The sequence below is a fragment of the Mytilus edulis genome, chromosome 4, assembly GCF_963676685.1.
Source record: "Mytilus edulis chromosome 4, xbMytEdul2.2, whole genome shotgun sequence".
In the NCBI taxonomy this organism is placed as follows: domain Eukaryota; kingdom Metazoa; phylum Mollusca; class Bivalvia; order Mytilida; family Mytilidae; genus Mytilus; species Mytilus edulis.
Window position 1 is genome coordinate 27,830,326 of NC_092347.1, and position 125,367 is coordinate 27,955,692.

The 125,367-nt window shown below is 33.6% G+C and overlaps 6 protein-coding genes and 1 pseudogene across 9 annotated transcripts; 3 read left to right on the plus strand and 4 right to left on the minus strand.

The window, feature by feature from the left end:
• Positions 1–22,021: 22,021 nt before the first annotated feature.
• On the plus strand, positions 22,022–26,016 carry LOC139519321 (uncharacterized). The gene is made up of 2 exons (XM_071311310.1): positions 22,022–22,145; positions 22,260–26,016. The coding sequence occupies exon 2, from the start codon at positions 22,327–22,329 to the stop codon at positions 26,014–26,016; it is 3,690 nt and encodes a 1,229-aa protein (XP_071167411.1). The 5' UTR covers positions 22,022–22,145; positions 22,260–22,326.
• Positions 26,017–26,036: 20 nt separating this feature from the next.
• LOC139519322 (uncharacterized) lies at positions 26,037–28,060 on the plus strand. Its single transcript, XM_071311311.1, has one exon. The coding sequence runs from the start codon at positions 26,037–26,039 to the stop codon at positions 27,807–27,809; it is 1,773 nt and encodes a 590-aa protein (XP_071167412.1). The 3' UTR covers positions 27,810–28,060.
• A 2,028-nt stretch (positions 28,061–30,088) lies between these two features.
• On the plus strand, positions 30,089–35,755 carry LOC139519323 (uncharacterized). Its single transcript, XM_071311312.1, has 2 exons — positions 30,089–30,841; positions 34,630–35,755. The coding sequence occupies exons 1-2, from the start codon at positions 30,461–30,463 to the stop codon at positions 35,299–35,301; spliced, it is 1,053 nt and encodes a 350-aa protein (XP_071167413.1). The 5' UTR covers positions 30,089–30,460; the 3' UTR covers positions 35,302–35,755.
• Positions 35,756–68,049: 32,294 nt separating this feature from the next.
• LOC139521323 (platelet glycoprotein Ib alpha chain-like) lies at positions 68,050–68,583 on the minus strand. The gene has a single exon (XM_071314802.1). It carries the CDS (start codon positions 68,581–68,583, stop codon positions 68,050–68,052), a length of 534 nt encoding a protein of 177 aa, XP_071170903.1.
• Positions 68,584–78,448: 9,865 nt separating this feature from the next.
• On the minus strand, positions 78,449–100,265 carry LOC139519324 (probable serine/threonine-protein kinase DDB_G0267514). Of its 4 annotated transcripts, none has more exons than XM_071311314.1 (12): positions 100,114–100,265; positions 95,677–95,951; positions 95,226–95,357; positions 86,871–87,005; positions 86,513–86,641; positions 84,608–84,751; positions 83,868–84,005; positions 83,221–83,352; positions 81,900–81,925; positions 81,324–81,423; positions 80,478–80,906; positions 78,449–79,822 (listed from the first exon to the last, which is right to left on the minus strand). In XM_071311314.1, the coding sequence occupies exons 2-12, from the start codon at positions 95,929–95,931 to the stop codon at positions 78,656–78,658; spliced, it is 2,787 nt and encodes a 928-aa protein (XP_071167415.1). In that variant the 5' UTR covers positions 95,932–95,951; positions 100,114–100,265; the 3' UTR covers positions 78,449–78,655. The 4 variants fall into 4 exon arrangements, with proteins under 4 accessions (XP_071167415.1, XP_071167414.1, XP_071167416.1 ...); XM_071311313.1 differs by having other exon boundaries at positions 100,021–100,200; XM_071311315.1 differs by lacking the exons at positions 81,324–81,423; positions 81,900–81,925 and having other exon boundaries at positions 100,021–100,199.
• A 2,473-nt stretch (positions 100,266–102,738) lies between these two features.
• On the minus strand, positions 102,739–106,654 carry LOC139519326 (piggyBac transposable element-derived protein 4-like; annotated as a pseudogene).
• A 3,915-nt stretch (positions 106,655–110,569) lies between these two features.
• On the minus strand, positions 110,570–115,870 carry LOC139521324 (uncharacterized). Its single transcript, XM_071314803.1, has one exon. The coding sequence runs from the start codon at positions 115,868–115,870 to the stop codon at positions 110,570–110,572; it is 5,301 nt and encodes a 1,766-aa protein (XP_071170904.1).
• Positions 115,871–125,367: the final 9,497 nt, after the last annotated feature.

Below are 125,367 nucleotides of genomic sequence, written 5' to 3' on the forward strand. Positions count from 1 at the left end.
AAGATTATTATAATGAAAATGAATGTTGATACGTTTTATTAAAATGTATGTGCATGATACCTCAACTGACTGATTAACTACTTAAGCCCTTAAATAATACAAACAGATATAAATTGAAAAGATCTTTCATGTATCATGGGAGATGACATGCAATAGGATAAGTACATTACATTGTATTTCAAAATGTGTTTGAAAAACTACTTATTATAGTGAGAGGATAAACGCATCACTGTGATAGGAGTTATTAAGCTTACTTAAACAATCATTTGTAGTTTGATTGTTTTGTTTGAAGGCTGTCCCATTAACAATAAGTACTGTAACCATATATATATTTTTATTCATAATTTAATTCTTTGCAGTTATTTCATATAACTACATCAAACCTATTGCATCTAATAATTATCTACAACACGAGGGTATTACAGACTCTTAATCATGTAAAATCGTAACATTCCTAAAGCTTCTGTGCAGAGTCCCAAAATGTTTATAGCCGATAGGCATGTTAGTAATGTCGATCTTTGCATTGGGAACAACGACGCGCTTAAAGAGTTGTTGCAGTTGCGGACTAAGTCAGAAAATGGGTTAAGTGCGAGCTTGATAAACCATACCTAGACAGTTTATCTGAATGGATCAAAGCTTTTATGTACTTCATTCAGAAGCGCACTCAAATTTACGACATACAATGATTGCACGGGTTTAAACTTTTTCAAGAAGTCCAAGGTTGTGGATGATTTAACCTCGCTTCATGGCAAATATGGACTTGTTTGAGTAGACAACACCTTGAACAGTATTGCGTTTATATGCACAAATAAAGACTTTGCAAATAAGAGCAAAACTGGGAATCCTACATAATACACGAAGTAGAATATTTTTGGAAATACCGAATTCGTCCTTCAATCTCTCGTTTGCTAAAGGACGACTAGCATATCCGTTCTTTATACTGGATACTGAAACTTTAAAAGTTATGATAAAAAAAACAACGATATCAAGCAGTGTCGCCATGGTGTTAGACGGTACATCTTTCGAAATATTGTAATTATATGGATATTTAAAAATTCTCAATATCTACTGCAATATCTTCAGTTACGTGCGCACTATTCAATTTGGCAGTTGTATCACTAATTCTTAACACAAACATTCCATATATGACATAATCAATATGCTGGATTTATGGTGGATTCGCATGGTGGGTGGTACATGTTTAGCAGGAGACCTTACACTGTTGAAATATCCGGTCTACTATCTCCGTGATTTTGTCGTTAGGTTGAAGGCCATTGGTGGCTTGGGTTTTTCTGCTCTTTGTGCGGGTTGTTTTCTCTTTGATGCAAAACCCGTTTCCATTCTCAATTTTCTTCTTCGTCGATTTATATTTAAAAAAAAAAATGAATAAATAAAGACTAGAGTACTATACCGCTGTTCAAAAGTTATAAATCGATTGAGCGAAAACAAAACCGGGTTACAAACTAAAATCGAGGGTATACTACTAGTATTGTTGCCTATTCTTGTTACACCGAGCAAGGTTGAATTATCCCATGATATATTATTTATTATTATTATTATACAGTAATTATAACAGCGTTTATGTAATATCACAAATTACCATAAGCGCTTTACAACATATTCATACAGATATATAAGTAATAACGATAAAATATGAAAGCCATTATGGAGATCCTAAAACAAACATATCTAAAATAATTGGCATATAAAACTATACTTTTAAGTTTTTCAGATCTGAGTGTTCGTTCGCATTGGTTTATATATATTAACGAGTTCTTGTAGGTAGACCGGTGCCTCCTCGTGCAAAGCCTTGAACACATAGACGAGGAGTTTATATTGGCATCGGTATGTTACGGGGAGCCAATGTAGACACTTTAGGACAAATATATCTAAAATAATTGGCATATAAAACTATACTTTTAAGTTAACAGATCAACAATCAAATTTAAATAAATGGGCATGGTAAAGTAAAGGAGACATTGAACCCGTACAAATAAAAATAAGTTTAAAATATTTGCTTAAAAAAATCAAAAAATATTTGCTAAATAAAAACTTCAAATATTACAGTGATATAAATTTTTTTAAGAACTATGAAGAAGCATGTCTGAATTATGAGTTTTCAGGTGTTTCGTAACAGCGTTCACAGAATGGATGTTCCGTATATCACTTGGCAAATCATTCCATAGAACGGCTGCTGCTTTGTCGAATCTCCTCTCCCCATATTTTTTTGTTCTCCTTTGTGGTGTTGTTAATATCATGGCATTTTCAGATCTGAGTGTTCGTTCGCATTGGTTTATATATATTAACGAGTTCTTGTAGGTAGACTGGTGCCTCCTCGTGCAAAGCCTTGAATACATAGACGAGGAGTTTATATTGGCATCGGTATGTTACGGGGAGCCAATGTAGACACTTTAGGACTGGCGTTATGTGGTCGTATTTCCTCTTCCTTGTAATGATCTTGGCTGCAGTGTTTTGACCTCGCTGTAATCTTTGAATAGTAGTTGATGGGAGTCCATACAGCAATGCGTTCCCATAATCCAAACGAGAGGTTACAAGGGAGCATACTAATGTTTGCATGCTTCTTCGGTAATAAAAGGACGAATTCGTCCAATGTTTCTTATCTGAGAAAAACATGATTTTGAAACAGCGCTTATTAGCTTGTCCATTGTCGAATCATTGTCAAAAATTTCTCAAAATAAATGCCTAGGTTTTTAACACACTCAGTATCACCGACAACGTTTCCACCAAAATTGAGATTGAAGTCTGAGAGGTTCTTCACTCGTTTTTTTGGAGCAAACACTATCAGCTCTGTTTTGTCCTCGTTTAATTTTAACAGATTCGAGTACATCCACTTGCTGATGTCAGTTACGCAAGCCTCAAGTCGCTTAGATATATTTGTCCAATTATCAAGTGGTTTAAACACGAGATAAACTTGTGTGTCGTCTGCATAACAGTGATAGCACAAATTATGTCGTTTACATATTTCGCCAATTGGTCTTGCGAAAATGCAATAAAGTTTTGGCCCCAAAACTGATCCTTGAGGAACACCAAATAGGAAACGATTCTCATCAGAAAGAACAGAACCAATAGCGATTCGCTGAGTCCTCATCTCGAGATATGACTTCAACCGGTACCGGTACCGGTTATCCCACAAGAGTATTCCATCCGCTTTATGAGAATAGGATGATCGAGAACATCGAAAACAGCCGATAGGTCTAGCATGAGTAAAACGGCACAACAGTCGTTATCAAGTGCAACAGTGATGTCATGATGCACACGAAGTTATGCTGTCTCGGTCGAATGACACGCACGGTAGGCTGATTGTACATTGTCGTGAAGAGAGTTTGACGTATGATGGTTTTCAAGGCGAGTCTCGACGACTTTTTCGACCACTTTGGATACAAACGGAAGATTAGAGACTGGTCGATAATTTTTCAATACCTCTTTGTCTAAGCCAATCTTTTTCAAGAGTGGTCGGACAACTGCCTCCTTGAAAGATGATGGTACTGTTCCAGTCACAAGTTCACTATCTTGGTGATGACGATAGCTAAACTATTTAGACACGGTTTTAATATATTTATCGGAAGAGGATCTAGCTCGCATGATTTGGTTGGAGCTTTCAAAATAATTTTACGTATTTCCTCTACAGATGCAGGTGTAAAGAAGGTGAGTGGTTGGCCTTTCAATTTTAAATCGTATTTAAATTCCTCATTATCATAGGCAGACGATTCATTCACTAAACATAAATTGGTCCTTATTGTTTCGATTTTTCCAAGGAAAACATTTCCGAATCTATTTGATAGTTCAACTTCACTGTGGTGTGATATAGATCACATACCTTGCTGCAAACACTGGATCGACATTACCGACCAAAAAGGCAGTAATTAGAAGTTATCATTATACTAGGACTGACTAGGATCTGACGTACTGTATGTGCATTCTAGATTAATCTGCAACATAACTGTCAGCCTTAATTGGAACTATTTATAGCAATACAATTTCTGAATAAAATTATATTTTACGAGATTTTCATGACAGTTGGATAAATTTACACAAAATATTAAGAGCCTTAAAAGCAGTGTACTGATATAGGAAGATGTGGTATGAGTGCCAATGAGACAACTCTCCATCCAAATAACAATTTATAAAAGTAAACCATTATAGGTCAAGGTACGGTCTTTAACGTACAGGTAAACTATGCGAAAGTATCTTTCTGAAAATATTATATACAAAAGGGAGATAAAACAGAAGTATCAAAATAATGCGAGGTCAGCTTTGTCCCAGTGCAATCTTATCCTGTTTGGTTAAGTAATTAAATAATTTTTAAAATACACCTGTGTATCATATAATTGTGATGAAAGACAGCATCATTGATCAAGTCTACCAACAGTCTACCATTAATTATTTCTTGAAATAAAGATTATTTGAACTTTTTTTTTAATATTAATCATAATGCTGGTATCTTGTCACAAGAAATATATAATAAAGATGAGTACTGTTTAGAAACTTTATTCTCAGCAATACACTAAGACAAAGAAGTGCGTTCTGTATTGAAGGAGATCGTCAACGCGCTCGGTGCGCGACATCATCATAAAGTGGGTCAACTTTTAAAGTCCCTTCCAATGGACGAGTGATGTACAAAATACAAAATGTACACCTCAGTCACCAATATATCTTATTCTAGTTGTTAGATGCTTCAATTTTCTATACCTTCGAAACTCAATCATTGTTAAAATGTCTGCGTAACAAAAATATAACGCGCAAAGACGCTAGTAATATAAAAGTTTTCATGAAAATGCTCTGGTAAATAGTAATAATGTCAAAAAATTAAAAAGTTAGAACAAAGTTACCATCAATGTAATTATTTCGTTCTTAATACGTTAGTCTGTAGGAGTTTTGTGTAAAATTGGTTTAAAAAGATATTATAAAAAATAATTGCTCACGAACCAAACTAAATTTATTTTCCCACTTGCCGTATGCCTCCTAGAACACGTCAATTCTCCGCATATACACGAAACGTGATCAGGGAGTCACGTAAAAAATATCAACACAATCGATTAATTTGAAGGAGATTTTAAAAGTTAATTTCATTCACTGGACAAATTGAAACAATGTTATTCCTACATGTTTATATACAAGTGATCGAAGTTTTAAAGATGACCTCATATATATTGGATGAAAACAGTATGTACACATTTATATAGCCTTGATTTGACATGACCTTGGATCGAACTTATGACCTTCCCTCTCGGCTAGTATATTGAATAGTAAAATTGAGAATGGAAATGTTTTGGTAAAAATTAAGCGGAAGTAAGTAGTTTTGATGCATATTTAATATTTATTAGGAAAGATAACGGTATCTATTGCATATTATTGCCAATTTACCATGCTGACTGTGTCTATGTATCTGATGTGTGTGTATTCAAAATGTTTGCTCACGATGAAATTCATTACAAAGTCTAACTGCAACGGAACTGCGTTCCCTAATTGAACCGAATTCGACGACAGACTGTAAATCTGATATTAATTTTGAACTATATTGGTTATTAGTGTCAGCTAAACCAATATCATTGACAGTACGTGTCCAGGTTCGATCAAATAACTATTCCTTGTCTAAGAGAGGGATATTATTTGTATAGAAAACGTTAAGTTAATAAGGACAAAAGCGTAATAAAAATCTGGTTAGTACCATAAATAAATTCTGTAGATCGTGAAATGTCAATTATACGATGCAAACACAGTATTAAGTGTCGTGCAGCTTTTTTAATTAGAAACACTTATTATAATGTACAGTTCAGGAAGATAGAAAACAAACTGAATTCATGTATCTACAAATGCATAGGTACTAGTTTTACTTTTATCGTTTTGTTTTTCGTATGCATTGTTTATTAAATTCCATGGAACAGTCATACCTTAAGCCTCGGTCACACCTTACCGGATAGCACGAACGGACGCCTAACGGATGAAAATAAAAGTTGTCCGTTGACAAAATTGTTATCCGTTGGGAGTCCGTTGAGGTACTGACCGGATAAAACGGACGTGTAACGGATGCATAACGGACACACATCAGATATGTAACGTACGAGAAACGAACACGTACCGGATAGATCGGATGTCGAACGTACATCCAACGGACGAGTACCAGATAAAACGGGTGAACAAGATATACGGAAAAATCAAAGGCGACAATAATAATACATGTAAATCGCGTAAATATTCAAAATGTTTCTTTGTAACTTGTTTTGGTTTGTTCTTCAAAATTCCGCCAAAGGGCAGTGTCTGGCCTGAAAATGAACTGCTTGATTGTGTTGACGTGCCTATACTCTAAGATCGATTATGAATAATAAGAATTCATGAACCTTAAGAAATCTGACATACCAATAATTGGCATTTCTGACGCGATATTTTCAATTGGCATTTATCCGTTTCAGATCCGTTCATCATCCGTTTTATCCGTTTTACGTCCGTTTCTCATCCGTTCAACATCCGTTTTATCCGTTAAACGTCCGGTAGAAGTCCGTTGGTGAATTTATCTTCCAGACCTCCAACGGATGTATAACGGACACGTAACGGATACAAAACGGAAACGAAACGGACGTCCAACGGACGTTCAACGGACAATTTATCCGTTGGACGTCCGTTCAAAGTTTTGAACATGCTCAAAATTTTCCACCGGACAGAACGGACGTCGACGGATAAAACGTACGCTTAACGGACATGCAACGGATATGGACGGACGTCTAACGGATAAGAACGGACGTCTAACGGACATGAACGGATTGAAAAAAAGTTATCCGTTAGGCGTCCGTTCGAGCTATCCGGTAAGGTGTGACCGAGGCTTTAACGGATAGCTCGAACGGATGCTTAAAGCCTCGGTCACTCCTTAACGGATGCCTAACGGATAACTTTTTTCAATCCGTTCATGTCCGTTAGACGTCCGTCCATGTCCGTTGCATGTCCGTTTTGCGTACGTTTTATCCGTCAACGTCCGTTCTGTCCGGTGGAAATTTTTGAGCATGTTCAAAACTTTGAACGGACGTCCAACGGATGAAATGTCCGTTGAACGTCCGGTAGGCATCCGTTTTGTACGGTACTCGTTCGTTTCGTTTCCATTTTGTATCCGTTACGTGTCCGCCATACATCCGTTGAAGGTCTGGAAGATAAATTCACCAACGGTCTGCTACCGGACGTTGAACGAATGAGAAACGGAATTCTACCGGACGTTTAACGGATGATGAACGGATCTAAAACGGATAAAAAATGCCAATTAAAATTTCACGTCAGAAAGGCCAATTATTGTAATGTCAGATTTCTTAAGGTTCATGAATTCTTATTATTCATAATAGATTTTAGAGTAAGGGCATGTCTTCACAATCAATCAGCTCTTATTCAGGCCAGACACTGCCCATTGGCGGCATTTTGAAGAACAAACCAAAACCAGTTACAGAGAAATATTTTGAATATTTATGCGATTTACATGTATTATTTTTTTCGCCTTTAATTTTTTTCGTATATCTTGTTCGTCCGTTTTATCCGGTACGCTTCCGTTAGGTGTCCGTTGTATGCGTTACTCGTCCGTTGGGTGTACGTTCGACATCCGTTCTGTCCGGTACGTTTCCTATTCTCGTACGTTGCATATCCGGTGTGTGTCCGTTATGCATTCGTTACACGTCCGTTTTATTTGGTCAGTATATCAACGGACTCCCAACGGATAGCAATTTTGTCAACGGACAACTTTCATTTTCATCCGTTAGGCGTCCGTTCGTGCTATCTGGTAAGGTGTGACCGAGGCTTAAAGGTATGCAAGAATACACAAGTAAAAATTTAATGGACCACATATAGTATAAACATGTTTATTTATAGTGGATTGGGAAACAAGGCATTACAACTTTTATCATCCTTCCCTACGGCTATATCTGTTTCCTCAACGTATCCGTAAAACTCGTATCACGATAGCGCGTGCTCTGAGGAAACATTATCAACTTGAGGTGGAAATATCAACAAATTCATCCAACATTTATTCCATCATTGTAATGATAGCATGTAACTTACAAAGATGATTTGCACAAATAAATTACCCTTGCATAACATTTTTTGCATTGTGCAATTTTCATGTTGCCAAATTTACCTTTTATTATTGAATAAGCAATAGTAAAAACCTGTCCCACCGGATTCTAAATAACGTCGGCCGGGACTACTTTTTTTAAATTGAACTCTGTGTACTTACATGAACTCTTGGTATGACCTACATTGAGAACAAATGTCAACAATGCAGGGGTGGAAAATTTAACAATTAAAACTATATTTACAGTATAAACCAATTATTCACAGTAAAACCAATAACAAATTTGTTTAAATGCACTTGTGTTTAATCACAGCAAAGATAAAACATTTTACATTAAATTATGCAAAGTTCTATCAGAGCTCAAACCCCCTTTCCCTGACAAGTCTAAAGCACTTATTCCGTCTGCTGAAACAAAACAAAACAAAACAAGCACACAAAATGGCCACTGATACAGAGAGTGATAGTGAATCATGGGAATCGGGAGACAATTCAGACACGAATACATTATTAAGTGAAATGGAGAGCCCTTCATGCAGTTACTGGGACTTTTCAAAACCAAGTTCAAGCACTAGATATAAATACCTCCCTGTAAATGTTGACAAATTTCAAAAACAAAGTGCCACAAATGAAAAACAACAGGAAAATGCAAAAGTAGACAAGAACACTAAAACTGACAGTGATCAAACTGCATCTTTTGGCATAACATCTTCAGCAAAAGCTTCAGAGAGTGACCGTTTAATTCTAAATCAAAATGCCACAAATGAAAAAAAAAAAAGGAAAATGCAAAAGAAGACAAGAACACTAAAACTGGCAGTGATCAAACTGGCACAACATCCTTAGCAAATCATCAGAGAGTGACCGTTTCAGAGATGTAACAGATGCTTATATAAACTCCTTCCTTCAAGAGCAACTTAATAAAAATACTTCAAAGGAAACAAAGTCTGATTTGAAAATTTTCCAATTGTTCTTAAAGTCAAAACATGATGAAAAAAGAAACATTGAACAAATACCACCACAAGAGTTGGACAGATATCTTAGTTTTTTTCTTTCTTAGTGCCACAAAGGAAAAACAAACAAATGGTACTTTTGAATATGAACCATCATCTGATTCTCTTAAGTCAATACAGCAGAGCATAGCGGGTGTGGGTCGGAATTATCCAATATTTTCATTACTTAATTTGCTTAAAAACAACTTTTTAAAACTAAACACAATAAATATCTGACCAACAAATGTATTTTATGTATCAAATCAATTTCTTAAATATTATAATGTGAATTTCTCCAGATGCTCTACAAATTATAAGACTCACTCAGTCACTGTATCAGTATCATATTACAAGTGTTAAAAATTTAAAAAAAAGTCTTATACTGAAAATGTGTAAAAATAATTTTGCTTTAAGCAATGTCACAGTGTAGATACTATTCTGTACGCTATCCGGAAGTCGCGATTTTCGAACCGATGATTTCCAACTGGTTAACAGGACGGTTTTGCCTACGGTAACTTTTCTCATCATTTGTTTACTCCTATATCTACAAAGTGCTTTGAACATCTTCAAGGTATACATAGCATCATAAATATGAGTAACTGTAACAAAAACATGCATTAGAATATAAAATATACGTGTGCATCACATCAACTTGGTAGAAAAAAGTGAAAACGATGGACAATTTTGCTCTCCTAGTACAAAGCAAATAATCTTTTATTGCAAATATTTGCATCAGTTTACAGTTAAATATATACTGTTTCAATATTCTTTTCGTATTTAAGTAGAATATTCGTATTTCCCATAAAAAATATGTTTTCCTTGAGGATCCCAAAATAAATTACTGTACGATCAGTCTACAACTGACTGTATTCTAGAAGCGATTTCAGATTTTTTACTGTATGACCAGTCGTGATTTTGAAGAAAAAACAACAGCAATTTGAAGGTATATACGTGTATATGTGATATTATGAACTATCCAGGGAACTATAACGTGTAATTACTTTCATCAGACAATACAAATATATTTCTTATGAATTTTTTAGACGGCAAAATAATTGTATTTTTGTTCCAGCAGTCTTATTTAAAATCAAATGCCTAAAAAGTATTACATGATTCGCTTGTGGACTTTGTAATAGTGTATCGTTACAGTTACATGTATCTGTTTAGCTATTACATTTTTTAAGATTATCTACACCGTCTGCTGTGACCAATTGATGATAACATAAATCAAGTTTGTCTCTTTTAAAATAAGAAAAAAATGGATAAAGACAGCTTTGCGTAGGGGGATAATCCATGTGATATAATTTTGGTAAGTTTACAGAAATAGAAGGTCCATAATGCATTAATCGAGTAAAAATGGAGCAATTTCAGAAAACTTTAATGATTGGTTTAGGAGGTGTTGGAAATGGATGAACCCATATAATGCAATGTTCAAGTCCGTATCTTATAAAAATATCATAGATACCAGGACTAAATTTAGTATATACGCCAGACGCGCGTTTCATCTACAAAAGACTCATCAGTGACGCTCGAATCCAAAAAAGTTAAAAATGCCAAATAAAGTACGAAGTCGAAGAGCATTGAGAACCAAAATTCCTAAAAGTTTTGCCAAATACAGCTAAGGTAATCTATGCCTGAGGTAGAAAAGCCGTAGTATTTCAAAAAATTCCAAAAACAGTAAATTTATAAATATAACCATATCAATGACAATTCATGTCAGCACAAAAAGTGCTGACTACTGGGCTAGTGATACCCTCGGGGAAATAAATCTCCACCAGCAGTGGCATCGACCCAGTGGTTGTTAATAAACTCATCATAGATACCAGGACTAAATTTAGTATATACGCCAGACGCGCGTTTCATCTACAAAAGACTCATCAGTGACGCTCGAATCCAAAAAAAAGTTACCCCATAAAAGTTTTTACTAAAATTCGAAATAGACGGTGCACAATACAGTCATTATCATTTATGATAAGGAAACCGAATAAGATTAATTAATAGTTATATCAGTGACGGAATCAAAAAAAGGGGATCCGGCAGTTTGAAACCCTTTTTTAACTATCAATGCATTTGTATGGAACCCCCAATGTATATTAAGTGGTTTATGAGGAGATACGCTTACAAAACCGGCGAAACATATTGTACCGGTCCAACGGACGAACGGAAAGATGGACTTCTTTATCGCTATAACCCCCGCTTGACAAAGTGGTGTACAATTGAGTGTCAAAGAGACAGCTCTACATCTTAAGGTTCATCATAAGGAATTGAAAAATATGGCCGTGTTTACACCTCCAAAATTACTATGAGTACAGACAAACTGGTACATCCAGGAAAGTTTTAAGGCATGGCAGGAACTAGATATATAAAAGTTATATGAAGTCTACGTTTCAGAAAATTAAAAACTTACCTGGATTTTGATGTTCATTTTTTTCCAGTCTGCAGAAGATAGCAAAATAAACAAACACCCGAGTTTCATTTGATACGGTCCACTCAGTTACACAGTTTAAAACCTGTTAAATCACCTATTGTTTACAGGTGTCTATTGTCCATCTATTGTCCATTTAAATCAATACTACTCACAACATTGATTATATGAGGGGAGCTTCTCAATCGTTTTCACTACTTAGTTAATTTTTGCACCTTCTGCAGGAACGAAAAAAAATGAATAGCAAAATCTAGAAAAGTTTATAATTTTCTGAAACATAAAATGCATTTAAAATTTATATATCTAGTTCCTGCCATCCCTTAAAACTGTTGCAGGTGTATAGGTTAGTCTGTACTCAGAGTAAAATTTGGGGTGTAAATACGGCCATTTTAGCCAAAAGGTTATGATGAACCTTAAACAAAGTGAAGGAACTGTGATCAATTATAGGCTACAGTACGGCCTCGAATGTGTGTAAATACATGCATTTTTTATATAACAACTAAATCTGTGTGTTTGTACAATTTTAAGAATAACGGAGGACATTTCTGAAACTTATAATATACTAGTATACATCAAACCTTCCTCTTATTTTAGCATCATTTAAACATCCTTATACTTAATGTAGTAAGTCGAGTACACCCTATCAAGCTAAAACATGCTTCATTAGTTTTCAGGATGTGAATGTATTGAAATATATTTGTGTTATTTAGAAAAATGCCACCTTCTGATGTATCGTAAATAACTTTGAAATCACCACTTGAATACAGTGACATAAAGACTGATCATACAGTTTTAAAATATACAAGCGAGACTGATCATACAGTGAGAAATTCAAACAAGTGTAATTTTCTTATTTCTGGCTTCAAAGATCTGGTTGAAACTTTTACCACCACTTGCAATATACTTCATTTAGTTAAATAAGTCAGGTTTTTACGTTAATTGGTACACTAAGAGGGTAAAAAGATTGTTTTTAGGTTCGCCGACTGATTTTTCGTAGTGATGCACTTGAAAATCTCTTGATTAAGGCAAAGATACGAATAATGAATGTGCGGAATTTAATTCTAAACCATTTGAGAATATCGATGTCGGCTGAATTAATCATTAAGCAATGTACAGATGATCAACTTACCGTTTAATTCAGTATACCAATCAAATTTAAAATGTGATCCAAAAAGTTCTCGCTTCGAAAATCGCGACTTCCGGATAGCGTACAGAATAGTATCTACACTGTGAATGTTAATAATGATTTAATGTATTTACAAAGAGAGCAAATTAACAAAATAAAATCATCTTGCATATATATCAACCTTTTATAACTAGCTTCAATTTATTTAATGTAACCTGAAACCAGTCTGCAAATAACAAAAAAACATAAGAAGATGCAATATTAAAGCACCAATAAAAAAGATTATGAACTCACGATGAAAGCAAATTTACATATATACATGTATATATCGGTAAGGTACAGGCCTTTAACAATGACCAAAATACATACTGTGTAACAAGCTTTACACAAAAGCACCCCCAAAAAAAGCTTTTGAACAACAGATAAATTGTTTTCTACATATACTGTTGATATAAAATATCAGTTGCAAGTTACAATGTGAAAACTGGTGTAAATCATAATTATATTGGCTATATCAAGGAAAAATCCTTGTCTATAATGTACATTGATCATTCACATGAGATAGACTCAAGTAGGCAAAATATTAAATGATTAATACATATTAAACATGTTAAGATTCCAATCCTAGTATTTACTGCTTCAGTGTAACTAAGTTAGGATTTGAACCTAAGACCTTCTCTTAGAGAGATGCTCTGACCCCTGAGCTACCTAGTTGAATACACTGAAAGCATATATATACATTTCTCCTAGAATCATAAACATGATGTATTATATCATTTAACTCAAAGTTACCAAAAGAATGATACAAAAAAGTCATGTATATCAATGTACATAGACCAACAGTATGCAAATATTGAAAAACATTCCAAAATTTCAGGTGATCTGATTGTTTTTGTTCCTCAGTGAACAAAATACCCCCGGAAAATATGTTTTTCTCAATGATAACATTAGGCAAAGCACTTATAGGAAATAGTACTACTCAATAACTTGAACCAAATACCGTCCCAAAGCAATTTGGTGAGGAAGTCGGTATGAAAATAACACCTACCTCCAATGTCTTCTCTTCTCACGTACAAATGGCGGTTGCAAGGTGCGAGATGTCGAGGTATTGCATACAAAAAGGTCAATTTACAAATATCCGTCTTTCTCAAATTAACTTCTCCTTAACGAATTACGACTATTAGATATTTAAGTACTCTCAGACTTCATACAAACAACATTTTGATGCGATATTTCTGGAATTTTTTTTGTGAAGCGTATGCTTAAAAGTTGTTCGGCAGTCAGCGAGTAGATTTTTTTCTTCTTGTGGTGATATGAAATACTTTTGTTTTTTAATCTTTCATTAAGCCTTTTTTCTTCTTTTTTTGTATTATCTTCAAATAGTATACACCCATATATGAATTATCACGTGCAAAAAACATTTTTCTTCATGTAGTTAATGGAAATATTTTACCCTGCGTATTTTGGCCGCAAGGTGTTCCGCGGTTTAATATGTCGATGACGGGTGTTGCCTAGTAACAATAGAGACACTCCGGTAATAACAATTCCCGCAAAATTATTAAAAAAGGAAATTTTGTGTAAAAAAACATTGCTTTGAAAGATGATAAAAATGTTATCTAAATGTGGATTGTATAGATATTGAAAAATATCAGCCCACTCGACAGAATATGAAGCTAAATGGCTCGTTCGCTACGCTCACTCGACATTTAGCTTCATATTCTGGCTCGTGGGCTGATATTTTTCTATATCTATATATCCACACCCAGATAACATGTACATATCAATCCCTTTCCACTTGTGCCTGCTCTTTTCCGAAATCTACAAGGTTGGAGTAAAAATTAAATGTACAAAAAATAATTTAAACATATTTAATATAATAGTGGATTTGGGAAACAAGTTATTACAACTTTTATCAATCCGGATCCCTTTCCACTTGCGGGTGAGAGTGTTGCCTTGTAGTGGCATTAGCCTACTCTTTTTCGAAATCTACAGGGGTGTCTTTTACGTTCAAGAGATATGCTCTTTCTTACAAAACACGGGTCGGCCATTTATCGTCCCCTTCCGACGAACTATCATCGTTTCTCAAGACCATACTCTTAAATGATTCCATGGGGGAGCTGACAATTCAGTCCCTGAAATTTTCTCATCGGATCGGGGATCGAACCACCACAAATACTATTAGATGTTGTTTATTTAGAAAAAAGTAAAATCACAAAAAAATGTACTCCGAGAAAAATTCAAAACAAAAAGTCCTTAATCAAATTGCAAAATCAAAAGCTCAAACACATCAAACGAATGGACAACAACTGTCATATTCCTGATTGGTACATGCATTTTCTTGTGTAGAAAAATGGTGGATTTAACCTGGTTGTACAGGTAGCTAAACCTCTCACTTGTATGACAGTCGCATCAAATTAGTTTATCACATTGAGATAACTGTCTAATGATAACATCTTCTTTTTCGTTAAATTAAAAAAATCTAAAGGGAGTACGTCAAGTGATTTTGACAAAAGTATAATTTGTTCACCCAAAACCTTGAAGACGTTTGGTTGGTCCGATAACTCATTGTTAGTATTGATGAATAAATAGATTTAAGGGGAAATGTGTTGCAGAAAATATGGTATCGACTTTGTTCTAAAAATGAAAATTACCCTTTGAAAATGACTCTTTGAAAATTTCATGCGTCCAAATCGCTTTTCTGGATTTATATTGATCAGGAACGCTCGAAGCTACAAAATTTGAAAGCCAAGTATGAAAAGTACCAGAATCTTTAAAAAAAAACAAAAAAAAACTTAAAACCATGGGCTCATCTCAGTGTCGTAACCTTTATATGTGTCTGTGCATCATTATTCATCTAGGAATTGTGTTCTATTTCAAACCAAACAATAAAGAAAATGTATTTTCTTGACACTAGACTGAATCGACAATAAGCATGATACTTAATAATTAAGATTTCTTTGATAAAAGGTTTCGTGAAAATAAATCTTACGCAGATACTTTTTTGGATAAAAAGCCGTGTGAATATTTTTCAAATTTATTTTTGATAACTCCTAGCTTTAGAATTTGAGGGGAATATGAATAATGAAGATATGGGACATTAAACAGAACTAATGCCATTAATTTCAATAAAGAATTGAAGAGTACAAATGAAGCCCTTAAAAAGAGTTTAATTTCGCAGTACAAAATTTATTTCCGCATTTCGTTGTAGTTCTGAATTTAATATTGTATAAGGGATGATTAATTTGAATACTGTTATATATAACAACTCCAATAACGAACAAGATTCAGTCATCAGGAAACATATTAAAATATGCCAATGGAACTAAACATTTCCGGTCGAAAATTCGTTTTTGAAAGGTTTGAATAATTCATGCATATAATATGAGACTACTTTAGAATTCTCAGATATAATTAGTGATTTTATTTATGCATACAAATAGAACGATAGGACCATTTTAATACTGGCAATCGTTCAGTCCCCAATATAACGGTAAATCACTAGGCGTTTGACAACCTAATGGGGTAAATGATAACAAAAGAAAGGACTCGTTCAATAAGTGTCTACATTTTCTTGTTTTTAAAAGATGTTTGACTTGTTCTAATCACAACATATAAATAAATAAAACTGCAATGATAATGCAAAGTTTTCTTGTTAGTAAGGTTCTTGGAATTTTCCTAGTTGATAAGCGAAAGTACACATATCGAGCTCCTATTATTAAAATTTATAGAAGTAATCAAAACTAAGAGCATCATCGTTATATTTTAGGTACATCGATATGCTAGTCGAAAATGACAAAAACGTCAAATATGCTTCAGTTAAATAGAAAATCTTTGTTCCAATTGGTTTTTAGCTCACCTGGCCCGAAGGGCCAAGTGAGCTTTTCTCACCACTTGGCGTCCGTCGTCCGTCGTCGTCCGTCGTCGTCCGTCGTCGTCGTCGTTAACTTTTTACATTTTGAACTTCTTCTAGAGAACCACTGAATGGAATGAAACCAAACATGGCATGAATGTTCCTTATGAGGTGCTGACCAAGTGTTGTTACTTTGTAGCCAATCCATCATCCAAGATGGCCGCCAGCGGGGGACTTAGTTTAACAAAGGACCCTATGGGAAATGCATACAAATGACTTCTTTTAGAGAACTACTGAATGGAATGAAATCAAACATGGCATGAATGTTCCTAATGTGGTGCTGACCAAGTGTTGTTACTTTGTAGCCGATCTATTATCCAAGATGGCCGCCAGCGGAGGACTTAGTTTAACATAGGACCCTATGGGAAATGCATACAAATGACTTCTTTTAGAGAACCACTGAATGGAATAAAACCAAACATGGCATGAATGTTCCTTATGAAGTGCTGACCAAGTGTTGTTACTTTGTAGCCGATCCATCATCCAAGATGGCCGCAAGCGGGGGACATAGTTTAACATAGGACCCTATGGGAAATGCATGCAAATGACTTCTTTTAGAGAACCACTGAATGGAATGAAATTAAACATGGCATGAATGTTCCTAATGTGGTGCTGACCAAGTGTTGTTACTTTGTAGCCGATCCAGTATCCAAGATGGCCGTCAGCGGGGGACTTAGTTTAACATAGGACCCTATGGGAAATGCATACAAATGACTTCTCTTAGAGAACCACTGAATAGAAAAGAATAGAACAAGCAAGCTAACAAAAAATATTACCATTAGCTACATACTGACTGAAATGTGCTGTAAAGTTATGTAAAAATTAAATAACAAAAGTACCAAACTCTGAAGAAAATTCAAAATGGAAAGTCAGAGTGTAATCCAATTGGAAAATGAAAATCTCAAACTCATCAAAGGAATGGATAGAAACAGTCATATTTCTGACTTGGTATAAGCATTTGCTTATGTAAAAAAGTACGGATGAAACCTGAATGGTACAATTGATATGAAAAGAAGTACTCCTTTGTACTAAAAAAATAGTACCGTTAAAAGTTATTTAATAAGGTATAGGTCTACAATGCTCCAGTCATGCTTCATTGATTCCCTATATAATCAACCAAATTTTCCCCACAAAAGGGGCCCCGCTGGATCACCCTTTGCATTATTCAATTATTGTGAACCATTGTAGACCTATACCTTATTAAATAACTTTTAACGGTACTATTTTTTTAGTACAAAGGAGTACTTCTTTTCATATCAAATGTACCATTCAGGTTTCATCCGTACTTTTTTACATCAGCAAATGCTTATACCAAGTCAGAAATATGACAGTTTTTATCCATTCCTTTGATGAGTTTGAGATTTTCATTTTCCAATTGGATTACACTCTGACTTTCCATTTTGAATTTTCTTCAGAGTTTGGTACTTTTGTTATTTAATTTTTACATAACTTTAAGACTATTCTATTTAATGAGTAATTCTTTAAATATTGAAGCATATACTATTTAGTTTATAGTATATTTTCATGTCTAATTTGAGTGTACAAATTGTACTTTGTTGTTTATTTTATTTTTGCGGTATTTAGATACAAAGTGGTATTAAGATAAACCGGAACTCTTCATTTAAAAAGATTACTTTGGGAGATTTGTCTTATTTTGTAAGAAAACGTGATTTTAACATGTTTCACTGTTATTCTATATATATACATGGGAACATAAGCAAAATGTTCATCTAATAAACATGGGTGTTCCAGATATAAATGTGCAAAAGATAAATGATATCCTGTAATCATACAGTGACAGATAAATTAACATATAAAATTTACTTGTGCCGGTTGTGGTTCAAAAACTCTTCACTGCCTCCTGACGAAATTAAAGTCTATAATAAAAATAAAAGGTTTTCAATCAAGTAGATAATTGATATGTGGTGTAAAAAACAACTTGTGTGGTGACATTGTGTTGAAAAAGAACTGGAATGTTCAATGAGATCTGTAAATCAATATGTCCAATGATTTTTTTTTAGCTGTATACATGTACTCAAGGATTTGTATAGTAAAAAAAATATATGCCTGCCTCATATTACTTACATCAAGGATTTGCACTATACAAATCCTTGATGTACGTAATATGAGGCAGGCATAACCTGTGAGTGTGAATGGGGAGGAAGTCTGTATGTTTTTTTTTTAATTCAAACATGTGAAAAAAGAAACGGAAATACCGTAATGTTTCCGATTTTGATTCAGTTGTTAGGGATTTTAGTTGTGATAATATTTTTAAGGTATGACGTCGTTACATTCAATGTAAACAAAGAAACACTGTCATCAGGTAATGTTTTTCCATTATGAAACAATTATTAAAAATTAATATTTGTATTGAGTCCCTTCTTTTTGTTTTACTCCACTGATAAATATATATTTTATTTAAAGTCTCATGCAAAAAAAAAAACGGAAAACAAAGTAGATTTCTGCAAAGTTACAGGGATATAAAAAAGACTGAAAAAAAAGTTGACGATTTTGAGTTCATTAGAAGAATGAAAAATTTGGGAAATTTGGGATTTTTTTTTATTAATTTTTCGTCCCCATATTACTTAGAAACTTTGATATATATATTTATTGATAGTTAGACATTATACATGTATATGAATCGTTTGTATCGAAATTGGGCCCCTCTACAAAGCAACTTGCTTTACACGCACACACATAAAAATTGCATTTTTATCCAACACAATCATAGGCATGATAGGTTTGAATGTTGTTTTCAATTTATACTCGTTTTGTATGTTTCAATTAAATGGAAAATGATCCTAGAATTAGACACTGCCCAAATTTTCAAAACCAATTGAGATATAAACACTGATGTTCAGTGGTTGTTGTCTGTTAAAGTGTTTATGTGGTTCTTAAGTGTTTCTAGTTTCTCATTTTTTATAAAGATTAGATCGTTCGTTTTTCTCTTTGAATGGTTTTTCACAAGTTATTGTTGGGACCTTTTATACATGTAGCCTGCTGTTTGGTGTGGGCCTAGGCTCTGTTTCGAAGATCATACCTTGACCTACATTGTACAACGGTTTACTTTTTATGCCCCACGTACGATAGTAGAGGGGCATTATGTTTTCTGGTCTGTGCGTCTGTCCTTCCATCCGTCCGTCTGTCCTTCCATCCATCTGTCCCTTCGTTCGTTCAGGTTAAAGTTTATGGTCAAGGTAGTTTTTGATGAAGTTGAAGTCCAATTAGCTTCAAACTTAGTACACATTTTCCCTATAATATGATCTTTCTAATTTAATTGCCAAATTAGACTTTTGATCCCAATTTCATGTTCCACTGAACATAGAAAATGATAATGCGAGTGGGGCATCCGTGTACTATGGACTTATTCTTGTTATTATAATTGTGACATGGATAAGGAGTTGTCTCATTGACACTCATACCACATCTTTCTATATTTATTAAAACACTCTGATCATGTTGAGTTGTAAAGAGTTAAATAATTATTGTTCATTGCCAATGGCAACATGTCCTGAAAGTCATAAGTGGAAATAATGAGCAGACATAGTTTATATCTAAAATCATGGAATACATTATTTTGTTTTTAATAACCCATTGATTGAAAACATAAAAAAGGTTAAAACTTGCACAAAGGTCTTCATTTAGTACATGCGTATATAAATGCGCATTTATTAGATGAATTATTTACAGAATGTAATTTTTACCAGCAACTTGTCTTATTATTTTACGTTTACAAGGTAAACAGGCAAAAAAAGAAAAGTTTTCAACATGTATTTCAGTTTGAAAAGCTATGCCACTTAAGAAGTTTTGGCGAAGAGGGCTTTCAAAGAAGGGGAAGAGTAACCATGATAACAAAAGCTCAACGACTGACAATGACATGGGTACGCCCCCTATAAAAAAGGCACCACATGACGACATGGGTACGCCCCCTGTAATAAAGGCACAAAATGACAACATGGGTATGCCCCCTTTAAAAAAGGCACCATTTGATGACACGGGTATGCCCCCTATAAAAAAGGCACAAAATGACAACATGGGTACGCCCCCTACAAAAAAGGCACTATTCAACTGTTCAAAATTAGCAAATGCACATACAAACTCAATAGCAAATTCAACTAGCAAACCTTTAGCAAACTCATTAGCAAAACTATCTAGCAATTCATTGGCAAAATCATCTAGCAACACACTTTCAGAGCTCTCTAGCAAGCCATTACAAACAGCATATGGCAAAATTAAAAAAACTGACCTACAGAACAACTTATTAGCACATTCTAATCAGTGTACAAGGATAGATAATACTCCTTTTCAATCTAATTTGCCAAAAAAACAAGATAAAAAAAATCATAATAATCATGCAAAGATAGATTCTCATAGTAATACCCAGACTAATGTGCAGCAGAACACAAATAAACAAGCAGAAATGAAGTTGGAAAAAGAAGTGTCAACAAGTTTAAGTTGTTTCAATGCACAATTTCTTAAATTTGGAACATTTGACCAGTATAACAAACAATTTTCTGACTTAAGCAGGGGAAACCAATGTACTTGTAATTGCTTAGTTTTCTTATCACTTTCTACTTTAAATTTTGATCCAAACACACTTAATCTGGATTACATTTTACACACTGGAGACAAAATTTACAGAAAGCATGTTCAAGAATTAAAATGCAAGGGATTATTTCAAAATATGCTTTTTAATTTTGATGAAATTCCAGTCATGATAGAAATTCCTGAAGGTCATTTTACAATTAGTAAACACGAGATTCTTTTAGGTATAGCTTTAAAGTGCAAGCAGTTAACTGGATTTCTTACATTACAAGAAGCAATTCAAAGTTCATTAAAAATATCAGACAAATTTCTCGTTATGATTGGAGCTATATGTTCTTCAGTTAATTATTATGATGGAGTATACTATTTCTTTGACAGTCATTCCCACTCTAAATCTACACTAAATAATGCATATGAAATATTTGGCCAAAGTATCTTAATTGGATTTAAAGACTTGCATGACCTTCTTAGTTACTTATATGCATATTACACAAGTTTACACATTGATTTAGACTCACAATTTGAACTTCTCCCAGTAGGCATCAGTAATAAAGATACAGAGACAGTTCTTAACCAGCAGATCAAAAACTATTTTAAAGATCAGAAGTTAAGGAACACAAATCAAAGTAAAATTGCTAACCAGTATGTGGAATATTATGGCAGGGAATATTCTGTTAGCAATGAAAAAGACGATCAACCAGTTGTGTCAAAGAGTCAAGTTATTGCAAAAGTACCTAGATTTGTATATATGAAAAACTACATGCAAAATAGAAGAAAAAATAAAACATTCAGCCAAAAAGAATTAATAGCTAAAAGATATTCAAGACAAGAAACAGATTTAAAAAAGAAAGAACTTGTCACTAAAAGAGAAAAAAGAAAGGATGAAGTTTTTAAGAAAAAAGAACTTGCTGCTAAAAGAGAGGTTAGAAAGGATAAAACATATAGACAAGCTGAAACAGAAAAAAAAAAAGTCTCAAAGAAATAATTTGGTTTTAAGAAAAATAGAGAGAGAAAGGGAACTTTTTTCTAAAAGAGAGGCTAGAAAGAATAAAGATTTTAAAAAGAAAGAACTTGTTTCTAAAAGAGAGGTTAGAAAGGATAAAACATATAGACAAGCTGAAACCGAAAAAAAAAAGTCTCAAAGAAATAATTTGGTTTTAAGAAAAATAGAAAGAGAAAGGGAACTTTTTTCTAAAAGAGAGGCTAGAAAGAATAAAGATTTTAAAAAGAAAGAACTTGTTGCTAAAAGAGAAGTAAGAAAAAATAATAATGTCAAAAGAAATGAAGCAGAAAAAAAAAATAGCAAGACAAGATGAAATGTATCAAAAACACGAGTCAGAACGAGACTTCCAAAGAAAACAAGAACATAGGTCAAATCCAGAAAATTTAGAGACTGAGCGTTTGGCAAAACAGATTTCTAGACGAAAAAACCTCGACAAAGATAGAAGTTATAATCAGTCAGTCAAAAGTACTAAAAGAAAAAACACTGATTTTACAGATCATGAAAAAGAATTAAAAAAAAACAGAATTCAAGGTATAACCCTTGATGCTTGTATAAGAAATTTTGAACAAAAAATTAATGAAGGTCCCACATATATATGTACTTCATGTCATCAAACTTGGTTCTGTGATTCTGTAGTTAATGCAAAAACTTTGAAAATGAATACTCCTGCTAACATGTCTCATTGTTTTACTAATTTTAAATCTGTACAAGATATAGAATGGATATGCCACACTTGTCTTTATGCAATTAAAAATAAAAAAATTCCTAGATTTTCAATTGCCAATAAAATGGGATTTCCTCAAAAACCAAAAGAATTAAATTTGTATCCCTTAGAAGAGAGACTATTGTCATTAAGAATTCCTTTTATGCAGATTCGACAGTTGCCTAGAGGTGGACAGTTATCAGTAAAAGGCAATGTTGTAAATGTGCCTGTTGAAGTTCAACCTACAATAAACTCACTTCCACATACAATAGAGAAATCAGGCACAATATCAGTTAAACTGAAAAAGAAACTAGTATTTAAAAAGTGTGATTTTAGTGAAAATGTAAGACCATTTGCTGTTATTTGTGCATTACATTATTTGATGAGGACAAGTGACTTATACAAGTCTTCTGGAATAGAAATAAATGATGGTTGGATTACAGAAATAGCAAAACTTAATGAAGAAGAAACTCAAAATCAAAACAATAATACAGAACAAGAGGATGTTGACGATCAAAATGATACAGATGAGGTCTCAGATCACTTCAGTGAAGTAGATGAGAATGAAACACAAGTTGGAAATACAGATACACTGTTAGATTACATTCCAGATGACAATCCACCATGTGATACAAATTTAATTTTTGCTCCAGGTGAAGGCCAGCGACCAATAAGCCTCTACAGTGATCCTGATGCAGAGTACTTATCTTTTCCAACTATATTTTGTGGCCAAAGAAGGCCAGATAACAAAGAGAGGTCTGTTTCTGTTCACTATACTGATATTGTTAAATGGGAACTAAGGTCCATGGATAGGAGAGTAGCACAGTCTGTACCAAACATATTTTTTAAGTTGAAGAAAATTCAGTTAAAAAATATAAGTGATAAGGTAAATCTTGCTCTCAGAAGGTGTAAAACAGATGGAAAAACATGGACAGCAAAAGATGTACTGAATCCCAATACTGTAAATGATATTGTAAGATTGGATGAAGGTTATTATATCTTTAGAAGTTTAAGAAATTCTCCAGTATACCTTGAAAAAAGGAAGAAAGATTTGTTTGCAATGATCAGGCAATTGGGTCTTCCAACATGGTTTGGCTCTCTTTCATCAGCAGACACTAACTGGAAAGATTTGTTACGAATTCTAGGCAAGTTAAATGATGGCAAAGAGTATACTGACAGTGAATTGAAAGAAATGAATTGGAATCAGAAATCAAAACTTGTTCAGAAAGACCCTGTGACATGCTCAAGATATTTCGATTATCGTGTCCAACAGTTTATTAACTTGGTTTTGAAAAGTGATCATGATCCTATTGGGAAATTGACAGATTATTTTTATAGGGTTGAATTTCAACAGAGAGGTTCACCACATATTCATATCTTGATTTGGATTGAAAATGCACCAGTATATGGAAGTGATTCAAATGAAGATGTAGTAGCATTTATTGATAAATATGTCTCCTGTTCACTTTCAGAAAATAATACTAGCTTAGTCAACTTGCAAGTTCATAAGCATTCAAAAACATGCAGAAAAAAAGGTCACCCAATTTGTCGTTTTGGTTTTCCCCTCCCACCTATGAAAGAAACAGTACTTTTAGAGCCTTTGAAAGAAAATGAAGACATAGAAAAGTACAAGGCTATATTTAAAGAAGTACAAAATGAAATTAATTCACTTCATAATTCTGAAGATATAGACCTAATGACATATGACATGTTTTTGCATGATGTTTTGCAAATGAATAATGAAAATTACATAAAAGCCATTAGAAGCAACTTGAGTGGTCCAAAAGTTTTTCTCAAACGTAAACCATCTGAAGTCCGTGTTAATGGTTACATAAAAACTGTGTTGGTAGCTTGGCAAGCAAATCATGATTTACAGTTTGTTATAGATGCATTTGCATGTGCAGTGTATATTGTTTCATACATAAGCAAGTCACAAAAAGGTATGAGTGCATTACTAGACCAAGCAGCAAAAGAAGCAAGACAGGGAAATTTAGACTTGAAGCATCAAGTAAGGCACATTGGTAATTACTTTTCAAATTCTGTTGAAACAAGTGCACAAGAAGCAACATACTTAACACTACAGATGCCTTTAACAAAAGCTACAAGACAAGTTGTATTCATTAATACATCTCCACGAGACAAAAGAACTTTCCTGCTAAAGCAATCATCAGCCTTAGAAAAACTAGGCCCAGACTCTACTGAAATAGAATCAGACAATGATATTAAAAGATACTCGCGAAGACCAAAACAACTGGAGAACTGGTGTCTAGCGGACTATGTATCACAGCTTGAATTGCAGTATCCTAAAACAGAGTCCTCAGATCATGAAACAGAACAGCAGGAAAATGAATCTGAAAGTGAAAATGAAGAGGAAAATGCAGATGTTATACAAGAAAACAATAACAAAATCAACATAACCCTGAAGAATGGTATTAGAATATACCAAAGAAAAACACCCAAGGTGATAAGATATGTTAAGTACAATTACAAGACTGACTCTGAAAACTTCTACAGAGAACGCTTAATGTTATTTTATCCATGGAGAAATGAACTTTCAGATTTGCAATGTGAACATGAAACATATGAAAAGATGTACTTGACTGTGTCAAGACTATTAGAAAAAAAAGCTAAGCAATATGAAGCAAATGAAATAGATCTAGAGAAAGCTATAGAAGAGGCAGAACATGATTGTAAGGAGAATGACCAAATAGCACCTGCCACCCAACAAGTAGAAATGGAAGATGCAGAAATAGGCCCAACAGAATCAGAACAATATGTTCATTTCAATCCAGATAGACCAACAGAACATAGACTGTATGATATGTCCCGTGAAGTTGGAATAGAAGCAAGAACAGTAGAATTGACAAATCATGCCAACAGAATAAGTGAGAGTGATTATTTTGCATTGATTAGATCCTTGAATAAGAAACAGTGGGAATTTTTCCAACATGTTGTCACATGGGTTAAAACAAAACATGAACCATTTTATACATTTTTGACAGGTGGAGCAGGATGTGGGAAATCTGTTGTTGTCAAAGCAATTTTTCAAGCTTTACACAGACACTTATGTTCTACTGAAGGCGAGGACCCTGACGATATAAGAATTCTTCTTTGTGCTCCTACTGGAAAAGCAGCCTACAATATAAATGGTCTGACCATTCATAATGCGTTCCAGATTCAACCAAATAAAGGTCTTGAACAATCACTGATGTCCTCAATACACTCCGAACAAAATACAGAAACTTGTCTCTGATTTTGATTGATGAAATTTCCATGGTTGGTAACAAAATGTTCTCTTTGCTTGAGACACGGCTGAAAAAAATCAAGGGTAGTAACTGTTCATTTGGTGGCGTGAGTATCATAACTATTGGTGACTTTTTCCAACTCCAACCTGTATTTGACAGTTGGATTTTCAATGATCTTAGCAAAGGTTTAACAGCATTAGCACCTAATTACTGGAAAATATTATTTTCTTTTCATGAACTCACTGAAATAATGAGACAAAAAGATGATTTAGAATTTGCTCAGTTACTAAATAGGTTGAGACAAAATCAGCTAACTGAAAATGACTTTGCAGTTTTAAGTACCAGAACTGTTTCAAGTAGTGATCCAACATACAGAACTAATGCTACTCATTTGTTTGTTGAAAATGCTTTAGTGGATAATTTCAATTTGCAATACATATCTAAATTATGCTCACAAAAGGTTAGAGTTAAAGCAGTTGACACAGTTTGCGGGGATTTACCAGCATCTGTAAAAACAAAGTTACTTAGTTCTTTACCAGAAAAACAGTCTGAAACAGCCAATCTTGCAAAAGAAGTAGTATTAGCTATTGGAATGAAATATGATCTTACAGCTAATATTGAAGTCATTGATGGTCTCACAAATGGTTCAACTTGTGAACTTAAATTGATTGAGTGCAAAACTACATCTTTAAGACCAAGTATCATATGGGTTAAGTTTGAGGATGCCAAAATTGGTGCTAACAATAGAAGAAAATATTCACACTTGTATGGAAAAGATATTGAAAAAAAATGGACTCCAATGTTTGACATTAAAAGGTCATTTTCTTTTAAATATAAGACCTTCGAAAGAATTCAGTTTCCTCTTCGTCCAGCTGCCGGAAAAACAATTCATAAATCACAAGGAGATACATTACATGAAGTTGTTGTTAGTCTGAAATCAAAGCGCAAAGGGAAAATACCACATATTCACTATGTAGCACTAAGCAGAGTAACATCTTTATCTGGATTACAGATATTAGATCTTAATCAAGGAGCAATAGCTGTAGCAGAATGTGTTAGACAAGAATTACACAGACTAAGGACAGATGCGACTCTACAGTTGTGCTTTAAGCCATTGTATAACTTATCAAGTAACTATTTTAAAGTAGTCTTCAATAACTCAAGGTCATTGCATGCTCATTTTGATGATCTCAAATCAGACCCTAACATCTTGGATGCTGATGTTATTGGTATTGCTGAATCAAGGCTTATTTCAACAGATGTAAATGAGGATTTTTATGTACCTGGTTTTGAACCACCAGTACGCCTAGACCAAAAGCAAACAAACTTAAATACAAGACCACCGCATGGATTGGTATTATATTATCGTACTGATTGTGTTCTTCACAATACATTCACTTACTCAACTCCAACTTTAGAGTTTATAATAGCAGACATAATATCATCCAGCAAAGGTCTTTTTCAGGTTATCTTTGTTTACAAAGCACCAAACTGCAAATTGCAACAACTGAAAGATATTTTCCTTGCACACCTTCTTCCTGATGTGTATTTAAGACATCCAAAAATTATCATAATGGGGGACTTTAATATTGATTTAAACATTGGAAACACTTCTTTTTTAAAGTTCATGAGAGATACATTCTGTTGTTCACAAATTGTGTCTAAAGCTACTACATCCTATGGCACATTGTTGGACTTAATTTTCCTAAATTTTGATAGTAAGATACACTTTGAATCAGATGTTCTTAATTGCTTTTGGTCAGATCATAAAGTAATATATGTGGCCATTGAAACACAATGATTCAGTGTAATGATTATTGTATGTACCAAAACCAGCTTTCTTTGAAACGTTGAAAATTAAACTTGCTGAAAAGGTTTGGCACATTTAAGGTTGCTTAAAATGCAACCTCAAATGTGCACGGGGTGGTTTTAAAGGAAAAAAAGGTTTCCACCATCAACAAATTTGTCTTTTCACAAGTAGGAATAGAAATGAGTTCTTTAAAATAGTGGCATTCACGACTCCTTTTATCTAGTATTACCTGTATAAAGGAGAGAGCTACACTAGATTAAGGGTAGAAGAGGAAAAGGAATTTGAAAGTGTGTTACTTTGAATTCCATAAAGCAGAACGCTTGCTGATTATTCAACCTATTAATTTCAAGTCTGTAACGATTGGAGACTATAAATTTTAGCATCTGTTCAATGTATCAGTGGAGAGTTCCATGCACTTTGTATGTGAACACTCCTGATATTAACTACAATCATTGTTTTTATATATATTTTTTTCTGTTTGGACCTTTTTATAGACTTGCATATATCTACATGTAAGTCTATAAAAAGTTCCTACCAGCAAATTTATTATTTAATTTTTACTGGATCGTCTACGATATAAGGTACTGTGCAGATAAAAAAAAACAATTATGTAAGTCTAAAAGTTTGCACAACTACTAGTACCATGGTGCAATTTTTACACTTATATATGTTATATATATGCTTAAAATTTTCATTTTTGTACACTTTCAAAAAAAAATTGTTAATATACATGTATATATAAAATAAAAGAGTTTTGAAGGCCACAAGTTTAATTTCACATTTCTCTTCCTACAATATTTTAACATTCTGTTTGATGAACCATGGCTAAATCATCAACATGATTCTGAATGTTTTTAAAATCCTTAATGTCACTTCTATCAATTATGTATAATAAACACTATAATTACATGCATATATCCATTGTAATTTTTTTTATACATTGTAGATTACTTGATTTCTTCAATTCTTTTGTTCACTATATATATACATATAGATTATTACATTGATTCAAGTGGATTATTGGATTTATCCAATCGAGATAGTGAAATTATCAAATTTTAAAGTCCGAACCTTGGCAAGGACTTAAAAATTTATAATTTAACTATAGAGATTGGATAAATCCGATAATCCATGCGTTACTATGTAATAATTTGTTTCTCTACTGATTAAAAGATACATTTTCCTTTATTCTAGAATAAAATCCCTTTCGAGTACCTTCCACTTTCCAGGAAGTTGTCAATTACTTTAACACCTGTTAGAATATTTTGAAAATTTCAGGGAGCTGAGAAAGGTTATGACCCTTTGACTCAGCCAATCATCTGAGATCACTGGCAACCACATGTTGATTATTTTTTTTTATACAATGGGTTCGGAAAGGGATATATTTCCATAGAGTTAGAGAAAAGTTTATTCACTATGCAGTTATCATGTTAATGTACAATTTACTTTTATAATACCAAATTTATCTGTATATCTATTTTCTCTAATATTCATTTACATTGATAATTCTCTTTAAAAAATGATTAAATCTGACTATTTTTGGTCTCTTATTATGATTTTAGCTGTTAGAACAAGAACAAGTTTATCAAAATGTGTAAATCATTAATTCATCAAAATAGTTGAATATTGATTATTTTTTTTTTTGCATATATATGTACTGTTGTTCTACTCAACTTTCTGTTTGCTTATATTTGATTGACGTCTAATAAACATTCATAAAACATACCCGTAGCCAGGGGGGTTCGGGGGTTTGGACGAACCCCGCCTTGAAAACAAATAAGCACTGTTAAAGTCGATGTTCTGTTCGAATTGTGACTGTTAAGCTCGAGTTTGTGAGTCAAAGGAACCCCCCTTTGAAAATTCCTGGCTACGGGCCTGTAAAACATTAATTATTAAACATTTCTTGTAAACATTTGCTTTTAAGAATAATTATTAGTCAACATTAATGATATTGTAATATCATAAGGCAGCAACCATTTGATTTTCTGGGGGGGGGGGGGGGGGGGGGGGGCTATGGTTTTTTTTGGAAAAAAAAGTTTGTTTCCAGTTTTAGGAGAAAAAAATAATTTGTTTTTGATTCTGAGAAAAAAAAATTGTTTGTTTCACCCTCAGCTGCCACTATATGTAATGCTAAAATTGAAAGAAAAAAATTGTTTTCGACTTGTCGCGAAAAAATAGATTGTTTTTCGCCACAGGCGGAAAAAAAAGTTTGTACAGAAAAAAAAAACCATAGCCCCCCCCCAGAAAATCAAATGGTTGCTGCCTAATAGCCAAATTGTAAGCAAAGTTGAAACTGCTGAAAACAATTGTGAATTATACAGATTACTCCAATTTTCATGGTTTTAACATAATGATTACTCTTTTTTTTAATAAGAAATTCGACAAATTTTGAAGCATGTACTATTTAGGTTATTTTATATGGTATATTTTCACTCCAATTTCAATGTATAATTGGACTTTGTTGTCATTTTTTTGTGTTTGGTATTAAGATAAAACTTATTGATTTCCTGTAAAAAACCGCGAAAACTTTTGCATCTCTTCGGGGTTTTACCTTGTTTATATCTTGTAGAAGTAAAGGTAAAAACCCGAAGGTATGCGGAAATTCGCGGGGTTTTCACAGAAACGCTCATTTACAACTGAATATGGCTAAGCGTCCTAATCCATCTACATCTTCATCAGAGGAAATTGTTGGTTATTTGCATGACATTTCGCCGATAAAGACAAGTAAAAATAATACAAGATATTTCAACGCAACCCTACAGAACAGAGATGAATTTCATAGACTTGTGTGTTTCTCGCCGGACAAGCTGAGTGCTTTCACAAATGCAGAGAAAATGAAATCTCCGCTAAAACTTACCAACATAGCCATGGTTCCATCTGTATCTGAAACTGGGAAAATAGACATTAAAGTCTCTAGATTTTCGAACCTGAACATCGTGGACAAGCTTCCATTCAAAAGACGAAAGTTAGATTTCGACGACAATGTTTCAAATCTGGATGAGTTAAAGATATCACATCAAACGGTATGTACTGCATATTAAAACAGGACCATTTGACCTCAAGGTTGGGTTATTGTTTTTTTTCCTAACACATTATGATCCCCAAGTTGATAAAGAAAAAAATATTGCAAGTGCAGATCTTGCCCACACCTTGTAGAGGTAGTGTTTGATTTTGAAGGGAAACACATATACATCCAGAAAGGGGGGGGGGGGATTCTGGGGTTGGAACCCCACTTTTTTTGGACAATCAATGCATTTGAATAAAAAAATGTGGTTAATGACCCCCTTTTCATATTGTAACCCCTCTGGTTGCTCCCATATTTTTTTTAAAAGTATAAACATTTTACATTGATGCTGTCATTGATTAATTGAAATTGTGTGACTTTGGTGAATGAAGTGTATTCCCAATTTCAATAAAAAAAAAAACATTTATAACCTTAAAAAAAACCCAACTATAAGCTCATAATAAAAACAAACATCTTGGCTTAAATGGACAAAACCTAAAACAAACAAAAACTATTATATTGTTGGCACGAATAACTATAATATGAACAACCTAACACACCGGAACAACCAATTAAACTCAATAATTCAATAAATTGAAACAGGGGTCCACCATAATGTAAAAAGTCATCTCTGGGATATACATCTATAATACTAAAATTACGAGGTCCAATTTGTCAGCCGTCATCACGTTAAAATGATGAATCAAAGAATTCAACTTTACATATTACTAATATAGTACAATGCTGTTGATTAAAAATTACACCACTACAGACCCTTTTGTTTTCCACATAATTAATATTGCCAATAATTAAGAAGTTCTGGGACAAATCCGATACCGATACCAATAGTAATTATACGACCGCAAATTTTGAAAAAATTTTCGTCGTATATTGCTATCACGTTGGCGTCTGCGTCGTCGTCGTCGTCGTCGTCCGGCGTCCGAATACTTTTAGTTTTCGCACTCTAACTTTAGTAAAAGTGAATGGAAATCTATGAAATTTTAACACAAGGTTTATGACCACAAAAGGAAGGTTGGTATTGATTTTGGGAGTTTTGGTCCCAACATTTTAGGAATTAGGGGCCAAAAAGGGCCCAAATAAGCATTTTCTTGGTTTTCGCACTATAACTTTAGTTTAAGTTAATAGAAATCTATGAAATTTTGACACAAGGTTTATGACCACAAAAGAACGGTTGGGATTGATTTTGGGAGTTTTGGTCTCAACAGTTTAGGAATTAGGGGCCAAAAAAGGGCCCAAATAAGCATTATTCTTGGTTTTCGCACAATAACATTAGTTTAAGTAAATAGAAATCAATGAAATTTAAACACAATGTTAATGACTACAAAAGGAAGGTTGGTATTGATTTTGGGAGTTTAGTTCCCAACAGTTTAGGAATTAGGGGCCAAAAAGGGACCCAAATAAGCATTTTTCTTGGTTTTCGCACCATAACGTTAGTATAAGTAAATAGAAATCTATGAAATTTAAACACAAGGTTTATGACCATAAAAGAAAGGTTGGGTTTGATTTTGGGAGTTTTGGTCCCAACATCATAAGGGGCCCAAAGGGTCCAAAATTAAACTTTTGTTTGATTTCATCAAAATTGAATAATTGGGGTTCTTTGATATGCTGAATCTAACTGTCATGACTGTGTATGTAGATTCTTAACTTTTGGTCCCGTTTTCAAATTGGTCTTCATTAAGGTCCAAAGGGTCCAAAATTAAACTTAGTTTGATTTTGACAAAAAATGAATCAGTTAGGTTCTTTGATATGCTGAATCTAAAAATGTACTTAGATTCTTGATTATTGGCCCAGTTTTCAAGTTGGTCCAAATCGGGGTCCAAAATTAAACTTTGTTTGATTTCATCAAAAATTGAATAAATGGGGTTCTTTGATATTCCAAATCTAACTGTGTATGTAGATTCTTCATTTTTGGTCCTGTTTTCAAATTGGTCTACACTTAAGTCCAAAGGGTCCAAAATTAAACTTAGTCTGATTTTAACAAAAATTGAAATCTTGAAGTTCTTTGATATGCTGAATCCAAAAATGTTCTTAGATTTTTTATTATGGGCCCAGTTTTCAAGTTGGTCCAAATCAGGATCTAAAATTATTATATTAAGTATTGTGTAATAGCAAGTCTTTTCAATTGCACAGTATTGGGCAATGGCAAGAAATATCTAATTGCACAATATTGTGAAATATCAAATTTTGTTTTAATTAGAGTTATCTTTCTTTGTCCAGAATAGTAAGCAAGAAATATCTAATTGCAAAATATTGTGCAATAGCAAGATTTTTTTTTAATTGGAGTTATCTTTCTTTGTCCAGAATCAACTTAAATCTTTGTTATATACAATATACAATGTATATTCACTATTTACTACCAACTGATAAATTAAAATAATCTTTACCATTCAGTGATAACAAGCAGTTTTTTTACATCTTAATATTTTATGATGTATTTAAATGAGTAGTTATTGTTGCAAACTCCATTAGAAATTTTAATTGAGATTAGTTTTGGAATAAGGGAAAGGGGGATGTGATTAAAAAAATTGGGTTCAATTTTTCTCATTTGAAATTTCATAAATAAAAAAGAAAATTTCTTCAAACATTTTTTTGAGAGGATTAATATTCAACAGCATAGTGAATTGCTCTAAGAGAAACAAAAATTTTAAGTTCATTAGAACACATTCATTCTGTGTCAGAAACCTATGCTGTGTCAACTATTTAATCACAATCCAAATTTAGAGCTGAATCCAGCTTGAATGTTGTGTCCATACTTGCCCTAACCGTTCAGGGTTCAACCTCTGCGGTCGTATAAAGCTACGCCCTGCGGAGCATCTGGTTTCACCTGTTACCTATTAACTTATCTGTACGTTCCGCATCTGACAGGCGCACCACCAAACGCTGTATTTAGGATTTTGCTATGTACACGGGTCGTAATCACAGGGTTGACACTACTACTGTTCCCCATTGTAGTACTTGTATTATAAATACCTGTATCATATTTCATTCTAGTTAAGAATGAAAATTGAATGTTGCCCTGTCTGCAAAGTGGGTCTTATTGGCGTCCCAAGCGTGACGATTTGAAGATATTTTGTAAACGTGACACGTGAAAGTTGTATTATTGTGCTGTGAAAACCGGAAATAAAGTCTAGCTGGACTTTAATAAATTACAAAAAAGAACGAATTGCTTACATACATAGTGTAAACTGAATACAGAAATCAAACATAACAACCAGCAGGATCTGGCATCAGAACCCCCCCCCTATTGAGCCCCCCTAGACTTCATTTCCTATTTTCACACCACAATAATACAACTTTCACGTGCCACACTTACTAAAAATCGTCAATCCAAAAAGCTAGAATGTATAATCTCGCGTAAAATAATATCCTTCTTAAAAATTAATCATTTGACTTGTATAATTACTAATGACTTAGTGATAGACGTAAAATTATAAAAGTGTATACTAGTACTATACATTACATGCAATAAATTCTCCGTATGTAGCTCATGAATTTATACTTGTAAAGATTTTTGTAAAATGATAATAATTATATCATCAACCATTTAGATGATTTATATTAAGACAAAAGTGAGTCAACATTGATGATATTCAGATTGAGTTTACGCTACATTCCGCTTGACTGAATTTTTGTTGAATTATGGTCCATGTACTTGACATCGGTCATTCAAGTTGTTCCAACACCTGCAATATCATAATATGTAGATATAAAACTTCATTATCAAATACTGAATATTACATTTAGTGCTTTTGTAATATATATTTATGATGTCTTCTTTTTCTTCAGGTCTCTGTTTCTGCTAAGGTTACGGGTGTGTATGCTGAACAAGAAACAGTTGATGTTTATGGAACTTCGAAAGAAAAGAAGGAATTTGTTATTGCAGATAGCACTTCAGCCATGCCATTGGTGCTATGGAATGAGCAAATTGATTGTGTTCAAAGAAATGAATGCTATAATTTCAAAAATGTGTCTACCAGAATTTTTCAAGACAATATAAAACTATCAGCGACAACAAGGACAGTTATAAAGCATATTCCACCTATGGAAAATATAACAACAAACCTGCTTCATATCAAATTACCGACAACAGTTATTGGAAACATCCATCAAGTTTTACTCAATAAAACCTACAAGTGCGGATCATGCTCAAAAAATGTAATGGAGAATGACATGGGTAAAATCACAACCAAATGTACTTCATGTTCTATGAAGCAAAGAAATGAATCATTAAAACTGATGACTATTTGCAAATTAAATGTAGTAGATGATTCTGACAGCAGTCTATCAACTAAACTGACCATTTTTGATACCGAGTTGAAATCATTCCTTCACACTATACATAAAGAAGACCTCGTAAATCAGACAGATGACTTTGAAGACTTCATGTTGACCCTACCAAAAATTAGAGTGACACATGCTAATAATATAGTTACTAGCATCTGCATCCAGGAAGACTAATTTGCTGAAGATATGATATAACTTTGTCCTTTAAATTTGTTAGTTTTGTTGTTTTTTTTGGAAAAAAATAATTATTTTTATTTAAATTTAAATTGAACATGAACTTTGAAGACTTTTTTATGTTGGCTCTACCAAAAATGAGACTGCATATATGCTAATAATATAGTTACTAGCATCTGCATCCAGGAAGACTAATTTGCTGAAGATATATAACTTTGTCCTTTAAATTTGTTAGTTTTGGTTTTTTGGGGGGAAAATATATATTTTTATTTGATTTTATATTGAACATGAACTTGGCCAAGATGCTAACTTTGGATTTTGATGATTTTGTTTACACTTGTTTACAGGAAATAAACATGCTTGATTAGAATTTTATTCTTTAATTATTTTAACTTAGCTATATATGAAGAATTTATAAAATGTTCATCTGACATACAATAAAGTATAGAAATAGGGAATGTGTAAAAAAAAAAAACTGATCAAAATGTTTAAAACAACCCTTAGGCCAACATTCAATGGGTCTTCAATGTGAGAAATTTCCATCAAAAGTCTGGCTTGAGCAGGCTCCGAACATGCAACTTCTATGACATGTTTGACGAGGAAATGGACACTGCTTGTACATGTTGAAAATACAAGAGATGAACAAACATGAAAACCACACCATTTTTCGATATCAAAAAATAAAAATTACTGACTTGAAACAGGCTCAAAATGCTGCAGGATTAAACAAGTTTTGTGACATCTGAATTACACCTCTTGCCCTCTAGCCAATGTAGAATATATAAACACCTATAATCTATTAAATAGAAATTTAAATAAGTCCTGGTCTTGAATTAGTTTTGATTTTTGTATAACTTAATCATGATCTGTTTAAATTCAATGTTCTATCTAATAATTCTTTTGTCACATTATCATTGAACATAGACAATTCACATTAATCACTATTCCATTATTGTTTGAGGCAATAATCAAAAGTAAGGAGAATATATCAAAATCAAGCAGAGAAATAAAGAGTTGAAAAACAAAATACACTTACAACAACCAGTAAAAAACAAGAGTGAAATCAGGTCTTGAGGTTATGCTTCAAGATTTTGATTTGATATTGGTACATAACTTGGTCATGAGCAGATACTTATGTCATGTATGTTCGCATATGTTCATCTGATGTTGTCATTATTCCTTGGCAGTAATTCATGCACATGAGGTTTCACACAATTTACATGGAATGTGAGCTTTTGTCATCACTTGGAGTCTGTCTGCAGTATGCATCTGTTGTCCACTGGAAACCAATCTTCTCTGAAACTACTGAACAAGTTCAAAATTAAACCACACCAAATTCAGCTGAAAGATCCTTAAAGTATCACAAAACATAACTGCCATTTCTTAAAATAGAAGGGAGTTTGTTTAATGACCGTCCAAAAACTTATTTGGTTTCAAGACAAAAACTTGTATTCAGTGATTGAATCTTGATTAGATTTTACAAGATAGTTCAATACCACCAGAGGTAGGTTGGCATTGATTTGAGGAATTATGATTCCAACAGTAAAGGGTCAGTATAAAAAGATGTGATATGATTGCCAATAAGACAACTATAGGTAACTTTTCAGTCTTTAAGAATGAGCAAATCCCATACTGCATAGTCTGCCACTTATGTGGAAATTCTTAGTTTAATTTGCAGGATTTTTTGTTATCTAAATTATTGGAGCTATATACAATCTGTAAACAAAAATAATGTTCAGCAAAGTAAGATCTACAAATAAGCCAACATGGCCAAAATAGACAATTGATCCTTAAACCGATTATTGCCGTTCATAGTCGATTTTTTTTTAAAAATCTCTTCCAAAAATGTTCTCTCAGACTTCTTCTAGAAAAATTAAACCATTCTTGACCACATTCGTAGGTATCAAGTTTAAAAAATGAGTGATGGCTGTCATGGCTAAGAATAGAAAATGGGGACAAATTGCAGTTTTTTGCTTTGATCTCTGAAACTAAAGACATGTTTAGATCTAACTGCCCTGAAGTTTCCAGACAAATCAGACATTAATTATTATGATAAGAAATAAACTATAAAGTGCAATAATGTGAAAAGTAAGATCTAGATATTTTAACATGGCCCAACTGGTCAATTCACCCCTTTATGGTCATACTAAGCAATTTTTAACATTTTATTTTACAAAATTCTCCTCTTGATCTGGGCTGACTAGAAATAAACTTGGCCACAATTTTCAGTAGGTTATCATGACTTGTTTGAAAAAAACCTGTATCAGATGACCCTGCCATCAAACTACTTTTGCTAAAATAGAACATAAAAGTAAACTGTTTAGAAGTCTATCAGAAATTTAAAAAAAATTCTGAATGGTCACAACTTGACCACTTATTCAAAAATAATAATGATAAGGTGTCTTCAGTAGCCATTGTAAGACTACACTAAGATGACCTGCGTTTAATTTTAAATCTGTGCCAAATTAAACCAATCTTGGTCTCAATCATTATATAATTTTACATAATTTCCAAAATCACATTAGATACAGGTGAGCGGCACAGGCTCTTGAGAGCCTCTAGTTTTTCAACTTAACAAGACTTCAGTCATTGTCTCACTGTAGCTAGTTCGACAATTTACATACCTTTTCAACTTTTCGGCCTAGAAACTTGAATTCAACGATTTTAAACTCAAGATCAAGTATATTTACCGGTTTCGTAGGTTGTTACACGATTATATGATATAAAAAAAACTCTGATTATTTATTATCATATTCAACTGCCGAATCGGTATAAATAAAATGAGGAAATTACATCAAAGACCAATCGTGTTAACATTTTTTCATTCAATTTGAAAGTACCGGTATTAAGATGTCAGATGTTTTTTCATAAGATGGTGGTTAAATCGGAAAAGCATTTTTTTTTGCTGATGAAATAATTCCCGGTGCAACACTAACAAAGGTTTTGAAAACAGATTGCATTGCACCCGGATGTTTATTCGGCAAAACAGTATGAAATTTGTTATACAATAACAAAACCTAGACTCCTATGATTAATATTCTTTATTGACAGATTAAGAGATAAATTATATAGGATATTGCGTCGTAGTATTTTAAAATCAACATGTCACTTATATAAATCTCCATTCACACAGGAGGTTAAAGTAAAATAAAAAGTATATCTTTTAAATCTATTTTTTAATCATGTTGCCAAAGGTCTGTCAACATGTCATAATCTTGGAAGCTACTGGGAATATTTATAATTCAAAAAATATTCGAAATTCAAGTATAATAAGAAGCGACTGTGTGATTTCCTTGAAAGTGTAACTAATTAAGGATTAAAAAATGAGCTATTGGTGCAAATCTTGCTGCTTTAAAGGTTTTTTTTTTATCACTCTGGATCATTGGATTTTAAATCAACTTATATAGATATAAGAAGATGTCACATGAGTGTCATTGAGACAATTCTCCATCCAAGCCACAATTTTTAAAAGTAAACCATTATAGGTCAAAGTACGGTCTTCAACATTAAGCCTTGGCTCAAATCAAACAACAAGATATAAAGGACCCCAAAATGTCTATTGTAAAACCATTCAAACAGGAAAATCAACGGTTATAAATCTATATAAATAACAAAACACTTATGAACCACATCAAGAAACGACAATCATTGAATATCAGCTTCCTGACCTTAGTATACATACACATGAAATTTTATGGAAGTGTCCCGAAAATGGATATTATTGTATGACTGATGATTGTTGTTTGCTTTTAGTGGCACATATTTCATAGATGACGAAATGGTCGTTTCCTTCGAAATATGTTTTTCCGTATAAATCACTTATTAAAACGTAAGCCGCTGTCTCATTTTTAAAAGATACCATATTCTTTTTATTTTGTTGTCGCAGACCAGTAGAACTGACGCCCGAGTAAGATTTTGTTTTTTTTATTAAAAAAAACAAAGACAGTTAGGTCATTAATATTTGCTGGTTACAACATTACGGTGAAGGTCATTTGATTGCAACAATGCTACAATACGTTACAGTAACGCCTTGCAATTACGTCTTGTGATATCAGCAGGATGGCCTTTGAAAAACAATGTAGAAATGTAGACCCTTTACCGGGCTCTACCATATTGCAGATTCTTTACATAATTTATTTTCATACTAAGCTACTCGCGTCCAGAATATGCAGCACATATCATATTGACGTTTGGCAAATAACAATGACCCAATAAGACACTCATAATAAAACAACCAATGACAGTTGGGTTGTATTTTAGCACAAATCTATTGATTTTTTTGGATAAATGAATCTTGTGGTACATAATCAATTACAATTCTAAGCATTTGAAATTGCAGTCTGTCTACCACTGGGTTGAATTATGCAAAAATTCTTATAGTTACACGAGGGTTGTTTGTCCTCCCACTCTTTTTATGTAATAAATTACAAATGAATTAAATTACTGTACTGGGAATGCATATTAATCTTTTTAATACAACGAAGTAATCAAAGTACAATATAATAATGTGGTGACTTAGTACGTATTTGTAACGATAGACAGTACAGACATATAACATCGAAATGACTTTTCGACAAGTATAAAGGTTAATATGCGGCATAGAAACTGAAATTAATACCATAAGAATAGAACGCATCTACCGATTTTAACCACATGATTATAAAAACATGGTCAGCTTGACATATCGAGTTTGCAAAAACACCAAAAAACATTTTACTGTTATAAGGACACATTTATTTCTTCCTAATATGAGTACATCCCTGCGACAGAGAGAACCTAGTTGGATGTAGTATGTAAAAATACAGACACCAGGGGCGGATCCAGAAATTTATTAGGGGGTGGTCACCTTTTGAAATCTTAAATCAAAATTCAATTTTTTTATTGGTATCATGAAAATAGTTACAACTATAGAAGACAAAAGTTACACATTATTTATAAAATTGATTCCAATTTCATTTTTCTTGGATGTGTGCAAACATGTCAACTATAACATCAAGTTCTAACTCTAAATTGTAATGCACGTGCATCAGTGCAAGTCCATTTAGTCGGTCCTGGCCCATTGTTGCACGTAAAAATGTTTTCAGTAACCCGAGCTCACTATTCGAACGCTCACATTCACAACTTGTTACACTCATTGTGCAAACAATTTTGAGAATTGCATATATATTGGGATAATCAAGTTTGTTGCATTTTTTAATGGTTTCAGCAGCTGACTTTGGCAATGTATCTGTGGTATGTTTCCAGAAATGCAACCACTTATCTACTTCCGATCAATCAATCAGTGCTTGAAATTCCCGGAATTGAAACTTCTGTCCGAAATATGTTTTGAATCATCCCTATGGCCCCTCATAGGAAGATTCTGTTTGCCACAAAGCAAAACACACTTGCATATAGATTTCAAAACAGTTCTGTTTTCTTTTATACGTTCATTCATTGCTTTATCAATAAATGTTTGAATATCAGTAGTCCTTTGCTCAATGTTGTCAAGAAAAAGCTGAGCTTTTGCTCTAGCTTCAGTATGACTTTTTTACATGATTTCTCATCACGGCCGAAATGATCGTTAAGTCTTGTACTTGCATGTGCCATATCAGTTAGTGGTTTGCATGATAATGTTCCCAAACTGTCAACCCCAAACAGAGCACAGTATATGCAATCTCCTTCTTGTGAAGGTGAGTACACTAGCCCATCATAGCGATTTAGCCAATTCAGTTGAAACAGTCTGTTCTTTCCTGCATATTTTTTTTATAGGAAAGTTATAGTTTATTCCAGGTTGGAAATGATTTCTTATCAAATTAACTTTCTCTTCGTTTGTTAATTTACGTGTTGATTGTTTTACAAAACCAATGTCGTCTGTACTTATATGTAAGTCGGGGTTGTTTCTTTAATCTGATCACTTTTATTCGTATCAATGCTAGTGTCAAGTATTAGCCGCTGTACATTTACTAAGTAACTAACGTCACTAACGTTACCTATTGTTTACGTTGCCTATTGTTTACGTAACGTTGCCTTGAACATAACTTGAATACAATTTGATATGAACACAACGCCTTTCATTACTAACCCTAAAGCGAAGTACTAACCACAAGAAACACGATACACGATATTGGTGCCGTGACCCATGGAGAAATTAAAAGCAATTCGTGGTGGTCACCGTAGTGCAGTTACAAGATTAATTAATAGAACAAAGGAAAGAATTTCGCAAGAAGATATTGGACATGAAGAACTTTCGGCTGCCGCAGACAACCTTACAAAGAAGAGGAACCTGCTTGAATCTTTAGACTCACAGATCTTAGATGGAACCGAATTAGAAGACATGGAACAAGAAATTCTTGACGCGGACGATTATGCAATGAATATGGAAGTCGCCATTCGCCGATTCAAGGACATAGTTTCTGGAAACAAAGCAACCCAATTTCAGCAAACGGTGAGTGAAACAACTTATGTTCCAATAGCCAATACACTTGATTCATCAAATTTTCCGTCAACAAGTATTGCAAATCATAATTCAAACCATTCAGAAAATGTATATACCGTAGATAATAGCTCCATTTATACGAATGCAAACCCAACAACAGCAACAAACTTCTATCACAAACTACCTAAGCTTGATTTACCGAGTTTTACGGGAGATATATTAACATGGCAGACATTTTGGGAATCGTTTGAGACAACCATTCATCACAATCCCTCTTTGACAAATATACAAAAGTTCAGCTATCTCAAATCTCAGGTACACAGTGAAGCCGCACTATGCATATCCGGTTTATCTCTATCAAACGCCAACTATGAACACGCAATCATATTGTTAAAGGAGAGGTATGGACAGACACAAACCATTATAAACGCATACATGCAGAATCTACTTGAACTTACGCATCCGTCACTTACGCCGCACAGCATAAGAGTATTTTACGATAAAATGGAATCGTGCATAAGGGGATTAGAGTCGCTCGGACAATCGCAAGACACATTCGGATCACTTTTAGTACCAATCATATTTGGAAAGTTGCCCGACGAAATGAAAACACTCATGACCAGAGAACACGGAAAACGGAATTGGGATATAAGGTCCCTTAGAGAAGCAATCGGCAAAGAGATGTACGTACAGGAAACTGGTAATTCAGATAAATTAGACAGTTTCACACCCACAGCGTCATTTCACACAACAGTTGAACCCAAAATCACTGCAAGACCTCAATATGTAATAAACCAGTTCAAACCCAAAACCTGTATTTATTGCAAACAATCGCATTCGTCAGTCGAATGTACCAGTGTTGTAGACAGAGAGAGCCGCTTAGCTATCATTGAACAGAAAAAAGTATGTTACAGTTGCTTTGGAAGTCATAAAGTTTCAGAATGCCGCTCGCGTTTTAGATGCAGAAAATGTGATAACAAGCACCACACTAGTCTTTGTGACAGTAATAAGAATCAAGAAAAGGAAAGCGTAAGCGTAAGTACAGCAAAATCTTTACCACAAAACACCATAGTAAGTACAGTAGAGAGCGAAAATGATGCATTAACATGTTACACGTCGACATTGAACATTAAACCAAGGACAGACATTTTATTAAAGACAGCCATTTCACCAGTTTGGGTAGATGACAGGTCAGCTACCGCTAATATTCTTTTAGATGAAGGATCTCAGAAGTCGTTTATTAGCGAGGAATTAGCCGCTGAATTGCAATTAAAACCGAATGGAACCTCGACAGTTAGCCTAGCAGCATTTGGAGATGAAAACAGAAATATACGATATTTGGACATTGCCGTAATAGATTTACAAACTCAGAATGGGAAGAAAATACCAATGGAAGTATTTATTGTCCCTACTATCGCAGCCCCATTACACAATCGCATGCTATACAATGCTGCTAATCTGCCTTACCTCAGTGGACTTAAATTAGCGCACCCTGTGAGCGACATGGATAAATTCAGGATTTCATTTTAATAGGTTCGGATTACTACTGGGATATCGTAGAAGACACAGTTATCCGAGGACCAGGCCCGACCGCAGTAGAATCAAAACTCGGATACCTACTTTCTGGACCAATGAAAGACTCAGCTGGACCCACATCCTCATCTTTCATGTTACAACACAAGACAGAAGAAGTCGATTTGAAACGTTTTGGGAAAATCGAATCAATGGGAGAAGTATCTGACAATTCAATGAAATTTAACAAAGACTATTTTGAGACGTATCATTCAAAAAGCAACACAATGAAGAACAATGGTAGGATTCACACATTTAGCAGGGAACCAGGAATAATGAAAATCCACGGAGACAGAGCACCGAGTAAAACTGAAGCCAAGCTAAAGATTCAAACATGGACTTAATACTTTCATGACAATATACTTACTGGTATCAAGTGCGCCGTAATTTTGATAATGATCATAGTGAATAGACAGTTTAACAATTTCTATTTATTTACATGGACTTTAAATAGTTAATTTCTTTTTCATAATTTTAGATTAATTTTCACTTTTCGGCGCCCCCAGTGTCAAGTATTAGCCGCTGTACATTTACTAAGTAACTAACGTCACTAACGTTACCTATTGGGCCATTCCAGTTAATTTCTGCTAAAGGGGGATGGATGGTCCTTTCTGAGGGGTGTAAAATTTATACATCTTAGGGGTGACATTTTGGGTTTTTTCATCTGACACTTACACTTATACACAAACATTTCTGAGGGTCTTGCAGCAGTAAATAATTAAAAATAATTACATCTTAGGGGTTACAAAAATTACCTATTTCAGATCTTAGGGGTGCTTTGGAATGAAGACAGTTTTGTATCATGCATTATCTGGTATTGTATTTGAATTTCTGATGGGTACAATCCTTGCAGTAAAAAATTCTGATAGGTCAATTTTTCCCATGAAAGCCCATCCACCCAATATGAACAGAAACTCTACATCTGATAGGTCTCAATTTATAGATCAGATAGGTAGTTTTTCATGATGTTTTTTTCTGATAGGTTTGAAAAAAAATCTCCCCATCCATCCCCACCTGTCAGAAATTAACTGGAATGGCCCATTGTTTACGTTGCCTATTGTTTACGTAACGTTGCCTTGAACATAACTTGAATACAATTTGATATGAACACAACGCCTTTCATTACTAACCCTAAAGCGAAGTACTAACCACAAGAAACACGATACACGATAGCTAGGTCCATTACAAGTCGTTGGTACTTCAGAGGGGGCTGATTTGTGGCGTTTCCTGAAGGAAAGAGCGTATAAGTTACTAAAAAATTGGAATGAACGAAACTTTTAGACAAACAGATGATGGAACGGGGGTATTCATTCAATATAGAATATTTATGTGACTTTAAAACTTTAAATTTATTTTTGAATTTTAGCATCACAGTAAAAAAATATTATTGGTCGAGAAAAGTTATTATACAAACTTTAAAAATTTAGATAAACGTAATGTAAAAAAAGTATAAATTACCTGCTAAAAACATCTAAGATTGAGGACTGTCTCTTGATTTTTACACCTTAACATCAAAGAAATCGACCAAGTAATTATCGATTGTTGATTACATGTTCATTGTATAAACATACCTGTCAAGGTACATGTATTTAGCCTTAAGGTAAGTAATGACAACTTTATGACTGGTGATTACGATAGACATATTAAACTGATTTGATCGACGAATTTATTTTTCAAAATATTCAAGGTGCATCATTTTTTAGTACATGGTTCACCATTTTTGCAAACCCAGGTGGTGGTCACAGGCACCGGGTGACCACCCCCTGGATCCGCCTCTGGACACGTTCGGTCGAAATGAGGACGTGTAGTGAGAGTGTCCCGCTTTGTTGATGAGGACGCCTAGCATGAACTCTTTTTACCTACTCTAGCATACCCCAATTTCAAATGACAGTAAACTCCAAAGGATGACTTGGTTATTGAATTAGAGTTACCTGGACATCTTCCGATCTGGTAGTTAAACCATTGTATAAAAGTAAAATAACAAAAATATCTAACTCCGAGGAAAATTCAAAACGGGAAGTCTGTAATCAAATGGCAAAATCAAAAGCTCAAACACATCAAACGAATGGTTAATAACTGTCATTTTCCTGACTTGGTACAGGCATTTTCTTATGTAGAAAATGGTCATTAAACCTGGTTTTAAAGCTGAGTATTTTTTCACTTAAATGAAAAGTGGACGTTCTTAAAAGACAAGAGAAATTAATAATTATAGATCACCGTACAGCCTTCAACAATTGGTAAAACCTATATCAAATAGTCGGCTATAAAAGGCTACAAAATTACCAATGTAAACCAATGCAAACGAGAAATTTTACTGCCTGATTTATGTACTAAACAAACAAAACAGAAACAAACGACAACTTCTGTAATACACTAGTCAGTCACATTAAGAATGTGGCGGGGTCTAACTAGTTTGAAGGTGCCAACAACCCATTACTTTGAAAATTTGAGAAATAGAACAAATCCTAAAATCAGTTAAAAAGGGCTAAACTCATCAAACAGACAGTGGACGTGGCAGGGTACTTATACATCCACAGAGTTGGAAAAAATGTTTTATTTAACTTGCATTGGTAGAAGAAATCCAGTTTGCTGTATTTTTTTTATTATGTATTAGTGTGTTTTATTTAATGTCATATACTGGCGTACTGATTTCTCAAACAAATCGCTTACTATGCTCCGAGTCTGCAGATTATTAGAGTGAAGACCACCAAGTACATTTTCCTGCACCGAGTCAGTTTACGGAAATGTTTTATTCATGCAACTGTGTGCGAGTAATGCATCTTGAGTTACTTATAATATGTTAATGTATTTCATTTCATGTCTATATCTTATGACTCTATTTGTTGCATTGAATATGACTAAATCAGAAAATAATACGATTTAAGAACTTCCATTATCATTCTTATAATAAATTCCTTCACCGGAGGCCCACAAAAGTATTAAAGGACGGGAATCCACTCGAAAACCTGGGAACTTGACATTATTAAGTGTTACTTCCACACTATTTTTTTTTACATAAAATAACATCAGTGACACAAATGTTATTGCGCCAGATGATGCGCATTTGGAAAAGCAATGTCTCTTCAAAATCTGCAAATATAATAAAAACAATCAATTCATTCAAGCAAATATTTACACTTTGTTGCCAAAATAAGTAAAATGACAAGAAACCGGACTATAGGGAAAATTCAATTCTGGTAGTATCTTAACAAATGACAAAAAAATCAAAAGCTCAACACATCAAAAAAATGGAAAACAACTGTCATATTCCCGACTTGGTACAGTCATTTCCGAGTGTAGAAAATGATAGCGTTAACCCAGTTTTATAGCTAGCTCATCCTCTCTTTTGTATAGCAGTTGCATACATTTCCAATAAAATGACAACAATGACATTATGCACTCAAAGAGACATAATTGGTAACAATTTCAAAATATCGGTACAACAGTTTACATTGTGTTATAATCTTAATCATTATAAAATAAAACAAATATGTCATCAAAGAAACACAGAAAGGGAGACAGTCAAAGCACACCAGCAAAAACGAAGACAAGAAAACAAAAATTCAAAATAGCACATACATGTAACACATTATCGGGATGCAAAAGTACCGAGCCACGTCAAATGGACATTACCAAAATGGTCTAAACAGTAAAGTAATATTTACAAAACTCTACAAAGATAAAGAAAAGATTAAGAATCAAGATGATAAATAACGCCAGTACCAGTCCTAGAATCTACACTTCAAGACCATCGTGTATTATTTTGTGATGTAAAATTTTAAAAAATACCGAACTTCGGGGAAAATCCAAAACGAAAAATTCCCTAGCAAATGGCAAAATCAAAAGCTTAAACATATCACACGAATTGATAATAACTGTCAAATGCTTGACTCGGAACATGCAATTTCTTATGTTGAAAATGGTGGATAAACCCTGGTTTTAAAGCTCTCCAAACCTCTCCCTTGTATGACAATCGCATTAATTTCCACTATATTGACAACGATGTGTGACCATAACAAAGATAATATGTAACAAAGAGGCATATAGACAAATCACATTAGCAAAAATGAAAGACAAGAAGACAAAAAATGGTATAACAAAATAACACAATGACGGTAAGTACAGAGCCACGTCAAATAGATTTTGAAATATCTTCTTTTCTATAATTACAAAGAAACAGACTAAACAGTATAAGTAATATTCATAAACACAACTAAAAGAATACTATTAAGTAAAATCACAAAAAAACTGAACTACGAGGAAAGTACAAAACGGAAAGTCCATAATCAAATGGCAATATCAAAAGCTCAAACACATCAAACGAATGGATAACAACTGTCATATTGCTGACTTGGAACAACTAGTATTATAGCTAGTTAAACATCACACTTGTTTTGCAGTCGCATCAAAGTCCATTAGCTGGAAACGATGTGATAACAAAAACAAACAGACATAATAGGCAAAAATGTCAAAAATAGGGGCAAAGCAGTCAACATTATGTTATAATCTTGTTCGCTATAAAAACAAACAAATATGTAACAAAGAAGCACAATAAGGCATATAGACAAAGCAAATTAACAAAAATGAAAGACAATAAAATTGAGAATGGAATTGTGTTCTATTATATTATGTATTCTTTCATTCATTTTTGCTAAAGTGCTTTGTCTATATGCTTTTTTGTGTTTCTTTGATACACATGACGTGGTTCTGTGCCTATGCATCATCCCGTCATTGCAATTTATTTTACATGCTTGTATTGTTATGCGTTTACTTTTCTACATTGGTTAGAGGTATAGGGTATATGTCAAAGAGACAACAACCCGACCAAATAAAAAACAACAGCAGAGGGTCACCAACAGGTCTTCAATGTAGCGAGAAATTCCCGCACCCGGAGGCGTCCTTCAGCTGGCCCCTAAACAAATATATACTAGTCCAGTGATAATGAACGCCATACTAATTTCCAAATTGTACACAAGAAACTAAAATTAAAATAATACAAGACTAACAAAGGCCAGAGGCTCCCGACTTGGGACAGGCGCAAAAATGCGGCGGGGTTAAACATGTTTGTGAGATCTCAACCCTCCCCCTATACCTCTAACCAATGTAGAAAAGTAAACGCATAACAATACGAGCATGTAAAATAAATTGCAATGACACAATGACGGGATGATGCATAGGCACAGAACCACGTCATGTGTATCAAAGAAACACAAAAAAGCATATAGACAAAGCACTTTAGCAAAAATGAATGAAAGAATACATAATATAATAGAACACAATAACGGGATGTATAAGTACAGGATCACGTCAACTGACTAAACAGTAAAAGTACTATTCATAAAAAAAAAAACTAAAATAATACTATAACATGATACCATTTAAAAGATGATAAATAACGTCAGCAGCTAGAATGTATACTTCAAGACCATCATGCGTTATTTTTAAAAGTTGATACGGAATATTATATCCCTTGTTTCATCAACTTTCTGCTCAGACACTGGTGACGTTTTACAAAGTCTTAGTAGGAGTTGAAATAATTTGGAAATGTATATCCCACATGCAGGTGAAGTTGGTATATTGCTACTGAGGTGGGGGAAAATGGTTATTTCAAAATTAAAATCGTCTCGTTTGTCATAGATTCTGGTACTGATAGGACTATGTATATCAAATTCGAGATAATACGAAATATTTGTCATCAAGGTCTTGGTACCTTCCGATGAACTTTAGAATAGGACGAGACGTAATTTGACCTACCCCTGATTCATCAACTTTCTCAAAAATGTCAAATATAGGGGCAAAGCAGTCAACATTATGTTATAATCTTGTTCGCTATAAAAACAAACAAATATGTAACAAAGAAGCACAATAAGGCATATAGACAAAGCAAATTAACAAAAATGAAAGACAATAAAATTGAGAATGGAAATGGGGAATGTGTCAAAGAGACAACAACCCGACCAAATAAAAAACAACAGCAGAGGGTCACCAACAGGTCTTCAATGTAGCGAGAAATTCCCGCACCCGGAGGCGTCCTTCAGCTGGCCCCTAAACAAATATATACTAGTCCAGTGATAATGAACGCCATACTAATTTCCAAATTGTACACAAGAAACTAAAATTAAAATAATACAAGACTAACAAAGGCCAGAGGCTCCCGACTTGGGACAGGCGCAAAAATGCGGCGGGGTTAAACATGTTTGTGAGATCTCAACCCTCCCCCTATACCTCTAACCAATGTAGAAAAGTAAACGCATAACAATACAAGCATGTAAAATAAATTGCAATGACACAATGACGGGATGATGCATAGGCACAGAACCACGTCATGTGTATCAAAGAAACACAAAAAAGCATATAGACAAAGCACTTTAGCAAAAATGAATGAAAGAATACATAATATAATAGAACACAATAACGGGATGTATAAGTACAGGATCACGTCAATTGACTAAACAGTAAAAGTACTATTCATAAAAAAAAAACTAAAATAATACTATAACATGATACCATTTAAAAGATGATAAATAACGTCAGCAGCTAGAATGTATACTTCAAGACCATCATGCGTTATTTTTAAAAGTTGATACGGAATATTATATCCCTTGTTTCATCAACTTTCTGCTCAGACACTGGTGACGTTTTACAAAGTCTTAGTAGGAGTTGAAATAATTTGGAAATGTATATCCCACATGCAGGTGAAGTTGGTATATTGCTACTGAGGTGGGGGAAAATGGTTATTTCAAAATTAAAATCGTCTCGTTTGTCATAGATTCTGGTACTGATAGGACTATGTATATCAAATTCGAGATAATACGAAATATTTGTCATCAAGGTCTTGGTACCTTCCGATGAACTTTAGAATAGGACGAGACGTAATTTGACCTACCCCTGATTCATCAACTTTCTCAAAAATGTCAAATATAGGGGCAAAGCAGTCAACATTATGTTATAATCTTGTTCGCTATAAAAACAAACAAATATGTAACAAAGAAGCACAATAAGGCATATAGACAAAGCAAATTAACAAAAATGAAAGACAATAAAATTGAGAATGGAAATGGGGAATGTGTCAAAGAGACAACAACCCGACCAAATAAAAAACAACAGCAGAGGGTCACCAACAGGTCTTCAATGTAGCGAGAAATTCCCGCACCCGGAGGCGTCCTTCAGCTGGCCCCTAAACAAATATATACTAGTCCAGTGATAATGAACGCCATACTAATTTCCAAATTGTACACAAGAAACTAAAATTAAAATAATACAAGACTAACAAAGGCCAGAGGCTCCCGACTTGGGACAGGCGCAAAAATGCGGCGGGGTTAAACATGTTTGTGAGATCTCAACCCTCCCCCTATACCTCTAACCAATGTAGAAAAGTAAACGCATAACAATACGAGCATGTAAAATAAATTGCAATGACACAATGACGGGATGATGCATAGGCACAGAACCACGTCATGTGTATCAAAGAAACACAAAAAAGCATATAGACAAAGCACTTTAGCAAAAATGAATGAAAGAATACATAATATAATAGAACACAATAACGGGATGTATAAGTACAGGATCACGTCAACTGACTAAACAGTAAAAGTACTATTCATAAAAAAAAACTAAAATAATACTATAACATGATACCATTTAAAAGATGATAAATAACGTCAGCAGCTAGAATGTATACTTCAAGACCATCATGCGTTATTTTTAAAAGTTGATACGGAATATTATATCCCTTGTTTCATCAACTTTCTGCTCAGACACTGGTGACGTTTTACAAAGTCTTAGTAGGAGTTGAAATAATTTGGAAATGTATATCCCACATGCAGGTGAAGTTGGTATATTGCTACTGAGGTTGGGGGAAATGGTTATTTCAAAATTAAAATCGTCTCGTTTGTCATAGATTCTGGTACTGATAGGACTATGTATATCAAATTCGAGATAATACGAAATATTTGTCATCAAGGTCTTGGTACCTTCCGATGAACTTTAGAATAGGACGAGACGTAATTTGACCTACCCCTGATTCATCAACTTTCTACTCCTGCACTCAAAAATGTCAAATATAGGGGCAAAGCAGTCAACATTATGTTATAATCTTGTTCGCTATAAAAACAAACAAATATGTAACAAAGAAGCACAATAAGGCATATAGACAAAGCAAATTAACAAAAATGAAAGACAAGTATGTAAAATAAATTGCAATGTCATTGGACGGGATGATGCATAGGCACAGAGCCACGCCATGTGTATCAAAGAAACACAAAAAGCATATAGACAAAGCACATTAGCAAAAATGAATGAAAGAATACAAAATATAATAGAACACAATAGTGGGATGTATAAGTACAGGATCACGTCAACTGACTAAACAGTAAAAGTACTATTCATAAAAAAAACCTAAAATAATACTATAACATGATACCATTAAAAGATGATAAACAACGTCAGCAGCTAGAATGTTTACTTCAAGACCATCGTGCGTTATTTGTAAAAGTTGATACGGAATATTATATTCATCAACATGGTTTAGTATCTTCCGATGAAGTTTTTCAGAAAAAAGGACGAGACGTTCTTTGGCATATTTACCCTTGTTTCATCAACTTTCTGCTCAGACACTGGTGACGTTTTACAAAATCTTAGTAGGAGCTGCAAGCTCTTGAATACCGATATAATTTGGAAATGTATATCCCACATGCACTCAAAAATGTCAAAAATAGGGACACATCAGTCAACATAGAGTTTTAATCTTAATTACTATAAACACCAAAACATATGTCAAAAAAACTGCGTATAGACAAGGCAAATAAGTACAAATGAAAGAAAAGAATACAAATATTGAACTTAGCACAACAACACAATGGCGGGAGTGACGTCAAAGGAATATTACGAAATTGTACTAATTTTAAAATTACAATTTAAGACTTGTTAATGAAAGATATCGTATCATATTTTTTTAAATATATTTAAATTTAGAAGGGCAGTGTTAAAGCATTGATTCATTTCCAGTATATGCAAATGAACTTTTATTTTCATTTTTTAAAGAAGGAGTTGGGTGTATACAAGCCATTCGTTACTAATTTGTACTATTTAACTTTTTTTTAATTTTCCTATGCATTTAATAGGTAATAGAACAGTAAATCTTAATAATCTACTAAGACAAATACAAGAACGCTAGAACACGTAAATAAGATCATTAAGTACGACATGACATTTCTTGTCCATTCGTTTTTGATGTGTTTTCAATTTGTCATTTGATTTTGCCATGTGATTATGGACTTTCCGATTAGATTTTCCTCTGAGTTCAGTATTTTTGTGATTTTACTTTTTACTCCAAGACTATTATGTATTATTTATGAAGTTGATATGGAATATTTAAGGTCATGGTATCTCCCGGAAAAAAAAATGAAAAATGGACGAGACTTTATTCGAAATAACCATGGTTTGTCAACTTACTGCTTAGACACTTGTTACCGTAGTACGCTTTAGATGCTGAAGGCTGTATAAACTGTTTACAGGTGAAGTTGGTAGATTGATACTAAGGAGGAGGAAATCGATAATTTCTAATAAATATCGTACGTTTGTTACATATTCTGGTACGGAGATTAACGATTGATTCAAAATCGAGGTATAGGTCTAAAATGAGGCGGAGGAAGCCGTGTCTGTCGTTTCTTCAATTTCTAGTTCTAGATAATTTATGTTAATGGTAGCAAAATTTTGATTGTTAATAGACGGAACATTCATCAATGCATCTGAATGTGAAATTAAATAATCTGGCTTCTTTGGTCGCTTTGAATTTAGTACTAGCTAGGTGACTGAAGGAACTAATATACTAGTACACAGATAAGTACATTTATACTGAATTGGTTATATCCACGTCATTTGAACTGTGGTAAATAGTTGCTAATCATTCCATATATAACAATATCTTCTTTTTATTAGATAAGATAAGGTAATTTTATTAACCAATCATGGTGCCCAAAATTTGAGCTATACAATCAAATGAATTACAAAATAAAGCACAGTAACTCATAAGAACGATTAGAATGATTAAAGTACATACAATGAAATGTTAAGATACCATACAACCAATCAATCAATACCATATTTTGTTCCTTATGCCTTATATTCTGAAGTTAACGCAGCGGTCTTTTGATGATATATTGGGGTTGTGCAAAAATCCTAGGCTTCCAGTCAGGTTTCTGCAGGTTTAACTAGTTTTTAAATTTCATATGTTAATTTATTGTTCTTATTCTTGTCAAATTCAGAATACAACTTCAATTATACATATGTACTATGGTTATATCAATTTCTCATTCCGACTTCTGTCATGCGACATATTTATGATGTAGGTGTGTACGTACTTAAGTGAGGGATGTATAAGTACGCAGCCACGTCCGATCGAAATTATTACGTTTATGGATATCACGCCACGACTTTTGCTCATTTAAGAATCCCTGCATTAACTCTTTAAAGGACCAAATTGTACTAATTAATGACTATTTAAGGTCGTGAAATTGAAAGATATTGTATTATTATTTTTGATATTTAAATGAAGAAGGTTAGTACGTATTAAAAAAAATTATTTCGTTTCCAGTAATTGTAAATAATCTTTTATTTACTTTTTAAAAAGCAGTCTGGGGAATTGGCAATCCATGTAACGTCAAATTCACCCAACGAATTATTTATTTGAAATAAAGCGGTCAAATAGTATTCTTGTTTACTTACCTCCTAAATAAGGATGATTGATATTTGATGAGTATCAATATAAAATGATAAAAAAAAAGTTGCCTTTAATCATTCCATGCGGTCTCCAAAATCTTTTAAAACTAAATCCATGCTACATTTTGTACTTTAACTCTTAATTCAAGTCGAAACATAATTCAGTCTCCGGTACAGACACATCAATCTAAATTGTTTGAAAACAGTGGACATATTTCCAATTTTGTATTTACTGATATTCGTGCAACCCCTTTGAAAAACAAAAGTGTCAAATCAATCTAACAGACGTTAACCCATGTTAAAATCGATTAAAGAAGGGTAAAACAAAAAGGTGAGGGAATCGCAAGTAACTCAATTTCAGTCGTTTTTCCTTGTAATTCTGTTGGAACAGTTAATGTGTAAGGAGCTTATTCCTGTTAATGAGATATTTAATCGCCATTCGATGGAGAAGAGGCTATGTAATTGATGTGAAATGGGATGTTGCCAATTTTCAACCATTATTGTTTCAAATAAGGGTGAAGGTGTTGTGCGACTAAAACGTTTAAACACGCTGCAATTGTTTGCCCCTGTCCTAAGTCAGGAATCTGATGTTTAGTAGTTGTCGTTTGTTGATGTAGTTCATACGTGTTTCGCATGGCTTCTATATAGTATCTTACAGAAATTCCCTGAACATTAGGCACATGTTTGACTCGTTCCTGAGTTGTCCCCATATTTCCACTGATATACCACACAGCATTGGTCAATTGCGTCATCACCTGGTCACTAATGGCCTTGTCTGTCACTATCACTGGAAACACCAATGCCAGCCTGAAACATGTCAACTATCCCATTGAACAATTTTTGTTTAGCTAAAAAATAATAATGTCAAAATAAGTTCAGTGCATACTATGATACCCTAAAGAATATTTTACTACAATATATATATATTTATAAGTACGTCTGAGTCAGTGACAACTCTACAACAGATTTATCCATCGGATCGCCATCAATGATAGTGATACATGGCTGTGTACATTATGTATATACAAGTCGTCTAAACATCAACCCAACAATGTAAGATCTGTAAATTTACTTTCGCAAATTTTTTGTTCTTCCCTCGCCGGGATTCGAACCCATGCTACTGTGATATCGTGACACCAAATATATATATATACGAGTCTAAATTGAAAACTAGGTTCAAACCTATGATTGCGTTGGATAAAAACCGCAATTTTTATACGTGTGCATGTAAAACAAATTTCGTTGTAGAAGGGTCTAAAAACAGCACAAACAACATTTTCCAAAAGACCAAAAAAAGTGAAAAAGTATATTTAAACAAAACACATTTGACTAACCGGTCGAACAACTGATGTTCTTTAACCCTGCTGACTGCCATTGGCGATTGCCAAATAAAATTGATCACAAGATGTAACAAAATGGATCTCAATATAAATTTAATACTAAACAGAAATTTTTTTTAACTTGTGGCCACGATGTTATGCCACAAACATATGGTGTCAATATTTTTTTAGTACACCAGATCTGGATTTCGACAATAAATGTCTCTTCAGTGATGTTATGGATCGAAACGGTATTTGGAAGGCCATATAAAAAGTACCCTCATTTTTAGAAGAACTCTTGAATTTTAAGAGTCAATATAGGATGAACGGATCATATAAACCGGTGGGAAAATATGATACAAGCCCAAACAAAAAATATAAACGAGTCTAAATTGAAAAACTACGTTCAAACCTATGATTGCGTTGGATAAAAACCGCAATTTTTATACGTGTGCATGTAAAACAAGAAGAAGAAGGGTCTAAAAACAGCACAAACAACATTTTCCAAAAGACCAAAAAAGTGAAAAAGTATAATTAAACAAAACGCATTTGACTAACATATATAAACTTACCCTTCCGGAGCACCTGAGATCACCCCTAGTTTTTGGTGGGGTTCGTGTTGTTTATTCTTTAGTTTTCTATGTTGTGTCGTGTGTACTATTGTTTTTCTGTTTGTCTTTTTTATTTTTAGCCATGGCGTTGTCAGTTTGTTTTAGATTTATGAGTTTGACTGTCCCTTTGGTATCTTTCGTCCCTCTTTTATGGTATGATTGCCAATGAAATAACTATTCACAAAAGACCAAATAACACCGTAAAACTATAGGTCACTGTACGGTCTTCAACAATGAGCAAACCCCATACCTCATAGTCAGCTATACATGGTCCGAAATTCTAACCTTCAATAATTTTAACATACTAACTAGTTAATCTTGGTACTGTTTCATCAAGTGTGGAAGGCACTTTCGAGTTTGCCTAAGTAGTAGCTATTCTCATTAGGACGTCAAAAGCATTTTGTGCATTACTATCACTATTTGTCTGAATATTGTTATTGTCATCCCTTAAAATGTCAAATTAGACGTATTTTAGTCTCTTGTCAAACTCATACATAACTCATATTTCTTCATTAAAATCGGTCTCAAAAGTCACCCGTGAGCCATCTTGACGGACACAGAAAATGTTACTTCATCTTTTTTGTCAATGTTGTGGCCATCATCAGTAGTAGTAAGGTCGTACAGCACGTCGCTTCACGTGCACCTTAAAAAAAAGTGGAACAGACGATTAACCACGATCGGCAATACTTTTGAGTTGTCCTTGTACTGCGATCTTGTCGCCCATCTTTCAAGCAGACAGTTTATCCTCGATACATACCGCTAAATTGATAGAAAACTCCAGAAAGTTCCGAGAAGACTTCCGCTAAAATTGGGACTAAACTTGGAACGGAAACGAAACGATTTTTTTAAGACAAACAATTTTTTACTCGGAGGCTTTTTTTACGCGGTCAGGGCGAGGGGAAACAAACATTTTTTATTTTGGCCTTACAAAACAGTGACAATGGGTTGTACTGTTTTTCTGACTGCATTAGATTGCTAGATTGATTGCTATAATTCATGTCAATAATTTCCCCAATATGTCCATCATATATAACAGAACTGTCATGACCTCTTGTGGAGAGTTGTCTCAGTTGCAATCATACCACATCTTCTATTTTATATGATATTCAGAAGATTCTGGTATCATTACACTAGAAATGGTATGCTATCCATTTTCCTGTTTTTTATGAAGGAACAGAACAATGCTATACTCATCAAATGTTTTTCAAACATCACAACTGTACAACCTCTGTTAATGGCTTACCATTCTGTAGTAAAGCAGTTGCACAAGTTTGCCTGTCTGAATTATTGACCTTATTTTACCCTTGTAATTCTCCATTTTCAACCATGGTGTTTTTTTCATAATGAACCCATATTTAACTCGGGTTCCTTTGCTTATATACCTCGTTTAGTTTGTCTTTTCTTACGGTTGGCAAGTTTATAATGAAGGCCTCGCTCAATATTTGTTCCTCTGTCTTCAAAATCTCATTTGGCTTGTCTTTCCTTAAGGTTGTTTAGATTTTGCTACTTCTGATATTGGGTCAACATTTTAGTTTTGGAACATTCATGAACATTGAAGGTGGTACGAATCCTTATAATACTAAATACATTTTGAGTAATTTATTGATAACAATCAATCAGCATTTTTTAACAGCAAAATATGTAAATGTGCATGCAAATTTGCTTCTTTATGATAATATTTTTTTTCAAGAACTTCATGCAACAAACAAATTTTATCTCTAAAAATGTTAGAAGCAAATGATGCATACCATAATATTCCAATCCACTGAATGTTTTTCAAGCAGCACATATCCCAACAACATATTAACATGATCCTGTCTACCTCTCAGACAAAAAAGTGAAACAACATGTTAAATTAATTCCATGTGTAAGAATAGATTTACTCTAATAGGGAACGATCAGAGCCAAATATTTGAAAGCCAAGGATTATTAAAATTCAAAACAATTGAAGATCGTAATGACCAAAAAGACCCCCCTAAAAAGCTAAATCCATATAAGGCCACCAACTTTGTACGAGGAGTTGAAACCATAGATTTTATTTGTAAGATCATTTTTCTTGATTTGTTAAGATGAGAAAAAAATCTTAAATCCGAACACATCTTACATATTTGAACTATACATCATTTTTCATATAACTTTAATGCACAAATATGTACAAGTAAATTTCATTTTATTTTTTTGTTAAAGCAGCAACATTAAAGTTTATATTTTTACGTGTAATTTGTGAAGTTTTTTTCGGCTTTACCCCCTCCTGATTGTACCTTTATACATAAACGTGTCTTTTTTCTGCCATATTCGGCTGAGATTATTTAGATGTTAAATGTAAACATCATTGACGGACGGGGGTTCCAAACAAATGTAGTAGCTTGTGCATTTTGGGTTAAAAGTGAGGAACATTTATAAAAATGTAATACCAAAAAATTCCTTTCACCTAAATATGCTTATTTTTCCTCCTGTCAGGGACTCCGCCTCATATGGGTTATTGCCTTTACCCATGGATGTCTTCATTTTTGTTTTATAATAATTGTCTTGTTACCAAATTCATGGTTTTTATATTGGAACGTAAAGTGTTGATCATTAGGTTCTCTTATAACTCGCTAAATGTAAATTTCAAAATTGAGATAAAGGTAGTCAAAAAATTTATACATAAAGGCAACCGTAGTATACAGGTGTTTCCACTAAAACAATTTAAAACTTTTTTTAACCCCTGTTTCAAATTCCTATTTAACCAATAAAAAAGTCACCGCTATCATTTTGGATATAACTAGTAACAGACATTGCAGACCGGTTCGAATCTAAAAGATGTAAAATATAGTAATCAAAGGTACCAGGATTATAATGTAATACGCCAGACGCTCGTTTTGTCTCCATAAGACTCACCAGTGACGCTCACATCAAAATAGTTATAAAGCCAAATAAGTACAAAGTTTAAGAGCTTTGAGGACCAGAACTCCAAAAGGTTTTGCCAAATACAGCTAAGGTTATATTGGCCTTGGATAAGAAAATTCTTAGAATTTAAAACCAAATCACTTTGTATATACGATATTTATATAAATGACAATATAGTTGATATTCATGTCAACATCGAAGTTCTGACTACTTGGCTGGTGATACCCAACGACACGTCCACCACACCAGCAGTGGCATCGACCCAATGGTATAAAATAGTGATCAAAGGTACCAGCTTATGTTTTAATACACTAGAGGCGCGCTTTGTCTCCATAAGACTCATCAGTGACGCTCAGATCAAAATAGTGTCGTTGTATTTGCGATGTTGAGTGATACTATAAGAATATCAGAGATATAATTACTCATATCCAATAATGAAACAAAACTTAAGATGATAAGGGAATCTTAAACAGATTGCACAATATTTCTCATTATTTGAATTGTAATATGCAATGATTTATCTAGAATTGACATGTATATGTGTGTTTCATCATCAAATAAGGAAACAGGTACATAATCAAATCCTCAAAATAACTACTCAAATGGTACTAGTAAAATGAAGAAGATATGAGATCAAATTTGACATTATATGATTTGCGACCTTGTTACATGTACGAGATTGTCATATATTACAGTGGGTTTTAGGAAAGAGTGGGTTTTATTTCATACATATTTTCTTTTTAAACGACCTAGCGTGTAATCTTAGAAGGTTGATATGTTTGTTTGATAATTCCATTTTAAGCTAGAAAGACAGATGAAGAAGGTGTTTCAAGGATTGTCAATGAATATTAACTGATCGGAAAGCTGTATTGTAGATCTTCATATATATTCAGGACGGGAATAATTTAACAATTGTAATTAAAGATATCATAAACAAACATTATTTTATTGAATATAAAAGAGTATGTTTTACTATTAAATTGTGTATGTACAAATAGTGATGTATTTGTATCATCAACGTAAACATTAAAATTCTCCATAACACCTTATATACTTAATCTAAGACGTAAAAATGACAAAATACTAAAAATCTATTGACAGACAGTTGTCAAACACTTTACACGTTACAGTTTTATGTTTTCATCTGCATTATAGAATTAACATGTTTGTAGAAGAGTTCTATTATTTTGGCTTTATTAAATAGACAATCACGAAGACAGACAGTGTCTCTTCTGTAGAGTTAAGGAAAAGATTAGCATCACACTTCTCTCGTTATATTTCGTTTCCAAGGAAATGTTTAAATCCAGTAAGATCGATACACGTACTAATTTGAACTGTAGGGTAAACAATAGGTTTCATACTTTGTCTTTAAAAAAGATATTTCCGTCAAATTCAGATAATTATGATGAGCTCACGTTAATTTGCATGTTTTGATCGTTAAAAATATATTGCCCTGTTGAACAGAAAGAGTCTTTCAAACGACAAAGTATTAAAACAAAATGTTCAACTTGATCTTTCTACACGACTTGATGGAGACATTTTAAAGGGCACACAAAATGTTAGGACCTAACCTCAAATTATATTTATTGTTAACAAACCTGGTATTGATTTATAACATCAGTATATTATGAACTGTGTCTGTATTTACTTACCTAGCTTTCCACATTTACAAAGGAAAACGCATTCAATGTTGCACACCACGACGCGTTCATTTATCATAACCAATATACAATGGCAATTATAAGAGCTTTAAAGAACACAGCTTTTTCACTTTTCATCTTTGTGAGTACTTTGAAGGTTCGTTTCTTGTATGTCCTGTTTTATGTTAATCAACTCATCATAGTTACCAGAATTAAATTTAGTATTTACGCCCCAGACGCGCGTTTTGTCTTCAAAAGACTCATCAGTGACGCTCGAATTTAAAAAAGTTAAAAGGGCCAAATAAAGTTCGAAGTTGAAGAGAATTGAGGACCAAAATTCCTAAAAGTTTTGCCAAATACAGCTAAGGTAATTTAATCCAGATGTAGAAAAACCGCAATGATTAACTTACATGTAGAACTAACGCATCATAGATACCAGGATTGAAATTTTGTATTTGCGCCAGACGCGAGTATCGTCTACAAAACACTCATCAGTGACGCTCGAATCCAATAAAGTTAAAATGGCCAAATAAAATACGAAGTTGAAGAGTATTGAGGACCAAAAATTCCTAAAGATTTAGTAAGATCAATCCTGTTGTAATAAAAACCCATGCCAAAGGAGGATGGTCATTGAACTGTATAGGATGAATAAATACGCAGCAACGTCTAATCGGGATTATGTTGTTCAGATCTAATCCAACTTATGTCAAGTTGTGCACTTCTACATTCATATGTTTTATCAAATCAATTTAAAACTCTAATGGTAAAACACAGAATTTACCAGGATAACACAAGAATTAAATGGTTATGCAAAAAAAATTAACTGTTGATGTTAGATAAAGAGTATATTTTTCTGAAAACAGGTATAAAGTACGAATTCAACAGGTTTCACAGCCGCAGTTCTTCACTTTAAATTCATCTATTTTAAGTAGCTCTTTATTTATCCGAAAGAAATTGACTCTTCAGTTTCTCGCTTTGGAGGAATTATTATTGTGTATCATATATAAAACAGCCTATGTAATATGCACATACTAACCCGATAAACTATGCTGAAGAATTTTCAAGACATATTTCTGTTGGCATATCATATAACATTGTCAAAATTAACCGCAATTTTCTTTTTGCGATTGATTATTTCCGAGGAGTTTCTGGCTATTCGTGTTAATGCATTTTTTGTAAATAATCAATCATAATTTTATGTCATACGGTTGTAATTTTAACTTAAATCAAATATTGATTCATCATGTAAAATGCAATTGTTTGGCACTCATGGCTTAAAATATAACAATCATTGACTTAAGACAAGCCCAAAATCAAGTTTGACCAGAATTTTGACGATGTTTTTTTTCTCAATTTGTCAACCAAATAGTTTGCCATTATTCCAATATATTACTGCTTCAGTTCTTACCACTTAATTTAGATGACTTAAAGATGCAAAACCAATTGTCTTTTTTCAATGATTTTGATATTTAGTTATTGTTATTAGTTTGCTAACAAACGTATAGGTGCAACATATGTTATTTGTTTATCACAATACCTTTTATAAATATTGATTATTGAAGATCCAGCTAATGAATATTTTTTAGAGTACATTAATGTTTGAAGAAATTGTGGAAGTGGCGTTCATATATATATATATTACCACCATTTCCTTGACAAAACAATTACTTGTTTGGTTATATAATTATTTAGATCTGAGCATCACTGATAAGTCTTATGAAGACGAAACGCGCGTCTGGTGTATATAATTATAATCCTGGTACCTTTGATAACTATTTAGACAAACTGAGGGACTCGAGATGTTTAGTTATACACGTAAATCGGTGTCGATGCCATATACCAAGCTCTAAAACAATTTAAAATTTTCATAAAGTATTTATGAAATTAATTTGTTTTCTTTTCAAGGCGGGTTTTACATACTGCGTTCAGACGCTTTTCTTGATTTAACTTGAAACTTGAAATTAAAAGCCAAATATTTGAAAGCCAATGGCTAAAAAACCGAAACAGTTTAAGACTATATAAACAAATAGGACCTACAACTTTGAAAATTGACAAATCCATCTCGGGTAACGTTTTTGTTATATTTCAATCTAGCTCTAATGCAATATAACAAAATCAGAGATCTACATTTTAATTAGATTTTTTATATTTCAAACTTTCAAAGTACAATTTTAGAACGGTTTGTTATAAATCATTGTAGTACCATTTCTTTGTTCGTATATAACACAGAGTTGTCAGAACGGTCAATCAAACCATGATGGCGTTAATAAATTTAGAAGTAACAACGCTTTTTTTTTTTCGATATTACCTATTAAAGTCTTTTTCGAAAAACTCTCCTGTATATCAAAGTTGCACGTCTTTTTTTTTAAACGATAACGTGTAATTTGATACATAGATCGATAAACCCTGTTTTATCTAGATCTACACGGTGGACCGATCTTTAAAGCTAGGACACATGGAAATAATTCACATTAAGACCTGTCACCCTATCCGGAAATATCATTCTAACCCCAAACCATCTAGTCTTTCGTCTAATTATTACATATTAATAGCTAGATGTCTGATGGATAGCGGCAAAATTTGTCTTTTAGTTTGGTTTGACACAGCTGTGAATCAAACCCATAACATTCAACACTACAGGCAAACACGAGACCAAGTCAAACGGTTTTTCAAGTAGAAACGTGCAAATCAATTCTATTTTCCCCATTGTCCTCTGAGACTCTAAGAACCAAAATCTTATTATGGAGTTATGAACATGGATGCACTTTTTGAAACTAATTTCCAATCATATATATTTGTATTTAAATATCAATTGCTCTCATTTCTCCCTTTGGGATGACAGAATATAACGTTAATTATTTTGACATGTTTGACTCATTTTATAGTCTAGGGCACCTAGGTGCTTTGAAAAGACATTACTTTTAAATGAAATTTGCCTTAAAATCTGGTAAGATGGCAAATGGTATGAATATAATGTCTTAAACTGTGATGACTTGACACCTTCAAGCATCCAATGTAGACAAACTTCATCTGTTTTATATCTTTTGGAATACTTTTACTTTTTATTAGGTCTTGTAGTAGACAAATATTGGATAAACTGTCGTGCTCTAAGAGGAGTAATTAATTCTATGTTTTAGTAGTTTGAACTCTTAGCATAACTACAGAGTAGAATTTGAATTATATGCCGAGACAGAAACATAAAGCCTCGCTATTACCATAAACACATAAATAAGCAAAGTTTTATTTTGATTGGTAGAATTATGGTTGTATTACACATTTTCTTGGTCTGTTGACGTAGCCTAACGTTATATTTTGAACATTTGAACTCCGTTTTTCAATAGAAACTCGAGCATAAGGCCTTAGGGACACTTGATGCTTAGGGTTGACACCTTAAAAGGGTCTCCAGGACTACCCGATGCTTAAGACAAATGTAATATAACGTCTACTTCAAAAAAAGCTTTAAGACCAGGTTTAATCCACAATTTTCTACATAAGAAAATTCCTGTTCCAAGTCAGGAATATGACAGTTGGTATCCATTCGTTTGAGCTTTTGATTTTGCCATTTCTTAGAGAATTTCCGTTTAGAATTTTCCTCGGAGTTCGGTTATTTGAGATTTTAATTTTTACATCAAACAGAAATTTCACACTGTATACAAAGGAAGATAATAAAAAAAGAACAAGTACCACTCGTTTCATTTTTTTAGCATACCAATCTTTGCCAGATGTGTGCTTCATGTTATTTAACAAATAAATTTAAAAAGATCACTTTATCTTAATTTTCGATCTGATTCTTGGCTACAATTGACATTTTAAACGACAATAATTCAGCAAATAAACCTGTTTCGATCAATTAAATGTTTGATCTAAGTTTTTGAAAGTGGAAATAGACAGACTAAACTATGACGGATATAAAGGAGATATTGGTATTTATATATTCTTTTGTGCTTTTGTTATATTATATCGTGTATCAATTGATACTATCTTTGAATGTGTTGTACGGCTTTTTCAAAACTATTCGGCCAAACTGAATAAAGTGTGTGTTTCCTATTTCACCCCAAAAAAGATATGTAGGCTAGATAGGCCAAAAAAATAGCACAAACTATTGTTCAAAGATATTTAACTCTTTTCTATAGTTTTTTCCTAAAGGGTCTTGCAATAATTAAAGTATTTCAAGCCTGTTTAGTTTCATCGCAGAGAGGAAGAACAGTATTTTTGTCCCTTTCTTCGGATCCAAACAAAGGCTTTCTTCAATACCACATTGACTACATATGTCTTTCATCAATAGTATAAACTGCTAAGTATGGTAAATCAACTGTGTTTCTACAAGTAAGATCGTCTTTTAATCTGTTGTCACTTCAACAACTTGGTCAATTTTCTTAGAATTCAATGATGGTCTATCTTCCTCAGTTTCCTGGTGTTTCCCTTCCTCATATCATAGATAAAGATCTGTGTTGTTCACAGCTAGGCCAGGGAGCCAGACTGGATCTATTGCTTGCATAGGGTTTTTCCTTAACAGACAATCTCAAGGTATTATTTCTTATTGTATATTGTACAGGGTCATTTTGTTGAATCTTTTTCTATTTTAATAAAAAAAAAATCATAAAATGCCACGCATCTGCTAATCGATCTTTCTAAAGCACAGTTCTAGAGTGCAAGATTCAAAATAGACAATTTATGCTCGGCTAGTTTTGTCTAGCCTGACCTTTGGCACAGCGTGCAAGTATCAGCATATCTAAATTCAATTTTTAAAATAAACCGTCTTTGATCGATACCCCCATCTGTAAATTTCATCAATATGTTTGCATTGTTTTGTAGACTTTTACCAAAGCTGTTGCGTGTCTAAATAAGTTTGATGTTTCAAGAACTGACTCATTCACAATAAGTGTTACTATTCCACGCAAAAAAAACTTGATTGCATCACAAGGAAGAACATCACACTGAGTTTGTACAATCACAGCATGCGTGATTGATTACATACTTATGTCATGATCATTCGCACCAAATGTAGAACATGTCAGTGAAATGGATTTCTTGCCTCTTACTCTAGTTGATTCAAGGAATCTTGATGAACAGACTGGTATTATCATCACAAACCAACAGCTGCTAGTTCTTTCAAGTTATAATGGCATCTTCTTAAAATATTTTAGTTGAACAACACAATAGAGTTCATCGGTGTAAGTCCTTCCGTATTGCCGTCATTATGTTTTAAACCAGAATCTTTCCATTAAAACATTGAAAACAACACGCAAAACTTAATGATGCCCTAGTATATGGAATTGTAGCCTAACTAGACCCTATGGCGGATCTGTGTTCCTTCTGGCATTCATTTCTATGTAGAACTATTGAAATATATTGTGAAAGGTATGAAACCTTAAGGCGACGATCATCAGCAGCAGTCACTTCCTCAACGACTGCAGATTGTTCATCAAAAACATCATAAATATTAGTTGGTCTACCAGCCTTGCAATTGCTGACATAAGCCAATAATCCCTTTTCATTTAAAAAAAAAGTGCTATGATATGAAGCCTTTCTTGTGTTGTGGAATGGTCTTCAGTCGCTGCATTCATTGTGAGTAACTTGTAGATAAGATCTGCTACTGAAGGGAACACTTTTGTGATATTTTGAATTTTCTGTCCAAATAAAGATCTTTGGGCTAATGTATGAAATTCCTTTTAAACGCACTTTTTGACTTTTATATTCAGCATAACATATTTATATGATTTACATAATCAATAAGTTTAACAAATAACTATATAAATCATATAAATATGTAATGTTGAATACCTCGTCAGTCTAACTTATTAAACTGTAGCGGGTCGAGGGTTGGTAGCGTTTCTTTATTATCTGTTGCCTGGTATATCAGATACTGTGACTACTATGCGGAAGTCAATATATACTATTGGACTGCTGGTAAACAGTTGTCTCACTAATCGATTAATATTCAGCTCAACTGCCGCCGTGGTCTTGTTTGTATAGGTAACGATAGCAGAAAGGGGATGGGGTGGGTAGCCTAACTAGCTGTTTAAATGGCGGTTTGGCGTTTCAATAAATACAAAGTCGTATCTGGAACTTAATATGTGTAATTTAATAAGTTAGACTGACGAGGTATTCAGCATTACATACTTATATCATTTATATAATCAATAAGTTTAACTGACAAATAATTATTATAACTAGACTGTGATAGTTACAAAAGGGGGGGGGGGGGGATAGCTATGGTTCAAAATGGGCAAGTGGACTGGTAATAACCAAAAGTACTTAATAAGAAATCAAAACATATAATCCCTACACATTTCAGCATAAATTGAAGACTTTAAACGTTAATATATTTAAGGAATATTTATAGAAGAAATTAACAGTTTATAGTTAAAAATTACGGTTTCCGCGGTGTTCCGCAATCGGCGGTACTGTATAAATATTCACAATGAATTTTCTTATTTAGCTAGCGTGATCCTAAAAAGCCTTTGTAATAAAAAGATCTAGAATAAATATTAATAACAATCCTCAAAGTCCTAAATAAAAGATTTTGACACACTTTTGACGTTTCTAACGTCAAATGACGTCACTACACAAACTGCACTTTAAACATACGGGGACTTTGATAAGAACCTTGTAAATAAACAATGGCGGCCCCCAGTGTGGAAGTTACCCGTTAATAAAAAGGGATAAAAGCTACATGTCTGGGAGACTTATGATCGTTGATACCGGTATAACTACAACAAGGAACCAGAGAATCACGTTAGTTTTACTTGACTGTAAGTTAAATGTACAACTCGTACAATAAAATAGTAAATTCTACACTTGTCACATACATCATACAATTATAAAAATATATAGTCTTTAGATTTGTCCCCATTTCCCGTATCATTTGCCTTTCCATCTATAATAGTATTTACATTTCATTACACACTATAAAGAACGTGACCCACAAAAGAAATGATCAAAAATGAATTATTTAGAATTACAAAACCGTAACATTACCCCCTCATTTGAAAAACTGTTTGTCCTCGAAGATGAATATCTTTACCTAAGAAATTTAAAAGTTAGTAATTTATATGTTTCATGTCTTTAAAAATACCCTATATTTTAACGATAACATTACATTATAAACTGAAAGTAATTTCCTTAATAAAATTATTATAAGCTGAAAAGAAGTTCCTGTAATATGTTGCACTGCGTACTGGTGTCTTCTGTGCTGACTGTCGACTGGACCCCATTGTCTCTGATTTCCCTGTTCTCTATTACTGCTTCGAGTTGGTTGGTATCTTCTTCTGTCTGAGTTGCTGTATTTCGTCTTCTTGTTACTGACGGGTCGGGTATCCATGTACTTTTAAGTATATATATGGTGCCATCTGGAAGAACGGCCTTCTCTTCCTTCAGTAATCCCAGGTATCCATCAGGTACGACACGGGCATCAATTTCTGCTGTCCTCGCCCTTGATCAAATCCTCCTTATTAATTCAGCATCTTCACCCGACAGGTAGCTTGATAAGGCAGCATAACTGGAACCTAGGGTCATTTAATGTCTCTTGATTGGGACTCCCAGGTGGCTCCAGTCATACAGCCTCCCTCTACCTGTGGCTGTCATTTGAATTTTTCTAGGGGGTTATAATGCAATTTCTTGCGAAATTCCACCCGTCTCTTGTCCCCATCCATCCATGGCCTCTCTGGATCAGACCCCTCGACAATGGGAGGAGGACTGGATGGTGCTTTTAGGACTCTAGAATGGTCCGAAGTTGGTATGTCGTCCTTCTCCATGGTAGTTGGGTTTATTGGCACTGGTACTTGCTGCGCTGACTGGGTTGTTGACTGTCCAGCAGTTGGTTGTGGACTTACAGTCTCTGTTAAGTATTGCTGCCAAAGAGAACTTGGACTGATGGTCACCGGCAATGGATGAGAAAACTGTGAAGTGGACTGTACAGCAGCTGGTTGTGGAGTCCCTGTAAAAGATGGCTGCATCATATAACTTGGGGTGATGGTCACTGGCAATGGCTGAGTTGACTGTGAAGTAGGCTGTACCATAGAACTTGGGGTGCTGATCACCGGCAATGGCTGAGTTGACTGTGAGGTGGGCTGTACAACAGCTGGTTGCGGAGTCGCTGTGAAGTATGCCTGCATCTGAGAACTTGGGATGATAGTTACTGGCAATGGCTAAGTTGACTGTGAAGTGGGCTGTACCATAGATCTTAGGGTGCTGATCACCGTTAATGGCTGAGTTGACTGAAGTGGTCTGTACAGCAGCTGGTTGTGGAGTCGCTGTGAAGTATGCCTGCATCAGAGAACATGGGGTGATGATCACCCGGCAGTGGCTGAATAGGTTGTACAACAGCTGGCTGCACTGAAACGTCTGGAACTGGAACAGGAGCGGTAATTGTCTGGGGAGCCGTCAGTAGACTAGGAACTGTCTGGTTCGGTCTGTGTCTATCTAACAAACTCATTAATTCTACAGGGCTTCTTGTCTGTAATGGTCTTCCCAGGAACAGCATCTCTTCATCTGGGATCAGATTAATTGATGGCATGTCCACATATACTGATGTTGGACTTCTGACAGGCGTCATCTGAAAGTGGCTGACTGTTGAAGTATTAGTCTCTACTGGTGTTACTTTCTTGACAACCGACTAAATCTTTCTCTTGTTTACCTTCTGACTTGTCTTCTTAATTCCATGCCGTCTCTCTTCGTGGAATTTCAAACGGTGTTTAACATTTGCTTGTACCTCACATTCACAGAACTGGCACTGTACAAATTATGAGCCATGTGCATATCTTGTATGCCTTCTCAAACTGGGTAGGTCCTTATAGGTTTTGTAGCATATCTGGCAAGTCTCCGTCTGCAGAAAAGAAGATAACTATCGTTAATACTTATGACTAATAACTAATTTCGGACCATCGGAATATTGAACCAGAGCCATGGGTATGGCGAGTACAACAGAAAAATCATAATTTACCATAACTTAGTGAATCAGTTACATCTGGGCATACTCTAGATAAACAGCTCTCTGCTCTTCACCTAAAAAAAACTGCAAAATGATTTGTTCGATTTCAATATTTACACATAAAACCATCTTGTGCCTTATATACAGCAGGAATTGTTGTTACAATTTAGTTAGAGGGACTGTAACGTTCCGGGGGCTTAGTATCTCTGTTACTCTTTCTAGTAATATTTGCTTTTTCTATTTCAGGTTCAACAGCTGGATCTTTTGAGTCTCCTTCATCAAGATCATCTTTGCTTTTTTGAAGCCAGTTGTTGAAGTTGCCGATAAATGGCTTCAGTCTATCATGATGTAGGACCCTGTCTCTTGAATTCGGCGAACTCTTCACCTTGTATATCAAGTCTGTATATGCCTCAATAATGAGAAAAGGTCCAGTCCACTGACACTTCAGTTTTGGACTCTTACCTTTTGTTTTTGTTGGGTTAAAAATCCACACTGCATCAGCAACGCTATATTTTCGCGCATTTATTTAATGGTCATATTGTCGTTTTTGTCGGTCGCTGGAGGCAATCATTTTATCTCTAGCTAAGGGCGCACTTGTTTCTAGTAAGCCGGTCATGCGCCGTTCATGTGACCGGCGTACGCCTATTCGTGCGAGAAACAAGTGGTACGGCTTATATACCGGCAAATCTAACATGGCTGCCCAAGGACCATTACTACCAGCTATAATAGGTTATGGCCTATTCCAGCTGTTTGAGATAGAGGAAGAAGGAAAATTGCAACTATATCTTTTACAGACTGTGATATTTATTAAACGTTCACAACTGTAACAAAAACGTTCTCAAGAGCGACAAAGCATTTATACGTTGCTCAATTATTTACAATTAACAATTAACAACAGGATAAATATGATAATAATAATAACAATAAATAATTTATTTATAAAGGGTGACTATAATTAGTTACAAATACTTATCTTCCTTGAGATCTCGGCAATTCTAGTACAGTATATAAATACAAATGTTAGTTTGTTTAGTTAGGTTTTATGCCGTTTTAGCGCGTTTTGGCTATTTCGCGATGATTAACAATACAGTTTTAAATGAACAAATTCGGTTCTTAGAACAGTCAGCCATGTTTTTCGCCGCTTAGCCGGTCAAATCAAACCGGCTCGAGCGGCGTAAGCCGGGCATGCGCAGTGCTGAATATTTTTACAAACAAGTGTAATGCCGGTTTGCCGACGGCTAACGGCGTAAGCCGTTTGCTAGAAACAAGTCCTACCTAAGTTATAAGCTTTGGATTTTACATATTTTGGCCACGAGCATCACTGAAGAGACATTATTTGTCGAAATGCGCATCTGGTGCAGAAAAATTGGAACCGTTAATGTTATTATGTACCCTGAAAATATTGGACTGGAGTTTTTCTAAATACTCATTACTACCGTCAGTTATGTTCTCAGTTTGAGGATGTGGACCGTATATCAAATCTATCGGAAGTTCAATTTCTCGTCCAAACATTAACATGCTTGGAGAAAATCCTGTGCTGTCATGTACAGAGGTACGGTAGGCCATCATCGCCACAGATTAATGTGTATCCCAGTCTTTCTCGTCTTTGCCTATTGTTCTGTTGAGTCGCTCCACCATCCCTTCACTTTGTGGATGTAGGGGGCTGGTTCTCGTTTTATCAATGTTAAACCTTTTACAAATGCCTGTGAACAGTTTTGATTCAAACTGTCGACCTTGGTCTATGTGTACCTGTCTTGGCACACCAAAACGACAAAAATTGTAGTTATCGTTTCTGCTTCTTGGTTTGGTATTGGATATGCCTCCGACCATCTGCTGAAATAATCTGTGAGAACAAGGATTAATTTATTCCCAGAAGTTGTAATAGGCAAAGGACCAAGAATGTTCAATGTAACCCGTTCTAAAGGTGCTCCTACCAAATATTGTTTAATCGCCCCTCTTGCTCGTTTTTGTGGACCCTTACGTGAATTGCATATTTCACACCTTTTGCAACATTGCTCTATATTTTCCTTATACCCCGCCTAATAAAATCTGCTTGAAACCCTTGATAGTGTTCTGTGAACCCCAAAATGGCCTCCTACTGGGTCGTCATGCAACATTTTCAAAATTTCCTCCTTCCAACATGAAGGAAGAATCAGCTGCTTCATCTCTGAGTTAATATTAGAAATCCATTCTCTATATAAAACATTATCGATCAATTTTAGTTGATCCCATTGCGACCAGTAAGTTTTAAGCTCTTTGCTCTGTACTGAAATTTCTTCCCACTTCGGCTTCTCATTACTTTCAGATTTCATTTTTAATATCAGCTTAATCCCTTCATCATTTTGTTGTGCTTCTGTTATTTCATCCATGTTCTTACTTGTTTTCATTGGTTGCTCTGTTCGGAATTTTTAAATTCTATTTCTTCGCCTTGTAACTTTGATATGCCTGCCTTCTTGGTTAGCCGCAAGTGACAATCGACAGTATCTAAGTCATTATTCGTGCTTTCTTTTGAATCCTGGCGGTTGCAATGAGTGCAGTGGATACATGGTCTCCGTGAAAGTCAATCGGCATTCAAATGCTATCTACCTGGTCTGTGTTGTATTTTGAAGTCATAAGAGGAGAGAACCTCCAGCCATCTTGCAATTTGACCTTCTGGATTTTTGAAGTTCATGAGCCAGTGCAGTGTTCCATGATCAGTGCTTAATAAAAAAAATTCTTACCATACAAGTTATGATGATAGTGTTTAACTGACTCTACAATTGCGAGCAATTCTCGTCTAGTGACGCAATATTGACGTTCTGCTTTGCCGAAACTTTTACTAAAATAAGCAATGACGTGTTCTCCGTCGTTTTGTTCCTGCGAAAGTACTGCTCCAAGACCAAACCCGCTAGCATCTGTATCTAATATAAACTGCTTTCCCATGTCTGGGTAACTTAAAATCGGGGATGAAATCATGAATTGTTTTAATTTATCAAAAGAATCTTGACATATCTCGCACCATTTAAACTCTTTGCCCTTCTCAGTCAACTTATGTAGGGGTCTTAATTCTTAATAAATCTCCTGTAATAGCTACAAGTTCCCAAGACACTACATACGTCATGAATAGATAAAAGGTATGGGCCAATCTTTGACAGCGCTAATTTTCTGAGGATCTGTGGAAATACCATCGCCTGATACAACATGACCCAGGAAAGTTACTTTTTCTTGTAATAATTCACATTTCTTTGGAGAAATTTTCAAACCTGTCTGTTCAATCTTAGATATTACCAACTCTAATCGTTCGATGTGCTGCTCAAAAGACTCTGAGAAGATAATGATGTCGTCTGAGTACAGTAGACATATGTGCCAATTCAAACACGCTAGGACGCATTCCATCAACCGTTCAAAACAAGCGCCTGCATTGCAAAGACCAAATGGCATTTGTCGAAACTGGAAGAGCCCTTGCTTTGTGACAAACGCCGTTTTTTTCTCTATCAACTGGGTCGACCGGGACCTGCCAATAACCACTTTGCAGGTCGATAGTTGAGAACCAAGATCCATGGAGGGCCTCTAGACAGTCCTGCGTGCGTGGAAGAGTGTACGAGTCACGTTTTGTAAGACTGTTAATTTTTCTGAAGTCAATACAGTAGCGGACGGACCCATCTTTCTCCCGGACCAACACAATAGGGGCTGCCCAAGGACTTATTGATGGTTCTATTACCCCAGCATCAAGCATTCGACTCAACTCGCGATCTGCTTCCTCTTGCATTGCAACAGGTAAGCGCCTCGGGTTTTGTTTGACTGGAGCTGCGTTTCCTGTGTTTATCTTATGTTGTATCATATCAGTACAACCCAAGTCGTTTTTAGACTTTGCAAACGCATTACATATTTCTGGAGCAATCTTTGGAATTGCAATGTTTGCGTCTCCGATAATAATTTGCTACCTGATTTAAATAAGTCTACCAGATGATCTGGTAATCTGTCGCTATTGCTCTTGTTTGTAATCTTATCAGTAAGCTTGAATATATTTTGACTAGCAGCCGCAGGTTCGCATGCTGGTTCCGTAACATCTGCATATGCTAGACATTCAGCTAGACATGTATTCTTTTGAATCGTTTTTTCAAAGTTACTTGTATTTGCAATCCTTAAAAGTATTCGTCCTTGACCACGATCGACTAAAGATCTGGCGACTTATAATGTATCGCTTGTGTCAACAGGCTCCACTGTAGCCTGCACTAAATGAGTAGAATCACCTACCACTTTACTAAATACCAAAACCTCTGATCTTGGGGGTATTACTGTAGTTTCCTCTGTTGCAAGCTTAAAAATGTTTACCATATTACTCTCTTTTTGACATATAATTTCCATATGTTTACTGCCAGTGGTGAGTTTACTCTCCTTTATGTTATACAAAAAATTGTAACCAACAATAGCAGGCGCGTCGATATCTGCAATCACAAATCGTTGTTGAAATTCTGACCATTAATTTCAATATCAAAATCGGCCTGCCCGAAATTTGTTATTATCTCTCCTTTTGCCAGTTTCAACTGTACCCCCTTAGGTAGCACTACACAGTTAGGAGTTTAGTTTCGCATTTGGCCCCTGTGGATTTTTCAAATAGGAAAGTTATTGTGTAATAAAATTAATTTTTAGACAGCTGAGTGCTAATTTAGCCTTCAAAGATGGTTTATAAGAGCATCAAGATTATTTTTTACATGTTTTATGGGCTGTTTTCTGTTTGACAATCCGTATTTTCATAGCTAGACCGGCCATCGGTCCAGAAATTAATGTAATGTTTACAAACACTTTTTTTCTACACGAAGTTTTTGACGCAATTTTACAAAAAAATGAGATGAAAGACATATGATTTTCATTGGATTTGCTGAATGATATATGTACACAGTTTCAGAAAAGGTATTACTTCAAGCGATTGAAATTCTACTTTTAACCAAATTTTGGGGAAATATGTGACATCTTTCCCCCCTTTTTGCAATATTTTATAACAAATAAATGCAGATTGTTGCCATGGATACACCCAAAAGAAATTATATTTTACCATTTTATATACTGGATATAAAATCTATGAAAGATTCTGATTACATACATATGCCCATATATGACACAAACAGTAAGCTTGATATTGCAAGAAAGCAATAAAAAGGGGATGGTAAAATTTATAAGGGCAAATTTTAATATTTTTTCCTAACTGTTTATTGCTACCTTATAAATTTTGTCTGGTCTCTGTGACTCCGGAATAGACAAAAATTTCCTGACATGAATAACTGTCAAGGTCTAACCGGTGTCTATCAAACAATTTACAAAAATACAATTAATTTTTATCTTAAAGTATGAACTATCATTTATGTCATTATTTAATTCACATTGTTTGTGTGGCCCTTCATTTAAAAAAACATCGGCTAAAGGAGGGCCCGACTCTTTAGCCACTAACAGTTTCCCGACTTAAAGTTCTCTGTCTGTGTACCCTGGGACCATTTTTGAAGTTTCAAACCTGTTGTGTGGCAAGTATTTGGCATTTTTCTGCATGTCTAGAAACGTTCTGCAATCTCTCTTAAAACGACCCGCTTTTCCGCAAAAGTAACACAAAAAGTCTGTCTTTTGTGATTGATTAGGACCTCGATTACTTTCTATCTTAGCTGTTCTATCCATTATGCTGTTCATCTGTTGATAATCATCTTGTTCATCTACATTTATCATTCCCGTTTGCATTCGTTATCCAGCGCGATTATTAAATTTACGTCTGTGCCCGTTGGCAAACGCCTCAAATTCAAGTCCTATCCTAACACTGTCATCTATTGAAATAGGCTGTCCCTGAAATATTGCCGACTCTAAATCTGCGTCATTTAGAGAATCTATGAAACAGTCACGGGCAAGCTGCTCACGAACTTCCATAGGGGCAGTTGGATATGCTAACCGTGTTAACTTTTTGATGTCCTGAGCGAGTTCCGGAAGTGATTGGCCTTTTTCTCGAGTTGTACTCTTCATCTGCGCTCTATATAGTTCAGCCTGATTGCTCGGTTGAAATCTCGAAGCAAGGGCAGTGACTAAATGAGTGAAGCTTCTCATGAGATCTGGTCTTAATCTAATAAAGTTTGTTTGACTGATTATGTCGCACGACCTTTCGCTAAGCTTGGCCGCAGTTAGGTATAATGTCAATGACCACCAATTTAAGAATTTGAACGTTTTGGTGAACTTCAAAAAGATGTAAACAAAAATTTTAATACTCAAAATTAAGACACAATTGGGCATTTATGATAGAATAATTTTATGAATTTGTAGTACTCAGGATGTGTAATATACTTAACATAGCAATGTCAACATATACAGTTCCTGAATGTGGCTGTATAGACTGGTAGCAAAATTGGAAGAAATTTACACTTTCTTGGTCTTCAATTGATAATAACCACTGTAATGACTAAAGACTCTTGCAATCGGATTAACATCTGTACATCTAATCGCAGTATCTTCAATTACTTGACTATACAATTGTCAGGAACAAATTACATAGGGTGTACAATAAAGCGTATTAAGAAAATTTATATCATTAAAGAAAAAATGAGGATTTTTAATATTTGATCGAAATCTATAACATGCTTGGTTCAGAGTTAATATGAGACAACTCATACAAGTTTTTATCTTATTATCAATACTGCTAATTTTATTTGAATAAAGAAAGTTGAATCTTACAGATCATCTTCGAGTGGACATTTAAATTGTATTCGATGCTTAATAATTCTTTCTAAAAATAATGAAATGCTAAAACATCAACCAAAAATTGAAAACAAGCATATACAGATATACTATACAGTTGGAAGTATTCTAATTGCTAGAATATACAGAAAGCCTGTAAAGAATACCTAATCAAATACCAATTTTACATCAAACAAGATCATTAATCTGATCACCCCTGCAAAGTTAGAATGTTAAAATTATTTTAGTGTTTCAGAGAAGAAGGATAATATTAGGCATGTTCGTGTGTTTTCTTTTTATTATTTGATACTGTTTGTTTAAGACGGTATATGGATTTTTGCTGTGACGATAAAAATTACGGACAATGGTTATATGTTCCCACACTAGCGGAGTGACGTGACAAACTCAAACTAGATTATATTATATAATGAAAGTAATTGAAAATGAAAAACGTTCCTTGAATAACCTACTAACATATATACAACAATAACTAAGTTAATACATTTCTTTCATTTATCAATCAAAGGTTAGAGTACAATGGGTTACTTGGCGAAATTCAAGAGTTATGTGATTGCTCTGTCCAATAATTGTTGCCATTTGTGGCTCATGTGACAAATTGATCAATTACAATGTCTGTTATGATTAAGATCAATTGGTCAGGTAACAATTTCCACCAGGCAATATTTGAAAACTAGCATAGATTGTGGAGAGTTTTCTCATTGGCAATCATACCACATCTTCTTTTTTATATTGTAACTATATAAAAAAAAATTGTGGGGTACACGTCAATGAGACAGCCAACTAACCACAAACTTAATTAACGTCATCTTAAACAGTTTTTAAAAAGACCGATGACTACATGATATCGGTATGTAATCCTAAAAAATAAAATGATTGCATGAAGAGGAATAATTTTTTGTTGAATACACTGAATGTTTTGTTTTTCCTTTGTAATACTGATTATTTCAAGCATTATTGTATTATTTAGTAATAATCGGTTAAATAGTTTAAGAAAAATCTAGTATAGTGCAAGGTGACATCTACAGCGATTCGATCAAAATTTCTTTGTAAAATCCAAATCAAGCCGCATCATGATAGATGCTACATGTGTGGACCTATAAAATATCAAATATTTATCTCATCTGCCTAGAAACAGTTGAATATGATACAAAATATGACTTAAGGATGGTAGATACCTGTATTGGACCTTTTTGTCTTTATAAGTTCACGCATTGTTGTCAATATAATGGAATTTGATGCGACTATCATACAAGTGAGGGGTTTGGCTAGCTAAAACCAGGTTCAATTCACCATTTTCTACATAAGAAAATGCCTTTACCAAGTCATGGTTTATTACAGTTTTTATCCATTCGTTTGACGTGTTGGAGCTTTTGATTTTGCCATTTGATTAGGTACTTTCCGTTTTGAATTTTTCTCGGAGTTCAGTATTTTTCTAATTTTAATTTGATCCATTAATAGCTATAGTGTTAACTTTTATGGCTAATTGATAAAATTTTGAGGTAACTTTCACTCATTTATGATAGAAATTTTAATAAGATAAAGGAGTTTGTTTGAAGAGTACTCACAAGGTCGAAGGTGCATTCGCAGCTTCCCATATTAGGTGTAATACCACAAAAGATTTCCCCTATTAGTCAGAGATCCTGGTACTGAGATCACAGGCACTTGTCTTATATTATATATATATATATATATTAACCTTAAAATAACACTTGTTATATTAAGGTATATAGAAATCTGAGACAAGTGCCTATGACTGAGATGACAGCTTATGTCAAATTCCAGGTATAAGCCTAAAACTGATGCAGAGGAAGTGGTGTCTGTTGTTTCTTAATTTCTAAAACTCAATCAGAAATGTTTGGATTGTTAATGGAAAGAACATCATAAATAAATCTGAATGTGAAATTAATTGATCTGGCTTTTTAGATTTTGTTTTGAAAAGGTCTACCTCCAAATTCAACAAATATGTTGTCAGTAAGCAACTCCAGCATACCAAGCACTTTTCCTCTATGGAGAAAAATTTAAGGTAGCACCAGCATCGATTACCTGAACAGTACAATTATTTGGGTAGCAGTGTAAACAAGTGCTCGCTACTTCAGGAAAAGTGCTAAAGTAGCAATAGCTATTGATTTAGTACTGCCGCACAGAAAAGCATCACAATCTCAAGGAAAACTACTAAGCTAACAGCTCTCTAGCCTTGTACAATAATATGATGAAATCAATAGAATCTACTCCTGCTAAGTTTTGCATATAAGACTATGTACTAGATTCTTCTCCAATTTGTTCACCAATAATTATGTTTTAAGTACTGTATGTTGATTGCTGAACATGCAAATGAAATATTGTTTTCAGTAATTTACTTATTTATTATTTCAAAATAAATGCATGAATCATAAATACGGTATTATTTTACACCACAGTTTACAATCCTGGTACCTTTGATACTATTTACTAATCATTTATTACAGAAATCACTTCGTAAATACAAATTAAGTATTGTATTCCTAAAACATACACTATGTCTGCATGTCTTTGAGCCCGTGCATTCAAGACTAGCATTTTCTGTTCGTAAGTTTGATACTACTTGATCTAAACAATATAATGCACGAGAGAACAAACATAAATAACATTACTATGCTGCATGTTGACATAATATCAAATATAAACTCATCCAAACATAAAACTGCGATGAAGCATAGAAAAAAATAAAAATAAATGGTGATATCTTTGTCCTGGGTATTAGACTTTGTGTATATATGATCCATTCCAAGACAATAGTTTGCAAAATGTCTAATAGTCGGACGCTGAGTTGGGTCTCTATTCCAACCAGACACAATAAAACTCAGTAAGGTTTTGTTGACACAGACATTTCTTGGTATTGTAGGTGTCAAACCTGATTCGCGAATCTGTTTTTCGACTTCTGAAATATCCAATGTTTGGAAAGGCTCCTGTTCAAAAATCACTTCAAATATTATCAATGAAAATGAATAGACGTCTGCCATTTTAAGAAACTTCATGTTAACATAGTCCTCACACAATACTTCTGGCGCAGAATAACGTGATTTCTGGTCAGCACGCATATACTTTTCTTCTGTTTCGTTCAACATCTTTACGCTATGACTGAAGTCACTTAATTTCGCCACTAAAGACGAACCTGGCGTATAGTGAAGGAGAACATTAAGGGGCTCTAGATTACAGTGTACTATGTCTTTTTTGTGAAGATATTCAAGTCCCGAAGCAACATGTTGCATAAGTTTGACCTTCTCCCATTCAAGAAATTTAATATCTTCCTCAATATGAAGTGCTTCGTATAAATTTGTCTGCATGAATTCGGTGAGTATGCACAAATTTGGATGAACAATGGAAGCACCTAGATAATTTACAATATTTGAATGTTTTATTGCACTTGAAAACAATATTTCATCTTGAAATTTTGTTGTTGTCCTTTCTGAAACTTTATGTACATCATTCATCTTTGCAACAACAATTGTGTCATTCCATCGTGCGATATGCTTTTTACATAACCCCTGTACACTTAATGTTTGAATCATTTCGATTTTTTCAAAATCTACTACTATTCCAGTATATCCTTTCATGGTATAGCTTTCTATCTTCGATTCTTGTTTTGTCATATCTTTTCTGTCATTCAGGGCTTTATGCCTCGAGTTTTTAAACTGTCTTTCGTTGATTGCAGACGTTTGTAATTTTAAACTATGTTCCTTAAAATAAAAATAAAACATATTTTTATTAAATTTGATAGTTAATAAAGGTATTGAACAGATACATATCCCAAAAAATATACAATAGCAATCCATTTTATTTTATTTTAAAAAAAAAGTCGTTATGCAACTGAGATAAAAATGGCTCTGCGAAGCTGATTTATTAGAATCGGTAGCTGTGTATGAATAATGTTTACATAAAAATTGATTCGGGTATACTAGTATTCTCCAAAATCCTGCCATATAAACATATTCTGATATATGGAATGATGAAGTCAATATTATTCACATGCAAGCCATGAAGGGTTTTATGTTCCCTCCAAAATAAGATACAATTTGTACATATATTATATATTCTTTACATCTTCATGAAAAATTGAATTGACAAATAAACATTTACGTTTTCCTCTCTTGGCTTAACCGAAAAAATAAAACAATTTTCACTTGTTAATGTTTGCGTCATTTTGGTCTCTTTTGGTGAGCTGTCTCATTGGCAATCATACCATTTCTTTTTTTATTTTTTAATCGAAAGCATCGAAATACAAATGTTAATCTAAAGCTGCTCTCCTTGAACAAATGATTGTTTTAAAGAAAAACTTTTTAAGGAAAAACTTTTTGATGGAACAGTTTGTGAGTTATAAATACTAATACTTACGGGATGAGAAAATCGGATTTCCTTTCCATGATCATTGCTTTTCCTTCTTGCCTTTAAAGCATCATTATAAGTCGTCCTACTTTTTTTCTTCTGTACAGGTTTGGGTCTATTTGTATCTGCCAAATAGTGTGACGAACTAACTTGGTAAGACGTGGACGGTTTAAGATTTTGTTCATAATTATCATTTGTAAAATCTGAATGAGGACTACTGTCAAGTGTAGTTTTATTTAAAGCATTGTCCACGTTTTCATCTGCGGTATTGGACCGGAGATCAAAGTTTTCTATTCCCGTATGTATGAATCGCATTGATTCCTGATACTCTGGACCTATGTTAGTTGTATTCTGAAATTCTGACGTTGATTCATTATGTTGTGACATCAATGTAGATTCTGGCATTTGTTCTAGTAAGGCTTGATTTCCACACTGACCCTTAAAAAAACAAATTTGATACAATTCCTACTTAATCTCTAAGAATAATAATAAACAACACAACTAATTAAAAATTCATTGTATTACTTAATCTTTAAAAAATATATAATGACTACTTACTATTTTTTTTAAATAGCGTTTTATTGAATTATTATTAAATACACTCAGACAAACAGATTGACAATATATTTTGATGAACGAGAAACATGAAAATGCATCACTTTGATTTATCGAGTATAAAAAACTACATTTTTGAATAAGGCAGTTGCTATCTAATAATCCGTTCCTTTCACCATGTTGGTGTTAGTTTTTGTAGCAGTAAGTGTTTCTGTTGTTCCGTTCTTTTGTATAGTTGATTGGTTTCCCTCAGTTTTGGTTTGTGGCCCGGATTTATTTTCGTTTAATCGACTTTCGTACCTGCAAATTTAGATTTGTCATTTTTCCAGATAAAGTTTGTGGGTTACTAAAACACTGGCGATTCTGTTCTGTTATTTCATGGTCGTTTGTATTCCGCCATCTAGGGCCTAAATTAAAAAAATGTTTGTTTGACCTTTTCCGACGTTATGTTTTGAAACAGGGTAGGTAAAATATTTTATTTATTTTCCAAAAAAAAAAACAAATTGGCTCGGTATATTTTTTGTCATGGGTAGGCAAGTAGGTATAATATTTTATTTTATAGATACAAAATCTGCATAATGTCATTTTTGTCTGTTTTGCTTTTGCAAACAAATGCTTTGAAACTTCAAATGCAAGTGTTCATGTCAAACGCTCACGTGATACCAAATGGACTCGACCTTATACGTTAAAGATAAAACCCGAGGATTCCGGTAAAAAAAGTTTTGAGCGGGAAATACAAATATAAGATTTTTGGTAGGAACGAAAAAATAAAATAAAATAAAATCTTGCTGGTAAATACAAATAAAAGATTTTCAGGAGGAACGAATTTATAGGGTCGGTCGGTAAAGGGCAAACAAACAATATTTTAATTTAAGCCTAGTCCATATATCATTTTCTGATGTCTATTTAGAATATGAATATTTTTAAAAAAAATTGAGAATAAACTTGATATGATCTTATACAGTTATGATCATTCAATAAACATTATGAAAATAAAGATGGTCCTTGGGACGATGTGAAAACTTATTATTCTTGTTTTATATTATACATATATTGTTTTATTGAACTTTTATTAGCAACGAATTATTTATAAAGATATCCATGCTTATACATTCGTTTAGTCTGTACCAAGTCAGTTATATGACAATTGTTATCCATTCGTCTGATGTTTGAGCTTTGGTTTTGCCCTTTGATGAGGGACTTTCCGTTTTGAATTTTCGATATTTTCGTGATTTTACTTTTTACTCAATACAGCAAGACCTTCTCTTTCTCTCTAACAAAGTTGTAATACCTGTTACACTTCCTTTATAATTGTTGTGTCGGTCTTATCGTTTGTACTCCATTTAGTCCATATTAAATTTACTAATTCCTATTTAAATATCAAATAATTAACACGTTAAAATCTATGTGTGTAAAAACACGATTTTCCCAAACCCCATTTCATTTAGAAATGGAAATTTGTTCTCATATCTTGGCCTTATCTGTTCAACAATGCTAATAAAAGAAATAAATAAAAAATGAAATACTTTTGTAAATTATTTATCCAGTCACGGTGCAGTTGCAATTTAAATATCATGAACAAGGAAAATAACAAAATGCCGATCTCTAAGGAAAATTCGAAACGGAACGTCTTTAACCAAATGGCAAATTCAAAAGTTAAAACACACCAAACAAATAGAAAAAAAAAGTCACTTGGTACAGACATTTTCTGCTGAAAAACATTAACAGGTGGATTAAACCTAATTTTAATTATAGCTAGCTAAACATCTCACTTGTAAAAAAAAATGCATCCCTCCTAATCCCCCAAAAAAGTGTTTTTGATAATATGTCATGCACAAGTTATCTTGGGCAGAACTAACATGTTAAGTCTGAAAAATATTGCCCAATAATGAGTTAAAAATATGTGTGTAATTATAATGTCCTTTACACCGTCTTGGTCTCTATATTTCACAAATTCACCTTCGGGAATACTTTTTTCAAAATATGTATGAAGAAGATATGTATATTTACTTTACCTTATCACCGTTCTTTGAATAACTTACGGTACCCACCCTTTGAATAACTTACCCACTCAATGGACTATATCCTATACATTTAACTAAATTTTAGGAACACCCTGACTTTTTTTATCGTCTATACACTGTAGCTGAAGACTGTTATTAGCCTGGTAATTCATTTATAAGCAAATGATATGTACCTGTGGATTCGTCATTGTCCCGGGTACAGTATAATTCTGATAACTATAAGGGTCTTGGTTATTTGGAATTACGTTTGTTGTGTTCAAGTCCGTTGTATTCCGCCATCTAGTCCACATTTCATCTGTCGGTGTCTGTATCATAATACAAATGTTTGTAGCAACATACAATTAATTAATATTTTATAGCACTTTGTATCATGTAAACACTTTGTTCAATCGTCATTAATGGGACCTACTATTTTGAAAAATTAAATTTATCGATATATTGATTGGATAGTTAATATTGTTGCTTGCTTTACTTTTGGTGAACTTATTAATGAGTGTTTAAACAAAAACTTGTTTGCAATCACATGTGTTTAACGATTCCTGTTGAAGATGCACAGTTAAAAAGTATTATGGGCACCATACCGTACTTGATGACCGATACGATTTGTCAATGTATCAACTCACCAGTGACTTATAATCGAGATCCATGGTCGTAAATCTTTAGATACCAGTATAGTCGCATGACCTGTAGTCTTACGCATTGTGTCCTCATTTCGAATTTTGACTGAGTATTGATTTTTTTCAAGGAAACTCTGTTCTATGTAGACTAGTGTTTACCTCAGAAATCAATAATAAATAACTGAAAAACACATTATAATTACCTGTAAATTGACATTCGTCGTTGTCCCGGCCACAGTATTTTCCTGATAACTGAAAGGGCCTTGGTGACTTGGCATGACATTTGGCGTTTCTAGATTTGCCGGATTCCGCCATTTTGTCCACGCTTCATCTTTTGGTGCCTGTATCATTGAACAAATGTGAGTAACAACGTACAACTAAATTGATTCATTGATTGATACATTTTGCTATAATTCAAAACATTTTTGTATGTGCTTTTCTCAATGATGTGAACTGAAATACTAAAGATGTTGCTTTCATCGACAACTCCAAAAAAGTCAATACGAAATAAAATTAAGGTTCAGATTATGAAAAAAAACACCATTTGTTTAAAGTAAGTCTTTATTTATCAAATCATTGAATTTATCGAATATTAATTGGATGATTGATGTTTGTTTTACATTTTGCGAACTTGTAGTTGTCGAAGAGTAATGTTGTAACAGGAATATGTCTGCAATCGCTTTATTCTGTTTCAGAAGACACCACATAAGTTTATTGGCCACCGTACCGATTGGTTGACCTATACAACTAATCACATGTTTTATCGATTTAAATCATGAATCTTTAGATATCAAAAGAGTCGCATGAACTGTAATTATAACTACTGATTCATATTTTCGAATGTGACATTCGACTAAGTCATGTTAATTCGCATGGGGTGATGCATAGGGTCACTTTTTTCAAAAGTAAAACCTATGTAACTACTACAAAACACTGTATATACCTCTAAATTAACATTGGTCGGTGTCCCGTACACAAGATCCTGCTGATAACAAAAGCTGTAAGGGACTTGATTATTCGGCATTTCGTCTGTCTTTTCTTGGTCCGTTGGATTCCGCCATCCTGTCCATGTTTCATCTGCTGTTCTCTGTATCAAATAATAAGATAAATGATTGTGATTTGTTTTATGGAGTATGGATTCGTATGGCGGTTGCATAGCAGGGGTCGCTTTTTACCCTATAGACACACTATGTATCGCTCCTTTTGGGGTCGTGCGATTCCTTCAGTTTTTACCTTGATTTGTAGCTGCGGAACCGTAGCTCTTAGGTCCTTATGTTATTTTTTGACTATTTGCGGACCGTCCGCAAATAGTCAAAAAATAACATAAGGACCTAAGAGCTACGGTTCCGCAGCTACTTGATTTGTATCCTTTTGGGGTCGTGCGATTCCTTCAGTTTTGACCTTGATTTGTATCCTTTTGGGGTCGTGCGATTCCTTCAGTTTTGACCTTGATTTGTATCCTTTTGGGGTCGTGTGATTCCTTCAGTTTTGACCTTGATTTGTATCCTTTTGGGGTCGTGCGATTCCTTCAGTTTTGACCTTGATTTGTATCTTCATTATGGATTTATGACATCTAAACATCGGTAAACTACTGTTGTACTAAGTTAGATCTTGTATATCTAATCTTTAATTTGTTTTCAAGCTGGTCTATTAGCGCTATAAAACCAGGTTCAATCCACCATTTTCTACATTTGAGAATGCCTGTACCAAGTCAGGAATATGACATTTTTTGTCCATTCGTTTTTGATGTTTTTTGTCATTTGATTTTGCCATGTGAGTATGGACTTTCCGATTAGATTTTTCTCTGAGTTCAGTATTTTTGTGATTTTACTTTTTAATTGTCTGATTTTTTTGAAAGTACAATAAAGTACTGGTATATATAATTAGTTCTTCGTATGTTCTCAATTCACTTCGGGTTTTGAAGTTTTAAGACGATTGACTCATTTTTGATAAAATTGCGTCAATTCAACAGCAAACGAACGACAAATATAACCATAAAAAATGAGTATATAGTTTGCAACAATGTACAGGTGTCTATATAATATATGAACTTTTCTGTTCAATGAGAAAGACTACAATGTAAATGAATAAGACAAAACACACAGTATGCATATATCTATTCAGCTGACTTGTGAAAAAATACAGAAAGGGTAGGAACCAATTTATCCGTTAAATACACCAACAAGGGGTCGATAACAAAGGAGAAAAAGTATGGAGATCATACAACTATCAAAAACACCCATATGTACCTGTTGATTAACATTCGTCATTATTCAGGGTGCAATATTTTCTTGGTTATTTGTCGTGTCTAGATCTGTACAATTTCGCCATCAAGTCCACATTTCATCTTTGGGTCTCTAATTGGCGGATCCAGCTTGGGGTCCGAGGGTTTGAAGCCCCCTTTTTGCCGATCAATGCATTTGAATGGGGACATATAGTTGGAACCCCCCACCCCATCCCATCCCTTTTAAAATGGCTGGATCCGCCCCTATCTCTGCATCATAATAAAAATCTTATTGCAACCTCGGTTAATATATAAATTATTTATTATTACACGTTCTCATAAATCTTAAATTTATTTACTAGTATTTTTCCTACGAGTAGAAATACTCTTAAATATCATTAGCCTCAATTAACTCACATTACAATCGCCAATCTATACGATAGAAATGACAGTGGTTATCCATTCGTTTGATACATTTAATATTGCCATCTGATTAGGGACTTTTTGTTTTGAATCTTTTGAGTTAAGTATTTTTGTGATTTTTTCAAATAAAACGACAATGCAAACAGCAAACTGGTCTACCAAAACCTGTAATATTCAAAACACCTATCCATAAGTTTATACCTGACAAAACTGCTGAAATTCAGAGGAAGGCGTATTCATTTCACTAGCATATTTTTGACGTTTCTTTCGTTCTTCTGCTTCATATTCAACCTTACTTAGCCAAATAGTCCACTTCTCCATTTCCTCGTGCTAAAACAGAAAAAAATATTTTGCAATAAATCCTGATTTTGGCTGATTAAATACAATGTTATCAAATTTTCAAGGAGCAAACTCCAGATTGATTAAAGCAGCTTCGATTGCAAGCTCTGGTACTTCATGTCCTTTAACTTATGTGTAATGTAATGATAAAGAAAAAATAAACCGTTGTCATAAATACTTATAAGTTTTGCAACTTTATATCATATGTATCAGATCTTACCTGTAATTCAACGAGATTCAGAGAAAATTTCTTTTTTCGGCTATGTAAATCTTCATTCTGATTCCTTCGAAATATATCTTCTTTTTCTTTTTCTGTCTTCATTTTAAATTCTGTCCATTTCTCTATTTCTTCCAACTGTCAATAAAGAATGATAATGTAAAAGTTTGTTTTAGTTTTCTAACGTTAATACTTTTCTCCTATGATATACGAGACTTTTGCTATTGAATAAGTATACTCATGTTATTGTGATATCGCTCAGTGTGCTGATACTACTGGTAGATCTGACTGTGTTCAGTGTGGAGAAAAAAAGTGATAATGAATCACATATCAAACCTAAATGGTATAGAGACCGGGCTGCAGTATTCCAAGAAAACCTAGATGTTAACAAGATAGATGAACTTTTAGTTAGACTGGCAGACATTGATCCCAAAAATACAAACATTGTAACAATTAATGATATAGTTTAAAATTGTAATAGTATTATTAAGAATGCTGCTGAATGTGCTGATATGTTGATTAAAACTACTAGTAATGTCAAGAAACATGGTTGTAAAAAATATAATCATTGTAAAAAATATTTTAACAGTGAATGTTATACAAAACGCAAAGCTTATCGTAAAGCAAAAAAATACCATTATAGAGTACGTTCTATTGTTAATCACAATGATTTGGTACGTAAAAGCAAGGAATATAAGAATATACTGAAAAAGCAATTTTGTGAATTTCAAAAGGCGTTTATAGGTAAACTCAGAGGTCTGCGTACCTCAGATCCTAAATCATATTGGTCACTACTAAATAAAGGTTGTGAAAAAGGTAAAGCTACCCAGCAAAAAGTAGCTATGAATGTATTTTTTGATCATTTTAAAAAATTAAACAATGTTGTAAATGATATTGATATTGTTTTACCAGATAATGTTACAGAATATAATACCGTTATTAATGAGCATATAGGTGAAAAAGATGTTGTAGATGCTATAAAAACATTAAAGAATGATAAAGCTTGTAGTAATGATATGATACTAAATGAATTTTTGAAACATGGAGCTGTCAAATTATTGCCTGTTTATGTCAAGATTTTTAATATTGTTTTTAACCGGATTTTTGTGACAAAAATGTCGGTTATTGATTTGGGGATGTACGGCGGGCGGGCGGGCGGGCGAGCGGGAGGCAATCAAATGTTGTCCGTGCATTAACTCATGAACCGTTCAACCAAAGCTTTTAAAATTTTAATATGTTGTTACTGACAACTAAATGAAGGTCAAGTTCAAAAATGGCGATTTTGACTTTTACCGTTCAGGAGTTATGGTTCTTGAAAGATTGAAAAATGGTGTTTCCAGTCGTGTCCGTGCATTTTCTCATGAACCATTCAACCAAAGCTTTTGAAATTTTTATATGTTGTTACTGATGGCAAATTAGAGGTCAAGTTCAATAATGACGATTTTGACTTTTACCGTTCAGGAGTTATGGTTCTTGAAAGATTGTGAAATGGCGTTTCCATTCACGCTGTTGCATTTACTCATGAACCATTCAATCTAAGCTTTTCAAATTTTAAGATGTTGATACTGATGACAAATTGGAGGTCAAATTTGATATTGACGATTTTCACTTTCACTATTCATCAGTAATGGTTCTTGTGATATTGCCACGACACAAATAAATATTAATAAATCCGGTTTGCTGTCGTTGTGACAGCCTCTTGTTGAAAGTGGTATTGTACCAGATTCTTGGTCTCAAGGTTTTATATGTCCAATATACAAAAACAAAGGTGACCCCGCAAATGCGGACAATTATAGAGGTATCACTATACTTAGTTGTTATGGCAAACTATTTACATGTATTCTTAATAACAGATTAATATTCAATTAACTTGAATGTTTGGGTTTATTATGTGAAGAGCAAGCCGGTTTTCGGAAAGGTTATGGTACTGTTGACCATATTTTTAACTTAAAATGCCTTATTGGTATGTACTTATTTAGAAGGAAAAAACTGTACTGTGCTTTTGTAGACTATCGAAAAGCTTTTGATTCTGTAAACAGGGTATTATTATGGCAAAAACTGTTACGTAATGGTATTGACGGTAAAATGCTTGTTATTTTACAAAACTTGTATAAAAATGCTAAGTCTTGTGTTAGATCTGGTAACAACTTTTCAGAATTTTTGGCCTCCAATGTAGGAGTTCGACAAGGTGAGCATCTCTCACCTTTATTGTTCTCAATTTTTCGAAATGATTTGACAGATTTTTTGTCACATGCTTATAATGGTCTCTCTGATATATGTAATATGTCTCATTTATTATTTGATAATGATGATATTAAAGTTTTCTTTAAATTGTATTTGTTATTATATGCTGATGATACTGTTATATTTGCTGAGTCTGCTACTGAATTACAATCTGCATTAAATGCCATGTATTTGTATTGTGAAACATGGAAGCTTAGTGTTAATGTAGCCAAAACCAATATTCTGATATTTTCAAAAAACAGACAATGTGAAAACACTCAATTTTTCTATAACAATGAACCAATAGGGCTTAAATTAAAATATTGTTTGTTTGCAGTTTACCGACCGACCCTTGAAAATCCTCCCGACTGTGAAAATTTTATTGCTTTTTTGAAGAAATTTTTTTTAATACCTCTATTGACGCGATCCGGAACTTTGGGTCCTTTCCGGAAATGATTTAAAAAGTCTGGGTCAATTACGCATTTCAAGTTCGGTTTTTCTAGCTTCCCGTCAAGCGTTCATGTGACCATTTAATGATAAAGCACATGGAAATTGTTTACAGGTATCCATGAAGTCACGGAGGAGTACTTTACGCTGTCGTCTCGTGTCAATTTTAAGACAAAAAACAAACAAAAAAACTTATTAGTAAACTGTTTATACAGATTCAGGCACATGTAATGATGTGTGATGATATCATTGACGATGATGCAGCGGATATTCATAACTGACACGATAACCATTCTGTCTCAAACAAATCGTGTTCAGAATCTGTGGAGCCTGACTTTATGGAACCAATTTCAGTGGTTAAATAATTCGACAGCAGCTTGAAGTATGGCATATTTTCTACAAATCGTTGTGAAGACGACAAAGATGAAACCACTCCTCCGTGACTTAAATCTTTATGGATATCTGTAAACACGCCTGTACGGAGGAAGGGCTCATTTGAAATGTTAATGGATATAGATCATGCCAAATCAATAAGAAGCAACCCTAACTACACAATGATGTACAGAAAATGAATGGTTAGCTTGAAAAATAAATATACTCTCTCTATATTAAATCTATCTTCGATTGCAATGAGTATGCTCCTTTAGGATAAGGGGGCTGCCCCACTCATTGCAATTATTCTCTTTCTAACAATATTAAATATACCCAAACTGTGTGGCCTGTGTGAATTCAATTAAAACATGTCCTTAGGAGCTATGCTGCCAATTTTTTTTATGCATTAAAAACATTTCAGTACAGACCATTTACTTTTAATGGGGTGCTATGGATTTCACCCCAAACTTTAGATTTCTTTGGTTTTCATTAAAGCCTGGCAAAAATATAACCTTATCACATATAATTAAATATTGTTAGAAATATGAAAACAGTCGGATGTCTTAATACTTTTTTTTCAAGTTGCCTTTTTTTCAATTGAGGAAGATTCAATGGTTATTTTTTTTATTAAATATACACTCTTTAATAATTGTCTTATAAATCTATAATATATACATTTTTCTGATGAAAATACTCTACTCATGAAAACATTCTAGTCAAGAAGCATACATGTCTGAATATATTTCTTTAAAACAGTTCTAGTCATAATGACATTCCTTGTTTATAAGTGTTCCAGTATTTAATAATTATATCATATTTTATGTCATAAATTGGATAATGACACTATGTTAAAGTTTCAGTTTTGGTTAAAAAAAAATTATCTGAAAATGGCTGTTCATTTGATGTTGGTTTTCAGCATGTCCAGTGTTTGTTGTTTTAAAATGTTTTTTTTTTCTTCACAAGAAACTTGGTTTAGTGTAACTGCTTGTTTAAACTGTATTTTGACTGATAAAATAAAATATTTTTCCTACCTACCGACCCTTCAGTCTGAAGGTACAGTCGGAAAACAGCAAACAAACATATTTTTAAGGTTGGCCTAGCTGTGTTAGACGATTTTCTATATTTGGGTACAGTTTTTTCTAGAAAAGGTACTTTTCACAAAAATAAGGCTAGACTTGTACAACAAGCTAGAAAAGCTATGTTCTATGGTTTATGTAAAGCGAGAAAGCTTAGTTTGCCAATAGATATTTTGTTACAATTATTTGATGCAATGGTGGCACCTATTTTGTTATATGGTGCAGAAGTATGGGGTTATGAAAATAATGACATTATTGAGTCTTTGCATTTAGAATTTTGCAAGTATATATTAAAGATTAAAATATGTACGCCAAACTATATTGTATATGGCGAACTTGTTAGAACACCCATGTCTATATGTATTAAAGCTAGAATGGTTGGTTTTTGGCAGCGAATTTTAAATGGCAAAAAAGAGAAAATATCTCGAACATTGTATGATATGTTGCATAAACTGAATGAAGGTGATGTGTACCATTCTAAATGGTTATTATATATAAAAGATATTTTAATTGAATGTGGTTATGGAAATTATTGGTATGACCAATCTGTATTAAGAAATATAAGCCTGTCTAAAAATGTAAAGCAAGTTCTTCATGAAAAATTTGTAGAAGGTTGGAAATTACAAGTATATGACTCACCGAAGTGTATTAATTACCGTAATTATAAATTACCTCACTGTACTTCCACCTGACTTGATGTATAATCTTATTAAATTTAGATGCGGTAGCCATAAATTGCCAATTAAAGCTGGTAGATTTTTTTAGTATCAATAGAGCTGAAAGAATTTGTGATCATTGTAATAAGCAAGAACTGGGTGATGAATTTCATTATATATTTAATTATATTATTAATTCGTATATTTTAACAAATTTGATTCGTTTAGGGATAGTCACATGTTAAACTATATTTTCGAAGGTAGAGAGAAAACGGCGGATAGCAAAAAGCATATTGACCTGCAAAAAGAATATTGCACGGTTATTTTTAGAATATCTAACCAGGTGCTCCGCAGGGCGCAGCTTTATACGACCGCAGAGGTCGAACCCTGAACAGTTGGGGCAAGTATGGACACAACATTCAAGCATGATACAGCTCTGAATTTGGATTGTGATTTCTTTGTGACTTCTTCAAACTTTTTAAATCTAAAATTAAATAGTTGACACAGCATAGGTTTCTGACACAGAATGAATGTGGTCTAATGAACTTAAAAGGTTTTTTTTGCCTTTGAGCAAATCACTATGCTGTTGAATATTAATCCTCTCAAAAAAATGTTTGAAGAAATTTTCTTTTTATTTATGAAATCTGAAATGAGAAAAATTTAACCCCCCCCCCTTTTTTTTCACATCCCCGTTTCCCTTTTTCAAAACTGATATCAATTCAAATTTCTAATGGAGTTTGCAACAATAACTACTCATTTAAATACATCATAAAATATTAAGATGTAAAAAAACTGCTTGTTATCACTGAATGGTAAAGATTATTTAAATTTATCAGTTGGTAGTAAAAAGTGTATATACATTGTATATTGTATATAACAAAGATTTGAGTTGATTCTGGACAAAGAAAGATAACTCCAATTAAAAAAAATTCTTGCTATTGCACAAATAGGATATTTCTTGCTTACTATTCTGGACAAAGAAAGATAACTCTAATTAAAAAAAATTTTGCTATTTCACAATATTGTGCAATTAGATATTTCTTGCCATTGCACAATACTGTGCAATTGAAAAGACTTGCTATTGCACAATACTTAATATAATAATTTTAGATCCTGATTTGGACCAACTTGAAAACTTGGCCCATAATCAAAAATCTAAGTACATGTTTAGATTCAGCATATCAAAGAGGCCCAAGAATTCAATTTTTGTTAAAATCAAACTTAGTTTAATTTTGGACCCTTTGGACTTTAATGTAGAATTTGAAATTTGAAAACAGGACCAAAAATGAAGAATCTACATACACAGTTAGATTTGGCATATCAAAGAACCCCAAGGATTCAATTTTTGATGAAATCAAACAAAGTTTAATTTTGGACCCTTTGGACCTTAATGTAGACCAATTTGAAAACTGGACCAAAAAAACTTCAATAATCAAGAATCTAAGTACATTTTTAGATTCAACATATCAAAGAACCCAACCGATTCATTTTTTGTCAAAATCAAACTAAGTTTAATTTTGGACCCTTTGGACCTTAATGTAGACCAATTTGAAAACGGGACCAAAAGTTGAGAATCTACATATACAGTTAGATTCGGCATATCAAAGAACCCCAATTATTCAATTTTGATGAAATCAAACAAAGTTTAATTTTGGACCCTTTGGGCCCCTTTTTCCTAAACTGTTGGGACCAAAACTCCCAAAATCAATACCAACCTTCCTTTTATGGTCATAAGCCTTGTGTTTAAATTTCATAGATTTGTATTTACTTATACTAACATTATAGTGCGAAAACCAAGAAAAATGCTTATTTGGGTCCCTTTTTGGCCCCTAATTCCTAATCTGTTGGGTCCTAAACTCCCAAAATAAATACCAACCTTCCTTTTGTGGTCATTAACATTGTGTTTAAATTTCATAGATTTCCATTTACTTAACCTAAGGTTATTGTGCAAAAACCAAGAAAAATGCTTATTTGGGCCCTTTATTGGCCCCTTATTCCTAAACTATTGAAACCAAAACTCCCAAAATCAATCCCAATCTTTCTTTTGTGGTCATAAACTTTGTGTCAAAATTTCATAGATTTCTATTAACTTAAACTAAAGTTATGGTGCGAAAACCAAGAAAATGCTTATTTGGGCCCTTTTTGGCCCCTTATTCCTAAAATGTTGGGACCAAAACTCCCAAAATCAATACCAACCTTCTTTTTATGGTCATAAACCTTGTGTTAAAATTTCATAGATTTCTATTCACTTTTACTAAAGTTAGAGTGCGAAAACTAAAAGTATTCGGACGCCGGACGACGACGACGACGACGACGACGACGACGCAGACGCCAACGTGATAGCAATATACGACGAAAATTTTTTCAAAATTTGCGGTCGTATAAAAACCAATATACCGTTTGTGACGTCATGTAATGAATTTCAGGATATTGTTTAACGTTTTGAAACACGTGATATCTGTGATCTATTATTTGACGAAAAAATTCTTGAAATACATAAGATGTCCAAAAAAAAAAGTAAATGAAATAAAACTAATATGTTGTTTATACTGTCAAGGAGACAATGTAATATCTGTAAAATTCCAACAAACCTAAATGACGATTTTGAGACAAATATGGTCAGAAATTAATAATATAACAAATATAAAATTGAGAATGGAAATGGGGTCGACCCAAAGAAGTATATCGACCTCGGACTTCGTCCTCAGTCAATATACTTCTTTCAGGTCAATATATCCTTGTATCGACCTCATACCAAGGCTATATTTTTATAGTAATTTTTTTACTCAAGAAAGACTCAAGTTTATACCTTCTCATATATATAAAAACAAAAATACCGTAAGCCTGTCAAATTTAATGAGTCAAGATAAGTGTGTACTTGTTGGGTTGGCAAAATTTTGCAAGATTGTTATGTCTGTATTTAAATGATAATATATGGATACAATGTATTACTCTTTCATCTGCATACACCTACTTAATATGTATATGTGTTAGTTCAAGCATTATAATTGTTTGTTAAATCTATTGTACTATTATGCCTCATGTGAGGCCTTTAGTGAAATAAAAAGTTTCAAAGTTTCAAAGTTTCAAAGTTTCAAAGTTTCGGGATATTAGGAAAATTAAGAGCTGATATTCATAGAAAGAGAGAGAGAGAGATCAATACTTGGAGAACTTTTAACCATTTGATGCCTTAACTGATAAGCCTAAGTCGTTGTCACGGCGAAGGGATTCTAATTCGCATTAAACATTAAACAAAATACAACTACCCAGAGAAAATTTATACATTAAATGTATTATTTGTCTCTGAACTACCCAATGAATTAAATTATTGAAATCTTTAACGTGTATACCTACGGTTTGCAGCAGATTTTGAAGTCTTACTTCACAAGCATGTTTATCCTTCAACTTTCCCGTAGGTAGTTAACGGAGGTTCAAGAATTTCAAGATAGGAAACCAAGTATAAAAAAATGACATAATAATTGATAAAACGTCCCCTTTCGTTGAATGATTGGTTTTTACTTTACGCCACCTCATTCAAATTTGAGAAATGAGGATTCCCACCCAGATAAAAGTTGAAGCTTTACCTGTAATTGTTGAAGTTCTCTCATCAATATCTCATCAGTCAGGTTAACTTGCCATTGTTGTTCGTGTTTAGATGCAATTTTCTGATCCTCCTCGTGTATCTTCAGTTGTGTCCATTTATTGTATTCATCAGACTAAAAACATGAAAAGAAAAAGGTGTATTTAAAGGATAATATCTTTTTTGGGGATTATCAATTCAAGGAAATTGTTCTCAAATCCTTCAAACATAATGGATGAATCCTTCACACTTTGCTATTAGAGATGATAAGCATGATATTCTACGTTTTTATATTGCTTTGTTGAACTAATTATAAACAACTGCAAACAGGGTAAGATAAATGTACAATTAAGTTTCTAGAATTTTTAACTGGTCAATAATGTATGATGGATTTAGTACTGTAACAGTATACTAAAACTGATTGGATTTTGGTAAAATGCAGAAAAACTTCTTACCCAAGATACATCATTTCGATCAGGAGTTCTCTGTGGTGAATTGAAAGGACTAGAAAATGACGACCCGATACCACTATCAATAGAACTGTCCCTTCGATGAGCTGTAAATCTTGATGGTGAATCGACTGATGTATTACTGGTATATGTTCTCGGTGTGAGGAATACTCCTTCCCGTGATATTGGCATGCTACCTTTTGGCAACCCAGCTCTCCCCATTCTTCTGTTATATGCATTGTCAGCATAGTATCCAGGCATATTCTTTTATATCATGTGATCTACAATAGGATTAAGTTTTTAGAAAAGCAGTATCATTGAAACATACTGCAGTTTTATGAAGAACCACAATCAACAGTTTTAAATTCCTGTCACAGCTTAATACGATAACTGTACTCAGTTTTTTAGGTGAAGTGAATTATATAATACTATCAAATAAGTGTTAACAGTCAGAGCACTCACTATTTTATCAGCATTATCTGTTGTCCAAAACAAAAAGCTCAGATGAAACGAATTATTTACAAAAAAAATAAACGTATACTTATCCACCATTGTCTACTTAAGAAAATGACTATACCAAGTCAGGAATATGACAGTTGTCATCCATTCATTTGATTCCATGCAAATACAAATATCTTGTTTAGAAAGGACAAATCATAAATCGTAAAATCAAACAGTTGCTTAAGAACTAAAAGATTGATAGTTGTGTTGACTATGTCTATCTCAATCGGCTTGGGGGAAAAAAACGGACACCAAAGACAAAGTTTATGCAAGTCTGTCAACGTATACGAGTTACACCTAACAGAAGTTCCAGAGGAAACTTTATTATAAACAAAATCATAATACCTGTACCTGTTGGAACAAATATTCTGTACTATTTATTCCGTTAGGAACATATACTGTTATCTACTCGATTGCGACTTATGAAAGTATTTTAACTTACAAAGATTAATACGACGGGTTCCAATGTTTTAGAAGAAATTGCTTATCCTTCTTAAGGCCTTGAGTTCATCTCGGGTCTTGGTTGGTTCGTGTTACCAATCTTAGGAGTGTTTTGATGTAGTTTTTCTATGGTGGCCGGATGCGGCCATTTCGCATTTTCGCGTTTTCGTGTTTCCTCCTTTCACTTTCACGCGAAATCGAGAAATTGGGAAATTGGAAAATCGGGAAATCGAGAAAGCGAGAAAGCGAAATCGAGAAATCGGGAAATCGGGAAATCGAGAAATTGGGAAATTTGAAAATCGGGAAATCGAGAAAGCAAAAACGCAAAATCGAGAAATTCATTTCGCGTTTTCGCGTTTTCGCTTTCGTGTTTTCGCGTTTTCGCTTTCTCGTTTTCTCGCTTTCCCGATTTCCCTATTTCTCGATTTCCTATTTCTCGATTTCCTATTTCTCGATTTCCCAATTTCTCGATTTCGCTTTCTCGATTTCGCTTTCTCGATTTCTTGATTCCCGATTTCCCGATTTCGCGTTTGCAAAGTGAAGGAAGAAAACACAAAAACGCGAAAAGGCGAAATGGCCATATTTTTCTCTACTTCGTATTTCTTTATTGGCAAATGGTATTGTATTATGTATCAACAATCGAATAGTCACTACAGAATTGATCTGTCGTGAGTAATCAAATAAACATCAAACTTACAGGAGCTATATATATGGTACCTTTAAAATTAGCCCAAATACATTGCGGCCAAGTACATCTTCTATGACTTAAAAGTTCCTTTGCTGTTTGTTTCTTATAATAAAACAATTGTAATCATTAGAGTAGTAGGTGGTCTGGATACCAAAAAGTGTCAACCATAAAAAGTTGTTTCAGTTCGGGCTGAGCCCTTATAAGGAAGAGCTTTGTGTGTGGACAATTTTTAACATATATGATAAGATTGCAAAAAATCTATGTTTGAGCGCTTTCATATACGATTTTTAAAGGACAAAATTACAAAAAAAACTTGAACCACACACTGTATAGGAGAAATTTCATTGGAAATATAGCAGTTTGACAAACGCTAATTGTGATGATTGAGAGGCTTAATACCAGTTTTTCCTTATCAATTGAACGTGTTTTATCTCTCTGTAGTGGTATGTACCACCTTTTTTTTTTATTCTTGCTATATCATGTATCATGCACATGGTCCTTTATAAATAAATTGTTGACACATGATCAAGAAGGCAGGGCCTGAAAATGGTCTACAAACTGAGATGTGCAGACAGTTAAGGGAAATATCGTTGCTGATTGTTAAAAGAGACTCAGAGGGGCAATACCCTGTTATCTGAGATAAATTTAAACTGTTAACTGTTTTCAACCTATATATATACAAGTCAACTATTATCAGCATTTTTGTATTTGTTGTTAACTGTGGTTTTTGCCCAAATCGAGGTGTTGGTAACATGTTTATTGCCCCCTTCTCGTAGCAATATAGCTTAACCAGAAATTTAACCAAGTTGAAAAATGCTTATGATATCAATTCTCAGTCACTGAACCATATTAACAAAGGGACTGGGCCCTGAAATAGTCATTAAACTGATATGTGGTAGTACTGATATTAATGCATTCTCATACAAAACACCATTTACATATCACAAGTAGCCTATATCATATCAAACTAACTTAAGCAGAAAACTTAACATTGAAAATTGCTAATTGCTTCAAAGTCACTGTGTAAGACATAAAAGTGTCCTCTGAAAATCCCTCAAATGGACAGATTTTTACTGTAAAAGATATGAAATAGTGTCCACACACAGAACAAATTTTCATAGAAGTTGCTATTAGATTGTGTCCTCCAAGGGAAGTAATACAAAGGTCATTAAAAATTTTAATTATTCTTGAATTCTAAATAAAATATGGAAGATTGGTGAGAAATTGATTAATATACAAATGTAAACAAACAAATAATGGATAAGTGAAGTGAATATAGAGAAATTTAAGTTCTTAGAAATTCCCAGCAAATGGTAATGACAATGAAAGAATAAAAATAATAAGGAAGTCTAAAATCAAATCTGAAGAACTTAACTATATTTATTATGTCAGAGAAGACGGCAATATACAATAAATAATGTCCACTGCCATTAAATACTGTCTCCTAAGTGGACAGCATTTAACAGCAACTTTTGTAGTAAATGTTTTTAAATTGTGTCCTCCAAGGAAAATAAAACTGAACAGCATCTGTTACTTATTTGAGTTTGAATCATACATGTATATAATTATATTATAAAAGATATAAATATGAAGATAAGGATGGTATGAGGGCCAATGAGACAGCTCTATATGTCAAAGTAACAATTAATAAAAATTTGCAATTAGAGTTAAAACATGTAAAATACATTCGTCAGTAATAACAAGGAAATTGATATCATTTAAAACTTTAATCATATATCAAAAAATGCCTTTGCGTACACATTGTCATGTGAAAAAAATGTCCACCTGGACAATATTATGGTAGTGAATTATGTCCATGTTCATGAACACTTTTTCATACATGAGGACATATTTTCATCGAAAATTGTGTCCAGGACACATCTAAATAAGTAAATATTGTCCTTGGACAGTATTTACTATGAAAATGTGTCCGGTGGACATTTTTTTCATTGGGGACACTATTAAATCCTACAACTGGATCATTTCCTACTGACAGGGACTCAAAATAGTCGTCAGACGGATATGTACTGATAGTAATGCAACTACTTAGTAATTATCAATGAGCTATCACAGGTAGTTCCTAACTTGTGCAGAAAACTGATGACGCCGTCACAGTCGCTGGAAAAGTAATCCCATGTCTCGATTTCCGCCACTTTCGTCGCAGGCGATATAAAAATGGCATTGAAGAAATAGGGATCAAATAGGGATCAATCGTATCACTACCGTCACAATAGTGGAAGTCTAGTGAACAAATTGTTGTTGAGCTAAATTTCAGACAAGGTCAATAAATAAAAACAAATTTGTTGATTCATGAACTTGGACAATTTGATTTGTTACAATGATAAAGTTCGGTGGCTACTTAAAACATTTGGAACGCTTGGCACATAAGATTTCAAGATTTTCAAGATTTCAAGATTTATTAAGAAAACTGTTGACTCAGACACATTTTTAATGTAGGTCATTATTGATAACATATACTATCATACATTAAATATGACAGAAATGAACATGTAATTAACAAATTAATACAAACAAAATTTAAAGAAGAGAAGACAGTTTTCTGATAAACATTGACAATTTCTTAAGAACACTTATAAACTATGAAAAAATATACGAGCAAATCATTCCTGTCATTCAATAAATATAAATGTATTTACATCTATAAAAGAGGACTTATCATGTTAAAGTAATATAATGGACAATCAGGTGAAAAAACATACCTTTAATTCTCTAATTACCATTTTCTAGATGTGAAAAAACAATCAAAATGCTCAACATGTCTTCCTTTTTAAAAACAACTTATTTTAAATTACCTGCTAGCTCGCGATCCATTACTTCCTATGTTCTATTTATATCACAAAGAGTCATGTTTTGACGTCATCCTCTTAATTTCAGAAAATCATTTAAAGTTATAATTCCAATATAAATATAATTTTCATTTAATCTTTATCCGATAACATTCTACTTACATTCTGTCTATAAATTAAGCGAGTATAGTCGAACGATCGGTATATATTAAAATAAGTATGTATTTAAATGTATTATCTGTTATATTTTCTTATTCTTAATATTCGTTTTCCTATTATTAAACAATATTAAACAATTACTGTCTTTTGGTGAGTAAATGTGTGGTTTTATTGACTTTTGAAAAACGGTTATTCACTAACCCCAACCAAAGACAGTAATCGTTTTATTCCATATTCCGAGAGAAATGTTTTGGTAAATAATTTTCATGATCATGATATACATTTCTCTCGGAATATGGAATAAAACGATTACGTGGTTTAATTGACTTGGATATAGATTCATATAATAAGATGTGGTATGAGTGCCAATGAGACTACTCTCCATCCAAGTCAAAGAACGGCCTGCAACACAGAGCAATGGCTCACACCGAACAGCAAGGTATAAAGGGCCCCAAAATAACTAATTGTAAAACAATTCAAATAAGCAAACTAACGGTCTAATCTATATAAAAAAAAACGAGAAACGAGAATAATTATGAACCACAACAAACAAAAGACCACATCGAAAATCGAGTTCCTGACTTATGACCGGTACAAACAAATGCAACGGGTCTAAACGTTTTGATAGGTACCAACCTTCACCCTAACCCAAAACAATAGTATAACATCAAAAGACGCACTACCAAATATCAATCGAAATGGCTTAATGGGGCTCGCGGGTATAATCAATTTTTTTTTAAACAGAATTTTCCTTTTTTTTTTTCTATAAATAAACTTTATCCTATACTTAATAGGAAAATATAATTAAAATATGAGGTCACCGTTCATTTAAGCTCACAATCGGCCTTCGAAAAAAGCATGCAATTTGGAAAGGTACTTTATTTCTGTTGAACTAATAGGAGTGAAAACAGTAATATCGAAAAGAAAAAAAAGGAGATTTAAATTACAGAAATCACTTAAATTTTACAATAGTTAAGTTTAAGTACAGTTTTACAGTTTATTAGAAAAAAATAATTAAAAAAATATAGGACACCGATGAGTTAAAAAATGTATTTTTTTCAATTTTAATGCAAAAAATGGCATTTTTTTAAAGGGCAGATAGTTTGGAGCTTTTTCAATGACATAAATATTTTAAAAGTCATCTTAGGCCAAAGGAATTGATTTTTGCACCATATCATAAAGTAACAACTAATAGTGTAATAAAGAAAATTTGTAATGAAAAAAAATGTTTAAAATTTTGCTGATTTTTTGTACCCTCGAGCCTCCTTAACCCAACAAATGAACATACAATGAACCGAATTATGACACAATCTTACCACAAAATAATTAATTATAAAAAGGGGCTAAGATGTAAAACAATATCAGAAAGACAACAATAACCTTGGACAAAATGCCACCAAATAAAATAACGTACACAGTTAAATAAAAATGTTGTTGCACGCGGTTCGAACTCACAACTTCAGTGTTGACTGGCTAATGATTACAGTAGTAACGTTAACTACTTAGATCACTCGGCCACCGAGACCAATTTAGGCTATATAGAAGTTGGTTATTGTTAACAATTACGAAGTTTGCTATTGTTCACTATTACGAAGTTGGTGACTGTTCACTATTACAAGGCTGGTGATTGTTCACTATTACGAAGTTGGTGACTGTTCACTATTACGAAGTTGGTGACTGTTCACTATTACGAAGTTGGTGACTGCTGTTCACTATTACGAAGCTGGTGATTGTTCACTATTACGAAGTTGGTGACTGTTCACTATTACGAAGCTGGTGATTGTTCACTATTACGAAGTTGGTTAGTGTTTACTATTATGAAGTTGGTTATTGTTTACTATTATGAATTGCTTATTGTTTGCCATTAAGAAGTTGGTAACTGTTTACTTTTACGAAGTTGGTTTGTGTTGACTATATAGAAGTTGGTTTATTATTTCTTTATAGAAGTTGGTCATTGTCTACTATATAAAAGATGGTTATTGTTTTATTATAAAGAAGTTGGTTGTTGTTTACTATATACAATTTGGTTATTGTTTACTATATAGAAGTTAGTTATTTTTTACTATACAGAATGTGGTTTATATATACTGTAAAATGGATGGTTATTTTTTACTATATCCCTTTCGGTGCCGAATTCAAATTCCCGACGTTAGAAACGTCACCATAAAGATTTCACCGAGTGACGTTCTACAGCCAAATAAAAATAAAATATCGCCGCCGTCGTTGTGAAAACGTCAAAAGTTTATACAAAAACTCGTGTTTTCAAAAGATCAAAACGAAGTCGTTCGTTGACAGAATTTCATGAAATGAGGACCAACAAACACAGAAATGTTTTAAAAATATTTCTTCGCTTTGAAATAATCATAAATCTTTTTTGTTTTTCTTTTAACTTTTAGAGAACACAAAAGAATTTTCAGCGAAAAAAAAAAATCCTTGACTTTTTTTAACTCATTTGTTTAATACAACATGAAATCTTTTTAAAAGATCCTTTATTATTGCACTGTATTTTACATGAATAATATTTCAAAATTCAACTGTTTACTCTTCCTGTCCATATGAATGAAACTCTCTGAAACATCGACCAACACAAAGACCCACGCCACATACAGAACACCATGTTGATATACGGGATTTCCTGTACTTGTTATAACCTGAACACTTAACGCATTTTCGCCTCTTGCCATCAGGAATAACATCAAGAAAATGCATCCTTATTGCATTTGCAATAGGAATGTTGTCTGGTCTTCTCCCCCTCCTTCTGTTGCCTCCTCTAAAATTCCCGATCAAACCACGAACTACTGCGTTTTGAAATTTCACATGGTCTAATTTCCTCTGGACAAGAAAACAGTTTCTGTAGCATATATATGCATTTACTGAAAAAATATTAAGTGCAAGTTTATTTGTTTAAGTCCGTGCAAATCTATTATATACATATATATAAATAAGAAGATGCGGTATAAGTGCCAAAGAGACAACTCTCCATCCAAGTCAGTGTATAAAAAGTTAACAATTATAGGTCAAAGTACGGCCTTCAACACGGAGTATTAACTCACACAAAACAGTAAGCTATATACTTGTAATTAGATAAGAAATGATAACGGGAACGAGTGAAAAAAATCATACGTGGTACTTATATCAACTTATCCTTGTTCTAGGCAATGCATGAAATATTTGCAACTGAACATAAGCACATAGTCTTTTAGTTAGGCTTTGAATTGACAACTAAAAAAGCTTGCAAATGTTTAAGATGAGACATACCTGTAGCTGTAGTAAGAAGGTTGAAGAGAATTTTTCTCAAGAGTTTCACACCTTTAAATTGTGGCTCAAATTTAAGCAAAAGCTGATCCCCAAGATCGACACCGCCCATGGTCTGGTTGTATTTGTGGACAACACTTGGAGCAGACACAACTCTACCTTTACTATTAACTTTTCGCACAGTTCTGAAAAGTATTAAGTAAGACTTGTTTTATTGTATGTTTACTTTGGTGATATTATAATTTTATTAGCCATGACTGTTACTTCAAGCTTGTATACTTTGTTGTATAATAGTTAATTTTGACATTGTGTAAGAAAGTATTTCATATATTCCACGATGTAAGTATTTTTTTGACAACGTTGTATTTTAATAACTTTTTATTTTAAAAGTCAAGTATTGTCAAATTATATACCGGGCTGAAGTACGTTCAAATTATATAGGGATTGGCCTATCGGACAAAGCTGGGTTGAAAAACAAGAAACTTACCGTGCATTTTCACTTGTTGTCAGGAAAGTCACATTTCTCCGATCTACGTACAAAATAGCCAAAAGATCTCTCTGTGATTTAACAACAACACTTCCTTTGGGGAGCCGAGCTGTTTTAAAACTTGCAGGTATTAGCCCTTCCGTCTTGCTATTACAGTTCCTGTTGCATACGTTCCCCGGTTCCTTAGGTCGTTCATCAGTTTAGGTGATGAAAACCAATTATCCATAGTTACATGATGGTTTTTGCCAAAATGAGGACGTACTAAATCCATTACCGATTTATATCTATAAAAAAAATTGATTGATTGATTGAGTGTTTGTCCAGTCACAAATATTGCATGTATAATCATGACGAAAAAAAATAAAAGGAAAACCGACAATAACAAAATGAAACGATTAGCTAGAAATAGGTAAGAATTAGAACTTTTTATCAAGTCAAAATGTTAAATATGCGTGTCTTATATTCGGCCTTACTTGATTATAAGAAGTAGGCATTTCTTAATTAACAGCGTCATTAAGTTATACCCTGTATAAACCTGGAGATGTGCGTAAATTTTGGTCTACTTTCATGGATTGTCATATTCATTCGCAATACAGTCGCCATCGATTTACAGAAACAATCATGTTAATTTGAGTCAATTAAAGTAATATTTTTCGTGTTCTTTTCCGATAAGGTATTTTCATAAAAATTATCTCGCCGATATTATTTTGGCATTTTCGCTAAACCTGAAAATCCAGAGTTACCACCCCCTTTTTTTCACTTACCCTTGTCCATTGGGATGGCGTTCTGTATTTCGTTTCCCTTTGTACACATTTATCTGATGGGTATAACCTGTTCTGGATTCAGCTAAGACGAACAACTTTGCTCCCCATCTGTGTGCCTTCTTGTTTGAAATGTATTGTTTCAAAACATGACGCCCTTTGAAACCAACTATTCTCTCATCCACAACTATGTTTTGAGATAGTCTGAAAATCCGTAAAATCTATTTACAACAAGTCTTGTCTCAATTAAAAAAAAAATACATTAAAAAATAATATGTATATTTTAGAATTTCATAATGAACGACAAAACCAGATTGTACAATTTTGATTACATTGATTTTTTTTACTCTTATCTTTCCCGAAACAAGAGGTACCAGTGTTAAATCAATGACAGTTAGTATGCAGTGGAAAATATGATTAGGACAAAATTCGTCTCAGTTCCAGCAATAAATTATGTTTATTTTTAACATGGAAACATGACCGCGTAATGACTTGTGTATATTTCTATATTTGAGTTGACATTTACCTATAATTAAGTTCGAACACTTCATTGAAGAATTCAACAACTGGATTTATCTTGTGGAGGGGGTCGTATCCTGGCTGACCTCTTGGAACTGCTGTTGTATTGTTGCTGCAATGCAGATATCTCAGTATTGCCTGAAATCTATTTCTGGACATCACATCCCTGAAATTTGGGGTTTCAGAGATACCAGACGCTTCCCAATAGCTTTCAATGGAGGATTTCTTTACGATACCCATCGCGAGAACAAGACCAATAAAGGCTCTCATCTCAGCATATCTAACTGGTGACCATTCGTTTGATCTGGCATGTCTTGTTGGATTCTCTGTAGTTTGGCACTGGTTGGCATACCTGTTGACAAAACCAGTTATATGTTATTAGATATACAGGATTACTGGTGTTTTTGTTGGATGAGGGGGGGGGGGGGGGGGGGGGGGGGAGGGTAGCAAGAACTTTTAAATTAATATTGTGAAAAAATGTCTTTGCTATCTTTTGGAGCGTTATTTAATTATTAGAATACTTTGAAAATTGATTTGTAGACCGCAATTATATTACGGAAATATATAAATATACATTTAAAGAAAATTAAGAACGTTATAATTTGAAACATATAAAACCAATAATGTACCTATTTGTTTCATCTACAATGCGATCAATCAAGTCATCATCTTCTGTTTTCAAAAATTTATCAAAGTAATCCACCGGTGAAAAATTGGCTTCAAATCCACACGGCCCAATCCGTTCCTCGAAATCACGATTAACGTCTAGCTCAAACGTTTCTTTGTCTACCACAGAAAACCAAGGGTTAGGCTGTCTTGCAGCATTGTCTGGCATTTCAACATCAGCATCGTCAGAATCTTCGTCGCCCGAAGTTACTATGTCTGTTATGTCACCGTTACTGTCTTCCATAGCTATGTCGGGAACAGTACAGACGATCTTTTGACATTTATGACGTCATATATACTTAACGTATTACGTCATAATGAATTCAAAACAACAATGTATATATTATATAAGAATATCAAAAGCATAAAAGACAAAAAGAAATAAAATATGATTGTTTTATTAAAACCAATTAAACGACATATATGTCGCATCGGCAGTCAACCCCCAAACGACATATTTGTCGCTTCGGCAGTCAACCCCCAAACGACATATATGTCGCTTTGGCACCGAAAGGGATATATATAGAAGTTAGTTATTTTTTATATATGTATTGAAGTTGGTTATTGTTTACTGTATATAAGTCATTTATTGTTTACTGTATATAAGTCATTTATTGTTTATTTTATATAAGCTGGTTATTGTTTACTATAGATAAGTTGGTTATTACTTACTATAATGAAGTTGGTTGTTGTTCAAATACCTTAACCATCTCTGTGCCATGGGCCACTTTTGGGCCATTTTTTTCATACTACGTTCGGTGCCACGGGGCCACTTTTGGGCCATTGTTTTTTTTACTCTGATGCTATGAAATGTACTATGACGTAACGTCATTGTCTGTGCTTCTTTGAAATGCACAAAGCGCGCCAAATTATTGGAAAATAGTAATTTTTTGAAAAGTTGCGTATACTAAATACACAACTGAAAAATAGTTTATTAATAAGATAATATATTTTTCTAATAAATCAAATTGTGCTTTATGTCTTTTATACATATCTTTTTTTATTCTCTCAACCTTTAGTTTATCATAATCTATTTCGCTTTCATTATTGTATATCTTTTATTTTCTTTACAATGCTGAGGACATTATAACTTATCTACGTGCATATCCGTAGACATGGATATTTTAACACCCTGAAGTATCAAGTACACACTGAGGTATCTCTAAAATTTGGCGATTTTAATGAAGTTCATCCACAAAGTTTAAAGTGAAAGCAACGGTTTTTTTTCTCCCTTTTTTATATATCTTTTACTGAAATTTGACTTATTTCTAACGGAATGTAGGGTACACTAAGCCGGGAATAAAAGTTTTTAACAGTAAACCCTTGAATTTCTCATGGCACCTTTTCAACTGATTTTTAATAAAAAAAATAATAATTCTCTAGAAAACAAACTGGAACATGTTTTAGGTAGAGGTAGGTTAAATGCATATTTATGACGAGGAGATGGTATATGAGATTTGAGTATTTACCAAGCTTTGTAATAAACTGACTCGCTGGGTCGGCTTATTTTACTTGCTAGTTCAAAAAATAAGTATAAAGCTCTGTTGTAAAACAAGTTACCCTACGCGAACACATAATTTTTACTTCATTACTTCTAAACAGCGAGTGCTTAGCGGAAAAGCAGCAAGTATACCAATTTTTTTAAAGTTTTTAAGTTTGACCAGGCGCAAAGCTTGAATCCACGACCTCATTTTAAAAAATCAGTGCCATAACTTTTAGAATTTATCTTAGTAAATCTTCTATTTATTTTATATAAGAGATACATGCAACGGCGGGCACATGTAGAGCAGTATCCCTTTCTGTTTCGGTAAAGGGTTTTTGTTAGTCAGTCTTCAGTTTTTGAATAGTGTTTGAAGACTAGTTCTTTGTCTTTTTGTCGTTTTATTAAAATTTCATTACTCGGGGTTTATTTCCGTTGACTAGGACAGCCTTTTTGTTTGGGCTTAAATGCAGAACGATTTTCTTCGTGATCTTTCACAATATGCAAACATTATAAAATATGTCCCTTGAGAGCGTATAAAATTTATATCAACGTGAACTTGATATGGTATGTTTTATCATGTTCGGCATGTTCCTGTTTTAGCGAAAAGTTCCTGTAAAATTTGCGCCGAGCTGTAAAAGATGTTTAGCAAGCGATGTAGAAGTAAAGAAGTTGTGATATACGACATTGGTATTTTTTACGAAGTAATGTAAATAAAAAGATGTGGTATGAGTGTCAATGAGACATTAATTCTCCATCAATTCAAAATGTATAAAAATTTTAAAAATTAAAGATCATAGTACACAGAACAAAACGGTACAGCGCTCCCAAAATGACTCGTGTAAAATAATTCAAGCAGGAAAACCAACGGTCTAATCTTTAGGAATTTAAAAAAAAATCGAGAAACATCTATGAACCACATCAACAAACGACAACTACTGAACAACAACCCTTGGGTTGACCTGGTGGTATTGGATTGACTGCACGCCTTTTCTCTCTATATACTATATATGTACATGTACAAACAAGTATATATACTATAGTGAGCATGATATATCCTGACACTGATTCTACCAGCATCCAAACTTTTACCTCGAAATAAAACTTTTTATGGAATGCATTGCAGCATGCATGTTTGACTGCGAGTTCTTACTAATTGACGTTTGAATAAATCCGAAATTTTACTGTCGGAGTGTAGTTTTGATTGTTTCTACCGGGAAGGTTATTGTTGTTAGTTAGGTAAGAATTAAAAATTAGTTGAAATATGTTGCGACTAAACATTCAAGTTCTTAAAACATTTAGTTTCTTGGCTTAGCAATATTGCTTAGCAATGTAATGTTCCACTATTCAGATATCGACGCTATTAGTATGTTCGTACAAGGAAAGGAGAATTAATGTTCTTTCATTGTAGAATTGTTCACTGTGAAAAAATTCAAATGTATACGAACTGCCTGCAAGATTTACTGGCGATCACATTTTGCAAGAACCGCAGAAACGGATTTTTCATCGTCATTTGCATTCATTTCGTATAATTATATACAAACCACAACTCTCCAGCCTTTTAGTTACACATCTTCGAAAATTGACAAAAAAGTTGTATGGAATAAACATTGCGAATGCAAAAGTAGAATTAAGGCAACCAAAACGTTCGTGGTAGAAATGACCAAGTACCTGAATCAAAATTATTAGATATTATTTACGTGAATATCATCGGATTATAATTTATTCATGTAACTTTTACATGTTCTATCAATAACTGTTGTTCTTAACACTTTTAATTGCAAAATAAATCATAAATCACATGATGTATACGGAAAAACTGTCTACGAATAACTACAAGGAAGACGATATAGTTCAATTGCAGAACATGTATATGTATATCATTGAAATATTGACAAAATAAAAGATTTTTGTAAAAAGTATATGCATGAATTTAAAAGTTAAAAAAAAAAACATGTTTTCATTTTTTGTTCAATTTGAAGTTTTATAACACTTTAAAAATCTTTGTTAAAGAAGAAATATACATATGTATGTAAATACGGTAAAAACTGCTTATTCGCAAAAAAATCAATATTTGGACTTTTCCGTAAATTTCTATTTTCCCCGCGTTTTTCCGCTAACACTTTTTTGCAGTTCGCCTACACTATGACGTTAGGGTACAGTAACGTCATAATACAGAACCAGTCTGGATGGAAAAACATGACTTGGCACTGAACGTAAATTTTTACGATTTCGCCGTGGCATTGAAAGGGTTAAATACAGTGTTTCCACTGCTCAGCTAGTTTCATCATCAGTTGGCTCCCCTCTCCTCGACTGTTTCGGCGCTGTCCACGACAATCTCTAGGGGTGCGCCGACTGAGTTGATCAGACTCAGCCAGGAACCAGCTAGCTCTTCTACTGCTCTTCTCTCTTCCTCCATACCCAACCAGAAGCTTCCTCTGCCTGTTTCCCAATTTTTCCAACCAAGATTCTTTTTACTAGACTAGTCCAGATAGTCCTAGGGACCCCAAGGCTCTCCACAATGTTTGCGAAACAAAGTCTCTACAGCCTACCTCCACTGGGAAATACCATGTCCTCCAATTCTTCTCTTGGATGTCTTTTACCAATTCCTGGCACTTGGCAAGCTTTCTCTCATGAACTTCTACCAGTCTTGTTTCCCATGGCACTGTAAGCTCTACAAGAATGACCTGTCTGCTGATTCTGGACCGCAGCACAATGTCTGGTCGGAGGGTTGTTGTTATGATCTCTCTTAGGAAGGTGGTCTTTTCTCGTGATCGTATAAGTTGTAGTTGCGTTGTGTTTTGAATAGAGAAAAAGACGTCTATACAAATGGATGATTTAATGCTGGCAAGATACAATGACGTTAATACATAGCAACCATGACGTTACATATAGAGAGCGGTAACGCGTATAAGTACATGTATGAATCCCGCGTAATGTGATTGTCTCTATTTATCCTCGACATACTCCGGGCCGCGAGTTTGTGCAATTAAAGTCTCAATCAACAATTTATCCAAATTAAGAAAATTATCTATAAATGAAAAGAAATGAAATATTTGAAACTTTAAAGTCTATGAATCACATATAAAACTATCTCTGAATCAAATTGCGATTTAAAATTGTTCTCAATTAATATTACAGTCTCTGATTGCGGTTTTGTAAACGAACACTCCTTCTTAGTATTTGCGATTCATCATTGTCATTTGAATTTATCTCTAGTGGGTAGAGTTTGACGATTGGTCTATTCGTAAGTCCAAATTTTGTACGCACTATAGCTGATCTCACCAAACCATCTCCACCACGCACAAGGTCCTCGATGATACCAATGTTCCATACTGTTCTAGGCGAGTCATCACGAATCTGTACTATGTCCCCGGTCTTTATCGTCTGTAAATTATTTCCACTGGCTCTGTGGAATTCCCGTAGTGATGTCAGGTACTCCTTCTTCCATCTCGTCCGAAAGTGCTGTAGTAATTCTTGTTGTTGTTTGTTACGTTTTAGCGCATGAGCGCAAGTTAGTGTTTTTCTAGTGTCTTTGAATTCGCTGTGGTCACTTGAAGGATACGGAAGTGTCTTTAATCTTCTGCCATACAAAAGATGAGACGGCGTAAGTGGTTCTGGATCCTTTTCATCAGTAGAGATGTACGTTAACGGTCGGTCATTCAGTGTGCACTCAATTTCGGTAACAACGGTGTGTAGCATATCAATGTCGATACATGCACGTCCTAATGTTTTCTTGAGCGAAGTTTTTGTGAGTCCAATAAGTCGCTCCCACCATCCTCCGTACCAAGGAGCCCTGCTGGGTATAAACTTCCACACTGTTCCTAACTCACTAAGTTTTCCGTGCACTGTTTCTGATTTGAATATTTTAGAAATCTCTGTCGCTGCAGATTTATACGTAGAAGCATTGTCAGATATCATTATTTTCGGTAAAGATCGACGGCTAACAAATCTGCGAAAAGCTAATAAAAATGAATGTGTAGTTAAATCCTGAACTAACTCGATGTGAATAGCTCTGGTTGAGGCGCACGTAAAAAGACATATATACGCTTTTGTTTCCTTGTTTCCATTTTGTCGTACATGTAACGCTCCTGTGAAATCAACTCCTGTGACGCTGAATGGCGGGTCTTCTCCAAGACGATCCTTTGGTAGCGGTGGTGGGTCAGGCGCCACATACGGTCGACTAATTATCTTCCTACAGGGAATACAATTCCGTAATGCGGTTTTCACTCTTAGTCGGATTTTCGGTATCCAGTATGTCTGTTGAATTAACGTAATTGTTCCATTTATTCCACTGTGATTTTGTTGTTTGTGAGCGTCCAAAATAATTAATGTTGTCAATGGGTGTTTTGTCGGAAGTAAATAAGGGTATTTCACTGTTTCGCTAACGAGCGCATTATCAATTCTTCCGCCGGAACGTAGTAGTCCCTTTTCGTCGATATATAACCGTAACTGTCGTACAATAGGTAGTCGATTAGTATCCTTTGAAACAATATTGCGGATCTCATTCATAAAAATAGTTTGCTGTACGTTCCGTATCAACACGAGTGAAGCATTTTGAATCTCGTCTACCTTTAAATGTTGGTATTTCCTGTTTTGTGAAAGTGTTCTGCAATTCGCTATAAAGCGCAATACGTAAGACATTATACGAAGCAGTTTCGGATAACTGCTGTGCTTCTCTATATTGATGACTTCCTTTACAACTGTGAATCTGTCATCATTTTGTTGAATTTGCCGGTCTGTGTCTTTACTTTCATTATCTGTAATTGTTGTCATAGCAACGGAATTTCGATCCCAATGCGGCCATTGTTCTTCATGTGCAAGCCATTTCGGTCCGTTGAACCAAGTATCATTATTCAAAAACTTAGATGAAGACATGCCGCGCGTAAGATAGTCAGCGGGGTTACAGTCAGTTGGACAATACCTCCAAGTTTTATTTTCCACAAGTTGTCGGATTTCTGTAATTCTGTTAGAAATAAACGGTTTTTGTATTTTCGACGAATACAACCAACTCAAAACGATTTGGCTATCACACCAAAATGTAATTTCTGTAATTCCTAAAATATTTGACACATGTTTAGCTAATCTTGCTCCAACTACTGCGCCCATCAATTCGAGTCGTGGCAAAGTAATAACTTTAAGCGGTGCAACTCTGTTTTTAGCCATTACTAATTGCGAATGTTTTCCTTGTACAATAAAGGCGCATGCTCCATAAGCTTGTTTGCTAGCATCGGTAAAAATGTGTAATCTAGCTGTTTGCGGCGATAATCCATCGTTGTCAAGAAGTCTGGGAAGTTCAACCGATGTTGTATCTTTAAGATCTGTAGATAAAGTAGTCCATTGCGTAGTTACATCTTCGGGTAAGCGTTCGTCCCATCCAAAATTACGTTTCCATAGTGACTGCATAAATATCTTAGCTTTCACTGTCATGGGACTAAGTATGCCAAGCGGATCAAAGATTTTAGACGACTGTCGTAATATTTCTCTTTTTGTTACATCTACCATGGTTGAATCTATGTCTACTTCGGCAAATAAAAGTTTGTCGTCCGCAACATTCCAGCGCATTCCAAGTATGTTGACCTCGTTACTGGAATCTAGTACGTTTTCTGTTTCAGCAAGTTCTCGTAGTCTACTAGAATTAGAGTTCCATGATCTGAGATTAAAGCCTCCTTTCTGTAATAAACACCTGGAATCACGGTAAAATTGCATTAAGTCGTCTTCATCAGTGAAACTAGTTAAAACATTGTCTACGTACAAGTCTTGTGTAATTCTTGAAGCTGTTGGACTAGGATTCTCTTCAAAGTGTTTTAATAAAGTTGCATTCAGTATAAATGGTGAGCATGTAGCTCCGAATAAGACTGACTTGAAACGATAAGTTGTAAACGGACTGGTTGAATCTGTTGGGTCACTTAACCAAAAGAAGCGAGTTACATCACGGTCAGATTTATGAAGTCCAACTTGCAGAAATGCCTTTTCAATATCTGTTGTCACTGCAAACTTCTGAGTACGAAATCTGGTAAGTAGCTCTGTTATGTCATTTGAAATTGGAGGATATGAATGAAGACAGTCATTCAAACTCGGACTTTTTGCGTTCTCTTTACAACTGCAATCATACACAATTCTAATCGGAGTAGTTGTAGAATCTTTCTTGACGGGGTGATGCGGTATGTAGTGTATGCGCTGTGGCTCGTCCTCATTCTCTCCTACTTTTTCGATGAAACCACGTTTTTCCTGCTCTTTGATTATGTCGCCATATATTTTGAATAAGTTTGGTTCCTGGTTTAAGCGGTTAACGACTCTATGGGTCCTTGCTCTTGCAATCATCTCGTTTGTCTGTAATTCAGGACATTCTTCAATCCATGGAAGTTTTGCAATGTACTTTCCATCCTCATATGTTATCGATGTTGATGAAAATTCCTTGATGTTCTGTTTCTCCGTGTTGAGTTTGTCGTTTTCTTGTATACCAAGGGACTCTAATTTCCAAAATCTCTCAATATCATAGTCCTCTTTTGTGTGACTAGATAATATGTGCATCATATGTGAATTGCGTTGTCCTCTTGTACATGTAAGTGGTCCAGATAATAAATATCCTATTTTTGACCTCATCGCTGTCGGTCCGTCGCCTCGAACGATATCATCCTTAATTACATCCCAGTAGTGATCTGCTCCAATGAGTAACGAAATTTCAAAGCTATTATCCTCTGATAAGGGGTGGGCTAGTTTTAGTCCTTTCAAGTAATGTAGTTGCTGAGAAATGTACCTGCGGTTATTCTGAATCGGCGCTGCAATCGTAGGTACAATCAATACCTGTAAAGGTATTTTCTCTCCTGAGTCTGCTTCTAAATACACTGTGGCTTTACTCATGTGACGAACATTCTTGTCAGAATTTCCGAAGGCGGATATGTTGAGGGTTTCCTGTCCGTCTGGCTTGACGTTCAACTTGTCGGCTATTTCCTGCGTCATAAATGATCGTTGCGCTCCTTCGTCGAAAAGTATGTGAGCGTCAGCGCACTGATTCTGTGACCATATGGGTGCTACTGCTGTTTTCAAAAAGACGGTCGAGTTTTCCTGTTTAGCAGATGTATGCATGATTGGCGTGCCGTTTTCTGTATTACTTGTAATATTCTGACTTGGTGAATTTTGACTGGAAGATTCATGGCATAAACTAGTGTGGTGTTTACGTTTACATGTACGGCATGTGTTTTTCGACTTACACTCTGATATTCTATGGTTACCTAAACAATTGAAACATAGGTTTCTCTTCTTTACAATCTCCATTCTAGATTTGCTGTCGGTGAACTTTTTACATTCTGCAGGGAAATGTTGATCATTGCAATAAATGCACATCTTACTTTGAGAATAGTTTTTAGATTTTGATTTATTTACGTAATTCCCATTTTTCTTACCAATGCCGGCATGGAAACTTGCGGTAGGTATATCATAAGACGCACTATCATTAGTGCTAGCTTCTTGAATCAATATTTCACGTTGTATTGCCTTTCTAAGATTTCCTAGAGTCCAGTCGTCGTTTCCGTTTTCCCTTGTGATATTACTTTTTACGGCAATAGGGAGCTTACCAAGCATAACTGGGATTAACAGGGAACCATACGTATCTTGGCACTGTCCTAAAGATTCCAATCCACGGATATAAACCTCTGACTTATCCGAAAAATTACGAATACTATCTAATGTGTATGAGGGTGCTGGCAAATCTAAAAGAGCTTTCATATAAGCGTTCACAATCTTGTGTGTTTTCCCAACGCGATTTACCAGTAACTCCACGGCTTTGTGATAGTTTGCGCTGGACAAGTTTAATCCATTTATGACATTCATAGCGTCTGCATCTAGAAGTGACTGTAGGTACGTGAATTTCTGGACATCAGTAAGTGTATGATTGCTGTGAATTGTGTTTTCAAACGACTCCCAAAAGTATTGCCACTCTAGAATATCCCCAGAAAAAGTAGGTAGGGTTAGCTTCGGCAAGCGGTGATTTTGACTAGACAGTGAACTATTAGTAGTTTGCGATGAATATCTTGGGAAGAATTCTGTGTTCATTACAGGACGGGTCTCGGAATTGACTTCATGCATGTTCATGACGGGGCGTGTTTTTGGGATGCTTTCATGTGATAATTCTGTACATGTACGTGTAACTGTTTGTGCTAATTTCTTATAACGGCGTAAATTTGTTTCAAGATCTAAATTATACTCATCTGCATCTGTAATTTCAACTTCTATATCTTCATCCGATGTATTTTCCAAAATCTGTTCATCCAGTTTAAGAATTACACTTTGTTTTTTCACTATAGCGTCAATAATGGGACCTGCAATGTCAATATCCATCTCAGAATCGGTGTTCAGCTCATCTAGTTTCTTGAAGAATTTCGTGACAGCGGCTCTATTTCCAGCTCGAATAGACTTGATTCTCGACGAATCCATCTTCTCTCCTGGTCTCGGTACCAATCTCGTGATCGTATAAGTTGTAGTTGCGTTGCGTTGCGTTAATACATTATGATAGCAACCATGACGTTACATATAGTTATGTTCTGTTCTGTTCTGTTCTGTTCTATAGAGAGCGGTAACGCGTATAAGTACATGTATGAATCCCGCGTAATGTGATTGTCTCTATTTATCCTCGACACTTTCCCCCCAATGTCAGCTTGCATCTCCCAGTCATTTGCTGTTGCTAGAATACCGCTGGCTTTGCTGTATGTGGGTTTTTTTTATGACTCTACGTCTCCTTTGATGAAGTTGATGAACTATGGCCCCTTCTCAATCTTAGTCTTTTCCTTCTCTGTGTGTCCAAGACTGCTGCTTTTTCTCTAAGTACTTGGTCATGACGCCATGTGTATCTACCACTCAGGTGAGGTTGAGGATGAAGTTCATTTTTTATTTAAATGTGACACTCATTTATTAAAAAGAGAGGAAATGATGCAAAATATATTAAAATCATGTCCAAACTTTCAAAATTTAAATATTGATAACAAATTAATTTGGATAATGAATAATGAGGATCCTAATGTACTATTTGCATTTTACAAATATATAGAAGATACTTAAGAATTAAAGTACAACTTAATCTGCAATAACTAATTCATTATAACTCTTTAATATGAATTTGGATACCCTGTTAAGCCTGCACAGATCATAAGAAGAATTTCAAATTCTTTGGCACCGTCCCTTGATGATCTTTGCTGGCTGGACACAGAATCTATAATCTTAGAAATATGTTTTAAAAATATATTTTCAATAATTAAGGAGCTTGACTCATCTGCATTAAGTACAAGTAGGGACTCCCCTTTAAGCACCGACTCTTGGTGCTTTCTGCAGATAAGTCATATTAAATATCCTTTATTAAATAAACTTTGTTATTTGCAGTATACCTCATAGTCAAATGTGGGAGTGCTTAATTGCTTTGTTTTTTATTGGGTTCTTTTTGTATTTTTTTGTATTTTTATATATTGACATTTCTCCGCACAAACTACTAATGCCTCATGCTTGTCTTCTCAAAGTGAAGATACACTTACCGGGTGCACTTGAGTCATTTTCAACATAGTATTCATTGAATAATAATACATTGCTACTATTTCGTTGAGTGTATTTTCTGTGTTATATTATTTTATTTTATTATTTTTATAACACTTGTTAAATATCTTTACTGTGTGTGTATTGCATATGTTATTGTTTATAATAATATTGTCTGTATCATATGCCCTCCTGGGGCCCTAATTTGGTAAATAAAATATTCTATTCTATTCTATTCTATATAGAATTTTAATAATAACTGTATAGAAATTGTTTATTGTTCAATATAAAGATGCTGGTTATAATTTACTATACAGAAGTTGGTTTATGTTTATTATTATTCTTATTTTCAGCTAGTAAAAAAAATTACAATCACAGTGTATCCTACATTCCAATTACGATAACATTGTCCTTCTGACTATGACATTGTCAATACAAGGTGCCCGATTTCGTTGCGTCATTTATATTGTGACGTCACTGTAGCCTTGAAAAACGTAAACAAAGCGTCCATAGTAATACAAAATATAGACTACAAGACTGGTCGAAAATAGGCGAAATGTGTGTGAAGAAGCACCATTTTTCCCAAAAAGTTTACTTTCATAATCTATAAAATACCCTGAGAAATAAGACAAAGGGCTACTGCGCAAGCTAATAAGAATAAGAATATTTTATTTCCAATTAAATGGTCCTATAAAGGACATAAAGAGCCTTCATGACATTACATACAAGTACGTATAAAGATTAGACATAAATTTGAGACATATAATATAAGAAAACAACATTGTTTAATACTATTAAAAATGCTATAAAAGGCCAGGACAGAACCAGATAATACAATTTACATCTTTAAAATATACCATTTAAAATCATATACCACTCATAAAATGCATATTTGTGGCTAATTTGCATTTATTATTTTTGAACTTCTCCTTATCTCTAGATTTTTAGATAAATACTTTCCTAAACATTTATACACATTTAAATGTTCATGTGTAAATAGCCATAAAAACTTCTAAAGATTGAAAATAATTACAATTTAGAGGAATTTCAGTAAAAAACTCATTTCTGTTATCAATATATAGTGGACATTCAGTTACAAAGTGTATCTCATCTTCAACTTTATTTAAAGTACAGTATAAACATTTTCTCAGCGCCCTATTTACATAAAGTTTGGCATATCTATCAGTCTCAATCCTTAATGGATGAGCGCTTATTCTAATTTTACTTATTGATTGTCTTAATCTAAAAAAATTTTAGATCCAAATATTTTTCAAAACAGATTTAGAGTTTTAAAGGAAAAATAGGTACTAAGTTTACCTTGATATAATTGTAAAACTTTATTTCTGTTTTCCCTCCAGAAATGGAGATAGTTTTAATATAGCTTATCTTTGATAAATTTTGTGAAAGAGTAGATACTGGTTTTTAAATTACATGTTTGTATGCCCAGCTTTTTTAAAATACAGTCTATACTTGAAAACCATGTATTCACTTTATCATTGTGAAGTTCTTTACTACATAAATATGCATCATATAATAACATGCTCTTAGAATTATCGAGTTGATGATAATATTTCAACATTGCTAATATAATATGAAAATACATTGGGTATCTCCCTAGTTCAGAAGTCACAGCAAGATTACTGGATTTCTTATTTACACCTAGAACATATTTCATAAATTTGATATGTGATTTTTCAGATGTATCATTTGAAAACACCTTTTCTAAAATATATTTATAATTTTTCTTACATGCAGCTGAGTTTACAGAAAACATACCCCAAACTTCACATCCATAGGTTAAAGTTGGTTTTACAGTATGGTCATATAAATGAAGTAAAGTTGAAACACTAAGGTTTGACGATGACATACATTGTTGTAATTTAAAACATGCTTCCATAGACTTTTTGTACAGTTCATCTTTGCATTGAAATTTTTTTCTCCACTGGCTATAAAAGTGATGCCCAAATATTTATAATTATATGTACAACCAATAGCTTTTTCACCTAGATAAAAAGGGAGATTAAAATGTCTCCCTGTTTTATAAAAAATCATAACTTTTGTCTTGTTCTCATTTACATTTAAACACCATTTAAAACAGTAATTGTTAAGCATGGTTAACCTCTCTTGCAACCCCTCTGGTGAATATGAGAGAATAACAATGTCATCAGCATACATTAAACAATCAACCCTTTGGTTATTAACATTGACATGGTTAGCACAAGAAGAAAAGACATCAGGGAGATCATTAATAAAAAGTTTGAATAAATTGGGGCTTAAAACATCCCCTTGTCTCACTCCAATAAATGATCTAAATAAAGGAGTTGATTGGTTGTCAATTTTGACACATAGCTTACTTTTATTATACATATCTTTAACTGTAGCATAAAACTGTCCTGCTATGTTGTGTTGGAGTAGTTTAAGTTGTATACCTGTATGAATAACGACTAATTTGCAACAAAATAACTTTACAAGGGGTGTACCATATGCGCTTCCATAAATAACCGAGTCGAATGCTTTTCTGAGATCTACAAAGCATGCAAAAAGTTTACCATTTTTGCTATTAATACACATGTCAATTAAAGTCTTAAGAACAAATATATGATTGGATGTTCTTGATTTTTTTGTTAATCCAATTTGGCATTTATTTATGATATCATGTTCTTCAAGAAAGTGGTCTAGTCTATTATTTAAAACACAATTAAATAATTTACCTATGCAGGTGTTAATAGCAATACCTCTATAATTTTCTGGTTTGCATGGATCACCAGACTTAAAAACCGGGGTTATATAAGCTGATGACCATTGTAGAGGATAAAATCCTGTTGAGAATACAATATTATATAGTTTTTGTAACAATGGAACTAAAACTGATGAACCTGCCTTTAAACATTTCTGCAGGAATACCATCTTAACCTGATGCTTTTCCATTTTTAAGTTTTCTCACGGAGTTTGCAATTTCTGTATTGGAGATTCTAAAATCTAATTTACAAAATTGTTTTACTTTCTCCAATTTTTCTACCACAGACTTTATTTCATGTATTCTAATACTATGTAAATTTGATGGCTTATAGAGCTCCGAAAAATATTCATGCCAATCCTCCGGCTTGGCTGAATCTAGAGTGTGATCATTTTTACGTTCTTTAGGTGAATTTATGAGTTTCTAATATTTCTTGGGACCATGATCCCTTAACTGATCAAGCTGATCTAAAACTTGTTGCTTAAAATGTCTTTTTTTAATACCTTCGCAATTTGGTATATTCTCTGTAACATTTGAAATATGATCCTCTTATAATTGGATTAAAAGGATATTTAGAAAGTAAAGCTTCTTTGTCCATCAAAAATGTTCTCCTCTTTAAATCTGAATCAAAATATTACATTTTTGCATGAACCCCCTGAGGGGTTCATGCTTATATATTGGCGAGTTTTGGATGTGTCTATGGGCCACTCGATATCTCTCGGCCGGAAGTCAGAATAAAATTCTCGGAATGTCTCGAAATTTTTCGGTCATTCAAGTTATACAGGTCTAAACAGGTTGTTATCTACGTCTTTGCTATAGTCCCTTGATGTCCCTTGACGACGCAATTATATTTGTTTTAAAACGACCGCTGTACACTGTGTGTATCTGGGTCAATTATAGCGTGGAATTGTCTGTTGACTCGATAACATGTTAACTAATTATGTTTGAAGATTTAACCACGGGATACTGTGTATTTCATCATAGACTTACGAGAGAGAACATTCTGGTTAAAATATTAATATTAGATCGGAAAACAGAAAGATAACAATAAATCGGAAAACAGAAAGATAATATTCTTATCAAAAGTCTTCAATTCAATCGGAATCAAACACATATATACAAAATAAATACTGTATTTATGTTTCTGGATAAACTAACAATGATTGAAATCAAATTATTTTCAGAGTTGCAATTAAAGTATTTTATATGACAAGATACTCTGCATTGGTATTTTTAAATATGTATTTGTAAAGGAAACATAAAAATAAATCTAAATAAATTCTTGCATCCTACAAAAAAAATGTGTATAAACAATACTTATTATATTTCTACATTAATTATGTCATACCATTTTAGTTTTTATGTTTCATGAGTAATTATTGTTTATTTTTTTGTATTGTAATATATCCATAAAACGGAAAGTAAGATCAATTTATTAAATATTTAAATTTTAAAACGGTCGTGATTAAAAATACTTGTGTGTTTTCAATTCTTAAGCGCATATCCAACTAAGTTAGACATCACGTGAATTTTGTGACGTATAATAGCCGCCATTTTGTATTATATTTCCCCATATAAAATGCATATATGCTTCAATAAAGTTTAATTTTCTCATAAACCTGATCCGTGTTCTTACTTTTGCAAATCAATCCTTGATATTCATACATATTTCTATCAAACAATGTTGGTCTTAACAGTTTAATTTTTGATTAAATTCGGTCAAATCGGAATCGTAAAATATGCACTTTTTCTCGTCATTTCTCCGTTGACTCAATGTTAAATTACCGATACCCATGTCGGTAAACGGACAGAAAGTCACAGGACAAAAAGTCACAGGACATAAAGTCACAAATTTGATAGGACGAAAAGTCACAGGACAAAAAGTCACAAACAATTTGGTGACAATTGTTTGAGTATATAAGAGAAATATTTTGAAATATTTACTTTTTATACATATATTCATATCAAAGTTTTTGAAATGTGTCATTATACTTGAAAAATCAAGATTTATTTAATTTTAATCAGGCAAAAGATACATTTCTTGGCCCCATGAAGCCATTTAAGTGCCAAACCACTTTGACATTTTGTTTTTTTAACAATTATTTGATCATCTTTGATATTTTTTTGATAAATTTTGTTAACAAAGTTGGTTTATATACAATAGTTCAAGAAAAATACAAAAATATTTTTGTAGAAATAAGCGCTTTTTATTCAAAGAAAATAATCAGAAAAAATGAATTGTGACTTTTTGTCCTGTGACTTTTTGTCCGTGACTTTTTGTCTGTGACTTTTTGTCCTGTGACTTTCTGTCCTACATTCACCCATGTCTACGTTTACAACAAATAAAGAAATTCTGTAAATAAAACACAAACTTTGCAAATCGATTAAGTATATTCAAACATATAGCTGGCGAAAAATACTACTTAAAACAGTTTAATTTCAGGGCAAATTCGGTCAAACATCGATTTAAAAAAGGGAATTTTCCGAGATTTTTCAAAATGGCGGCTGATGTATCATATGGAAATGTTGCATCAAATCAATGATTTCTATAGTAAGACTTTCCTAGATTATATTTAATATTCTATAAATAATCTCTGATGTTTCTGTTATTTTCCTTTAGTGATATTTCGATATCATTGATTTCAAAATTTCTTAATAAAAAAAAATATTTTAAGTGTGACACATTTATTTTGACAGATATTCATCCAGGAGATACTGTTACCAGAAAAAAGTTTACAATATCTTCAATAAAAAAAAATCTCTCCTTTTTTTTAAAGGTGTTTTCAAGTTTTCTGTATATTTTATCTTTCTTTAGAAATATATTAATACATTCCTTTTAAAACAAACAAAAAATGTTTTCATCCTAAGAGAAAATAAAACAATGTCCAATTATAATAGATAAATATTCTATACCTTAAAAATATCATTCCTTGACCGTACAGGTGAATTCTAATCTTATAATGTTACATCATAATATATTGTCAGGTAGACGTGCAAACCAAAAGCAACCAGGTGACATTCAACATCCTGTCAGTGTGTATACATGTATTACCAGAGTTTAAATTTTGTGATATACAAAAGTTTTCATAAATGTACAAATAAATATCTTCTCCTTCCCGTGTCAAATCAGAAGAAGTATGTTTCATAATAAACTTTAGGAAAATATGAATATTATGAAAATTTCTTTAAAAAAATATTTTTTGCTTAAAAGGCATTCTAATATTTTTATGTTTCTATAATTATTTCAAAGAAATAATCTCATTCAAATTTTAATTTAAATGAATTTCGATCATTGAATATCATTTAATAGTTATTTATTTTTTAATTCAATATTTAAAGCTAAATCCAGGCAATGAATTGATATAAAGTTTAAATTGTGTAAAAAATATAGTTATTGTATACATTCCAACAGAGAAGTATAATACGATTGGTTTGGTTTTAACAATTTTGTATGTATCCGATATTATCTATGATATCGACAGAGTTATCGGTCCTGAATAGGACTGATATAATTGGGTATGCGGCATGATTTTAAATCCTTGCAGCTCACAACAACCGTACAAATAATGTACAATAACTACAACAAAATTTAATTACAACTATCGGTTTGCGTTCTCAAAAATTCCGGATAAAATGTCAATGAATCCGTGGCGAAACATTTCATGTAGGCCGTTTGACATTCGATGTCAACTATTAGATTAAGATATGTAATGACGCAAATGCGTCTTCTTTTCCTGAGTATCACTGAGATGCTTTCTATTTACTATTTCGTGCGCTAAATACCACTTGCATGCAATACTATTAAATTCACTCGTGGAAGCTTATTTTCATTTTTGTTATCAAAATTCAGGACACGGCAGAAAGAGCTTTACATGTGACTTTCAAGCACGGTCATCATTACTAACGGTATTCTGACCTCGAGTTGTTTCTCTTTTGTTTCTTTTTTGAGTCACTGTCTTATTATAAACTTTGACCTTTTCAAAAAGCTGAGGATTATCTACCCAAGGAATAGATTCCTTAACTTTGTAATGTATTTAGCCTTTTAAATGTTTTCATTCGAGCGTCACTGGTGCTTTTTGTAGACTTAACTCGTGTCTGGCGTTTTTTATATCGACCTACTTTTTTATATGAATTAGTTATTTTGAAAGTGTGTTCAGGTATTCATATACTTCTGAATTAAGAAATTCTTTGGCAAAACTAAGTTTGTCTGTATAATGTTTGAATTGATTAAAGTAAAATCAGGAAATCCTTAAAATTTGAGAGATTTTATGAGACCAAAATAAGGCTCTTCATAAGAGGTCCCAATCAATTGCATGCCACAGGTTTAACCGCATACAACATCTACCATGAGTAAAGACAGCTTCAAATACGAGTTGAGAAAGGCATTCATTTAGGAAACAAAATATAAAGATATGATATATAAAAAAAAATGCATCCAGAATTCCAGATTATAAAGCAAACTGAGTGCATAAACTTATATTGCGATAGGTTTGTGCAATTTGCATAAGTCATCCGGTTAGTAGAAATTAGGATTTGCCGATGGGTTATAATCGGAAAAAATATGTACATTCCTAAGTAATATATAAAATAGTCGAGCTTTAAAATAACTATTCAAATAGAAGCTGTAAATATATACGTTCAACTGGCTTCTTCAATATACAGTCAATTATTTCAATTCAAAAGCAAACACAAATTCAGCAACAATCTTTTGGTTACCCGGCAGTCAGCGGTCTTAGGTTCATGTATTGCTTTTCTTTTTTTAAAGAAAGCAACTTGTTTTGTCTTTTGTCTTTTTCTGTTTTTCATACTTTTTAAAAAAATACAAGATTATGAAGCAGCTTATTTTAGTATATCAGCAAACTGGGCAGCTGCTTTTTCTGAATCAAAATCTTGCTTTAGAAAATCATCTATTTTAGCCTTGCAAAGTGGGTGGTATAGAGCATCTCTAAATTTTATTGGCGGGTAGTTACTCCAAATGTATCCTCCTGTTAAATCAGTCATATTTATATTAAATTTTGATGAATTCTAAATATAAGTTGCCATTATATTGAAAGAAAGCTTACAATGACAATCAGAAAAAGTTGGTAAAAAATCTGAAACCTCAAAACTATTAGTATATTTGACATTAAACCTTCTGATACTACTACATAATCAACTACACTAGATCCGACTGGCTTATGGCAAGTAAATTTAACAAGCAAGTCACCAAACACTCTTCCATTCAAGATTCTCATATTGGTGGAAATACAAAATTCTGTTAATTGTTTACCTCTGGTATCTACTTTCTTATCATAATTGTACAATGTCGTATTCATAGTTATTACATAATGGTGTGTGACTATCATATACATCATTTTCTATAAAATCTGGTTCTGCACATGACCTGGCATTTAAATCACAACAGAGTATAATGTTTCCTTTCATTTTGTATTTATCAATAATATCTCTTTCAATTAAATCTAATATGTCATCATCAGTTTGATGTAGATAACAAGTGGTGCTTGGTATTATATATGCTAAACTAAAGTAAATATCTTTGGCAAAGTTAAAAAAAATCTTTATCTAATATAATCCATTGATAGTCCTTGCAAGTGTTTTCTAAAATGTTCACCCCTTTTCGAATATTGTTATTGATAAGTATGCCAAGTCCCCCATAAAATCACTGATTTGATAA

Coding starts and splice junctions, on each gene's coding strand:
- LOC139519321 (XM_071311310.1), top strand. CDS start 22,327: ATGTCAAAAGAAATGAAGCAGAAAAAAAAAATAGCAAGACAAGATGAA.
- LOC139519322 (XM_071311311.1), top strand. CDS start 26,037: ATGGTTGGTAACAAAATGTTCTCTTTGCTTGAGACACGGCTGAAAAAA.
- LOC139519323 (XM_071311312.1), top strand. CDS start 30,461: ATGGCTAAGCGTCCTAATCCATCTACATCTTCATCAGAGGAAATTGTT. Junction 30,842..34,629: donor TAAAGATATCACATCAAACG/GTATGTACTGCA, acceptor CTTTTTCTTCAG/GTCTCTGTTTCTGCTAAGGT.
- LOC139521323 (XM_071314802.1), bottom strand. CDS start 68,583: ATGCAGGCATACTTCACAGCGACTCCGCAACCAGCTGTTGTACAGCCC.
- LOC139519324 (XM_071311314.1), bottom strand. CDS start 95,931: ATGCCTGGATACTATGCTGACAATGCATATAACAGAAGAATGGGGAGA. Junction 84,006..84,607: donor CGACCAATGTTAATTTAGAG/GTATATACAGTG, acceptor TCAATGATACAG/GCACCAAAAGATGAAGCGTG. Junction 81,926..83,220: donor GGACAATGACGAATCCACAG/GTACATATCATT, acceptor TATTCTAAATAG/ACATCAGAAAATGATATATG.
- LOC139521324 (XM_071314803.1), bottom strand. CDS start 115,870: ATGGATTCGTCGAGAATCAAGTCTATTCGAGCTGGAAATAGAGCCGCT.